The sequence below is a fragment of the Hippopotamus amphibius genome, chromosome 6 (genome assembly GCF_030028045.1).
Source record: "Hippopotamus amphibius kiboko isolate mHipAmp2 chromosome 6, mHipAmp2.hap2, whole genome shotgun sequence".
NCBI lineage: Eukaryota > Metazoa > Chordata > Mammalia > Artiodactyla > Hippopotamidae > Hippopotamus > Hippopotamus amphibius.
Genome location: NC_080191.1, coordinates 74,162,686 through 74,306,864, shown reverse-complemented (window position 1 = coordinate 74,306,864; position 144,179 = coordinate 74,162,686). Strand labels below are relative to the sequence as shown.

General features: G+C 38.3%; 2 protein-coding genes across 4 annotated transcripts; one reads left to right on the top strand and one right to left on the bottom strand.

Annotated features, from left to right (window-relative positions):
* Window positions 1–18,289: 18,289 nt before the first annotated feature.
* GJB7 (gap junction protein beta 7) lies at window positions 18,290–19,096 on the top strand. Its single transcript, XM_057740038.1, has one exon. It carries the CDS (start codon window positions 18,290–18,292, stop codon window positions 19,094–19,096), a length of 807 nt encoding a protein of 268 aa, XP_057596021.1.
* An 18,379-nt stretch (window positions 19,097–37,475) lies between these two features.
* On the bottom strand, window positions 37,476–124,918 carry ZNF292 (zinc finger protein 292). 3 transcript variants are annotated; one of them, XM_057738890.1, is made up of 8 exons: window positions 124,744–124,918; window positions 83,910–84,064; window positions 83,636–83,714; window positions 81,249–81,384; window positions 62,182–62,384; window positions 56,310–56,446; window positions 53,905–54,046; window positions 37,476–46,521 (listed from the first exon to the last, which is right to left on the bottom strand). In XM_057738890.1, the coding sequence occupies exons 1-8, from the start codon at window positions 124,909–124,911 to the stop codon at window positions 39,370–39,372; spliced, it is 8,172 nt and encodes a 2,723-aa protein (XP_057594873.1). In that variant the 5' UTR covers window positions 124,912–124,918; the 3' UTR covers window positions 37,476–39,369. The 3 variants fall into 3 exon arrangements, with proteins under 3 accessions (XP_057594873.1, XP_057594874.1, XP_057594876.1); XM_057738891.1 differs by lacking the exons at window positions 81,249–81,384; window positions 83,910–84,064; window positions 124,744–124,918 and having other exon boundaries at window positions 83,636–83,646; XM_057738893.1 differs by lacking the exons at window positions 62,182–62,384; window positions 81,249–81,384; window positions 83,636–83,714; window positions 83,910–84,064; window positions 124,744–124,918 and adding an exon at window positions 56,929–60,107.
* Between the last annotated feature and the right edge of the window lie 19,261 nt (window positions 124,919–144,179).

Below are 144,179 nucleotides of genomic sequence, written 5' to 3'. Positions count from 1 at the left end.
CCACCAGGGAAGTCCCGAGGAGTTGTTTTCTTTTGTTCAGATTTTCTTTAATATTGTTGTTGCACTTATTTTCAATAGCAATTATTTAATATAAAGTAGTGCTAGAATTTAGGCCTTTCCTCTACTCGTCTCTATTTTTAAGCAGTCTTTTTGTTTAATTGAAGCTTTTGTTTAATTGAAGGAAAGTATACAAATCCTAAGTGAACAGCTTGATGGTTTCTTACAAAGTGTACACAGTCAAGTGACCACCACTCAGAATAGGAGCTAGAATATCCCAGAAGAGCATCCCAGAACCCCATCACACCTCCTCTCAGTCACTACCCAGCCCCTTCTCTGGTAACTGCTATTTTGACTTCTATCACCATATATTAATTTTTTAACTATTATTTTTTAAAAGTCATTCATATTGATGTATTTATCAGTCTGCTGTTCATTTCCATTGCTATGTAGTATTGCATTGTCCTGAGAAGTGAGATTTCCTGCCTCAACGTGAACTTGATGGAACTGACTGCTGAGACCAGCCAGTGTCAATGTAAGTGTCAATATAACAAGGAAGATACAATAACAGATCAATCAAGTACTTTACCATTTGCAACAGGCAATTTTTGCCAACCAATTTCTATAAGCAAACAATTTTCCTATCTGGGTAAACAACTCACTTATCAGGACAATGGTTTTCTCTTTATAAAACTCATCTGCAGAATGTCGCTTTGCTATGACCACCAATCCTAAAATATAGTGTCATGAAATTGACCCAGTCCCAACCAGTTTCCTATCTTGAAAGACCTGGCATAAACCTCATGAGCCCTGAATCCCAAACCCTACAACTATGCTTCCCTAATTTCCCTGTTTAGAGACATTACCAAGACTCTGTAAGCTCTGCTTGATCAACAGTTTTTCCTGGTAGTCTTTGTGAGGAGGTTCGCAATATGAATACATCACAATTTTTGTACCCATTCTTTTTTTTAAATCTTATTTTATTATTATTTTTATTGGAGTATAATTGCTTTACAATGTTGTGTTAGTTTCTGCTGTACAATGAAGTGAATCAGCTATTTGTATACATATATCCCCTCCCTCTTGGACCTCCCTCCCACCCTCCATCATCCCACCCACCTAAGTCATCACAGAGCATGGAGCTGAGCTCCCTGTGCTATACCGCAGGTTCCCACTAGCTATCTATTTTATGCATGGTAGTGTATATATGTCAGTCCTAATCTCCCAGTTCATCCCACCCTCCCCTTCCCTCCCTGTGTGCACATGTCCATTCTTTACATCTATGTGTCTATTCCTGCCTTGCAAATAGGTTCATCTGTACCATTTTTCTAGATTCCACATATATGCGTTAATATATGATATTTGTTTTTCTCTTTCTGTCTTACTTCACTCTGTATGACAGACTCTAGGTCCATCCACATCCCCACAAATGACCCAATTTCATTCCTTTTTATGGCTGAGTAATATTCCATTGTATATATGTACCACATCTTCTTTATCCATTCATGTCATTGGACATTTAGGTTGTATCTATGTCCTGGCTATTGTAAATAGTGCTGCAGTGAACATTGGGGTACATGTGTCCTTTTGAATTATGGTGTTCTCAGGGTATATGCCCAGTAGTGGGATTGCTGGGCCATATGAAAGGATCATACACCATGATCAAGTGGGATTTATCCCAGGAATGCAAGGATTCTTCAATACATACAAATCAATCAATGTGATACACCATATTAACAAATTAAGGAATAAAAACCATATGATCATCTCAATAGATATACCCATTCCTATGTTGATGGGCATTTGGGTATTTCCAGTTTGAGACTATGATGAACAGTGCTGTATGAACATTAGTGTATTTTGATGACATATGTATATACTTGGGATTGGAATTGCTGAGTCATCAGTGGGTGTATGTTCAATTTTATTACATTTAATAGTTTCCAAAGTGATTGCACCAATTTATACTCTCACCAGCAGTATGTGCACATTCCTACCAAAACTTAATATTGTCTGTCTTTTTAATTTTAGTCATTCTGGTGGGTGTGAAGTGGTACTCCCCCCAAAATCCTTCTTCTTTCTCTCAAATGCCTGACAGAGGTCATTACATATGCCGGGTTGCCTTTTCAGGTTTTCCAATAGGCTAGAGATGCTGAACGGTCACAGGGATTCAGGCTGTGGCTACGAAGCATTGGCTCCAGGTGCCATGGTCTTAATTCTGCATACAACCATGTGCAGACTGTGTGTAAAATTAACTGTATTTATTATAGCACAAGGAGCAAAAGGTAAGCATACTTAGGCATCAAAGCTTAGAAGAACAGATGGCTATTTTACGTCCGTGTTTACTTTACACACACCATCTGCTGAGATGTTATGGCAACACACAGAGCAGCCAATCCACAGACCTTAAGCCCTGAATGGAATCTGAAGTGTGTGCTTCTCATCTAAACCACAAAAAAAATATGTCCAAGGTCTTTTTTTTCTGGGTTTGATTTCATTTTGACTTTTTTTTTTAAGTTTAGTCAAGCACTGGAGGAACTATTTGACCTAATTATTTCATCTTCTATAGCTACGTACGTATGTATGTATTAATATTTTTACCCATCTATTCTATTGAAATAACCATTCCTACTGTTAACCTACTGAGATCCCCTTTCATACAGCAATCTCAAATTGTTTCATCAACTATTATTCGTCAGCTGCCTTTTCAACCCTAAATTTAACCAACAATTATCAAATGCCTATTACATGTCAGACACCAGTACTTGCACATTGCTGCCAGGTAATCGAGCTAATGATTTCCGAGCACATAATGAAGTTATAGTTGCAATGAGTATTCCAGCCTCCCTGGAGTTGCCTGTATTTGTGTCTCCCATATAGAATTTAACTATTAAAATAATATTATTTTTCGGAAGGGTGGGGAGGCAGGCAAGTGGTTAAATTAGGAACTCTTTGTTTGGCAAAAATTGGTGGAGAAGATATAAATTTGTTGTTTGTTCTCCAGTATCTGCATTAATATTTACATGCACAAAAAACCATTCATGTTATTATTTCTCTTAAAGAAAATTCAAATAACAAGGGAAGAGAGATGGAAACCTAGGCTCATCGGGCACACAAGTGGAATATCTGTTATACTGTATGTACTGTGAACGTATCAGTTGGATCTAAATGTTTTCTGATACTGCATACTTGTTTTCTTAAGTAGAGGTGTGCAAAATATGGCCTATCTGTAAACTACTAGGCAACAAGAAAAATCAACTAGAGCTAGAGGCACATGCCTTGATTGACTTAGAGCCCGCTCAAACCCCGAAAGCCTTGGACACCTGGTGGCTAGGCTGATGCTACAGAATACGTGACTTCCTTTCTCAAACATTTCCTGGACATGGAAAATGCTTAGAAAATATTTGATGCTTTAAGTGCAAATATTGAAAAAATGTGAGCACTTTCAGTGACCTGGCGGAAGATATGGTGTCTGGATGGGCCCGGGAGGTGTGTCTCTGCTGACAGCCGCCTGGTGTGGGAAAAGCCCATCATGCCACTGGGTCCAGAAAGGGCTGATTTAGGAATGGTTACAATCAGGAAATGATGCTGACATTTTCATTTGAAGAATGCTGAAAACTCATTTTAGATATAGAAACATGACCTTTCCAACTCCTCAGATATCCTGTACCCACGAGGCATGTTTTCCTCAGTTCTTTCCTATATCAGTTGAAAGTTAGATGATCACCGATGGAACCAGAGTAAGAGGCAGCAGTTCAAGACACAGAGCCCTTCAGCTCATTCTCACCAGAACGTGAAACCTCAGAAGCACTTCATATTGCTCACATCAATCATTATTGAGAAATATTTAGGGAGGGAAGGGATAAATTAGGGGTATGGGATTAACATACACACATGACCATATGTAAAACAGATAAGCAACAAGGACCTACTGTAGAGCACAGGGAACTATATTCAATATTTTGTGATAAACTATAAGGGAAAACAATCTGAAAAGAAAACATGTAAAACTGAATCACTGTGTTGTACACCTGAAACTAACACAATATTGTAAATCAACTATACTCCAATAAATAAATAAAGAAATATTTATTGTGTTCCTGGAGTTTTTCTAGATGCTAAAAATCTCCGATGAGCTCCTGGTGTAACTGAGAATTGCCATGTTAGAAAGAGACAAGTAGGGACTTCCCTGGTGGTCAGTGGTTAAGACTTTGTGCTTCCACTGCAGGGGGCACAGGTTCAATTCCTGGTTGGGGAACTAACACCCAGCATTATAAGAATGAAACTGGGGGAGACTCTCTCCCTGAGTCTGCCCGGGTGTCTATCTACATGTACCACTTTTCCTCCTAATAAGCACTTTATTTCACGAAAGAAAAAGAAAGAAAGAAGGAAGGAAGGAAGGAAGGAAGGAAGGAAGGAAGAAAGAAAGAAAGAAAGAAAGAAAGAAAGAAAGAAAGAAAGAAAGAAAGAAAGAAAGAAGGAAAGAAAGAAAGAAGGAAAGAAAGAAAGGAATTAGAACACTCCCTAACACCATACACAAAAATAAACTCAAAGTGGATTAAACGCCTAAATGGAAGGACAGATACTATAAAACTTTTAGAGGAAAACATAAGCAGAACGCTCTCTGACATAAATCACAGCAATGTCTTTTTTGACCCACCTCCTAAAGTAATGAAAATAGAAATAAAAATAAACAAATGGGGCCAAATTAAACTCAAAATCTTTTGCCCAGCAAAGGAAACCATAAACAAAATGAAAAGACAACCCACAGAATGGGAGAAAATATTTGCAAATGAAGCAACCAAGGGATTAATCTGCAAAATATACAAACAGCTCGTGCTCAATAACAAAAAAACAAACAACCCAATCAAAAAATTGGCAGAAGATCTAAATAGACATTTGTTCAAAGAAGACATACAGATGGCCAAAAAAGCACATGAAAAGATGCTCAATATCACTATTAGAGAAATGCAAATCAAAACTACAATGAGGTATCATCTCATACCGGTCAGAATGGCTATCATCAGAAAATCTACAAAAAATAAATGCTGGAGAGGGTGTGGAGAAGAGGGAACCCTCCTGCACTGTTGGTGGGAATGTAAATTAGTGCAGTCACTATGGGGAACAGTATGGAGGTTCCTTAAAAAACTAAAAATACCCTGTTTGGGAAAAGCATCTTACCAACTTGCTTGTAAATTTTTAGAAGGTGGCTGCTCTAAATCTATAGATCCTGGACTTCAGCTGCAACATTTCTAGACTCCAGCCAACTTTTCTCGCTTCAGGCTGGCCCCCACAATTCGAATTGGCTCTGGCCAATCTATCCTGTTACTGTTTGTTCTGAATTCAGTGGTTTTTGTATACTGACGGACTCCCTCGGTCCGAAGTCTGAAGTCAAGGGGAGATTCTGTCAGCAACCAAGGACCTCTGTCCAGTCCTGGTTGGTGGCTTTTTCCTCTAATTCCAGGGCTTGTCCCTATACTTGTGCGCCTAAGTGTATACTTATACCACCTCCTCGATTGTCTAATTGTTGAATATATTGTGCAGTGTTAAATACATTGTACCCTTAAATCTGTCTGTCCATTTTACTTTATTTCAAAAATCTGAGCATGTGGCTAGCATATAATTGAGCTCATTGTTAGTGAAATTTAAATGTTAATAAAATAGCATTACCCCCCCACCCAAAAAAAAAACCCCATAAAAACAGAGCTACCATATGATCCAGCAATCCCACTCCTGGGCATATAACCGGAGAAAACCATAATTTGAAAAGATACATGCACCCCGATGTTCACTGTAGCACTATTTACAATAGCCAGGCATGGAAGCAACCCAAATGTCCCTCGACAGAGGAATGGGTAAAAAAGATGTGGTACATATGTACAATGAAATATTAGCCATAAAAAAGAACGAAATAATGCCATTTGCAGCAACATGGATAGACCTAGAGATTGTCATATTGAGTGAAGTAAGTCAGAGAAGGACAAATATCATATGATATCGCTTACATGTGGAATCTAAAAAAATGGTACAAATTAACTTATTTACAAAACAGAAATAGAGTCACAGATGCAGAAAACAATCTTACGGTTACCAGGGGGAAGGCGAGGAGGGAAAAATTGAGAGACTGGGATTGACATATACACACTATTATATATAAAATAGATAACTAATAAGGACCTACAGGGAACTCTCTCATAATGACATATATGGGCAAAGAATCTTAAAAAGAGTGGATATATGCATATGTATAACTGATTCACTTTGCTGTATAGCATAAAGTAACACAACATTATAAATCAATTATACTCCAATAAAAATTTAAAAAAATAAAAAAAAAGAAAGAGATGGGTACTTCTTCATCTAAGTATCTTGTTTATGAATTGTACTGGAAAGCAATTGTTCTGAGGTGCAGAGGCAAGTTCTCCCCATATGTGCTTTGCTGCCCAGCACAAAAAGTAATTTTTTTTGTTCTTCAAATCTATTCATACTTCTGTCATTTCTGCTCCTTTTTTTTTTGACAGGAAGTCTCACAACCTAAAGTCAGCATTGCTTTCAGTGGACAAAGATAAAAATAGCTATTATTTATTGAGCAGTTATTATTTCATTTAAGTATTATAAGAAAACCAAGGAAAGGAATGCCTTTCCCATTTTGCAGACAAGGAAACTGAGGCTCAGAAAACTCAAGCATCTTGAGCAAGGTCATAAAGTTAAGTGAAAAATAGGTCCAGGATTCCAACCCTGGTTTGTCTGAACTCAGGTCTATGGGATATCTACTATTGCAAAAAAATTTTTTTAATAGAGAATTGACACAAATTCTGATAATTAATTCCCTTGAGCCTTGCCTCTCCAGGCTAATCCATCTTTTTAAGAGTTGTTTAGAGATACCATCTCTGCCCTGGTCACTGTCATCTAGACCTACTTGAGTTTGTCAAAGGTCTTACTGAGGCCAGAACAAAACACAGTGTTCCAGCTCTGTCTAAAGTGAGCAGAAAAGACTCCTGACCTCCCTTGGAAGAGACATGCTACGAAACAATAAAGGTCAAGTTCAGAGCACAGTCCTCTGTGTGTGAATGTTCTCAATGCACAGGAATGCTCACACCTCCAACACCACCACCAGCTGTGATGTTACCGCTTAGACCTTGGTCATGTACTTCTCATACGGCGTCTGCGTGCAACACACCTCTGTGGTCTTTCTTAACACAGCGATCCCCAAGCAGGTCTTCCTGCAGCCCCCACCCCTGTGCGGTTCATCCAGGGGGACACACTGCACCTTCCAAGGCTCCAGCTTATACTGCCTCCGTGTCCTGGGCTCTGCTCGTGCTGACGTCCTGCAGGGCCACGTCCTCACGCTGAAGAGAAAGCAGAGGGAAACAAGGTGAATGGCATTCATTCCATTTTCTCTCCAGCTCTGGCTTCCCTTACCTCTCCCCACCCTTAGCTTTCTGACTTCAAGATAATGTTATTTCTACGACAACACACCACCCCTTTGCAGTCCTTATTATGTTTGCTTCTTCCAAACAAAAAATGGAGGGGGGAGAATGAAATCTCTTTGGCAAAAACATGGGAAGCACCATGAGCGTGATTGAGAAGGTTCAGCAGAGGCACTGCGTCCAGAACACACCCACGTTCTTGCCACTTGCTCCACAGAGATCCAACCCATATCCTGCTCTTCTATAGAACCTCCCCCGATGGCCCCCTCCCCCAGCAATTTCTCCCTCCCCTAGCTTCTGTGCAAGAGGCTACATGATCCTTGAGGACAGTGACCTCTGTCTAGAACATTACCCCTCTGCCATACTGGATCATCGGATCCTACCTTTGTTTGGGTTAATGCTAACATTATCAGAAGGCTGGGATCTTCTGAATCGTTCGTGCTTGGGGGTTCAGTAAGGCCACCCTGAAGGTTGCCCTAACAGCAAACCACCTCAGTCCAACTATTCCTGGCAGAAGGTGTCTCAGTACCAACAGGTAATTTTTTAAGGCCTAGGGTCAAGTTTGATAAGTGCTCATTATAAACAAAGGAGTGAAAACTAAAAGGGATGATCAAGTCCAGAGACAAGGCTTTGGGATCTTATCATCACAGTAACCTTTTGCAACCTGGGTCAGCGTTCGAGGATCCTGGAATTTCTCTGTAAAAACAAAACCAAATCACAGATTTGCTCTATGGGGTATGGAAAAGGTTTATCCAGTAATTAGCCAGCAATATAATTAATAATGTAGATCAATGCTTTTTCAAAATAAACTGCACTCCTCTTTGAGTTTTGGGTTAAATATATGAGTATATGGAATAATTTTAGGTTACCAACGTTAGGAGCAGTAAGAGAGACCTGAAATCCGCGTAGTCTGTGAAGGTGGCTATCACAGTGCGAAAGTCTGGGACTTAGGTTTCCTGCCCAGCTCTTTCCTGAATGTTACATACGGGCTCTGGAACCTGTGGCAGGCTGCTCTCTGTGGTTCTGTTTTCTCATCTCTAAAATGAAGGCATTCAACTTCATGGCATGTACTATCATTTCCAACTGTAAAATTCTGTTTCTAAGCTATTCTTATTCCAAGAGAGAAAGGATTTCATTTTCACTTCTACATGTCTTTAATTTTAGTTGAACTCATGCCTAGAAATGGCTCTATAAAAAGATAAAGTACTTTCTCTGTTTCTTCTATACATAGAAAATGTCTGTTATCAACGCTTCCTGGGTTTAGAAAAGTGATTTTTACTATGCTTTTTACTTTCTAGATTTCTAAGATTAGGACCCATGAAGTGAAGTCAAAATAAGCTCATTAAATATAGATTGACTTAAATTGTTCTTTTGCCTGTTTTTTTTCCATTGATGGCTTTTGATAAATAACCTTGAGAAATCACTTAAGGAGATGAAACACCCTCTCTCATTGTCCCCGCTTCTTTGTGTAGATGATGACAGGGTTTTTAAAAAAAGGCATGTTCAATGAACTGTGTGTACGTGAGCAGCTTTGAATTCGTTTTTCAGTTTCAGTTCTCTTCTAACGTATATTGTAAACAGTGGAGACACAAGAATTCTCATCAAAGTTATGAGCCAAAACAAACGATCAGGTTACACCTGTTGGGCTTATCCTACCTTGGAAACCACTGGACTCCATTTTCCTCAGCTTAAAACACCAGTTGCCTCTCAGGGAAATGATATCATCAGCCCATAGTTTTTTAAATTGAATGAGCAACGGACTGGATTTCGTCTTCATCTTCACATCTGTGTCAAGAGGTACGTTAAGCTTATTTCTCCTATGGTAGGATTTGTTTATTTAACGGAAAAATGTCATTTCTTGTAATTGAGTAGTCATTACATCTTTCCCGAAAGCTTCCGTCAGGGAAGGAATCCTAATGACGACAGAGGTGGACATACTGCTGTTCAGTTTTGTGCCGCAGCACAGGTGCGCGCTGTGGGTGAGCTGCTGCTGAGTAAAGCGGCCCATTTGGAATGCATGGGTGACAAGGGCTTTGGGAGGCTGTGGCCAGGCCGGAAGCCTGAGCACAGCGTGTGGGCTGATGTGAGTAAATGGGGTGATGAGAGCACAGAGGCACCGCCCAGGACCTTTCAGTGGCCTTTTCTGTGTGGCCTGAGGACAACCTTTGCCCTGTTCCTAAGAGGGGATCCTGTAAAATCAGCAACGCCTTTACCCGTACAGGAAAATGAAATAGCCGGCAAGTGGTGTGTACGGACACGTGTCGGCCTGGGTGGATACTGGTCCACTCAGCATTGCTTGTGGACTCTCAGCATTGAGAATTCATGTTTCTGGTATACTGTTACTGATACGGATAAAACAAAATTAGGTGTACAATAATTTTACATCTATAGGCTCAGCTTTGGACTTACGGCTTTTATGCGGCTATATTTACAAAAGAAAAACCAAACGTCACAAAAGTAATAAATTAGATTAAAATTAAAGTTTACCAGACAAAAGATGTTGTTTTCCTGAAATGAGATCACTACTCGTTGGGAGGATGAGATTCTGACTGCAGAGCCCTTGCCGTGGGCCTGCCTGACACAGCAGCCAGTCCTTACTGCTTCTTCCACCCCTGCTCCCCGGTCAGCCCGTTTTATCTCTGTTGCAACTACCCAACTCTGCTGTTTTTGGCGTGAAAGCCGCCTAAAGACAATAATAAACGAATGGGCATGGCTGTGTCCCAAAAAAACAGTATTTACAAAACAGGTGGTGGGCTGGGTTTGGCCTGAAGGCTGCGTAGTTTGCCAAACACTGGTAAATATGAGCTCTGATATCCTGGGTCGGCCCTTGTTACGAGCTGGCCATCCAGCGTTGCTTTTGTTTGCTCGTTTGAAGATCCTAGACCAAAAGCCCACACACATTCTCTTCTAATAGATCCTCGAGAGTCTAAGAATAGGCCTTCAGGGGCCACAGGCCCCAGGTGGAGAAACTCTCTGCTTTCGGCATTTCCCAAATAGGCCATCTCTAAAAATGAAAATGTCTTTTAATTGAACAAGCGTTAAAGAGTTCACACGTGTCGGCAGGTTCTAGGTGCCTCAGAGAAGGAAACGGGCCCTTCAGGGGAAACTGTTTTCTTTAGGGGTTAAATGATTTGTGTGCAAGGAGATAAGACAGAAATCAGCTCCAGGGGGAGCTGGAGACCCATCCTGCAGGTCCTGGCTTCTGCTGCTGGATTTTCTTTTGGTTTTTTTTCTTTAAATTTTATTTATTTTTTGGCTGTGTTGGGCCTTTGTTGCTGTGTGCAGGCTTTCTCTGTAGTTGTGGTGTGCAAGCTTCTCACTGCAGTGGCTTCTCTTGTTCCAGAGCACGTGGGCTCGGTAGTTGTGGCTTTCGGGCTCTAAAGCTCAGGCTCAGTAGTTGTGGCTCATGGGCTTAGTTGCTCCGCGGCATGTGGGATCTTCCTGGAGCAGGGATCAAACACGTGCCACCTGCCTTGGCAGGTGGATTCTTAATCACTGCACCACCAGGGAAGTCCCTCTGCTGCTGGATTTTCCACTGATTATTGGGTGTCGTGGACAAGCTGCTTCCCTGCATTTTGGCTTCTTCATCACTGCATTGAGGGCCCTACCACATGCTGCCTACTACAGAGGATGGGGTGGGGGTCAGATAAGATGCTGTGAGATGCTTTGGAAATGGTCAAGCACTCTCCAAGGATATTAATATCCACGGTATTATTATTACTGAGAAGTGAAAGAAGCTGGGTGTGAGGCTGATGGCTTTTTCAGGGCTCGTCACCCACGGTCTGTGGGGCACTGGATATCGGGTGCCCCCCTAACACAAGTTTCAAAACAGCACTCCTTGGTAACGACAGAGCAGGTCCCCGGCTCCTGGCAGTGGCAGGGTTTCTTGAACAGTGTTTGTGCCCATTCGGAGCCCTAAGAGGACACTTGCTCACTGATGTCTGAACCACACAAGAAGTGAAGGCTGCTGTGTGGGGAGAAGTTGCTGGTGTGGCAAAGGCTCATCTTGCAGTAAGAGAAGGATGGGCAGGCTGGGCTCGGGCCCAAAGGTCCAGAAGCTCGGGGGTATAGTTAGTTCACCCCAAGTGGAGTCATCTCTAAGGGCCTCATCCACATTAACCAAGCCCTGGGGAGCCTGATGTATAAAATGCCTCTCCAGGGATTGGAACCCTTGTATCTAATCGCAGAAGAACTTCCTTGCACGGCTTAAGACATCTCGGCAAGAAAGTGATTACTCAGTAAGGTTGCTTGGTAACTTGGAGTAAAGAGAATCAAATTATTGTAATGGACATTTAATCCAGGATGTGGAGATGCCAGATGCATTAGCTATCCTTGCCCCACCAGATGGTTACTGGGACTCATTTTCTGAACCTAAGACTTGCACATGTTCTCACTAGCTCTGACAACAGCTCGGCATGTTTGCAAGAGGGGTTGTCTCAGAAAATCCAGGACCCTCGGTTGCAGAAGAATGGGGTCTGCACATTCCGGTGTTCTCCCTACGTAGAGACCTGTGTAGACTCTGAGCAGGTCTATTTCATTTTAGGTCGTTTCTGTTCACCTATCTTTCACGCAGAGCTCTACTCTTTTGTGAACCTTTGCTGCTGCATCATGATGCCAGTCACAGGACTACACCATTGACTGTTTCTTCATTTACTACCCACTTTACTCAGGTACGCTCTGGTTGCTATGATTGGGCAAATAGTTTCCAATTCCCACCTTGATGTTTGAAGTCTTGAGTAATCTTACACCCTTGTATCTACCAACATTCTAGTATTTTCCAGTTTATAGCAGGAATACAGGACAGATGATCTCTTTGGGGTGGGTTTCTTCTACAAATAGCTAGTCCTTTTCCATGATGTCTTTTTTACTCATGTCACACTCAAAGGAGGTATTTGTCTCCAAATTCTGAGTTACTTAATTTAGCCGGACTGTGCTGTCACTGCAGGACATCATATTTTATGGAGGGCTGCGATTCTATCCTTAATTCCTCTTAATCAGTTAGTAGAACTTTAGAAGCACTGGTGGACGATATCAAGTTTTACAGTTTTAGCTCTTATATTTAGGTCATTGATCCATTTTGAGTTAATTTCTTTAAATGGTGTGAGGAAAGGATCCAACTTCATTCTTTCACATGTGAAAATCTGATTGTCTCAGAACCTTCTTCTCACTCCCACTTTTAATTTAGATCAAATGGTTGGGAAAAATTTGCAGTTTCCAAAATTATTCCTGATGTTGAAATATTGAATATTTTACTTTCTGAAAATATTTGAGTTTTCCAAACTAAATTCCTGTGCTGTTTCTTAAGAGAAAGGAGAATGTCATAGGATAATTTTTTCATTAGAAATGGTAGGTGGAAACCCTTTAAAACTTGGGAGTAATCCTTAGTGATTTAAGAAAAGGAATAAATTACAGACCCTTTTTAAAAATAAAGGGGCTTCCATTGTGGCGCAGTGGTTAAGAATCCACCGGCCAATGCAGGGGACATGGGTTCGATCCCTGGGCCAGGAAGATCCCACATGCCAGGAGCAACTAAGCCCGTGTGCCACAACTACTGAAGCCCGTGCGCCTAGAGCCTGTGCTCCGCAACAAGAGAAGCCATTCAATGAGAAGCTCAGGCATTGCAGTGAAGAGGAGCCCCCACTAGAGAAAGCACGTGCACAGCAACAAAGACCCAATGCAGCCAAAAATAAATTAAAAAATTAAAAAATTAAAAAAAATAATAATAAAAATAAATCTTAAAAAAAATGAGAGGGCTTCCCTGGTGGTGCAGTGGTTAAGAATCTGCCTGCCAATGCAGGGGACACGGGGTCAAGTCCTGGTCTGGGAAGATCCCATAAGCTGCAGAGCAACTAAGCCCATGTGCCACAACTACTGAGCCTGTGCTCTAGAGCCTGCGAGCCACAACTATTGAGCCCATGTGCTGCAACTTCTGAAGCCTCCACAATGCAACAAGAGAAGCCACCGCAAGAAGAAGCCTGTGCATCGCAATGAAGACTAGCCCCCAATCTCTGCAACTACAGAAATCCTGCGTGCAGCAACGAAGACCCAATGCAGCCAATAAATTAAAAAATAAATGTTTTTATAAAGAAAAAAATGAGGCAATCTACATTATTAAGAGATTAAAATGTTGAGCTGATGACTTCACTGCTTGCAAATGCTTAAAGGGCTATTATTGGGAGATCCCTACTATCCACCTTCATGGAAACAGAGCTAGAGAAAAAAAATGTATTTACGTTGCAGTTGGAAACATTTCATGTTGACACCAAGAAAAGGTTTTTAATGGCAAAAATAAAAACTATAATGAGAATGCTTACTAAGCACCTACCATGTATCAGTCTCTGTTCTGAGCCCCATGAGGTAGATACTATTAGCATCAACAGATGAACATGCACTTGAACCAAAGGGGTCCGACACCGTGGCCAGGCTCTTAACCACCACGCTAAACCACCCCTGTTAAAAGTGAACTCAGAACACTCCTCCCTCCTGAGAAAACCACTGCCTTTCCATCAGCAGAGAACGTCACAATAGGATGGACATCAGTCAGGTGAAGTTCACAGTCCTGGCACATTTGCTGGCATCAGTATTCTGATCCTATTTAAACAGCATCACTTTCTTACTACTTTTCTTTTGGAAGAACAGAAAGATAATCTCTTACCTTTATCCCTTCTTCAAAATGTCCAACGGGGTACTTTTAAATGTTTTGCCACATTACATAAACATCCTCCTGAGTAATACGGACAAATGCCCAATGACACATGTCATAGAGAAACATAATACCCTTTTTTCCCCTTTTTAATCTTTGGGGCTTTGTTTTAATAAATCATGGAGATGTTAACCTTTCAGGTGGATTTGAGAATCCTTTTTATTTAATATAATTTTGTTTGTGTTCTGAAAACCAAGGACATTGAAGCATTTATTCCCTGCTGAATAGGGCATTGTGTATGTTTCTTTGTTTTCTCTGAAAATACCTCTTAACCTTCACATATCTCCTTGGGGCTGTAACATGTGGGCTTGTTACATATTGTTCCCTCTGGAAGAGACCATATGATGTGCTCTGACAGGAATGCTGTTATCACAATATCCCCATTTTCTTAACCCCCTGGTTCCCCTCACATCATCGTTTCCATGATACCCCTTTGGCTGAGTCCATGGAGAAAGCAAAAAATAATTCATCATTGTAATAGGAGATAGGACCTGAGATGGCAAGGTTTACATCTGAGAAATCACGAAGTATCTTAGTGGCAGACCTGGAGCTCCAGGGCACATCTTCTTCTTTTTTTTTTTTTTTTAACTTTGAACCATTTAATTAACTGATTGATTGCACCAGGCACTGAATTGAATGTTGAACTTGCATTAATAATAGTAATTATGATGACCTCAATAATTACGGAGAATAGTATTTCTCAGTAATCTTCCCATCAACCAAGTCAGCTTAGAGAGGCGAAGTAACAAAAGCTTTCCAAGGTCACACGGCTTGTAAGGGGAAGGGCTAGAACACTATCCTAACTGATCCCCAAGTCTGAACCCTGAGCCATTGCTCTAAACAGTAGAGACATAGACAGGGATCAACGGAACCTGCCCCTAAGGCTCTTACAATCTAATGCGAAGGAGGTGGGATTCATGTAAGCAAATTAAAAAAACACGGTGATACGTGGTGTGACAGAAGCATAGTCAGGTGTCTGTGGGGAACAGAGGAGGGCAGCTTCAATCCTAGGTAATAGAGGTATTGAGTCACGATAGAAGGCGGCGGCAATGCGCTGAGTCTTTTTTTTTTTTTAAAAGCTCCTTATTGGAGTATAATTGCTTTACACTGTTGTGCCAGTTTCTGCTGTACAACAAAGCAGGGCACATCTTCTTATTGTAGTAGAGAACTAAGAGCAATGATTTTTTCTTTCTTCCTTTCTTCTTTCTTTCTTTCTTTCTTTCTTTCTTTCTTTCTTTCTTTCTTTCTTTCTTTCTCTTTCTTGCTTGCTTGCTTGCTTTCTTGCTTTCTTTCTCTTTTTCTTTCTCTTTTTTTGGGGCGGGCATGCTGCGTGGCATGTGGTTCTTACTTCCCCTACCAGGGATGGAACTCACACCCTCAGCAGTAGAAGCATGGAGTCTTAACCACTGGACTGCCGGGGAAGTCCCAAGAGCAATGGTTTTCAACTGGAGAGATGCTGCTCCCCTCCCCAGTGTGCATTTGGAAATGTCCGGAGATATTTCTGGTTGTCATAAATGGGGTGGGGGGTGGTGTTACTGACACCTAGCCGGTAGAGGCCCAGGATGCTGCTGAACAGCCCACAACGCACAGGACATCTGCTCGAACAAAGAATTCCCCAGCCCGAAGTGCCCATGGCGCCACTGCTGAGAAACTCTGTTTCAGAGTAAAAGAAACTGGATGGGAGCCCTGCTCTGCCTCTTACTCTGTGACCTTGGGACGTGGCTTTATTTTTCAGTCTGCTTTGTCATCTGAAAGAACACAACCGCCACCATAAACAGACAAAAATCCCACTTTCCAGGCTGGTTGGGAGAGAGCAACTCAAAAGAGCACCAAACAGAGAGTGCTGAGCACATGGAGGGCCCAAGCAAAAAATCAGGGCCCAGCCTAGGGAGGTCAGGTATAAGACAACATGGAAGCAGAGAGTGCGGGAAAGACAATGTCACCGAGATGAAAAAGAAGGTTCCCTTGCTTCCTGTCGGCTGTTACAGGGACATGAGCAAAAGAGGTGGAGTGGGACACGAGAGAATTGAGCAGCTCTGAGGGTGTACTAGGAGGGGAGGGGAGGGCACGCTGAGACGGGACGTGGAAAGCAGCGGGAGGGCTGCATGGGTGAGAGGGGGCTCCGCAGGGACGTGGAAGTGAATTTGAGAGATATTCAGGAGGAATCAGAAGAACCTGGTGAGCAATTTTAAAGGGTCATGAGAAGGGAGTCTAGGGTGCATATGAGATTTCTGGCCTGGGTGCTTGGGCATTAGTGATGCTGTTTAACCACATAAGGAAATCAAAGGGCAGAGCAGATAATACATTCAACTACAGACATGCCAAGTTGGAGATGCCTGTAGGATATTTAGATGATAACCAGGAGGTAGTGAGATCTGGAAGTCTGGGGAGGAGCCCAAGGTTTGAGAAGCCAGAACCTGAAAGCAGTGGTTGAACCTGTGGGAATGCATGAGGTTTTGCAGGGAGAGCATATGGAGGGAGGAAAGAGCAGAGGACAGAGCTATTCAGGGCTGGACAAAGATGGCGCAATCAAGAGGAGCAGAGTAACAGAAAGAGTGGGGAGAGGGGTATGGAAACCAAGGCTGAGTTTCAAAAACACAAGTGCAGTTGGGGTGGGATGAACTGGGAGATTGGGATGGCCATATATACATTACTAATAAGAAAAAAAAATCAAATTGTACACTTTACGTATATGCAGTTTATTGTATGTCAATTATATCTCAATAAAAGTTCTTTAAAATACACACACACACACACACACACACGTGTGGGCAACAGTATCAAATGCCACAGAGAAATCAAAGGAGAACCGCCATGTCCAGAAGGCTTGGTAATTGAGAGGTAGTTGAAGTTAAGTGCAATGCTGAGAAGGAAAACTAGGCTCAGTGAATTGATGAGAAAATAATAGTTGAGGAAGTAGAAATAAGGGATAACGATAGAGATTGCCAGAAAGAGAAGCTATGAATATTACCCCCACTAAAAATGGACAACCTTTCAGCATGTTTATATGCTGAGAGGAAGAGGACAGTGGAGGGTGAAGATACAGAATACAGACCAGGGGAACTGGGTAGATCAAGAATGGGATGTAGAGCTGGAATGATCATTTTGAGGCGAGAAGAGACCAACCCTCTTCCACCAAACTGGGTAAAGAAGGTTAGTTGGTCATGGGTGTCATAGATCTGGAGGAATGAAGAAACATGAGTTTGAGGGAGTTCACAGTGAGAGCCTCACTTCTCACTGTCCAATTGTAGGCAAGCTGCTGGGGTGAGATACGGGGCCCAGGAGGAGGTGTGGGAAAAACCTTTCAGGATTAGGGACGGGTACTGACAAATTAGCCGACTTCAACATGTGGAATCTAAAAATTAATACAAATGCATTTATGGACAAAACAGAAACAGATTCACAGACATAGAAAACGAACTTATGGTTACCAAAGGTGAAACGGGTGGAAAGGGATAAATTAGGGGTTTGAAATTAAGAGATACACACAACTATATATAAAATAGATTCACGACAAGGATTTACTGTATAGCACAGGGGAACAATAGTCAACATCTTGTAATAACATATAATGGAAAATAACCTGAAATATATATAAATATATAAAATAATCTGAAATACATAAATTATAAATATATAAAAATATAACTGAATCACTTTGTTGTACACCTGAAACTAACACAATATTATAAATCTACTATACTTCAATTTAAAAAAAAATTTAAAAAACTAAAGAAGCTGGCATGTGAGGGATATCTCAAGGTACCAAGGTCACCTTGGGATTCATATCTACGTCTTCCTAGATCAGCCACAGAGCCCAACCATCCTTAGAGAGAAGCAATAGATTAGAAGGATTTGTTTGAAAATGGGGTAGCGTGTGTGGGATGACCAACCAAATTCCAAATTAAACTGGGCACGGGATCATTTACATCCTGTGGACCAGTTGTGTTCTCTCCTTGTATGAAAGCGAGCATATCCTATGGGATTCTTAGAGAGCACTCCACATGCAGGGCTGTAACCATGCAAACAGTCAAGTTTATCCTCTGTAATTCCATAACCTACAAGGAAGATGGAAGAAGTGAACAATGGAATAGAAGTAAATGAATCAGCATGAAACTGTTTTCTTTTGCAGAATCTTGCCTTCTTCGGAACCTAAGTCATGAGTTGGATGTTCCTCAGAGACCTCCTGAGCGGAGTAAATAAATACTCCACTGGCATCGGGCGGATCTGGCTGGCGGTCGTGTTCATCTTCCGCTTGCTGGTCTACGTGGTGGCGGCAGAGCACGTGTGGAAAGATGAGCAGAAAGAGTTTGAGTGCAACGTGAGGCAGCCTGGTTGTGAAAATGTGTGTTTCGACTACTTCTTCCCCATCTCCCAGGTCAGACTTTGGGCCTTACAGCTGATCATGGTTTCCACGCCTTCACTTCTGGTGGTTCTACATGTAGCCTATCGTGAGGGTAGAGAGAAAAGGCACAGGAAGAAACTCTATGTCAGCCCAGATGCCATGGATGGGGGCCTGTGGTACACTTACCTTATCAGCCTCATTGTTAAAACTGGTTTTGAAATCGGCTTCCTGGTTTTATTTCACAAGCTCTATGGTGGCTTCAGTGTTCCCTACCTTATGAAGTGTGACTTGAAGCCTTGTCCCAACACCGTGGACTGCTTCGTCTCCAAACCCACGGAGAAAACGATTTTCATCCTCTTCTTGGTCATTACCTCGTGCCTGTGCGTTGTGTTGAATGTCACAGAACTAAGCTTTTTGGTCCTCAAGGGTTTTATTAAGTGCTGTCTCCAAAAATACTCCAAAAGACTCACGTCCTCAGTGTGTGAGTGCCACAACCTCAGATACGTTAAATGTGGTGCGGTAGGGGCCCCTCCCTTGCTCCAGAAGCACCATTCAGACTCAGCCATGAGCACAGGCCAGGCAGGTGAAACAAAGTTACTCTGTGACACACAAGAGGCTTAAACAAAGCAAACCCACATCTCTCTTAAGCAGACCTAGGCTTCCTTGGAAAACAAAGAGCATGAGCCTTAATGTCATTTGGGAGGAATTTTTTAAATTTTCAATATGTGCTTAGTGGTATATACTAGACAGAGGTCTCGTTATTTGGTTGTAGGGCCCGTGTGGGTACATGAGTTGTGCCTGAATCGTTAATTGCAAATTAGTCTGAAGAACTCCAACCAACAACATTCTTCTAAGTGCTTAGATCTATCAACTGGAAAATATAAAGTGACACTTCTGACAAATGTGATGGCCTCCAAGCAACCACTGAGGCACTGGCGGTCTTTCCAAAGTGGCAGCCAAGGCTTCACTCGCTCAGCCCTGCTCACATCCTTGTAGAGAAGGACTGTGATGAGGGTGGGGTAGCAGCTAACCGGGCGCACACAGGAGCACATTCAGCGGGGAGGTTCAGCCGGGGGAAAAGACCATGGAGCCCAGGACGCTGTGCAGTTTAGGTGTCCCTGGATATAAGTGGACTAGGGGGAAGGGAAGAAAGCTATCTATCGTTTACTGGTCTCCAACTTAAATATAAATATTACCGGGAGATATTCCACTTAAGCCTGAACTAGCAGACATTTGCAAGGGTCGCTCTAGAGTCAAGACGGAAGGCAGGTCCCACAGGAAGAAGCACAGTGACAGGGAGCAGGCAAGGACCCAGAAAAAGAGTACATACGCCCACCTGCTCCTTACAGAGCACTTCTCTTTAACCACAGGACACTGAGATACTTCGTCCATTTCCGTACTGTCAGAACTGTTTACAATCAGGAATTCACAATGTGCTATTCAGTATGTCATAGTGTGCCTACAATTTACCAGTACATCTCCCTCTAGGATAGATAATAAAATGTATACTATGCTATTACACTGGTGCAAAAAGTGTAAAAAAAAAAAAAAGACATGTTTATTATCACTGATTTGAAGACTATAGCTTTCTTTTACTTGCCTATTTAAAAAAAAAATCACAGATATATTCTCTTTGGATTTAATACTCTAACATATGTGCATTTTGCCAGAATAAAAATGAAGTGGTTTGTGGTGTTACTTGGCTGTCATTGATATCGTTACTTGGCTGCACTGGGCATGATTATTCTGTGAAATAAAACTTGTTCTGACAATTTTAGAATAGGATTTGCAACCCTGCCTGGTAAAGATAGCTCAGAAATCATTCTTCTCTGCTGGCACTTTTTTTTTTTTTTTCTTTTTCTTTTCTAGAGTCCATGTTCTGCTGGGATTTTTTAAACGAAAAGTCAGGGCATAAAAATGTAATTTTAACTAAAACCAATTATGTCATGTCTTCCACGGCCTGCCCTCTTTAACATAAAATGTCTCATTACAATTCATGCATAACGAAGGTTATTTGTGTGACTATGAAGTCGACAGACCACGCCACCGACCGCAGTCAGAATCTGTCTTAAAGACTGTACTGGACAGCAGAGAGGACGTGGACTTTGTGGTCCCCCCTTCCTCCAGTTGATACCGCAGGTCACTGCCAGACTCAGGCACTTACATCCAGGGTACTTCACCCTGTGACATGAAAACAGCTGGCCTTCACAAATGCGGTAACTACTGAAGGACATAAAGGAATATGTATTTTTTTCTGCAGTAATAGGCGGTTAAAGAGGTTTAAGGTTTTGGAGGCCCTGATCATGGCACAGAATCTAGAAAATAGGGTTTTTGTGCACAGAACTGGACTGGAGATCCGGGAATTCTTCAGTCTGAAAAATTCATTCAGAGGATGAATTTGCTGCCGAAATGTCTTTGGGGACCTCAGCCTCTTCACATCAGTTATGACAACAAGCTCTGCTCAAGCTAAAAGGATTGGATGCATGTGTACATTCTTGCTTTCCCATTTTGCATACAGAGGGGAATTAAATGTAATGGAAGCAAAGGCCATGCATGCAGTTGTTTAGATAGGAAGGGAAATATTTTTTTCTTTTTTAAGCTGAATTAATTTACAAAATACGTTCCCTGTACGAACATTCTGGAGGCTGTCTTGGTGTCAGTGAAGACCCAAAACGTTTGATTGAAACAAATTGGCAATTAAATCTTGCCATCTTTATTCTTTCCTCTATTGATAAATAAATATGTATTGAGCAATGATTGAGAGAAGCAAGACACTGTGTTGTGCGTGTTTGGAGATATATAATTCCCACCTCAAGAAAATTTCCACTTTTATTAAGGAACATGGAGGTGAAGATGGGGTGGAGTATCTTGCACCTGTGTCCTGTAATTATATTACCTCACTTGACCCCCTCTATATGCTTCTGGTGCTCAAGAAGCAGACAGTAACCTTAAGAGATGAAGAAAGTGAGACCCAAAAAAGCAGTTACTTTTTTCAGGGACACACATCTAGTAAAAGCAGAGTTAACAATCACCACAGATCTTCCTTAAACCACCTGCTCACCACATCAGGCTTCCCAGATCACTAAACAGATGTTTTCCTAATTTTATTCAAGCCATTCCTGACTTGCAATTATTTTGTTTCCCTTGCACTTTTCCCCAAAATCTTTCTGGTTACAGACTTTGCCCCTGGCCACAGGGTTTCTTCTAATTAGAGCTGGAAGGAACTTTTTAAGTACTTGGATGAAAAAATGTCTAGGCTTACAAGTGGCTACGATCCCAGTCTTTTCAAGGAAATTAAGCCAACTTTCTTCAGACAGATAGACTGCAAAGACTAGAGGGGAAGGAAAAAAGGCAAAGGCCTGAGGATGTTTGAATTCCTCAATCCTGCTGTCCCTGACACAGGCTCGACCCCTACCTATCCTTTCTGCAGTTTAGTTACATGGAAGATAAATTCCCCATTTTTGTTTAAACCGGTTTAAGTTGGGCTTCTGGGTCTTGCAACTAAAAGAGTCCTGGTAAAATCATGCTTTTCATACATTTCTTTCCTGTATAATAGAAAAAAGAGGTATGACTCTTCTTGTGCATTAGCCTTTCCTTTTCAGGCTTCAAGCATCCTAACTTTCACACGTGTATGTATAGAATGTTTGTGTCAATAGGAGGAAAGATGGTGAAGGACGTCAACACTGGTTACAATAAGAGAAGGAGAGAAAAACTTTTTCTTTATAAATCTTTTCGTTGTTTCACATGTGCTTTTGTTTTTAAATTTTTAATAAATAAAAGAAAGCAATTGAAACCCCCAAAGTGCCCCATCTCTTTCTAGCTCACAGCCCATCACATGCACGTAACCCCTTCCTTAAACAATGATGCCGGTTTAGGAAGTTTACATTTTATTTTGTGTGTATATTTAGTATGACACAGAGCATACACGGGAGGGCATTTCACAGCTCCGTGAAAGACTGGTGAGGAAGGAAAGCAGTGGTGGAGCCTGTGGAGGCAAAAAAAATGTCAGCGTTCAATGGAATGTTGATCACAAAAGCCCCAGGGAGATGTTCTGGCAGAGACCTGCCAGCGGCTCTTTCTTCAATATAAAATCGGGCCTTTTCTCACAAAGCAAATCTGCCTTCAGCTGTAAAAGATATTGGCGACTGTGGCGAAAATTTCTGAAAATTTTCCACAGACCTATCTTGTTTCCACTGTGCCAGAGAGTCTAATAACCAACTTTCTATTCTGAGATGATCTTTTAAACTTCTATAATTGTACCCATATATTCTGTTTGAAAGCAATGGGAAATGAGTTCTGGATGTTACCCAAAGAAGTCAACATTCCCGTCTACTTACAGGTGAAGTATCAGATCCTTCCCCAGCTATGGAGATTTAATTTTCTATTAAAAGAAAAAATGTTATTCAGATGAAAGTAATATAGGTAGTTTCTGTTAACTGACTTTTATCTTAAAATTTTGTTCAGACATGAATGTCTCCTGCCAGAGCAGAGATGGATGGAATGGCTGTGGTATAAAATTGGGACTGACTCTACTTGTCTGTGAGGATAACAGGAAGTTGAAAAAGTGGATTCCAGAGTCCTAGCCCTTAGGGAAAGGTCACTGTTAAAACTCTGCAGTAGATTGGGGCAGAGGAGACAAATATTAAGCAATACAAATCCTACATTCTTGCTATAAAAATGTCATTAACTACATGGATGACCATCCATCCCATTACTAAAAGAAGTATGAGTCACTAGGTTAGCCAAGTGCTTTCAATTAAAAAGCATTTATCTCAAAGGAACCTAAGTGCAGTAACTTGAGACCTGACTTACTGTAGAAGATTAGCAAACATGAGAAGCCCATCTTCTTAGAGAAGATTGCTTCTAATCACATTAATTTGATGATGACATTAAAACTACTGACTGTGACCAAGGTCGAGAATCTCGTCTCATTCATCTCTTTACATCCTTGCATTGCCACGGCTTAGGTCCCTGGAACCAAGGAGTGCAGCGTTTCTGGGGAAAAAAATCTTTGTGTCCCTCTTGTCTCTTCCATCTTTCATCTACCCAATATTTATTCCTCTCCACCTAAAAGAATTCAGATTTTGTTGGGGGTGGCAATGTGCCCAGCTTAAAAAAAAAAAAAAAAGCCCATTTCTAGGTCTCCTTTGCATGTAGTTAGCAATGTGACAACCTTCTTGTCAAAACAAGATTTTGTGACTGACGCTTTGGGGAGAGTTAAAAAGTGGGGCTGATCTACCTTGCATGCTTTTTGCTCCCCGCTCCTCTTCCTCACTGAGACATCACAACTGGAGCTGCAGTAGACATCTTCTACCATGAGTTGGCTTTGACGATGGAAGCAAGATCTAACAGATGAAGAGGCAGAAAAAGCTCCTGGGACATTGAGGCCATTATGGAATTGCCATTACCTCTGCATCGCCTGTCTCCATGCTTCTGTTTTTGTTGTTATGTGAGAGAGAACTTAACTCCCATCTGATGGAAGTCAGTGACTTGTTAGACTCTTTTACTTACAGACAAAAACAGTTCCTGACTACATTCACGTTACTGATTAGGATGAAGACACAGAAGGCGTGCTTCTATCTACTGAAGACGAAAGAAATGACCAGTATATTGAATGGCAGAGGCAAAACGTGTAGAGATCTCAATAGAGTTTTGTTCAGAACAAGTCAGGTGAGGAACTTCCCTGGTGGTCTCGTGGGTAAGACTCCACGCTCCCAGTGCGGGACTCTGGATTCGATCCCCAGTCGGGGAACTAGATCCCACATGCATGCCACAACTAAGAGTTCACGTGCCTCAACTAAGAAGTCTGCATGCTGCAACGAAAAGCCCGCTGCCACAACTAAGACAGGGCACAGCCAAAAATGATAAACAAATAAATAAATACATATTAAAAAACAAAACAAAACAAAATGAGGTGAAATGCAACAAGTAATCATTCTGCATCAAGATTTAAATTTTAATATGCAGCCAGGATTGGTATTGCTTCATGACATAAAGTCCTTGGAGTTTTAGCTGCCCATCACCTTAACATGAACAAAGGGTAGTAAGACGCCAGTGAAAAAAAGGTCAATTAATCCTGTTGTACTAGAAGTTTGTGTAGAGACTATAGGGAATGACTTTCTGAATGCTTGGAAAACAACTAGCTTATTTCATGTTACAAGATTTGAGAACCAGGACCAATGGGTGACATCCAAGAGATAAAGATTTTTACCTAATCTAAAAATGTGCTATTAATTTGAACTGCCTCACAATTAAATGGTTAAATGATTACCTGATAAAGCAGTGAGATACCCAACACTGAAAGAGATGATCAAGAACGCCGCTGGACTGTATGGGAGCGATAGTTAGAGGACCTCCATATTTCCTTTTAACGCTCCCAGATCCAGATTATGGTTCTTCTACTTAGAACACAGACTGGGTAAAGGCAAAATGAGACTTTATATTGGCTATATCACTATATAAAACTGATACCACAGAAAGACCTCTGAATAATAGAGAATCACCTTAAAAAACAAGTTTCATGTGTTATACAATAACAAGACCCCTTATGACAACAAGCAAATTAGGCAGTCCCATAGAAATGGTTGTAAGATTCTTCCTCTTTAAAATCATGGTATTATAGTGACATGTGAGAGAATCAATATTTTGTATGTTTTCATTCTTCTTTTCTCGAGCTTGAGAAATTCTAATTTCATTTCAAAGCTTGGATCAAATATTTTTACCAGAGAGCACATTTTTGATGTAAAATGGGGATAAATACTACCTATCTCATACGGTTGTTGAACAGATTAAATGAGGTGATCCACACAGAGCACTGGCACATTGAGGTTGTTTTTTTAAATGTTAGATATTAATACATGGCTTTATTAAGTCACTTCTCCCTATATTGTTTGCTTGTTTTTTTAATTGCCCTCTAAACTATGAGCATATTGAATACAGGCAAGAGCCAAGGCCTTCATCATCAAACCTTAAGGGCTTAATCCACAGTACTTGCTAGCAGCAATTAAAGTATTCATGAGATTTACAGCATAATCATGTGGTATAAACTAAAAAAATCACAGTATTCTGGAACTGGAAGAAATCTTAAAGGTACTTACAAACGAGAAGACTACAGCTCAGAATGATAAAGTGACTTGCCTAATGCTAGATGAAATGACAGAGCAAGAATTCGGTTTTTTAAAACTGCAAATTTAGTTTTCCAGAAGCTTCCTGGACAAATAGCTTCAAATATCTTTGGAATATTGCTATTTCATGTAATGACCAACTGTGTTACATCCAGTCTTTGTTTGTTTTACTTAATTAGGCAACTAATTCTGATTTTGCTGATTCTGATTTTGTTGGGAGTGGCAACGTGCCCAACTTAAAAGGCATACTTTCAAGTCTCTTTGCATATAGAGGTAGCACTGACTACCTTCTTATCAAAACAAGATTTTTCTTTTTACTGGTGCTTTGGGAAAAGTTAAAAATATGTATAATCCCTGCAAGGTGACTCTAGTCTGTTTCCATTGTAAACAGTGGCCTACTTATCCTCAAATGAATCAACAGCTAATATATCATAGTCATCTCCCAATTTTTAAAACTGTTTCAATAGCTATTCAAGTTATCATAAGTATTCAAAAATATAAATGACCACCACATATTAGCCCATGTCCTTCATAAAGTATAAATTAAAAAACAATGTAAACTTCAGACTTCGTAGGTGGCGCAGTGGGAAAGAATCCGCCTGCCAATGCAGCGCACACGGGTTCGAGCCCTGCCCTGGGAAGATTCCACATGCCACGAAGCAGCTAAGCCCGTGCGACACAACTATTGAGCCTGTGCTCTAGAACCCGTGAGCCACAGCTACTGAGCCCATGTGCCGCAACTACTGAAGCCCATGCGCCTAGGGCCTGTGCTCCACAACAAGAGAAGCCACTACAATGAGGAGCCCATGCACCACAATGAAGAGTAGCCCCACTCGCAGCAACTAGAGAAAGCCCGTGTGCAGGAGCAAAGACACAACGCAGCCAATAAATAAATAAATAAATAAATAAATAAATAAATAAATAAATAAATTTATTAAAAAAAAAAAAAGTAAACTTCTGGTTCAATTTCTGGACCTTAGCCACACACACTTTCCAGCATTAGCTTGCCATCTTCTGGCCTCTTACTCCTGTGCAATTCCGTGTCTGATCAGCACATTCAGTGAGGCCTTTGGAATTGATAATTTACACACATACATCCACTTTAAACTTATTTTATATACCTGTAAATGAGCTGCATCTCAACTTCCACTTCCAGACCAACTTCATCCCAGCAAAGGCTTATAAACCTTATGTCAGAGAGACAGATGCTGCAGCTACAAGTGAAGTGAATTTTAAAACATGCACTGAGAGCAAAAACCATCTAAATATTTATGGAATAGAACATGTATACACGATTGCTGAAAAGGAGTATATGTAACTTTTCCTATGAAGCCAATATGAACATGGCCTCTAATAAAGATGGGAAAGCAAGGTAATAACAGGATTTAAGTACAGATTTTACAAATCCAAATGGTGGCAAGGTCTTTCTTCCCACTCTGACAGGATTACAAAATCTACTACAGGGCTTCCCTGGTGGTGCAGTGGTTAAGAATCCGCCCGCCAATGCAGGTGATACAGGTTCGAGCCCTGGTCTGGGAAGATCCACATGCTGCGGAGCAACTAAGCCCGTGAGCCACAACTACTGAGCCCATGTGCCTAGAGCCTGTGCTCCACAACAAGAGAAGCCACTGCAATGAGAAGCCTGAGCACCGCAAAGAAAAGTAGTCCCACTCTCCGCAACCAGAGAAAGCCCGCTTGCGTCAATGAAGACCCAATGCAGCCAATAAATAAAAAATAAAATAAATTTTACAAATAAAAACAAAAAATATCTACTTCAATGTCTGCTTTCTCTGCTGAAGGTATACATACATATGTGTGTATACATACATATATAATATTATAGCTACTATATAAATTTCCCTTCCAGCAGTATTCTAGGATTGTTAACCTCAGTGAGAACACATGGGCCTCCTGGAATAGAAGAGTCAGGTGGTGACACAAATAAAAACTCCGTGACAATTCTGTCCAATGCCACCTACCTCCTGGTTGTGATTAAATGAGTGGACATACCAGGAGCTCAGAGCACTGTCTGACACGATTATTAAATATCATCCATTGTCCTACTAGATAGAGCCAGACTTCAGGCTTGCGTCCCCAAGCCTCCCTTCCCGGATCTGTGAGCTCAGAGCTTCACAGCTGCTGCTCCTCGGAGTGGGGCATTCAACCTATCAGACTCGAAAGCTCTGGGGGAGCATGTCTGCCCTCTGCCTCCCTGTTGTACTTCTGAGAAAAGCTGCCTACACATGTTATAGCTTGGTCAGTGAAAAGGAAAACAAAACATAGCCAGGCTGTAGGAATGCTGGGTTCCAGCCTAGTTTTAAAATCGTAATTTAGACCTTCTCACGTTGTCAGGGATATAAGCTGAGAGAGCGAGAGAGCGAGCAGGTGCATGCACGCGTCCACACACAAGCGCAATGATACACGCTGAAAGCTCAGTGATTACACAGGACCAACCACTGTTTTGCGTTGGAAAGGCGCACACCGCGACCACACAGAGCATTCTGGATGTTCCTGGTTGCTCCACTTCTGGCAGAGCAGCTGCTGCCTTTCATTCTTCTGGCTCATCCACTTTGGCTGGGGAACCGGTGTGGGATCAAGGTTTTGTTGGAAGAAACTAGAGTTGCTTCATTTCTCGTTTTATACTGGTAACATGTAGACATTTTTTTAGATAAACTATTTTTAAAGTGTAAGACACCAACGTATGCCATGACATGTGACAACGTATAATTTTGCCTTATGACTAAGTATACTGTCCTGCTTCCCATCTTTCCAGTAACAACTTTCCCTGTTTACCCCTGACACTCTCCACCTTCGTCCTCCTGCTTTGAAATAGCAGCACCTTCAGCCAGCAGGACAGAGACAGCGTTCTGAACCAGCGGTCAAGAGACCTGTTTTGTAGGTTTACTGTCACAAGTCATTTAATTTCCCTACATGTCACCGTCTTTATCAAACAGGATTGCTAATTTTCCTATTCTTCTCTTGGAGCAGGGGTTGAGAATTACATTTTAAACTGTATCAGTCAGGTTAGAACACCACCCAACTTCCATCATGGATTGGAAAATTTCCTTTGAGGGCAGATATACTTGAGGAAAAAACCTTGTAATGCTCCAGTTTTAAGTAGCTGTTAATAGGTTTAGCACATACATTAAGGATGCTTTTGAAATTTTCAAATAAGTAAATGTAATGAGTTTACCAGCTCACTGAGTGGTCTGGTAGGGTTGGAGGTAACAAAACCGAATTACCTGAATGGTTCAGTCATTTGAACATTTGGGTTGTACTGACTGCAGAAGTGTGTGGAAATATGTAAAAGACAGACTCTCTGTATGAACTGTCCCCCTTCCCATCCCTAAGTGTCCAGGTGGCGCTCAACACTATGAAGCCTCCGTATAAAAGGGGGGACTTTGACTTGGCAAGAAGGGGGGGCAGTCCCCTGGTGAGGATGACTCCTGGGCACTCGATTCCTAAGAAGTTGTTCCTCGTATGATCTGCTCCTGAAGAGTGTGAAACCCACCCTGTGTCCCCAAAAGCCCAGTGACTTCAACACCTCACTGCCATACAGGGACCTTGGCACATGAGGGCTACTGTTACCACACTGATGCCCTGTTCTTCTTCTCCAACCTCCCCTGTGGGATAGGGGCACTTAGGGGATCTAGGACTGGCAGCACTAAAGCCTGTGCAAGTGCAGCTTGCAAAGGGAACATTCTTTTGCCGTGCCCATGGCTATTCCGGGGAACACAAGAACCTGGTAGCTAAGACGGCGGCAAATAAAACCCCTGACTACAGTCTCAGTTATAGGGCTCCCGATACGCACTGACCAGAGTGAATAGAAAGCTGGGCAGATCCACTCTAGCCCTCCACAGCTGCTTCTCATTTCCTTCTCTCTCTCAGCTCTTTCAGTTTCTGAGTGAAGATCTCCAGTAGGGGAGATCTATGTTCCCTGCCTTCACGAACACGGCCACCTCCTTCACAGCTCTAGACTGGGTTCCAGAAGTGCGTTTCCCTCCTTTGGAATCAATATTAAACTACAGACAAAAAAATTTAATAAATGTGGTCTTAAGAAGAGAGTATCATTTACAAATCATCTCCTAATACTGTTTCCTAATCATTTGGGGAGAATTCCCTCCAGCTACCGAGACAATTTTCACAGCATTATTCCAGAAACCTGTTGGCTCATGTGTTCTCCAGATCAAGGGATGGGCAAACTCTGGGGTCAGTCTGCTTGGTTTCAGCTCTCAGCTCTGCCACATGCTAGCTGTGTAATCCTTAGGCAAGACACCTAGACTTTCCTCACCTTAAAATGAGGATAAGAGCACCAACCTCTTGGAATTGAGGAAAGAATAAATGGAAATACAAGAAAAGTTCTTAGCACAGTGTCTGGCACACAGTTAACAAGTAATATTAACTGACTTACTATCTCTAGCAGGTCTGACACATGGGACCTAGGCCTGGGAAAGCCAGATAGAGCAGATTCCTGTTAGACTGTACCCTTGGTCTTGAAGAAAGAATTCAAAGCTCATCTTTATATCCTGCAACTTTATCTTAACTGAACTTGGATCTCCCAAGACTTCTGGGCCAAAGGGATACCATGAAGAAGCTACTTTTCAAAACTCCTTCCATGTACCACATAGTCTGGAAGCACGCTCCCCACCGAACCTCTTAATTTAGGACTTCAGCGCTGGATTCAGTTTTCTTACACCACTTGCTACTAACAGCATCCTCTGTATACAGTCCATCTAATAAATGAGACCAAAAGCTGTTTCAGTTTCTCAGCTCTGACAGCCTTCATCTACATTCTAATTTAGTAATATACTTCTATGGCAATTTCCAGACACTGCATTACATTATTCCTAAAATCTTAAATTTCAATGCTCTGGTCTTTCATACTTAATTCTGGCCTTATTCGCACTATACCCTCTCTTTGGCACCATTTCGACCTCTAGTCCCATATCGCTCATATGTGGAATCTAAAAAAAAAATGATACAAATGAACTTATTTACAAAACAGAAACAGACTCACAGTCTTAAAGAACTTATGGTTTCCAGGGGGGAAGGGTGGAGGGAGGGATAGATTGGGAATTTGGTACTGACATGTACACACTGCTATATTTACCAGCAAGGACCTACTGTACAGCACAGGGAGGGAACTCTGCTCAATAATCTGTAATAACCTAAATGGGCAAAGAATTTGAACAAGAATAGATACATGTGTAACTGAATCACTCTGCTGTACACCTGAAACTAACACAACATTGTTAATCAAATATTCCCCAATATAAAAAATTTTAAAAAACTGTATGAAAATATTGAATGTTCTAACCCCCCTGCACCCCCCCCCCCAAAAAAATGTCCAGTCCCTTGACTGCCCCATTTTCTTCTGTCCTCTTGGCTTGGTCTCCTACCCTAACCAGGCTCAATTCATTGATACAATACCCTCCCTGGGACTATGCAACCTCTTCCCTCTTCCTCCGCGATTCACACTGAGGACCACTACTGGAAATACTACATAACCACACAGATTGTGACACTACGAGGTTATACTCTCCTACTCCGCTGGGCCTTTAATGCGGATCAGTAATCCTTTTATATCTAGCCGCTTCTCCCACTCTTCACTTCAAACTTTAACATTTAAATGTTGATTCCTTACTTCTCCAAGGCTTGCTGTGGGGCAGGAATGTTCTGTCTCCTAGGAGCTCAACATCCCTACTTAACAGACTTGGTCTACGAGACGTCCTTTCCATTTGGTAATACTAATACCTCCACCTGTTCTCGAGACCAGATTCCATCTACTACTCTATGTTAATTTCTGCCTCTATAATGGATATCTCCCCAGAATCCATAAATATCCAAGACTTACCTTAAAGGTCTTCACATAAAGTCAGCTCCTGCTAATTTCCTTCCCCATTTTCTCTCTTCTGGCTTCCATAACGCTCCACACTCTACCTCCTTTCCTAGCTCTCACCCAACCCTTCCTTCCCAAGTCTTCTTTGCTAGTTTCTTTTATTCTGCCCAGTAGGTGTCCACGAAGTGTTGGTGTTCCTCAGGGTCTCTCCTTGGTGACCTATTTTTTTTCCTACGTGCTTGCTGCTTCTTTAAATTCCAGCAAAATGTATTAAGTGCTTCCTATACCTCAGATTATCGGCTAAGTGCTCAGGAGACAGAAGACAAAGACAGGATGCTAGTCCTCAAGGGACAGAGCTGCATTTTCAGACCCCTATGAAGAATGGATCACTATACCTCTCTGCCTTAATGACCTACAAAAAGCCAAGCTAAATATTAACCTTTCCGTCAACCCTATATTCCTTCTACAGGCATACCTGTTTTATTACTCTTTGCTTTATTGTGCTTCACAGATTTTTTTTATTTTTTATTTTTATTTTTACAAATTGGAGGTTTGTGGCAACCCTGCGTCAAGGAAGTCTATCAGGGCCACTTTTCCAACAGTATTTGCCCATTTCACGTCTGTCACATTTCGGTAATTCCTACAATATTTCAAACTTATTATTATTCTATTTGTTCCAGTGGTCCGTGATCAGTGACCTTTGATGTTACTCCTGCAAAAAGATTACAACTAGCTGAAGGCTCTGAGGATGGTTAGCATTTTTCAGCAGTACTTTTTAAAATTTTTATTGAAGTATAGTTGTTTCATAATGTTATTAGTTTCTGCTCTACAGCAAAGTGAATCAGCTGTATGTATACACATATCCCCTCTTTTTTGGATTTCCTTCCTATTTAGGTCACCACAGAACATTGAGTATCCTGTGCTATAGAGCTGGTTCTCATTAGTTATCTATTTTATACATAGTAGTGTATACATGTCAACCCCATTCTCCCAATTCATCCCACCTCCATGCAATAAAGTACTTTTAAGTTAAAGTATGCACATTGTTTTTTAGACATAATGCTAGTGCATATTTAACAGACTACAGTAGAGTGTAAACATAACTTTTGTATGCACTGGGGAACCGAAAAGTTCGCGTGACTCGCGTTATTGCAATATTTGCTTTGTTGCGGGGTCTGGAACTGAAGCAGCAGTATCTCGTGAGATAGGCCTGTATATTACTTTGGTCAACAGCATCATCATTCAGTTATCCACGTCAGAAACTGAAGAATTTTAGAATATGCTATTTCTCACATCTGCACCCCTCTCTACCAAACCCTCCTCACTGGCACTTGAATATGCTCTATTTGTAAAAAACTAGCTGGAATCCATAACAGTCTCCAGCTGCCATTCTATCTTCTTTGACAATCAAACTTTCCCAAAATAGGTGTTTAGACTTGCTCTCTACATCCCTCAAACTGGCTTCCATTCAAACTACGTAATTACCAAGGTCACTGATTACTTTCTTACTACTAAAGCCAGAGAATACTTTCCATCCTATTAATCTCATGATTTTTCCTATTTTTCTTAAATCTACTTGTAAATACTGAGTTCCTCAGAGTTCAGCCCTGGGCCCTTTTCTATACCCATTTTCCTAGCCAATCACCCATTCACAAAACTGCTCCTCTTCCAGTCTCACCTACCTGAATAAATGCTATTTCTTCAACCATTTCAAGCCAAAACCCTGGAAATCTTCTCTACTTCTCCCCTCCTCTTCCCTTCCCATAACTGATAATGATCAAGTTCTGTCAAACAGTCTCAGTTGCTCCAGTCCATGCGCTGTTCTCCCTCAGTTCCACCACTCCACACCAAGACAGTGTCCTCTCTCCCCCGGAAGACTTGGACAGCCTTGTTAACTGGTCTACTTGAACGCCCCACTGGCTTGCTGCCTCACCACAGTGAACTTTTAAAAAAAACTGCAAATGTAAGAATCTCCTTCTTTTGCTCGAAACCCAAATGTGAACCCAGGATAAAGTCCAATACAATTAGGTCTTTCTAAGACACTGTGTGACATGGCCCTTGCTTAACCTTTCCTTGTTCACTTCAAACACTATTGGCTTTTTACCGTTTCCTCAAGTTATTCCTGCCAGAGCTTCTCATACGTTTCCCCTTAGCCTGGAGCTTTCTCTACCTTCCCTCCCCCGGTATCTCTTTCTTTAGTGAAGTCTATTAACTGCTTCCCTTCACTATAGACCGCATCGTATCATATTCTCACCCTATTGTATATTCGTATAGTACCCCTAGAATTATTATAGTAATTTGTGTAATTCTGAGCTCCATTTAAGCATTCAATAAAAATTTACTACTAAGTACTGATTATGTTTAAGTTACTGAACTAGGTATTTGGCATAAAGTGGTAGGTGATCTAACTAGAAAGATTTCTGCCCTTATGCAACCTATAGGTTGGTTTTGTGGCAGTGGTGGTTGATGGGGTGGTATGAGATTTAAGCAGGACAGAAAAAAAGCAGTTGCAATTCAAGATGAATGCTATCAAGGAAACGGAGTGCTACAATGGAGTAACTGGCCATGGGGCTAGAGAACCTGACTTGAGAAACCTTAGTGACCTCAGATAAAGAGTACTGGGAAAGGAACAGGGTGAAGGTGGGGTGGAGGGAAATGATTTTGGACGTGATATGCTTAATAGTGAGGTAGGCAGTTGAACATGAAAGCCTGGAATTATAAAAAGTTTCATCTTAGGGTTACGAGCTTAGGTGTGACAGGTATACCGATAATACTAAACTCCGAAGAATGGACATCATCCAAAGACAGTGTAGACACACACAAGGAGCCAAAGGTCAGGTCTTGGGAGAGGAACTAGGATTGGAGCCAGCGATGGAGCAGCCAGAAAAGGCAAGGATAAGGAGAAAGCGAAGAGGAGATGTAACCAGGAGAATAGTTCAAAGAGGAAGTCATCAACCCTACTGAATGCTCCTGAGGCAACACATGAGGGCAGAAAAAGAACCAACAGATATGACAGCATGGAAGAGGCTGTGATCCTAATGAAAGCAACTGCAGGAAGGTTGTAGGGACATACACAGTGGCAGTAAATGAAACATGGCGGTGACTCAGGTTAGGTGTGATGGGGACTAAATAAAAGGGGTTATAGTTGGATGAGATCAAATGACCACTCTCTCCCACCCCTTCCTTTCAAGAACAGTAGCTATCAGGGGCATATTATGAGCTGTAAAACAAAGACTGATGAAAAAAAGAGTCGTTAATTCAGTTTTTGAGAAAGTGAGGAGGGACTGGCTTTTGATAAGCAGAAAAGAGGGCAGATATAGACTGGTCTGTAAATTTAGAGATGAAAAGTTGAGAAAGTTCCTGTCAAATTTTTGTATTTTCTAAGGCAGGAAATTAAAAAAAAAAAAAGTACATAAATCATTTAAATTTGTGGAAACAAGTTGTTACATAAAACTGTAGAAAAATTGCCAGGCAGTTTCAAACTTAAAAGTTTTCAGATTATGAACCTGCCTATTGTAATAATTTTCTCCCATTCAAGTGCTCAAGAGTAAACAGTAAACTTTGAGATTTTTCCAGATCATGACACAAAGGGAGGTGCAGGGGTATGGTCTGAGGATATCTGCAAAGCAGGATGTAGTCTCTAAGCCAGACAAGCTGAGGATACGAGTGAACTGATGAATAGTGAGCAAGTGGTAGGACTGTTAGCTGTGATGAGTTAGAAACACTTTTTAGTGGCGGTATCTCCAGCAGATCAGCTGGCAAAGGTTTGTGGTTGGAGAAGAGGGAATCTGAATTCCGGATTTGGAAGCGATACAGGTTTCGATTCTGTTAAAGTGTAGAGCTCCCGTTTACGGGGACATCACTGAAATGAGAGGTACCACTAATGAGCAAGGTCATTAGGAAATAAAATATATATAATTTTGTTCATTGAGTGGTGTTGGGAGGCACAGATAATAAACAAATATAAAAATTAACAACACAGGTAGATGTGAAACTTCATTAGAGTGATCGGGGTGGTTCTCTGATGAGGTAACATTTAAGCTGATCTATACAAATAGAGGAATAAGCATTCCAGACAGAGGAATAAATATGTGTAAAGGCCTCGAACTGGTAGTGGTGGTGGGGAAGCTTAGTGTGTGTTCAAAGACATGGAAGCATTGGGAAAATGGAAGTAGGATAAGCGTTTGGAGAGGTTTGGCAGGGACTGGATTTCAATTAAAATGTTCAATAAATATTATTTGGATGTAGGGTGATGAAATGTAAACAACCAATACAGCAGGGGAATCAATCCAACTGGGATGGATACAGTGACCAATGGGAATAATCACCACATGTAAACAGCTGACAGACAGGTGCACTGGTGCACACCTGCTGATCATCAGCCCTGGCTGAATGAATGACATTTTAGATGGCTGTTTCCCAAAGCATGTTCCTTAGAACACTAATCTAGTGGGATATACCTAAAGTATTAACACTAACAAAATTAAAAAATTTTCATGGTCATTTAAGGCTGAAAAATTCCCACTTTAACAGTTAACGTCTTTTCTGTACAGCGGAACTTAGTCTTCAAAATGCAAACGTGCACTGGCTTCTTTGAAGGGAGCTACAGCAGGCAGTTTAGAAAACTTCTCTGATCACTGCCATCACCTTCCCCCCCACAGATAACATATTACAATAAACATTTTGAGAAAGGCTGCCTTACTGCTCCACTTTCTAACACCTCTCACATTCATTAGCCTCTTTCTCAACTCCAGTAACATTCTTTCTTCTGGCACCCATCAATTTTTGCCCAGACTATTTCACATCTCCCTGCTTTTAACCTGCAGCCTATCCAACCTATCCCCTATAGCGTGCCCATTATTTTTCTAAAATTGGTACCCAATCAAGCTGTTCAACTTAAATGCATTCAGTAACCACTTAAAAAACAAAACAAAACATGATAAAGGCTAAATGTGGCACACAAGAACCTTCGAGACCTGGCCCAACTGCCACCTAACTTCAGCTTCTCCAGCTCCGTGTCTTTCCACACGGATCACCTGCAATACTGTAAATGCACTACGCCACTCCCTACCTCCTGCCTAGAATTCCCGTTTCCCCTCTGACCGGGCGCCCACCACTCAATCATCTTGTAACACCCATCTTTCTACAAACACTCATAACCACCTACTTCTTTTCCCCTGAAAAACAGAGCATTCCCTCCTTTGTGACTCTAGCTTTTATGTACTTTTATCTTAATAACTATAGCAACTGTGTCTGCTTACCTGATGATCAAAACTTGCCTTGTTAAAACTCTGTCCAGCCATTTAAAATAATAATTTAATTACGCTGAATTTAACACTGCTGACAGTTTCTCAAACTGTTACATTTCACTTAACACAATGATGTATTTTGAATAATATGTTCTGATCTGTAAGATTCAAATTCTCTGAGTTTAGAAGAGGGAAAAAATCCATTTTTCAAATGATGAAACCTTAGGCAAATTTACACTGTAGGAAGAAAATACCTCAAAGACAAGAGATTGAGGAAAAGTATACCATGAAAAATACTTTTTGATTCTTTTTTAATACTTAGGCATTACATTCCGTATCAAATTTTACCAACATGCTGTTGTTCTATAAATTCATTATTTATTTTATACCATAATTTGATTTTTCTGTTCCATGCTAAATAGCCCACTATTCCATAATTACTTTTAGCATACAGTACCTGGAATATAAAAAAAGTAACTCAATGTTGGCAAACTTCCCCCCGACATGTAAGAAAACAATTACAGAAATGTCTAATGGTTAATTTTCTTAAGCTAATGAGCAAAAGAAAAGCCCCAATACATTGGCATTTTCCCTTAACAGACTCATCACTACGTTCATCAGAAATAAGCCTACTTGCAGCTGCACTATACAGGGCAGTTTGCCAAATGCCTGCCTTTAAGAGCTAGGTCAACTTCTAAGAAAACTGTACGGAAACACTCAGTTGTTAACAAAAATTTAATATTAAAATTACTCAAAGTTAAGTTATTAATTTAGAAAAAAAACATGTATTAATCACCCATAAGAACAATTTTTATTTTAATAAATAACAGTGGGCTTACCAAAGGATAGGGATTTTAATGTGTCAAGTTTTATGCATATTGGTAATAAACCTTAAGGAGGTGAAACCAACTACTCAATATAACCCATTCAGCCCTAAAAATAAAACTATAATACTTTAATAATAAAACTTAAAAAAATATTTTCCAAAAGAAAATAATTCACTCCTTGACCATGCTCATTTATTCAGAGTACCAGCAATTTCAGTTAATATTAAGTGCTTCATTTTTCCTGCAAGTCTGATGTTGCACAGGGAATATAAACATTTTCTTATCACAATATCATCAATATCTCAGGCTAATAATATTGTGAATGCAACTGGTTTATAACAAAGTCAAAAATCAATGCTACTATTTATGGCAAACAGAAACAAAAGTAAATTTGAAAGGATGTCTTCTTTTGCTTCCAGTACTGATTTTAATTGGACTTCAAAGGAAGGTCATAAACTCTCCAGAAATAACCTCTATATCTGGCCGTAAATCCACAGTATAAATATGGTGAATAAAGCTAAACTATAAGAGCTAACTATATACTGAATAACCAAAATAATCAATTATTACAACTAATACTGCTCTGGAAGACCAATCTAATGAAAAAAGTATCATTAGATATGGTGGGAAAATACAGACAAATCTGTACAATCTAACATCTATAAACAGTAAAATCAAAACATCCAACTTCCTTATAGAAAGTGTTTCATCTATGTAATTATAAATGTTTAAGGACTCTTGCATTTTATAAACACAAGATGGGCTCACTTTGATGATACCAATTTTAAGATTTATAAAAATGTTTAAAAAAATCTTTCCACAAAAGTTTATACAGTTTAAAGCTATACACCAATCTATAAATCTCAGAAAATGGGGGGAAAAAAAAACCTTTATAAGATCACATGTATAAAACAAGAAATGAAATGTGGTTTTATTTAAGGCAATACTGGGCTACTTCACAAATCACCACCTCAAATATTTACACTGCTCCACACTACTAGTTTCTATCACATTCACAAAGGATTTTTTTTTAATACCAAATGTTTAAAATCTTTGATGTAGTAAATTCTTTATTCACATTTCCATTATATTTCATGGAATCATAGTAACTATATCCAATTAGAAGCACTGAAAAAAAAACTGTAGCTATAGGAAATTGCTAACGAATCTATTTTAATTTCACGTGAATACCATCCAAAAAACCCTGGAGGGTAAATTTACAAAGCAGAGCAAGGTGTTGATATAACGTGCCTACTTTGTGAAAAGTAATTTTTTGAGATAGCCTTGTAAATAATGTTTTATGTAAAAATCAATGAACTATGGCAGAGTTTCTAGTTTTAGTTCAAAAATTCTTAATTTAAAACAATAAAAGAACAGTTTTAAAAACTTGATCACTTAGTTAAAAATTAAAATTCCAAATATAAATGTGTCATTTAATAGTTTAGACTTACACACTGCTGGTGGCAGCAAATGATTTACAATAATAAATATATACAAAAAACATATCTACAAAGAGTACTGTTACACATGAGTAGTGACCAAGGTGAAACATACCAATCATACAGATAATTCGGTTTAGTAAATGGAAAGGGCAACTGGCTGATAGAAATTTGAGGTTTAGCTCAATTATATACAGTAACTAAAGTATCGATTCTGTTCCTCAAGTCCCATAGGGATAAAAAAAGTTTTACATGACAAATGTCATGTTGTTTTTTTTTTTTCTTTTCTTTTTTGGCCAGATTAATTCATGTCAGCAACAACAAAAAATAACGAAAAAGTTTCACAATTCTAGCATGCTTGATGGCTTCCTATTTAAAATAAAACTGTAAATAATGTATTTATAGCACATCAGTTATCAGTACTGCCCTCTCCCTGTGGCTTTGCCCATACTGATTTCTTTCATAACAGACATGTCTGGATCATTTGAATGTACTTCAAGTTTTTTCAGACTGACGGTAGGTTTCATTTCCTGAAGCTGCTTTAAGACAAGCTCAGTGCAATCTTTAAGAGTCTTGTCTAAAACAATTTTTACATTACCACTGCACTGAAGCTGTGATGGATTGGCAAACTGTACAAAGGTTTCACTTTCTTTGCAAGAACATATATGATTTCCACTAGTCACAGCAGTCTTGTCAACATTTCTTCTTGCATTTGAATGGGATCCTTTTTTATTCCCACTATTAGTATGGTCTCTGTCAGTATTTCTCTTCTGCTTTACTGCAGACTCCTCAAGAAACTTCAGAAATGATACTTCAAATCCCATTGGTTTAAATGAACTCCAGTCAAAAGATGCAGGATGCTCCTCGGTGGTTTGAATTGCAACAGCAGTTTCTTCCTCCTTCTGCACACTACTTAACTCAACTGTCGGCGCTGGCGTGGGTTCGGCTTTTTCAACTTTCCTCTTTTTATTTTGGTAGACATTTTTTTCTTTATTCACTCTCTTCAAGTTACTTGCTTTCTGTTTTTCTGACTGGCAAGGGTTATCTTCCTGAAAATCATTACTCACATTTGAAGAGGTCTGAGCTTGGGTCTCCACACTTGTGTTGTCTTCGTTTATTAACTTGGTAATAAATAATTCTGTTAGCTCATCCACTTCATCTTTTTCATTTTTTTCAACTTCCTTCTGTGTAACTGCAGTTGTTCTTGAGTCATCATTGCTCTCTGATACACCTGTGTCGGGATCTTTTGCATCACTCTTTTCAACTTCTTGCTCAGAGGTTTCCTTTAATTGTGAGTTGCAACACTGTTTGAAGACAATGAGAAGATTGCGGTGTTGTGATGTAAATGCCTTAGACAATTTATGGCATTTATAATGTCTAATTATATTGCTTTCACTTGTAACAACTGATGTACACCCCTTTATCATACACGGATACTGGGTGACAAATCTGCTCGTACACTCAGATAAGGCATCATTTCTAGCCTTTATAGAATATACATGCTTTCCACGTTTCAGAGAATAAGGCTTATTTTCTTCAATCTGCACAATCTTTGCAGCCTTGTTTTCCAAATTATGTTTCTTCTTCCGTTTGGTCTTCGGCATTTTGATTCCTTCCCTTCCAGACCTGTATTTTGTCCCCCGGTGTTTAGACTTTGTCTTTTCTTGGTTTGCCTTGCTTGACATATTTTCCTGACCAGGTGTTAACCTTCTTGGCCGAATCAGATGAGCTTTATGTTTGTCATTGTGCTTATTGAAAATGTGTCGGAGGAGGTTAGACCGGGTGGCATATATTCGGTCACAGCCTTCACAGTCGCACTTGTATATGCCGTCTTCCTCAGTTTTACTTCCCCTTGCCCCAATCCCATGGTCTGCCTCAAGATGAACAACATAGTTCAAATATGTGGTAAATGAAGATTTACACTCTGACTGATCGCACGGAAATTTCCCAACATCCACAGAAGCGGTCATACTTTCAATTTCCTCAGGAGACATCTCGTGAAGTTTCATGTAGTGCTGGATTAGGCCAGTGATTGCTTGGAAAATTCGAGAACAGTCACTCACCTGACATCGAAATTCTTTCACGGTTTGTTTAGCTTCAACGTCTTCACTTTCTTTCCCAGCTTCGCTTTCCTCTTCAACCTCTGCAGAAAAGGCAGGGAGATCTGACTTGTGCACAGCCTGGTAGTGCAGAATTAAATTCTGCTGTATCGTAAAGGCGGCAAAGCAACCCTGATGGACACATCGATAAGGTCTGTAGGGACTGTACCTTGTGGGAAACTCAGGGGATTGAGAAACTGGTTTCTTGCGTTTTCTCTCCTCCTTTTCTTTTTTATGTCTCCTAACTTTCCGTCCTTTGGTTTGTCCATTTGTGAGAGAATCTGTATTACACTGTTCTGAAGGAATTGTAATCACTTGTGAAGCACTTTCTGTTTTCTCAGGATTTTTTTTTTCTATAAGTTGTTTTTCTGGGATCACTGCTATATTACTGAGGGTATTTTCTTTCATTGCTCCCAATTCTAAAGCAGGCTGGAATTCCTTTTTATTTTGCTCTGTCATAGCTAGCTGTCTTTTCACTTGTGTAATTCGTGGGGCTGATGAATTTTCACTTTGAGATTTTCTTCCATAAGGCCTTTTTATTTTTAACTTTACCATTTCTTCTGTTGTAAAATGATGTACCAACTGACAGTGTGCCCGGAGATTAGAATTTCTTGTAAATGTCTTTGTACATGTAGGTACTACACATTTAAATGGAGCAAATTTCAATTGATTCTTCTTAATTTCAAGAATCATCTCTGGAGTGTATTGATGAATTTTACCGTAGTGCTTAAACAGTGCATCTTTCGTCATCGCACTGTAATTACAGCCTTGGTTTTGACACACAAAGGGTTTATTAACTCTGTCATTAAACTGAATGTTGCTTATCATTTCAGAAACTGGTTGAACAACTGTAACACCTGGAATTGACTTAACAGGCGTGGGAGTTAGCGTCACTGATGTATTTATCAGTACACACTGGGGCGCTGGAGTGGACAGGTCATTTTCTAATTTTAATTTCTGTAAGCCTTCTAAAATCTCCTGTATCTGATCCTCCTTATGTAATACGTCAGACTGAGGAATGTTACTTTTTGTGGGCATGACGCCTATGAAGGTGGAAAACTGAGAAGAATCAGATAGTTTGTTATTTTGTACAGTGTTTACTGAAGGAAGCTGAATGTTATAATTTATTTGAGCATTCTGTGATGTTTCACCAATACCCTGAGATCCACTTTTTACCTCAAGTATTTGAGAATTCATAGCACTTTTAATAATTTCAAGAGTCTTTTCAAAGTTTTGTATAACATTGTCTTCAGAAATCTGCAAATCAGAATTTATTGAAGGTGTGCATGAATTCAAAGCCATCATCTGGGAATCACCATTCTCAGTTTTTAATGTTAAGGGAGCTAACACTGTATGGGACTCATGATTAGTTTTAAAATTTTCTTTCACATCAGTCATAAACAACTGATTGTCAACATTATTTAATTTCTGTGTTAGATTTTCCACCAAACCCTGAGGTTCACAATTGGGAATTACAGTCGAATGAAGGTTAGTGGTTGGTATCTCAATACTCTTTGCTATAAGTCCCATTGCCGTTAAGTCACTTGATACCAAGTTTTGAGAAGCATTAGGGGCAATGAGCGGAGGAGCAACTTTCTTTCTTCTCTTAGAAGCACTGTTTCCCTTTTTATTTAAATGACTAGACCTTGCATTCTGAGGACCACTTATAACTGAAACACGTGAACTGTTACTGGTAAAATTTTGTGATGGCCCACTAGAATTAGGGAATGAACTAGAGCACAAACCATTTTCAACAGTCTTCAGTAGTAAGTCATTTGTTGGAAAAACAGGCAAACTGCTGCATTCCTCAATGGAGGAAGTTTTGGAGTTTGGTGTCCTATTCTGGTCTGTCAGCAGGGGGCCTGCGTGGCACACGGCCTGCAGCACGGGTGGCACAGGTGGATTTGGCATCACTGTTGCATTTACTTGTGCTGGGTCTGAGACACAACTTGTGGGGACATGAGAGAGCACATCGGCACCCTCAAAGGTACTGGGAATGCCGGCAGTTTCCAAAGCCTGCTTAATAATTTCGCTTCCCTCTTGACTAACACTTGTAGTAAAGTTAGTCACACCAGTCCGAGGAAATGTATTTGGTAAAAATGTTGAGGAGCGGTTTTCAGCAGCAAGAAGTTGCAGGAATGATGGATCTTTAAAACATGCTTCTGGACTAAAGGTAGACTGTTGTGGCTGCTGCAAGCTCACTGCGTTTGTGGAGAGAATCATGCTGGCAAGAAGAGAAGGCTGCCCATTGTTCTGCAGAAGTTCTTGAGCAATTTCTGCTCCATCCAGTGGTTTACAGTAAGATCGCTTAGACAAGTGTCCCCCCAGAGATCTGGGATTAGTGAAAGCCCTGTAACACCTGCTACAGATAAATTTCCCGTCTCTGATAATTGCTGGCCATTTAGCCCTTTTGTTGTGCTTGGGTTTTCTTTCCTTCCCATTTGGGCCCCGCCCACGGTCTTTTTTCACCTTTTCCAGTGCAGACTGTTGGGCACTGGTGCCGCTGAAGTCATTTGCAACAGTGACTTGTGAAGGAAAAACTGCATTCTCACCATTACCTCCCTTTAGAAAGGAGGAATTAGTGTTTCCTTCGATCTGTGGGGAAAAATGATTTGTATTATTTTCCAGCTGGGAAAAAATAGAATTAGTCCCACTATCTGCTGGTGAAGGGAACAGAGACATTGAATTGCTTTCTGCAGGTAACGGAAGGAAAGGATCTGAGCCGCTGTCGATATTCAAAGGCAAAACTGTTTTGGTTAGGTCTTCCATTTGTGCTGGCAAGGTAGTACTAGATAAATTTTCCATTTGGGAACATAACATACCACCACCCTGTTCATTTTTATCCTGAGAAGGTATATTTGGATTTATGACACTTTCCACTGAGGGCAACAGTGGAGCTGACACATTTGCTAAATGAGCTGGGAAAATGGAAGGTGAGACGTGCTGCAACTGATTAGAACACGTAGGATTCCCGTTGGCTTTGGTCTGTGGTGTAAAAAATGCACTATTAGAGCTGTTCACCTGTGATGGCAAAAAATAAACAAACTTTCCATTATTTGGTGTATTTAAGTTGTTAGCTTTCTGACCCCTTTTACTTTTGCGTTGCATTTTGAATGCTGCGTACTGGTCAGGGTGTGCTGTCTTCATATGTTTCCCGATACTCTGCGAAGAGTTATAGGTTCGAGTACATCCCTCAACCTGGCAACTGAACTTCTGAACTGGCGCTTTTGGAGGCACTGATGGAGTTTCTAAAGAGTTACTGAGGTTGGGCTGTGGTGGAACAAATGTGATGCCTTCTAATGTCTTCAGAGGTACATTATAAAGATTGGGCAACGTTTTAACATTAGCTCCACATTCAAACTTGGAAGTTGGTAAATTGTTTTGAAATGCTGCCTGATTTTGCACAGAAAAGGTCATCAGGCTGTTCACTTGTCTTTCTAAGTTTTGTGGAGTAAGGTCATCTATTTTGAGGGCTTCTGAATCTACTAAAGAATTCTGAGTAATCTGGGCTTCATTAAAACAATCCTGTTCTTTTCTCTCTTGGAAACCTGTATGACACAAATCATTACAAGGCTCTTCGACTGGTGTATGTAAGTTTGTGACCAGTGATTCACCAGTGCCTTCCACAGTTGAGTTTTCTTGCTTTCCAAAGTTATCCTCGATCCCCTGATTGAGGGACACCTTAATGGACACAGCTACCTCATTGGCCTGAAGCAGAGGAGTAGGAGCAGGGTTTCCCAAACCATTGGGCAACGGTCCATCAGCTTGCCTGAGCTCCGAAGCAGAAATCTGGTCTTGTTTGCCCACGGGTGATTCTGCCTTGCTTTTATCCCAAGCATCACTTCTATCTGCTGGGAAGGAGTTTTCGATGTTATTTTCTGAAGGAAGCACAGATCTTTCTTCCTCAGTGTTCCCTTCTGCATTCTGACTCACTCTGGAAGGCTGAACAGAATCTCCTGGTGAATTAAGTTGGTCTTCGGGAGGCAGCCCTTTTTCGGGAGTGCTGTGGTCATCCAGATGCTTTTCTAGTTCACTCTGAGAACGATAAACTTTACCACAAGCTGCAAACTTACAAGTATAGGTGTTATAATGCTGCGCTTCATGGTCATACAGTAAATACGCTTCTGAAAAAATTCTGCCACATTTAGGAAACATGCACTTGGCTCTGAAGACTTGATGTTCCTTTCGGTGGGTTAAGAGCTCTGCGTAACTATTAAAACCGGCTTTACATTTCATTTGTATACAGATATATGGTTTACTGCCACAGTGCATTTGTAAGTGATCATTGAGATGAGTAACACTTACAAAATGCCGTCTACAGTACTGGCAAATAACTTTTTTGCTTTGCATTTCAAGAAAGCGCTTGGCATCTTCATTATCCTTATGTCCCTTTACATGAGCAATTAAATTTTTAAAGTACTTAAAGCCCTTTTTACAAAAAGTTACAGGGCAATTGAATTCATTAACAGGTACTGGTTTCTGGACTGGGATCACCTCTGGCTCATAAGATTTGTCTTTGTCATCGGTTTCATCGTCTGAACCATCATTGTCATTAAACACTATGAAGTCTGTTGAGTAGAGACTATTCTTCTTGATAGGCCGCTGCTCCTGCTTGGCCACAGCACTAGTCTTCTGAGTCTCGTTGGTAGCTGTGATCTTAGGAGGCCTTCCCAACCTCCTTAATGGTTTCATAGCTGCTAGTCTCTCTTTACTAGATTGTTTCACGTGTAATGTGACGTGAGGGACAAAAGTTTCTTTAGAATTAAAGTTCTTTGCACATATGGGACAACTGTAAATTCCATCTTTGTAATGTTTTTGGGCATGTCGTACTATCCGATGACCAAGGAATTCTTTGTCACATAGCACACAATACTGCATGTAGGCCTGCCAATTCCTGAACCTAGCAGATATAAATCCCCTCTCTCTTAATTGTTTTATCTCTCTCTTTTTCTGCTTTTCATCACAAATGTCTCTAAGAAGGCCAGAATTAGCACCAATTCCACCATTCATGGAAGTTTCTTTACCCTCTTCCTGGTAGTCTGCTACTTTCTCATAAACCTCACTGTCATTGAGTTCATCTATTGAAGACACGATGGATGCTTCCTCTCCCATTAATGCAAGACACTGTCGTTTTAAGGTTTTCCAATCCCAGAATTCTGGATCAAAGGGCCACTGAGTTTTCAATACAAGTAAGAGCTCACAGCGTAGAGAATTTGGTATCGGAAGGTTCTCTTCATCATATTTCTGGTCTGGCTGGTTATACAACATTTCCACAGCGTAATATGCATCTACTGTAGGCTCAATAAGAAATTCACTCAGTTGACAAGCACGTTTAACTTCCAGATCATCAGGCAACAAGCATGAAATGGTTTTGCATATAGATATTTTCACTTCAGTATTTTCTGTAGACTCCAGGCGAAGAGCTTTTACACAGAGTTCTATGCAAGTGGCAAGTCCAGCCCCTTCAGTCTGTGAAAAAGCAAGAAATGTTACCTTAAATTACACTCATCAACACAGATTTGTGAATTTAGTAATTTTAAAACTGAGGTTTGCTTTTCTCAAATTTGACAAGACAATATATGAAGATACACTTTCCTAAGCATTGCAGCTTAGTGTATGTGTGTGTATGAAATGAAGCGCAGAAAAGAGCAGACAAAGCATAAACATTGGGAGCTAAGGTAAGACATGAGTATAAAATTACCTAATAGCTAGGCAAACTTGGACATTATTTAACTTCCCTGACCTTTCAATATAAAAGAGATCAAAACAGCACTTAAACTTCATGAAACTGCTGTGAGCATTAACAGATATCATGTATCTAAAGTAGTTGGTATAGTTTAGTATCACATTTGGTACAAAGTAAGTGATAAGTATCATTAACTTTATCACAGATTTCATTTCCTAAGTTTATATCTACAATCCTTCTGAAACAAAACCCTCATTCCAATTACAAAACTGAGAATGTCCCCATAATTCCTAACTCATTAGTAATGAAAGGAGATTTTCACATTTAAAAAAATAAAGTTATTTGATTCTTAATATTGGGAATTCTAGTTCTATCATAAAATTGAATGCCAAATCATCCACCTCATGCCTGGACGATCTTTTTTTTTTTTTTTTTAAGGTTTTTTTTTTAATGTGGACCATTTTTTAAATCTTTATTGAATTCGTTACAATATTGCTTCTATTTTATGTTTTTGATTTTTTTTTTTTTGGTCACAAGGTATTGGTAATCCCCAACCAGGGATTGAAGCTGCACCCCCCGCATTGGAAGGCAAAGTCTTAACCACTGGACTGCCAGGGAAGTCCCCGGACCATCTTAAGAATTAGAAGTAGCAGGAGACATAATAAACTGTTTTACTTCTGAATTAGCATCTTGAACTATTATTATAATATAGCAGTAATAAAGGTAAGTCATTTGAAAGATACATGTAATGAAGAGATAAAAATGGGTTTTAAAAGGCTAAAAGAGAAAAAAATACATGAGAAATAAGCCAGCCACAAGATGTCGCCGCATTCACAGGAATGAAATATGCATGACATAAGATCAAAGGGCAAGAAAGTCAAAAGAAGTCCGAAAAAGTTGAGAGGATCTGTATTTTCACAGGTTAAGAAGGAAATAAAATATTTTACTAAAACAGAAGCTTAGATTTGAGGGCCAAAAGGAAAATGAGTGAAAGAGGCTGAGATACTGAACTGGCCACCATAATGTTATAGATAACTCTGAAACCTTAACAAATAAGGCCAACAAAACAAACTATGTCAAAATTGTATTCTTCTGAGTTTTCATCTTTGTGTGTGTTTGACTGAAAATTAAGTTTATAGGTAATACTCAAATCATAAACTGGTTATACAACAACTGTTTTTAGAGTTGAGTTTGAGTTCACAATTTCCCAAAAGTACAATGGGATTAAACAAGTAATTAGGATTTCCCTGGTGGTACAGTGGTTAAGAACCTGCCTGCCAAAATGCAGGGGACATGGGTTCAATCCCTAGCCCAGGAAAATCCCATATGCTGTAGAGCAACTAAGCTCGCATGCCACAACTATTGAAGTCCATGTGCCTAGAGCCCATGCACCGCAATAAGAAAAGCTACTGCATTGAGAACCCCGCACACCACAATGAGGAGTAGCTCCTGCTCGTCTCAACTAGAGAAAGCCCATGTGCAGCAACAAAGACTCTATGTGGCCAAAAATAAAAATAAATAATAAATCTTTAAAACAAAACAAAAAAGTAATTAGCCCATAAAAATCTACTTAATGTCAGTTAATAAAAGTACTGATAGCGACAGCTTGAATTTATGAGTCACAGGACCGGAAATCTAAGTGAAATCCATTCAGAGGAGGAACAGAGACTCATCCCCCTTTCTGGCGCTGGTACTTCAGCAGGCAAGCTTCTGAAAAATCCAAGGTTTTATCTTTGGTATCCCCCTTTTTCCGTTCCTTTCCTCTGGTTGCCTAGTATCCATGACCCAAAGCTACCCAAGGCTTACATGCTGATATTAGTTCCCCATAAATGTTCTATTCAGCCCTTCCCTATCCACCCATAACATTGTGGCTTAGCCTGCTTTAAAATTCTTGTGTCTTTCACAATTAAATATAAACTTCTTAGCATGGAATACAAAAGGGCCCTCACAATCTGACCCAGCCTCATCTTTTATCTTTTCCCTACCCAAAGAACCTACATTCCAGGGAATGTGAACTGTAGTTCCCCAACTATGCCATTCTCTCTTTTGTCTTGAGACCACTTGTGATACTGTAATATACTGGTAAGAAATGTTATTTTGGCCTTCCCCCATAGTTCTCACATAGGTCCTAAAACCTTTGTAACTTCCTAAGTGATAATAGTCACAGGGGCATCTTTTGTTCCCAGCTTTTGAAATAGCTCCAGCCTTAAAGGTGAAATGAGTGTTCTTTGGTTATTCGTAATAGGGCCCTTTCAATTACACTGGAGTTTATTAATGAGGTGATTTTTGGAAAGCCCCTAGATAACCACAGGCTGAGGGGCTGACTGTCAGGGGAACCAACCTGTGATCAGCGGGTTGGAATTTTCAGTCCCCCTCCCCTACCTCCAAGGAGGAGAGAGAGGATGGAGGCTGAATCTATCACCAATGGCCAAATAAGCCTCCATAAAAACCCATAAAGAGCTGGGTTCAGGGAGCTTCTGGCTTGTGAACAAGGGGGGGTTGGGGAGAGTAGCTCACCCTTTCCCCCACACCTTGCCCTATGCATCTCTTTCCTCTGGCTTTTCCTGAGCCGAATCCTTTTAAAATAAACAAGTAATCTACCTGAGTTCTGCGAGACATCTGTGAGATGAGTTCTTCCTGAGTTCTGCGAGCCACTCTAGTAAATTAATCAAACCTGAGGCGAAAGTCATGGAAACCTTTGATTTATAGCCAGTTGGTCAGAAGCACAGGTGACACCCTGGACTCAAGACTGGCAGCTGACGTTGGGGGAGCACGGCAGTCTTGTAAGACTGGGCCTTTAACCTGTGGATTCTGTGCTATCTCTAGGTGAACAGTGTCAGAATGGAGTTAAATTGTAAGACATCCACTTGGTGTCCAGAGAATCAGAGGATTGCTTGGGGAGGAAAAAATATCCACACACTTGTTGATCAGAAGTATTCAGTGAGTAGTGAATAGAGGAGAAAACAGTTTTTAATTTACACTACTTTTCTTTTTTTTTTTTAAATACTAGAAACTCTCTCCCCTCCAGCTTTCTTTGGCCATCACTATTTGAGAGTCTCAACAGACAAGTGGGTTAGAGAGCCCTCTTCTTTTACTTAGCAGCTACTTTCTATCAGGCACTGTGCTAAGCACTGTGCTCTCCCTCTCAGGAGTCTTGATATTTCACTATAATGGAAAGACCCACATTACATTGCAACTGCTAGTGTGTCTCCATCAACAGATATGAGATCCTTAAGGGCTATATTTTTCAACTCTTTGACTTCAGGGGTCTAGGAAAAAGTATAAATAAAATGATGCTTTTATTTATCTGCTCTATTACTTTTGCAGATCTCAATTAGAGTTTAAGAAGGAAACAATTATTTTAAGTTAATATGTGAGTAGCTGGGCAATAACTTTCAACAACTCCTGGAGCTCTGGGGGGAAAAAGGGAGGGGGTTACCAGTTGACCCAAATCATCAACCTTGAGGCTAAATTTCATCATATAAAAAATGAGGAGTTACACTAGAACACAGTCACTACAACATAACTTTAAGGTCTCTTTCACAGTCCTAAAACAATAACCATCTATGATTCTACTTTTAAGATAAAACTGGTTTGATCAGATTTCAGAAAGTAACAAACAGAGGGAAACATTTTATGCAATGAGAAACAAAATTTTGGGGGCAGAGCAATTACTACATTGCGTATTATCCTTGTCAGTAAGTCTGCTCCCCTAGTCAACTTCCCCAAGCTATTCATGCTTTCAGTGCTTTTTTTTAAGTGCTTCTGAGCCCAAAGTCTGCACTACTAAATAGAACTGTCTGCTGATGGAAATGTTTTTTATCTGTGCTATTCAATATGGTAGCCACTAGTCACATGGAGCTATTGAGCACTTACAACATGGCTATTACAACTGAAGAACAGAATTTTATGTTTTCCTTAAATTAGATTAACTAGCCACAAGTGGCGGGTGGCTACCACAATGAACAGTGTAGCTCTTGTCCAAGATTTCTTCCCCCTCTCCAACAAGGTTTCCTGGTGAACAGGGGTGCATGGTTGAAGGAGGAGAGTCTCTTTTACCTAACCTCCTCAATTCAACTGATTAGGAAATGAAACCCAAAGTGGTTAAGGTTACCAGATGGTCAACAGCAAGTCAAGATTTATACCCAGTTTGTCTGGCTCTAGTGTCAAGTTCCATCTACTTTGCCATGCTGCTCTTTAAGTTGGATATAAAGTAGCGGCACAACCTATATTTTAAAATTACATAGTAATTTTCTAAGAAACTTATTGTTAAGTTTATTTTTTAACTGCAAGCACTACAACATATAAAATGAAAAAGCAGGATGAGTTAAGGTCGATAGAGAAAAACTGGAAAGCAGAAGGATTCATTCCTGTTCTTTACTCCTGCAAATGAAGAGAAATTATTTCAGGAGGAAAAAAAAACAAAGATACATATAAAATTTATTGACCAACTATAGATCTTAAAAGATACTTTCTAAAAAGAATAAGAATATCTTTTGGTCCTGACTTTCAAAAACAAAATTATACATTAATTAAAAATACTTCTTGTAATGCTACATTCCAGTTTTCAAGAATTCCTAAGACCTGTTTGGCATACCATTCCATGCAGTGGTAGCACCTTTGGAAAGTGTCTTCCATGTACATTTAAAGTGGAAACCAAATGCATTCCTATAAGGGTTTCTATAAGAAAACTAATTTTGTAAAAGTTGAATTCTGATTTTTGCTAATAAATAGAAACATATATGCAATCCAGGCTCATCACTTCCCTTTTGAATTGTCTAATCTACTGCTTAATCCATCTATTAAGTGTTCTCACTTCTATGACTATTTTTTTTTATTTTTAAAAGTTCTTTTGACTCTTTTTAAATCTGCTTGGTCATTTTTACAGGACCTCTATTTCTCATACTTTAATTCCTTATTTTATATCTTTATGTTATAGATTTATCCATAACTGTATTAGAGTAGTAGGCAAATAATTCTACCATTCTGTCTACTGACATTCATTCACGTCTGATTGTTTCCTGTTTAATAGTTCTTGATGATTAACTTATGTCTTTAAATATATGTAATTTATAGTGTTTATCCTTGTATGTTGAACCCTATTGTTAGTTCTCTCTGCTAAAATTCCATCATGGCAGACTGTTCCATGTTTTGTAAATCTTGATGGTGAACCCATCTTAAGAAGCATTTTATCTAAGACTCCTGTATTGAAGGTATGTTCCTCCAAAGCAATTCTTCATTTGCTTCTGCCAGGGATTCCAGGCATTACCAGCCCAGGACTCCATCCTTTCCTTCTTAAATATTACTTACATAAGGGAACAAAATCTGCCATCCCAAAATGTGTCTCTTTGACATGAGGATTTTTCTAGGCTGAGTATTTTTAAGAAACAGAAGATTAAAGAAGTTCTTTGTGTTGTTGCCCACGGCTCCCCTCCCCCCCCGCCTTTTACTGCCTAAAATTATTTAGACAAACGGCCTGTTCCTATAACAGAGCTATTACCAGAGATAGCTGCAAAGAATATAGGCTAGGTGTGTGTGTGTGGGGGGGAACTCTGCAGAGCCTGGAGATCAGAATCTGCTGTGTCCCACTGTCTCTGCATGACCCAATAAACATTTGCTTTTACATCTCCATGTGAACTGCCGTCCTCTCCTCTGAAGTCCCAAACCACAACCCTCAACATCGTCTTTTATCTTTAGCTGAAGACGGTGTTTAAGGTGGGGGCTCCTGCCATTTTGGTGAGTTACTCAGTTTTCCTGGGCCTCTCGCACAGGTACATATTATTAAACTTTTGCTTGATCTTCTGTTAATCTGTCCCATGTCAGTTTAATTCTTAGACCAGCCAACATAACTAAGAAGGTAAGGGAGAGGAAAAAGTCTTCCTCCCTAACACTCACTTGGTGTGGGGATTCCTGGTTATATGGTAGGGTAAATGTGGACCCCAAATCTGCGTGAGGGCAGACCTCTGGTTACAACTAATGAGGAAAAACACTGTCCTCCTCTGACCCACAGTCCAGTTGCACATGTACAAGTTTCCCTATCATCATCTGTGTTACAGAGTAATGTTTTTCTAGTCCACTTTTCATTGAAATTATAGTACTTCGCAAGTTGGTGGAGGGAAGGAGGGGGACATGGAACTCAGTTCTAAATTCCCAACTTGAAAGGGCCCAAGATCCTACCTCTTATCTTATCCCTGTGTGGATACAAAAACTCAAACCCCTTACTTACTGCAAGTAGTAACATACCTCAATCCCCACCAGGTTAGGAAAACCCCAGCACCAGCTCAGAGTTTCTACTCAAGTTTTTAGGTTCCTTTTCTTTTTGAACCTAGGGATTTCCCCAATATTCTGCCATCTCAGCTGCTACATATTAAAAACAATGCTTGTTTTATTTCATCAAGTATTTCTGGGTCTTTGTAGAAGAAGAATTTTTAGATACCGTAATCTTCCAGACTGCTGGCAAAGAAAGCTATGTCTATATTTCTCTTTACATTTTCTAAATTTCTATAGAGCCAGATTATCAAAATAGTATAACAACTAGGAGTAAAAATTATGGAATGATAAAATACAAGTATTACGTATACTGCTTTTCTTCAGGCTAAGAGCAAGCCCCTGGCTCTCACCTGCATTTTTTAAAGGATTAAAAAAAAATTTTTATTATCTATTTATTTATTTATTGGCTGCATTGGGTCTTTGTTGCTGTGCACAGGCTTTCTGTAGTTGCTGAGAGCAGCCGCTACTCTTCGTTGTGGTGTGTGGGCTTCTCACTGAGGTGGCTTCTCTCGTTGCGGAGCACAGGCTCTAGGCGTGTTGGCTTCAGTAGTTGTGGCACACGGGCTCAACAGTTGTGGTTCATGGGCTCTAGAGCGCAGGCTCAGTAGTTGCGGTGCACCGGCTTAGTTGCTCCGCAGCATGTGGGATCTTCCTGGATCAGGGCTCGAACCCATGTCCCCTGCATTGGCAGGTGGATTCTTAACCACTATACCACCAGGGAAGTGCTCATTTGCATTTTAAATTTCTCTGTATCAAGTTTCATCAAGGACTAATAACAAAATCAATGTTCAAAGCACTAAATGAAATAAAAATCACTGAGGAGGTGCCGTAATAATAAAGTCTTTTATTAAAGATAATTTATATATTTGAAATTAAGATACCTTGATCATTCTTACCTCTGAATTAATAACTTTAATCAGGAAGAAAATGTGATATACCGTCTTGGTTAACAAAGAAAGTTGACGACATCTTTCTAGGTACACCTGTATAGATGGTTCTACTCTTTGCTGTAATTTACTCCAAAAGAGAGTGAGTTCCCTAAGAAACAAAAGTAAAAAAGTTAAGTTGGAGCTATGATGTAAAATTATGAACTATGTCAGTCTAGTAATTACATTTGAAATTAAAACTAGTTTTAGATTCCAATTCTATACGTGGAATGAGGTTTTAAAAGAAAAAAAATCTCAATTTTCCAGAGACTTATTACATAAAATCAAGATGATTTATCATTTTATTGATTACGACTTTTCAATCTCAGACAGAGAAACACTCACTACCTTTTACTAGGAAAGCACATGACATTTAAACAAGTTATACAAATGGTAACTTTGGGCCACAACTGAACTTTAAAGTAATAAGCAAGTGCAAAAAGTGTGTGTATATATATAAAACCCATCGATTACAGAATGATTTTTAAAAAGCATTTAATTTTTATCTTCTAACTTAAATCTAAAATTTATTAGAAAATGTTAAGAATCAGTGATGATATAGAGTCCTGAACAAAATAACTAATCTGCACCATAGCAGTGAAAAAATAAAAGAAACTTTGAAAAACCTCAAATGCAATTACATTGTTTTTTTCATAGAAAATAATCCTACTGAACTGATGAATTCTCCTCCCTTTTACCTACTGTCCTATTTCTCTTCTGTCCTCCATAATTAACTTCCACAAAAATCTTCTTCCTTGCTTCAACCTTCCCCCCAAGTATTCTCCTCCATACAGGCCTTTCTTATTAGTTCCTCAGTTTCCACTCCTAGAAACTGTGCCCTTTCCACCATCCACTCGAATAACCTGCTCATTTACTGGATTTTAACCTTCATATTGAGGACTTCAGAATCTGTCTCTCCAGTCTTAACCACTTTCACCTCTCTAGTTCTTTATAAGACTTCCCCACTTTGATCTCTTCTGAAACCTGAAACTTAATATATGAAAAAGATGATTAACATTCTTTCCAGTTCACCGTCTTTCTACTTTAATGCATCATTATAACTGCTCCTATTAGCCTCTGCTTTTTACTAAACTCAAGACTGTTATCTTCAACATTTCCCTCACCCCACCCCACATCCACAGGAAACCTCTGTAACTTCCCCGCTGGACTACTTACTGGCTTTCTAGTTGATGTGCCTCTCTCAGCTCAACTCCCTGTACTGCCACTTCCTACCCCCCAACTCGCCCTCACTTTTCAGGCCCCAATCCATTCTCAACTGCTAGTCTTAAACAGTGTTTCTTAAACATAAACTTTATTTAGCCCTCCTTCTACTAAGGGCTTTTAATAGACTGCTTTTGCTTTTCATATAAAATCTAGACTTTGATGCCTTTTTTAAACCAATAACACATTAATTTCTTAGTCATCATTAATATTTATGTTATATAGAAAACCTACTTGTCCCAATAAATACATATTATTTTCCCCTCAGAATCTTTCTACCTGTCTTTTATATCAATCCTCTCTGTATCGCATATATAATTTTCCTTCTTAACAGAGCTAACTGTTCAGAAAACCTTTATAATTATGAACTTTAGTCTTTCCAATTATATAGCCATTTATTTAGCTTGCCTGTTCTATTTCACTTATATGCTGTGTGTCACTTGGTAAATATTCTTAAATACTGAAACGCTGTAAGCTAAATTTTCTTTTGCTTTTCCACAATACCAACACAACACTGAAGACACAATGCTGTCCACTGACCAGATAAATTGTGAGTTTTAGCTAACACTAACTTAATACAGCTGATCTTCAGTTTTCAGGGCTAACTGAAGTCATCACCTCTGTCAGCTGTATCCTCCCAAAGGATTCGATACAACAGGTCTGCCCACTAGAAAATGTACCATATGAAGAAACGTGTGTTGGAAAAAGTTAGTTAAGTAGAATCATACCTCATAGAAATGAACTATATTTCTATACATTTAGCAGCTAATTATGTAGCAAAAAGTGTTTGCAGAGGAAAAATACACACATTAAATCAGAGGTTGCTTACATATCTGAAAAAATTTTTATTGTGGCATTAGACAAAAAAAGCCCTTCTTTCATCCTCCGACATTTAAAAATTTCCTAATCATAACTGATCATTATATGGTCATTACTGGTATACTGAAGAGTTGTGTGGTCCTTATATAAAAAGTTTCTAAAGCTATAATATGAACTACTTGATAATCAGTTTGCACAGCATATAATATCTGAAAATAAGCTTTTTGTCTTGGTAACACTAAGAAGATTTTTAAAAATATGTTCTTAAGCTATCTGCACAACCTATCCTGTAATCTTGGTTAACAAATTCTCTGTTCAAAAGAAAATCAACTCACCAAGCACAGTACATATCTCCTTGTTGAAGCTGACGTGATAAAAACGCAGCACATAAAACAAGAGCGCTTTTCTCATCACCCTCAGATTCTAAGTTACAGATCATTTCTAGGGCATCTTTGCAATCAACTTCTGCAATCTACAGAGAAAGGATACAGAAATATGCCATAAAATGGTCTTAATGTTAAAATATATGGTAATATACTTTACAATTTTTATTAGATATTTACAGATCATTTTCATCAGTGAAACCTCATTAACTCATACACTATCAATTCATAATTTGTCATGACTGGGCTGCAGGTTAAAGAAATAATCTTTCTTCAAGTCAGAGAACCAACTATCTTCAAGAACTTTACACGTATTCATTTATATGTAAATAGCTAATGCTAATTATAAGCAACCTCTACCCATTAAATCAGGTTTATAATACTGAAAAAGAATAGCTGCTACTTGTATTTTTTCCCCTTTATCCAGTAATTTGAAAAGCATTAGAATCAGCAAAAAGACAGAAACATCTACTGGATATACATTAAAGAACAAAGTGACTATTCACCTGAGGGGAAAAAAGTATAATATGAAACATTTTATGTAGCTATACCACTTTTAAATGATGCTCACCTCAGTTTTCTATAAATCTCCATTATTTTTCCTTTCATATAAATTCATTCCATCTCAAAGCTTGTCAACAGTCATGCATGCATAAGTATAACCTAGATGAAGGCAACTTGCTTCATTTAATTATGCACTTACATCTACTGCTTATTTTTTTAGTTTAAATTTACCACCTCATTACAATGATTTACTACATAAAACAAACATAATTTACCCATGATCTCTACAAGTATTTGTTATAAGATAAGGATGTGACAAACAGCATACAATCACAAATCACTGGTGTTCCACAGAATTAGAAAGATTAATTTCAACATGGTACAACTGACAAATGGCAAAAAGAACTGAAGACCAATATAGACCATTAGCACCCATGTACCAGAGGTAACTATACACCTTCTTGTTGATCTTCAATGTCTCCTCATTAATTTTTGAGTACAGGAAAGTAAGTGTGTGTGTGTGTGTGTGTGTGTAAAATGTAACGTGTTTAGGATTAAACAGGTGTCTGAATGGGGATGAGTGTAATCCTGAAGTTGATCTTTGATAATGAGGATAAAGACTGCACGGGGATAGATTCATTTTATACATTAAATTGAGCGAGAAAACACTAAGATAAGAAAAAACCCAACGCTGAGTCTATGTGTTTAACAACAATGATTTCTTAAAGGAAGTGTGAAGTGAGTGTCAGAGATACGACTGAAACCTAAGTCCTGGAACTCCCTGGCGCAGTACTCTTTCCACTCCTCCTCTCTCTGCCTCTTTCTTACAAATCTTTATCTATAAGTGCCTCTACGTAAACAAACACAAAAAGAGCTGAACAATATATATTTATATAATTAATATTTTATCGACAAGTTAAATGCATCATTACACATTTTATACACATATGTAGTTATTATTTAATCACAGCTATTCTACTAGGCATTATTAACATTTTATAACAAGATGTCAATAATAACAGTAAACAGCAGCCACTATTCATTTATTCGTGCCAGCTTCTTCAGAAACAGCACTGCTAATCCACACAACAGCTTGCCTGGTAAATACTACTACTACTTCTTAGAGGTAAGGCTCAGAGAGGTTGTTACTTGCTCAAAGTTACACGCTTAATTAGCAGAGTCAAGAATTCACACCAGGTCTAGCTTTGGAGTCTGTGCCCTTTCTAGAATTCTACACGCAGGGGTCTTTATTGCTAAATATTGACTTTACATGTTCAGGTCTAACAAAAATCTTACATCTTGAAAGTCTGATTTATTTTGAATCAAATGTGGTTTTGTTGTTCTAAACCCTAAGCCACTCTTGTTGAATGCTCATATAATGCAAAATGTGTACATTATATATAAGGAAAGAAAATTACTTTCCCAATGATATTACCTACATTACCTTACACTTAATAAAAATGTATACTTGTATCTATGTATGGTAGTCTCTATAAATTTATGCACATATATACAACATACCAACCGAAACATCTGCTATATTCAATAATACAGATAAACCTCATTCTTTATAGGTACACTAAGGAAACAATTTTTACTATGTGCTATTTGATAGCCTTCATTTCCCTGGTTTGCCACTAGATGTCCCACTCAAAAAAATAGGACACTAAAGAGAAAATGAAACCTAAACTAAAAAATGGCTAAATTAAAATTGTGCAAGTGAAATACTGGTCAAATTTAGGCATCAATGAGAAAGAATTATTTTCTATAATCCAAGGCAACATAGAGTAAGAATTACCAATATATGACCTACATAGAGACTATTTATACATTAGACATATATTCTGTACTGCTTTGATAAATGAGCAAAAATTTAATACCAGAAAATTCAGAAATATGAATATTTAAAACAAATTAGAATGATGTGTTTGTTAAAGATATACTATGCTAAATCCCTCTGTAAAGCATAAAAATCATTTCAAAAATGTGAATAATGACTTTCATGTTTTAATATGGCTCTTTCTGCCAGATATTCAAAAAATATAGAACACTTCATCAATATTTTACATACATTTACCAAATATATATTAAAAATGTACTGGCTTTAACACATTTCAGGAATAGTCTTTTGCTTATCAAAATAAAATTGCTTTCCATCTAGAAAAGGACTTAAACGGTAAACCTGTCACACTAAAATAATTAGTTACTATGTTTTTTTGTTTTAAACTCTCAGGGTGGCAAAATCTTAGGCTAGATTTTAAAAGATGAAAAATCTATAGCGTTAGGAAAGAAAAAACCCTTCATAGACTGTTTATGGGAGTACACACTTGCATAATCCTTTTCTGGATAGTAGCATGGCCCTACTTACTAATTGAAGATGTGCAGGTGCTTCGATTCAGCAATTCCACTTATAGAAATTTTCTCTACCAGTATACCCCCAAGAAGAATGAAAGGATGTATGTACAAGGCAACAATTGAAATGTCCCCTAGTTTGGCTAAGGCATTATCACCAATCTATACTATGGAATTACACATCCAGGAGAAATAGTGAGGCTGATCCATAAGAAATGATATGGAAAGATGTGCATACCAAGAGGAGGAAAAGGGACTAGCAGCCAGGTTGTGTGTAAGTATGTCTAAAGTGTGTGTATGTGTGTGTATGTAACAATATCAGAAATATCAAAGTTCACAGTTAATGATTATTCAAGGGAGTATTAAATAGGGAAATAATGGTTAGAGAGACACAAGGTAGAAGATTTTACATCTTTTTTAACATCTATGTTTATCGGATGACAAAACCAACAGAAATACAGGATATAAAATAAACAATGTTAACTTCATTTTTATACCCACACCAAGAATCCAGGCCGAAGTCCATTTCTTCTAGAGAAGCCAGATAAACACTCGTCTCTCTCAGTCCCATTCCTCTGCCATCTACCAGGCTAGCTGCTACTTCTATCACACTGAAAGGGTCCTGAGAAATAGTCAATTCCTTGCCCACTGGCTCACTTGGGCAAGGATTTCCTCAGAAGGACCATAGATCCAGGCCATGGTTGACTCTTTCCAATATCTACTCCCACCTACTTTAAGGGATGGGTAAAAACCTCAAATGTTTACAAGAACCAGACAAGTAAACTAAATGTTTGAAGTGGGTCGTGTGAGAGAGAGAGCATACCTCCTCCAAAGGGGGCAATGTCTGGGCAATTGTTCCAAAGTGATTACATTTCCTTGGGGTAGAAATAATGAGAGAACTTACTCCAATTGGAACAATGAAGAACCAGTGTCTATATGTTTGTAACAGAAACATAAAAGAGTAATCAAACAATCTCTAAACAAAAAGGGATTTTTAACAAGGAATGTGTAGACTTATACATATCCTGTCCTGTTCTACACTATGTGGTCTAGTTTTGTTTCTGGGGGGGGGGGGGAACAGACTTTAGTGAACTCTGCTTAAAGAACATGAAATATTTTAATTCCACCCGCTTAACATGAGAATGAAAAAATAACTTCATATGACATCAGAGTTACCCAGGGTCCTCAGAGAGAATTTTCCTGAGGATCTCCCAGAGCAGGCTGGGCTGCTGCTACTTAACTTTGGATAATTTTTAAACCAGAAGGGAATTTGGGTTCAGTATTGCGAGATTTTTTGATTATTCAAGACAGCTAGAAATAGAGATTTTTTTCCTGGAGATTACAAATTCATGGTCTTTGATTCCAAATAGGACTTTCAAAGTTAACCTAACCACCCTATCTGTAGATTCCTACTAGAACGTGTGCTTCTTTGGGGTAGGACCTATGCCTTACTCACTTTTAAACCTCCTCAGTGTTTAGACAGCACACATCACTTAATAAAAAATCTGCTGAAGGAAGATGGACAGATGGACAGATGGACAGACTGACTTAAAGGCTAGGACTGATCTGATAATGAAAACTTCAGTGGAGCTGAAAAGCATCTAAGATGCAGCATCACAATAATTTATTTAAGGACTAAAAAACAATGTTACACACATTTCAAAGGCTGTATCTCAAGAAATGTACACATCTGCAAATGAACTTGTCTACGAAGTTATCCTGAACTAATAAGAAAATTTCAATTTTCTATTTAGCTACTGATATACAGCAATTAAAAAGCCATTAACTGAGATAAAAGAGAAATATAAAAGAAAAAATAGCTAATGTCCACACTAATGATATCTCCTAATCTAGAGTCCTTGGCTCCACTCCATCTGGCCTAGAAACTGCCCTACATCACTTCCCAGTATCCTCATTATCCTCAACATACACAACAGGCTTATTACTAATCTTGGCCCAAGGCTATCATCTTCCTCTTTATTTTCTATTCTCAAGAAAAGTCACACAATCACCATTATAATTACAACCTCTAACCTCATGTGCGCATTTAGCATTCTGTCTGAGGTTATCCTTCTTCTGGACTCTAATTACAATCTCTCTCTGTCTACTCATGGGATCATGCATGCTCTGTTAACTGTCTTCTGTCTTTTATCTCAGCTTTTCCCTTTCCACATCCTAAAATCTTTGTACTCCATTCTCTATTGCTCTGGAGTCAAAGGATACTTATATTAGAGATGTAAGACACAGATACATTAAATGTTCACACAACACTGTCCAATGTATTAGTTTTATCTATACATATTCCCTGTTGTTTGATCAACAATTTTCAATTCTCCTACCCTGTCTCCAACTTCATTTTGGAATTATGAGCCCTCCCAAATGCAAAATTCCCATTTGGATCATGATTCTACTTTTTTGAATTCTCCAGTATAAAATACACAAATACATGAATACTATGCTTTATGCCAACTAGAAGTAAAAAAACAGAATCACCTGTCAAAGAAAAAGTTTTACATTAAATAAGCAAATAAAATACTGATAGATAGAAAGACACATATACAGAGGGAAAGAGAGAAAGTATTCCTAGTGAGAAGTCATATAAATTGTTTAAGTCACTTAAATTAGCCAATTAAAAAAAAAAAACTGCAAGTATCTTTAAGTCAGGTAAAACTGAAATTAAGGCCCAAACACTAACAAATATAAACATCCTAACTAAATTAAGCTACCACCATCTTTTCCATAATTAGCCAAAGCAGTGAAAAGAGCCAAATTATTTAAAATAGAAGTCAGGTGAAATGTTTACGTATATTTCTGAAAGCTGCTTAGAATCACTAAGAGCACACCAAAAATTTAAGACTGACAATAATGGCTCTTCACTAAGAGAAAGGGACGTCAAAGACAATCTAATCTAATTAAATTATTTTCTTCACTTTAAGAAATAATTACTAACAAAAGAAAACATACTCACCTCTTCGATTAACTTTTCATTTGGTGATGATGTACAAAGACACACAAGGTAAGTTTGCTTAAAACTACCTTTTGTACCAATCTCTGGATGGTCAGAACACAGCTTTGCTAGAGCAGTTGCTTGACTTAACTGATTTGTTTTGATTAGATGTTTAATTCTCATATCCAACAAGATGGGACCCTCAAAAGCTAAAAATTCATTCACTTTAAAAAAACAAGACATAATAGATTATTAACATTTGGTAACAGTTCATTTGCAATACAAATACTTATAAGGAATATTTTTTTAAAGCAGAGAAACTAAAACTCTTTTTTGTTGTTGTTGCAATTTTCTATTACTTACAGGCTATCACAGAATATTTGACCTTATAAGCAGAAGGAGCTAATGCTGCTAACTTTTTAGAGTTGCATTAAGTATTTTTGCCCCTGAAAGTACCATTTACAATGAGGTGAGTTAAATTTCTGATTATAAAAATAATTTTGCACTGAATTTCGAGACTCAGTGTTATTAAAATTATATTAAATTCTTCTTCCCACAGCATTTATTCTTGAATACCAAGGGTTAGCAGCTCTAGAAATCTGCAGGGTTAGGGCATTACACACTTATACGAGTAACCACAAAAGGATGTTTGGATATTCTAGAAGATGAAATTCAACTAATATTGTGTTCAACACTGTTGACGTAGTTTTCACTTTACAAAAGTGAAGTCTATCTTGCCTTAATAGGTGTTTCAGAACAAATTTAAATATCTACGGAAAAATAAATAAGGGGATGAGGTAGCCTGCTGAAAGTTCTGTGGGTTTTTAAAATATCAATCAATAAACCTCAACACTTGCTTGAGACCCACTAATGATAAATTTCTATTCTGTTCAAATCTTTGAATTTCCCTGTGCTTGTCTCATCAACTACAAATAAGAACTTTTTTTCGTTTTTGGTGAAGGAGATTTTAAATTTTAACAAGTGCAAATTTAAACTTTTCCCTAAGTCTTCTTTACGAGGATGAAAATCGTGTTTCAAAATTTACTTGGTGATGGCTAGTTGGAAACCTTTGGAAGACTTTCACAGTAATAAAATTTTAAATGCCCTATAAATACTGTACACAATTTCTTTACTTGTGAACAGACTAGAAGACATGTCTAGAGTGTAATTTGTGGGTTAGAAGATGGAAAACAAGAGATGTTCTTCCCTTCTTTAAATATCCTTTGCTACCCTCTAGTACCTTTATTTTTTAGGCTAAGTGGACTCCACTATGAAAATAACTCTTCTTTAAAACAGTATGATCACGGCTGATTAGTATTAAAACCATGAGCATATAAGCAATTTAACACAGGATTCCAAATTTCATCCTTTTCTTGAAGTCTAGACCTTTGCACCTGCTATTCTCTATCCTTCACACATTAAACTAAACCAAAAAGTATAAAGACTGAACACAGATAAATAGCACCGTCTGCATAACCCTCTGGCGCCTCTGACGGTGTGTCTAACATACATAGGGCAGCACTTTTCTTTTTCTAATATCCTGTTAGGACAGTTCTATTGCAAATATCTTTTCACAGTTTAGTTCAATGGCCAAGGAAAAATCTGTAAAAATTTTCAATGAAAATGTTAAGGAAACAGAGTTAAAACAAAGTTATTCTGGCTATAAGTCACAGACTTTAAAAAACAGCTTGAGTTTCCAGGAAACTCTAGTAATAAAAAGTCTGTGAATTATTTCAAATACTTCCACAAAAACTCATAATCAACGAACTCTGAAGATCATGGCAAAGAAATTATTTGAAGGTGGCAAGTTTTTAATGAAACTAATGGCAGTCTTAATAGGAGAATTTCAAATAGTCCCTAAAATCTCAAAGAGCAGCATGTATAGTTAGAATGACAAATTATACAAAATAATTTCTGTACTAACTCAAATATAGTAGAATATATGTTATTATTATACAGTCCAAAAACATACTTGTGTGTGTTTTTTAAAACAATGGGAAACCATTGCCACACTTAGGGCAAAACTGATTTCAAACAAATACAGAACATTAGAGCAGAAGGAACTTTAAAGGTCATTTTGTCCAGCTCCATCATTTGGCAGATGAGTAAACTGAGGCTCACAGAAGGCAAGTGACTTCCTAGGGTCATAAAGCCAGTTAATGACAGAACCAGGACCAGAATAATGGGGTCTTAAAACTTCCACCTTAACACAGTGGTGTGATGAGAAAAAAAATATTCTTATTTAACTAGTGTGTCTACTACATACTAGAATAGCACTTTATAGCAGTAAAAAGCTGTGAAGTAGATTAGGTTTTAGAAGAAAATAATTACGAATTCTGAAGCTCATGGTTCAAACTGAACAAAAGCAGATTACATTCAACACTCAATTCAGAACTTCCCCTCCTCAGGGGAGGGAAACTCACTTCCCTCACTCCCCTCATTCCCCTGCTCTTTTCTCCAATTTTTTTTTTTTTTTTTTACTGCTTTCCTTTTCCCTGTTTCTCTGTATCTTTCTCTATTTCTCTCCACTCCAAGACATGTTTTCCTTACAGTTTTAATAGCACATCAAAGACTATCAGGTTTATGAAAAAAGTTGTATCTTCACCTTTGAGTAGATGGACACATCAAATTTCACTCCCTACTCTGCTTTACCCACCCCCATCCCAGAAAACTAAAAAATTCCTTGAATTTTACTTGTGTAGCTTTTTAATCTATTTCCTCTGTACTTATGTACTTGGGGGGAGAAAAGGTTTTACTACATTCAAGTCTATCAAGAGAGCTAGATGACATAAAATGGCAATGTAAATGACTAATATTTAGCCAGTTCAATTAAGAAAGTAATAATGGCCTTCTCCCCACAAAATGCACTTACATAATAGTAAAAATGAAAAACATGAAAGATAACTGTAAATATATTACAATATACAAGTTGAATATTTGTGATAAATCTTTACACAAATATTAACTCATCATGTACCATGCACCAAAACTCAGGACTAGGTCCTGGATTCCCCACCAAGTGAAGTCAGCCTGTTACTGAGTGTGTATCCCCACACTCAATTTGCACAGTTCCCCTTGCAGTATCTCCAGCTAGCTGTTTCACAAGCATCTCCAACTCTGCATACAAAAATCTCTATACCACAGTATATGTTACCTCAACCCAGAACTAAGAGTTGGCGTTAAAACTCTTCCTTCTCACCCTAACCTACAATCCACCATATAATTCTGTCACTTCTAACTCCTCAGTACTCAATCCCCTTCATTTTCCTCCATCTCTATGCCTACTATTCATCCCCTCCTTCCAGCCCAAATCATTAACCTATCAGTCCACACTGCTGCACTCTGCTAGTCTTCTGCAGCCACTCTCTTTCCACCATATCTCCATTAGGTCCTAGGGTGCTTTTAAAATTTTTTTCCTAAAGCACACACTTGACTGTCTTCTCCCAGCTAAACACCCCAAGTGGTTTCCCTTTGCCTTCAAAGGGTGAATTCCAAAATTCTCATCACAGCCTACATGAATCTGCATCACCTATTCCTCTTTAGAAAATACAACTTATATTTTCTCTTAAAATTGATTCAGCAAGATTGATTGGGCAAGAAATAAAAGGAATCCAAATTGGAAAGGAAGAAATAAAATCATCTGATTGCAAATAATGTAATCTTATAGGTAGAAAACCCTAAAGATTCTACCAATTAGAATTAATAAACAAATTTAGCAAAGTTGCAGGATATAAAAATCGAAACACAAAAATATGTTGCATTTCTATACACTAACAATGAACAATCTGAAAAGGAAATTCAGAAAACAATTCCATTTATAACAGCAACAAAAAGAATAAAGTACTTAGGAATACACCTAATCAAGACAGTGAAAGACTTGTACACTAAAACCTACAAAAACACTGCTGAAAGAAACTAAAGAAGACACAAGAAAATGGAAAGACCCCCATGTTCATGGACTGGAAGACTTCATACTGTTAAGATGTCCAACTACCCAAAGCAATCTACAGATTCAATGTAATCCCAACAAAATTGCAGTGCCTAGTTTGTAGAGACAGGAAAATTTATCCTAAAATTCAAATGGAATCTCAAGGGAACCTAAACAGCAAAAACTATTTTGAAAAAGAACAAAGTTGGAGGTCTCACACTTCCTTACTTCAGATACTACAAAGCTAATCAAAACAATCAAAATTGGCATACAGACAGGCATATAGGCAATGCAACAGAATAGAAAAAGCCCAGAAATAAACCCTCACTACATGGTCAAATAATCTTCAACAAGGTGCCAAGACCACTCAATAGAAAAATCATAGTCTTTTCAGCAAATAGTGCTGGGAAAACTGGATATCCACATGCAAAAGAATGAACTTGGACTATTATCTTACACCACATAAAAAATAAACGAATTAAAGACTTAAATGTAAGACCCAAAACTATAAAATTCCTAGAAAAAACAATAGGGAAAAGCTTCAAGATACTGGACTTGGCAATGATTTATAGGATGTGATACCAAGGTATAGACGACAACAACAACAACAACAACAAAAACAAAACGAGACTACATCAAAGTTAATTTTTACACATCAAAGGACAGAATCAACAGAGTGAAAAGGCAACCTACAGAATGGGAGAAAATACTTGCAAATCATATATCTGATAAGGGGTTAATGTCCAGAATATATAAAGAACTCCTACAACTCAACAATGACAACAAAAATCAAATAATCCCATTGAAAATGGGTAAAGGACTTGAGTAGACATTTCTCCAAAGATGATATACAAATGGCCAACAAGCATACGAAAAAATGCTCAATGTCACTAACCATCAGAGAAATACAAATCAAAACTACAATGAGATACCACTTTACACCCATCAGAATGGCTATTATCAAAAACAAAATATAACAAAAACACCAGAAAATAAGTGCCGGTGAGGATATGGAGGAGGAATTGGCACTTTTGTATACACTGATGATAGGACTATAAAATGATGCAACCTCTAAGGAAAACAGTCTAGAAGTTCCTCAAACAATGAGAACTAGAACTACCATGTGGTCCAGCTATCCCACTTCTGAGTATGTACACAAAAAGAGTAAAAGGAGGGTCTCAAAGAGATATCTGCACTCCCATGTTCTTAGCAGCACTACTCACAAAGGCCAAGAGGTAGAAGCAATCCAATGTCCATCAATAGACGAATGGATAAACAAATGTGATATATACATATGATGCAGTATTATTCACCTTTAAAAAAGAAGGGAAATCCTGTCACATGCTACAACACAGTTGAATCTCAAGGACATTATGCTAAGTGAAATAAGCCAGTCACAAAAAGATAAATATAGTATTATTCCACTTATATGATGTATCTAAAGTATTCAAAGTCATAGAAACAAAAAGTAGGGGCTGGGAGTGGAGGATGCGTAAAGGAGTGAGTTGTTTAAGACAGGGCTTAATTTTGCAAGATGAAAAAGTTCTAGGGATCTGTTTCAAAACAATATGAAGAGGGGGCGGAGTCAAGACGGCAGCATGGGAAGACGCGGAGATCGTGTCTCTCCACAAATAGAACAGTTACCAGAGGCCAGCGGGGGACCTGAGGCCCAAGCAGACCACAGACACCCCGCAGCAACCAGCCTGTGGGATCTTGATACACAAGCCCAGTGTCAGGCCTGCGTTTCTGAGGTGGGAGCTCTGAGGCCAAAACATTGGACTAACAGGGAAACCCAGTTCCCAGGAAATATCCTTTACCGTGAGGTCTCCCAGAGGTTCTCAACTTAACACCAAGACCCAGCAGGAACACAATCCCGCCCATCTAAAGTGGGGGGAAAATGAGACGACAAAAAAATATGCCACAAGGTAAAAATACACAAGATGAAATAAATGAAGAGGAAATAGGAAAATTGCCTGAAAAAGAATTCAGAGTTAAGATAGTAAAGATGATCCAAAATCTACAAGAAACAGTTAAAAAGGAATCAGAAGAACTAAAGAGCAAACAAACAGTAACAGATAACAAAATAACTGAAATTAAAAATACTCTAGATGGTATAAACAGCAGAATAACTGAGGCAGAAGAATGAATAAGTGAGTTAGAAGATAGAATGGGGGAAATAACCGCCACAGAACATGAAAAGGAAAAAAGAACAAAAAAGAATGGAAGACAGTCTCAGAGACCTTGGTGATAACATTAAGTGTACCAACATTCGAATCATAGGCATCCTAGAAGAAGAAAAAAAGAAAGGGTCTGAGAAAATATTTGAAGAGGTTATAGTGGAAAACTTCCCCAGCATGGGAAAGGAAATAATTAATCAAGTCCAAGAAGCACAGAGAGTCCCATACAGGATAAACCCAAGGAGAAATACAACGAGGCACATATTAATCAAACTAACAAAAATTAAACACAAAGAAAAAATATTAAAAGCAGCAAGAGAAAAGCAACAGATAACATATAAGGGAAAACCCATAAGGATAACAGCTGATCTTTCTGCAGAACATCTGCAGGCCAGAAGGGAGTGGCAGGATATACTGAAAGTCCTGAGAGAGAAAAACCTACAGCCAAGACTACTCTACCCAGCAAGAATCTCATTCAGATTCGATGGAGAAATCAAAAGCTTTACAAACAAGCAAAAGTGAAGAGAATTCAGCACCAGCAAACCAGCCTTACAACAAGTGCTAAAGGAACTTTTCTAAGCAGGAAACACAAGGGAAGGAAAAGACCTACAAAAACAAACCCAAAGCAATTAAGAAAATGGTAATAGGAACATACATGTCAATAATCACCTTAAATGTAAATGGATTAAATGCTCCAACCCAAAGACACAGACTGGTTGAATGGATACAAAAACAAGACCCACATATATGCTGTCTACAAGAAACCCATTTCAGACCAAGGGACACATACAGACTGAAAGTAAAGGGATGGAAAAAGATATTCCATGCAAATGGAAGCCAAAAGAAAGCTGGAGTAGCAATACTCATATCAGACAAATTAGACTTTAAAATAAAGACTATTACAAGAGACAAGGAAGGACACTACATAATGATCAAGGGATCCATCCAAGAAGAAGATATCACAATTGTAAATATCTGTGCCCCCAGTATAGGAGCACCTCAATACATAAGGCAAATGCTAACAGCCATAAAAGGAGACACTGACAGTAACACAGTAATAGTAGGAGACTTTTAACACCCCACTTACATCAATGGACAGATCACCCAAACAGAAAATAAATAAGGACACACAAGCTTTAAATGACACATTAGACCATCTCGACTTAATTGATATTTATAAGACATTCCATCCAAAAACTACAGAATACACTTTCTTCTCAAGTGCACATGGAACATTCTCCAGGATAGATCACATCTTGGGTCACAAATCAAGCCTCGGTAAATTCAAAAAAATTGAAATCTTATCAAGCATTTTCTCTGACCACAATGCCATGAGACTAGATATCAATTACAGGAAAAAATCTGTAAAGAATACAACCACATGGAGACTAAACAATACGCTATTAAACAACCAAGAAATCACTAAAGAAATCAAAGAGGAAATCAAAAAATACCTAGAAACAAATGACAATGAAAACACAATGATCCAAAACTTATGGGATGCAGCAAAGGCAGTCCTAAGAGGGAATTTTATAGCAATACAGTCCTGCCTCAAGAAACAAGAAAAATATCAAGTAAACAACCTAACCTTACACCTAAAACAACTAGAGAAAGAAGAACAAAAAACCCCAAAGTGAGCAGAAGGAAAGAAATCATAAAGATCAGATCAGAAATAAATGAAAAAGAAATGAAGGAAACAATAGCAAAGATCAATGAAACTAAAAGCTGGTTCTCTGAGAAGATAAACAAAATTGATAAACCATTAGCCAAACTTATCAGGAAAAAAAGGGAGAAGATGCAAATCAACAGAATTAGAAATGAACAAGGAGAAGTAACAACGGACACTGCAGAAATACAAAAGATCATGAGAGACTACTACAAGCAACTGTATGCCAATAAATTGGATAACCGGGAAGAAATGGAACATATGAACAGACCAATCACAAGTATGGAAATTGAAACTGTGATTAAAAATCTCCCAACAAACAAAAGCCCGGGGCCAGATGGCTTCACAGGCGAATTCTATCAAACATTTAGAGAAGAGCTAACACCTATCCTTCTCAAACTCTTCCAAATTACAGCAGAAGGAGGAACACTCCCAAACTCATTCTACGAGGCCACCATCACCCTGATACCAAAACCAGGAATAAGGTGGTCCTACTTGACTGTTCCAAAGAGCAGCTTCTCAGATCTTCAGTGTTAACAGTGTATTTGTGTAGAGTTTGTCATTTTGTACTTCATACACTACAGCTGCCATCACTGATCCCTGTTTTGCTGGCTTTTAAGCTACTTGGTCAAAAATCCTGCTTCCTTAAAACACAGAGAGTTAATGAGCATCTCAAGCTTTTTCTGTTCCTTTTTAATGATGCCTGCACTATCAGGCTATATCTAGTGTTCTCTCTTTTGTTTGGCATATAATCATGCACGACCTTTTTATTTCTTTGAGGTGGGAGTATATTTTTATTTCCTAAATGCCATACTATAAAGATCAAATTCTTAAGTGTGTTTGTGCAGTTCAAAAATAAAGATATATTAAGGGGGGGAAAACACTGGTTTAGATGCAAGGCACACTTAGAGCAAGTTTTACTTTTGGTTGTATTTTCTTTGTATATTATAAACATTTATTTAACTTGCTGCAGTTTGAAGTAAAAAAATTTCCAAAATGTATGCTCAACAATAATCATTAAAATGTTTGCAGCTTAAAAAAAAAAAAAAAAAAAAGAACATACTTAAAACTATTGAACTGTACACTTAAAAATGATTAAATTTTATGTTGATTTTTTTCCCCACAAGAAAAAAATGCATTAAAAAACTCAGCTCAGTACTGTTAGTCAAAAAAATCCAAATTCAGAAATTTAATAAAAACATAACACTTTAAGCTCTACATCAGTGGTTCATAACCCTGGCTGTACAATTATCTTGACTTCTGAAAAGTACTAATGCCTGGGGCTCATCCCTGGAGACTCTAATTTGATTGTTCTGAGGTAGGCCTCCAGCATTGCTATGTCTAAAAACTCTCCAGGCCATTTAAGCATTGTCAGGATTAAGAACACTGCTCATATTTCACTGTCCAAATTACTGGTTAGGGATAGTCTTAATCTTCACCTGACCTTTCACCCTTTCCTGAAAGAACAAGCTACATTTATAAGAAATAGAATTTTCACTTGAAGATTTCAGAATTTCTTAAATCATGTTGCTTGCTTTCTCATTATGTCTGAAACTTTATGATAACTGATTTTTTTTACATGATGGCTATAAAATAGAATTTTTTAAAATTAAAAAAATTCCATGTTATAGATGAACCTAGTAAGTATGCAACCCTAAAATTCTTGTGTGAAATAAGATTTAATACTATTACATTTAATTAAATTCTGACATTTTTATCCATGTAACATTATTATGAAATACACTCCTTAGAACAGAAATAATGAATTTTTCTAGGATATTTAAAAAAGCCAATGAGTGTATGTTTTAACATCATTTTTAGTAAAAATAAAATATTGGTGGTCACCATATTATATCTAATTATGGAATAGTAGAGTATTATCAAGGTTAACAAAATGCAAAAAAAGGCATCAACCTGAAATGGGAGAGTGAACACTTTCACAATTTTACTGCAGTTAAGTTCTATCAGCTTAATTCTATCCAGAGTCACTGATTCTCAATGATCTAAAGGTTATACACAAGTAAAACCTAAACACTAGGTAATCTAATGTAGCAGTGATTTTTAAAAATAAAATCTAAAATGCTCCATTTATTTATTTTTTATAATAAGACAAGAGCAAAAGAAAGAGACAAGGCAGAAGGGGGGGAAAAAAAGCAACCAAATAGAAACAAGGTAGGAAAATTGTATTTCTAACAGTACTTAATACGTTCTATAAGGTGTTCTTTTTAGTAACTTTCTATAAGAAATGTCCTAACACACACAAAAAAGCTGTCAACAGATTTAAGTCCAGGTCTCAGAATCACCCTTTTGGTGTTCTCTACATAGACAGGTAAAGATATAAACACACACATGAAAAATACAGGAAAAGCATCAACTCGCGAAAGAACTGGGGGTTTACTATCTGAAAACAAATTCAGCTGCATGTGATCAGATCTGGCCTCACCCTATTTACCTGGAAAGTATTAGCTATCATTTACTCTCTCCTCCTATCTCCTCTGCCTGTAAAATATTATTACATGTTAGGTATGCTAATATCTGGTAAACCTAGCAGCACTTTTTCCCTGCTCATTTTAAAATGCAAACTTTATTACTGAAATAAAGATTTATCTCCTCACAGAGCTCAGAAGGATGTGTAAGTACTGTGGAAGAGCTTAAGCTTTAGAAATTTCCTTTGAAAAAAACAGAACCACAGGGCTTAAAATTCAAAAAATAGAGACCCACAGGGCTTAAAATTCAAGACAGAACTTGCAAGCTGATAAAAATACAATTTATACAATTGCAAATTACTCCAAAATAGAAGTAGAAGGTAAAGGACTGAAGGAATTCAGTGTGACTGTTAATAGGGAGCTCTTTCAGAGTTTAGATTTTACAATAATGACACACACAAAAGAAGGAAAAGCAGCAGGCTCAGGACCAAGGATGCATGCACCATGAGTGCCAGCACCTGGTACTAACCTATGCAAACTGTTATTAAAGCTAAAACCTGGGACTTCCCTGGTGGCACAGTGGTTAAGAATCCACCTGCCAATGCAGGGGATAAGGGTTCGATCCTTGGTCCGGGAAGATCCCACATGCTGCAGAGCAACTAGCCCGTGCACCACAGATACTGAGCCTGTGATCTAGAGCCCGAGAGCCACAACTACTGAAGCCTGTGTGCCTAGAGCCTGTGCTCTGCAAAAAGAGAAGCCACTGAAATGAGAAGCCCGAGCACCACAACAAAGAGAAGCCTCCTCTTGCCGCCACTAGTGAAAGCCCACTCACAGCAACGAAGACCCAATGCAGCCAATGAATAAACTCTTTAAAAAAAAAAAAAGGCTAAAACGCAAGATAACCCGTAGGTCACCAAAAAAGTTGAATATAATCCAACTGGTGGAGATGGGTAACTTCTTGAGAAGGGTTTGATTATGTATTATTTATGATGACAGAGAAAAGGAGGATTCCTTTATTCTTATGGTGGTTCTGATGATAAACTTTAGATTGAAAAGGGTTGAACAAACAATGGAGAAAATGGAAATAGATGGGGAAATGTAATTTTCAAAATGGGGCTTAAGGTACATTTTACAAACTGTAGACTAGAGGAATAGATATATTCCTAAGAGTCTCAAAATTAATATATTAAAAACATGGCTTGTGAGTGTTCAGGAAAAAAAAAAAGTGACTGTTAAGAGTCAAGACAGATTCACCAAACATAAATTAGGTTACACTTTTACAAAAGTTATTTCAAAATGTATCATATACCCAAATATAAAATGCAAAACTATAAAACTTGCAGGAGAAAACAGGAGAAAAATCTATATGACCTTGGGTTTAGTAATTATTTTTAGATAAAATACCAAAAGCACAATCCATGAAAGAAAAAAAATAAGTTGGACTTTATTAAAATTTAAAACTTCTGCTCTCTGAAAGACACTGTAAAGAAAAGGGACAAGCCAGGGAGTAAACGAAAGTATCTGCAAAACTCCTATGTGCAAAAGGACCTGTACCAAAATATAACAAAGAATTGCGACTCAACAATAAGAAAACAATGGATAGACCTAGAGATTGCCATAGTGAGTGAAGTCAGAGAAAGACAAATATCACATGGTATCGCTTATATGTGGAATCTAAAAAAAATGGTACAAATGAACCTATTTACAAAACAGAAATACAGTCATAGATGTAGAAAACAAGCTTATGGTTACCAAGGTGGGGAGGGGGAATAAAATGGGAGACTGGGACTGACATATACACATTACTATGTATAAAATAGATAACTAATAAGAACACACAGGGAACTCTACTCAATACTCTGTAATGGCCTACATGAGAATAGAATCTAAAAGACGGGATATATTTTTATGTATAACTGATTCACTTTGCTATACAGCAGAAACTAACACAACATTGTAAATCAACTATACTCCAATAAAAATTAATTAAAAAAAAAAACAACCCAATTAAAAAGTAGGCAAAAAATATAAATGAATGCCTCTCTCAAGAAGATATACAGATGACAAATATTTATGTGAAAAGACGTTCAGTATCATATGTCAGTACAGACACACAAATTAAAACAACAATGGGATATCACTACATACCTATTAGAATGGCTAGAGTCCCCAAAGTAGACAATACCCATTGCCGGTGAGAATGTAGAGCAACATGCAGAATGGTACAGTTTGGCAGTTTCTTACAAAGCAAAACATAGTCTTACCATATGACCTAGCAATCTTACTCCTAGCTATTCACCCAACTGATGTGAAAACTTGCATGCAAATATTTATAGTTTTATTCATAAATGCCAAAAGCTGGCAACAAACAAGATGTCCTTTAGCAGGTGAATGGATAAACAAACTGTGGTACATTCATATAATGGAATAAGATTCAGCAATAAAAAGGAACGAGCTATTAAGCTACTCGACACAGACGAATGTTACATGCATACTGCTAAGTGAAAGAAGCTAGACTGAAAAGTATATGATTATATGACAATCTCGAAAGTGCAATACTCTAGAGATAGTAAGTGGATCAGTAGCTGTCAGGTGTTCAGGAGAGGGTTGAATAGGTGAAGCACAGTTAATTTTTTTTAGGGCAGTGAAACTATTCTGTATGATACTGTAATGATGGATACATGATACCATGCATTGGTCAAAACCCACAGAACTTTACAGCATGATGAAGGATTCTTAAGGTATGCAAATTTAAAAAAATATTTAGGAGGTTGGGAAGCCCAGGATAGAAAGTAGAATATGGCAAAAGATCTGTCTTACAAATGTAAGAACTTCACTGAAAGAGGTGGGGGAATAGGGTGCTCACCTAACTTTGGATTAGTGGAGTCAGTAAGAATAATGGAAAGAGGAACTATACATTGATAAAGTTGTTTTCCACAGGGGTATAGGTTATCAATTCTGAAACCACTATACATGTATACTAGGATTGATTAAGCATATGGAAGGCCAATGGTAAGAAAAGCAAGTCTGAAAAGGCTACATACTGTATGATTCCAATTTTATACCATTCTATTGAAGTGAGAGGTTATAGATAAGCAAGAAGAGAAGGTCAGAATGATCCATGTGATGATAGGTTAGAGTTGGAGACATCAGTATAAACTCTCACATTTAGTTTAATATCAATACAGCTGGTTACATATAGAAACCTTTATAAATATGTGTACATACACAGATTAGTTATACCTACATATACTTTCATACTCTGCTGAGAGATCCTAGAGGCAATGACACCTCAGTAGCAATGAACATACCCAATTACCAGGTTTTGGTTTCTAACACTATTCCCCAATAAAAGGAACAAGGGTTACTAGGGTTCCTTGGAGAAATAGCTGATTCTAGAATTAGGGTAGGAAATATGCACAGTAAGCCTGGAGCATCTTGTAGTGCCAGAAAGTAAGGAAGTACTCAAACAAAAAACATAACCCATAAAGATGGGGATATGTCAAAGGGACACAGAAGTTTACTCAAGAGTTCCCAGTGGCCAAAGCTGAACAATTTGAGCAACAAAATACAGTAGTATTGGATTATCACCAAAGTATAAAATAAATATTCATAAGTCCATAATGATTAGACAGATAGATAAGGAAGAAATGACAAATCTCCTGTGGAGAACTCCAAATAATCTGTGTAGACACTGCCTCCTCAAGGATGTGGAGCTTAACTCTCTACCTCTTATGTGTGGGCTGCATATGGTAACTTCTTTCCAAAGAGTACATCATAGAAGGGGGGAAAAAAAGAGTAATTTTACAGTGGAGAAACCTGACAAACACGCTACTTCAGCCAGGTGACCAAGGTTAACACCAACCGTGAGAAGTCATGTTGATCACATGTACCTTTGGTATGATGTGATAAAAATGGCACTTCACCTCTGTGATCTTCCTTCCCCGAACCTGCAAGCCCATTTCTAATCATGAGAGCAACATCAGACAAATCCCAATTGAGGGATATTCTACAAAATACTTGACCAGTACTCCTCAAAACTGTCAAGGTCATCAAAAACAAGGAGAGTCTGAAAAACTGTCACAGCCAACAGGAGCCTAAGGAGATATGATGACTAAATGTAATGTGGAGGACTTCCCTGGTGGCACAGTGGTTAAGAATTTGCCTGCCAATGCAGGGGACATGGGTTCAAGCCCTGGTCTGGGAAGATCCCACATGACATGGAGCAACTAAGCCCGTGTGCCACAACTACTGAGCCTGAGCTCTAGAGCTTGCAAGCTACAACCACTGAGCCTGAGTGCTGCAACTACCGAAGCCTGCCCACCTAGAACCTGTGCTCTGCAACAAAAGAAGTCACCGCAATGAGAAGCCCAAGCACCGCAATGAAGAATAGCCCCTGCTTCCCGCAACTAAAGAAAAGCCCGTGCACAGGAACAAAGATCCAACGCAGCCAAATAAATAATTTATTATAAATAAATTTTAAAAAACCTCCCTAGGTTATTAAAAAAAGAAAAAATGTAATGTGGTCTCCTGGAACAGAAGGACATCAGGTAAAAACTAAGGATATGTGAATAAGGTATGGACTTTAGTTAATATATGTCATGCTAATGTAAGAGATTAATAGTCAGGAAAACTGGTTGTGGATTATTTGGTAACTTCACAATTTTTCAGTAAATCTAAAACTATTTTAAAATAAAAAGTTCATTTAAAAATTAATTAGGTCAGGACTTCCTAGGTGGCACTGTGGTTAAGAATCCACCTGCCAATGCAGGGGACACGGTTTCGAGCACTGCTCCAGGAAGATCCCACATGCTGCAGGGCAACTAAGCCTGTGCGCCACAACTACTGAAGCCCATGTGCCTAGAGCCCATGCTCCACAAGAGAAGCCACCAAAATGAGGAGCCCACGTACCACAGTGAAGAGTAGTCCCGCTCACCCCACTCAACAAAGCTCGTGTGCAGCAACGAAGACCCAAGACAGCCAATAAATAAATTAATTAATCTAAAAAAATTAATTAGGTCAGACTAACCTCAATATTAAACAATCTGACTTAATACAACTCTAGCCAAATACCTCCTGTGGTCTTTCATTAAATTCTTATAGACAAAAAGGAGAGCCATGGATCAGACATAAGGAAATAGGCGTATCTGATGAAACAACCATAATCAAGAGCATTGGTTAAAAGACTGAAGGCAGTCTTCCCTGGTGGCACAGTGGTTAAGAATTCACCTGCCAATGCAGGGGACACAGGTTCAAGCCCTAGTCTGGGAAGATCCCACATGCCCTAGAACAACAAAGCCCATGTGCCACAACTACTGAGTCCATGTGCCACAACTACGGAAGCCTCTGCGCCTAGAGCCTGTGCTCCGCAACGAGAAGCCACCACAATGAGAAGCCTGAGCATCGCAACATAGAGTAGCCCCCGCTCACTGCAACTAGAGAAAGCTCTCGCGCAGCAACAAAGCCAAAACAAACAAAAAAAAGAGTGAAGGCAAGCAAGAAGACTTCTATAAATATCCTAGGGGCTAGATTTTTGGGTATGACCTTTTTAATGGTTATTATCAAGAACCTGGATGCCAACAGAGTGTATACTAATAAGATCTGCTTAAACTGGGAAGGACAAAAACTTTGAATTAACAAAATCAAGATTTTAAATGATACTGACGAGCTGCAGAGGCAGAATGGAGCTAACACAATGAAATTAAAAAACAAAAAAAATACTTTGTGTACCAAAATACAACACATGAAAATATAAATAATTTAAGAGTACTTTTTTTTTTTTAATTTTTGTGATTTTAGTAACCTCATTGAGTTGTGAGAATGATAAAGCCACCCAAAAAGGTAATGTCATCTTAAGTCAAACTAAGATGATGGGGATGAGAGTACTAATGACTTCAGACCTGGCCAGGTTGTATTTGGGGGACACGTTATTAAGTTTTGAGAATTACACATGAACGAGAACAACAAACATAATGCACTAAAAAGTCAGGAATCAAGACTGTTGACTTAGAATCACGCTACACCAGGACGGCTTTTAGTCCTTAGATGCCTAAGTGTGGACATGATGATGATCCTTAAGCATCTCAACGGCCATGGCACGAATGAGGGATTTGTACTGTGTCAAGTATGGCTTTAGAGGTAGCACTAGATCCAAAAGATGGCAACTCTAAGAATGTAGTTTTTCACGATTTACACAGTGAAGATTACCTAATAGCAGGCTACAAATGGACTGAATTACACAGTCACCATTCTCTAGAAGTATTCGTGCAAAGGCCCATTTATTTAGCAGTGATGTTTTAGAAGGGAGTTAAAACTGGGTAAAAAAATAAATGAGCATTCAATGCCTTTCCAACTCTGAGATGATAACTAAAGAAAGGCACAAGTAATGTGTAAGCCTAAAGTTCCTGTGATATTCAATGGACATCTACTTGAATTATGCTGATTTAATTAGAGCTACTTTATTCTAGGATGCTAAAACCTTAAAGTGAAACCAGCATTTTAAATTGAGTCCCATACACCCTCAATCCCTAAATCAAAGAGCATTTCTTGGTTTATCTGGGCTTTAGCAGTTCTAAAATTAGTTAATAAAAATTAATTATTTAAAACAAATCAGGATTAAGTGGATAATCTACTGTTCAAATACTACATCAAAACTTCAAAGGTTTTGCTATAAACAAACTAATAAGCACAGCCAATTATGGTGTACTGATCACTGTCTGAGTTCTAGCTCTCCTCATCAAACTTGCTATAGGCTAGTGTAGGTTAAACCAAGGGACTGGATATATCATTTAAAAAGCTAAAAGTTCCACATGCTGTAGAACCATCCAATTTGAAAATGTAAATAAAATTGTATGTATGTGTAAAATGTTAATTCCTTCAAGTTTTTCAAAGGAGGAAATAAACATATACCTCTAGTCTATGTGATTACCTACAGAATAACTCCCATTAAAGAAGTATTGTAAATAACAGAGGACCAAGTAAAGATTATGGCTGCAAAGTCTCTCAGTCATGTAACATCTCTCCGGTTGCTTCATGAGTTATATTAAAATCTGGCTACCTACAATCCATCTGCTATTGTAGAAACTCCTTTTGCCTGCCTAGTCCAAATTATTCCAGTAGCTATGCCAGGTGAAGACCACGAAATAAAGCAGCACAGAGATGGGCAAAGACATTCGTTAACAGAAACAATGTTAGGTACATTTAAACAAATATGGAAACTGAGCACATATTCTTTTAAGATAAATTTTAAATCTCTGCTAAGGTAAAGGTTCCATTTTCCTGTGTTAGCATAATGTGTGAGTTTGGCAAAGAGGCTCTTCAGAAACTGATAACAGAAAAAAGGAGTTTTAATTCTTTATTTAAGCTAGGTGCGATTTTATTTTTTTATGCTGGGTGCAACATGGCATAATAAAAAAGGACAGAGATCAGGGATCTCACTTCAATTCCTGGCTCTACCTCACATCACTGGCAATGTGATGTAGAAAAGATAACTCATCTTTCTGAGCCTCCATTTTCTCACCTGTAAAATAGGGATAATAGAGATCCTACATTTTCCCCAGGAACATTGTGAAGGCTAAATGAAACCATGCACATAAAAGCACATTTCAAACTGTTAAGGAACTATACAATGTAATTTGATATTATTATTAATATATTATATCCAATATTTCCAGAGCTGAGAAGACTAAAAAGTACAATTTGGTTATCGGAATAAAAACATGGTGATGGTAATATATTGGGAATAAAAAATTAATATGCCAAAGGCAAAAAAAACAAAACAAAAAAACCGCTAAGATTTTCAACTTTAAAATGTTCTTATTATTATCATTTTAAATAATGAGGGTCCATTTCTCCAAGGTCTGAGAACAATGTAGCTAATATGTGGATATACACAGAGGAAGGAAGGTAATCAAAATAAACTTTTGGTGAAAACTAAGAAACAGATAACACTGCTAAAACTATCCAGAAATGCGCAGAAATGTTAAGAGGGGAGTCAGGTAGGAACAACCAGCTTGAAGAGAAGTTTGGAGATTAGCTGAGAAGCCTTTTGGTAAATATCAAAGTACCAGAAGAGTTAACAAGCAATGAGCATACACTCCTTTCTCAGAGCCTTCAGAAATTTCTATCACATAGCAAAATACCTAGAGTTTGCCATCAATCAACAAGAAAAGCATCACAATGAAAGAAGATTTACCTCTCTAGTTAAATACCTTGGGAAAATGTAGGGTGAAATCTGGGCACTTTCCTAAATAATCTCAAGAAAAGTACCAAAGACAATAACTGTGCTCTTCTTTGTAGCACATACAATTTTTGAACTCTGAACACTGTCATACATATTAGTGATTTAGCCATTTAATTTTAATAGGATACCTGTCAGTTTGAGTTTAACTGGGATTAAACCTAAGCTCATACAATAATGACAAAGCAGGATAAAATAAGTCTGAGCAAAAAGCTGTTTAAGAAAGAGTACTAATCTTAGAGACAGAAGACTTGAGAGTTCCAGCATTAATTTCTTACTCTAATTTGAGGAAAATCATTTCACTACCCTGTTTCTACTTCTCCATCTGTCAAATAAGTTAATTACCAAATATAAGCTAGATTGCCACCTGTCAGGACGTTGCAGAGGGAATTCCTCTGATGAGATAATGTTGAGAAAAAAACTGAGTTTCTCTGTTATTCTAAGATTGTATAATCCTATAAATACATCTTCCCCCAATTAAAAAAAAAAAGGTGAAGGGCCTCAAGCTCCTCATATAAAATTTAATTAAATGGTCCTTCTTGGAATATCTTGAGATGAATTATATCAAAACAATTTTAAGTACTTATTTTCTCTAGTCTAACGATTCTTTTTTTTTTTTTCCTCTCTCTCTTCTCTCTAGAAAATTTACCTTCATCCTTATCCAATGGTTCCTGGGAAAGAATAGTGCACAGTACCGGGTTTTTCCACACCCCAGTCTCTTGAGCTAGAGTAGCTAAAAAATGCAATTCACAGCTGCCATTCTCCATCAGCTTTTCATGAGCTACCTATAAATATTAAATAAACATCCAAAGAATTACAACAGATTTTCAAAAGCAAGCTTATCAGGCTTTAAATATAATACTAAACTTTTGAAAAATAAGACTTTAAAAATTTTCATGTCACATTACAAAGTGCTGAATCCTTTACTTCTGAATTTTAAAGACGAATCTCAAGGATAAGAATTATAAATTTTAAATAAATAAATAAAATGTATTTCTAGAAATAAGTTCATATTGTTTTTTCCCCCAAAATCTCAACCAAAAGCGAAGTTATTTCTCAAGGAAGCTATCAGAACATCCATAGCATGAAAGACCTTACACATTTTACATCCTCGGTGTTAGTAAAAACTTTTCCAAAAAAACTTCTACCATTAACAAACGACAAATTTGCATCAAGGCATAAGTGACAACTTGTAAACACATATTTCAATAAAAGGGTCTTATGAAAAGAAAACAACTAAATGTATGACTTTTTCATTTATTCAGTACATAGCCTTAGCAATATCCTATTAAAGCTGACACTGAAGGTTGCTTACTTGTTGTTTCCAAGTGTTCATGCAATTGGCATATTCTTCAGGCCACAAAAGACCAATAGTTTTAATTCAATTCAGAAAATGTTTATTGAGAATTTCTATAGGAAAAGTACCAGGGAAGAGAGCAACTATCCCTGAGTTTATGGGGCTCATCCTCTAGTGGGGTAAAGAAACATTTAAACAGTTAAAACATGGGCACAAAAAAACAAATGCTGTTAAGCAGATATAAAATAAGCCTGAGGAAGCTCTGAAATGAAAGCAAAGTGTCATGAAAACTCTTAAAGCTGAATGCTATGTTTGCATAAAAAGTCTATTCCTCAAAATCATAAAAATCTCACTGCTACAAGTTCAAGTGCTTTAAGAAATTTTCTTTGAGCAATTGCTGAGAGCTACCATACTGGGATTTAAAGAGTTATTTCCTTCTCATTAACCCATATGAAAAAGTATCAAGTAGTGCTATTGTTTAAAAAAGGTAAGTTTAAAAGTCTACCTTATGCTGACAAACAAAATTAGTATGAGGAATTCAGTACTGTATTTGTATATAAACTATTCATTTAACTAATTCTGTGGTTGAGTGTATCTGAGTACCAGTGGAAAAAAGTTCTCAGATAATCATTTACCTAAAAATAACCACTTGCTGGGAAAAAAAACCTGAGACACAAGTTACTGTTATGCTGAAGCAGAAACTGCATGATCAAAAAGTTAGTTGCTATGTGACAAACAGGACAAGACACTTTCAACAGTTATTAAGTATCCACTCTGTGTAAAACACTATGCTGAATCCTATGGAATAAAGATGTGAATCCTATCTTCAAGAATTTTGCACTTGATGTAGATTTTAGTTTTTAATATTAAAATAGGAAAGTCAATTTCTCTGCCTAACTATAGTTTATTTCGCATGCTTCTAAAATTTGAGACTAATCCTCTTTTAAGATTTCTTCTATGGAAAAACAAAAGGCCAAAAGATACTTTAAGAACTCTGGCTAGAGGAATAGAAAGACAACTGTACTTTTTGAGACTAGCTGGCAGCAACATTCTTTTTAACCAATTAATCAAAATTTACTTGAAGCTATAATATAACCAGCACAATCTAGTGCTTAAATAAAATTTATCATTCTTGAAATACCCCAAAACAACTAAGTGCTAAACTATGTAGTACTTTTATAACAGCACTAAGTAAAAGAAATAAAGCATGTATTTTCAGATATAGGAGAAAAAGTATGGACTACGGAATAAAGAATTTTGGTTCAAATAACTACTCTGATATTAGCTGTATAAGTTTGGGCAGATATTTTAGAATTGAGCCTCAGTTTCCTCACCTTTAAAATGGGAAAAATATACCTACCCCCACAAAGTTTTCATAAGGATTAAATGAGATATGTTAAAATTCTTATAAGGCATACTGCAATTTTCAGCAATTAGTTAAACTGTTTCTAAATACAAATGAGGGCACTTTCTTTTGTGTTCCCTTACTGCTCTGGCAAAGTTCTAATCATTTGATCTTAAAGAAGTGTGTAATATTCAACCAATCTACTTCAGTGTATATTTTCATTTAGCAAACATCTATTGAGCACTGACTATATGCCAAGACATTAATGTTAAGAAGAATAGCAACTGTTTGTCATTACTTAAATCTTTTAAAGTTTAGCCAAATAATTTATTAAGAATAAAGAAAATCACCATAAAATATACCTATGTTAAATCTAGTAGGTAAATATTCTCACCTGCACCAGTGTCTGAAATTGTTCCCACTGTTTATCAGATAATTCAACAGGCAGACACAGTAAAAGTTCAACACAGCTTCTAAAAAACAAAAAGTTGGTAAGGATACAAATAATTATTAAAATTCAAAGTAAAAGAAGATGAACAATTCTAATATCATCAGTAGACTCTCCAGAACTAATCTATTTAAAATTAAAGTATCATAATACTTGAGATACAGAGTTAAGACAAAAAAAGCTAAATCTAATTTTTAAATTTACTCAAAGGTCTACTCACAATGCCAAGCGTTCCAGAACCAATGCTACATTTTCACATTCAGAGGTAAGATAAGGTCGTGCTTTAACATAACTTTGGATAGCCACTGTGTATACCTCCAATAAAGGTAAAGGATCTTCTGAAGTTTTCCATTTCTCTGCATATTCAAGGAGTGTCTGTTTGGAAGGAATAATAAAAAGTATTCAATGTAAATCAAAATACATATTGACTAATCAACTGTTTCTTTCCTCCCTAAGAAATTTTGAAAAATAACTTTTATTTATAAAAACAAAAGTAGTTTATACTGATTAAAATATTAAAAGTAATAAAGCCATAATCTTATTCCCAGCAGCTCTCTGCAGGAGAAAAGATCGTGTTAATTCATCCAACAATAGCATCATTTCATAAAGTCTGGTGTTAAATAGTGCAAGCATTATCTCCTCTCTTTTCGAGTCAAAATGCCACCATCTACCTCCAAATTTCTAAGATTTAAAAGTTATTTTAAAAAGAAGACACCTGGGGACTTCCCTGGTGGCACAGTGGTTAACACTCCTCACTCCCAATACTGGGGGTCCAGGTTCAAGCCCTGGTCAGGGAACTAGATCCCACGTGCATGCTGGAACTAAGGAGCCCATCTGCCGTGACTAAGGAGACCACATGCTGCAACTAAGATCCGGCACAACCAAATAAATAATTAAAAAAAAAAAAAAAAAAGACGACGATGACGATGACAACATCTGGGCAAGTAATACTTGACCAGGCATGCAGTGAAGAATTTCAAATATTTGCTTTCTATTTTTCAAGCAAGGAACATAAAATTCAATACCTAACGCTAAATGAACCACATATGGTCGGAAAGACATGTAATTTTTTCAGTTAATAAAAAATAATAGTACGTAGCATATTACTGGTTTTTATGACAAGCTTTATCATTAAAAAATCATCTGAAGATGTTCAACATACATAAAATCACTATTGAAAATATTAAAGAATGGTTATAAGGTCAAGAAATTTCTGTAACAAAGTGCTTGAGTTTTAACACACAAAAAAACTCTTCATCCCTTAATGAAGTAAATAGTTCAAATATTTTACCTTATCATAGTTACTAAAAGGAAAAACAAAATGCTGTTTATCCTACAGAATGAAGAAACTGGCAACAATAGTTAAACAGACACCCATGTGTTCTACAACTACTAAAATTGTGAGTTACTAAAAACTATCTCAAAGATTCTACAATTCTGCTAAATGAAGTTGAATTCTAATTAAATGTTTTTTATAATATAGAAGACTGCCACAATTAGTCTTTCTCACACTTCAAGGTTTAAGACTCATCAACATGTGGCAAATTCAGGTGTTATTTCCTAGAAAAGAGGGTATCTTGACGGAAAACTCCACGAGGCCTTGCTTATATCCTCTGGCATACAGAAGCAGCTTTTTAAAATGTGCAGGTAGGAAGGTAGGAAGGAAGGAATTATAGTCTACTATCAGACACTCAAAAGAGAATACATATTACCTTGTCCTCTCTAGAGAATAAGGAAGGAAAGAAGAATAAAAAAGGTAATCTGGTAAATAAAAGAGCAGCATAATAACAACTTACTGAGTAGTCATATATTCATAAACCCTAACCCTCTCCAAGTTGGACAGAAGTGCAGGTTACCGAAGGGCCAGTACTTGCAACTGGCATCTGAAGTAAGGGAAGTCTTGTGGGACTGAGCCCTTTAACCTGTGAAGTCTGAGCTCACTGAACTGAATTGTAGGACACCTATTTGGTGGTGGACAGTTTGAGAAGTGGTACTGGAAAAAACACCATGTGCCTGGTGTCAGCAGTACAAATCTCTCTCAACAGGACTTAGAAAAATCTAAACAAAACCTACCATTGAACAGGAAAATCTGCATTCTGGAATTGTTTTGTGATTATCCCTCTACTTCTAGGAATAAAACTGAGTATGATGTTCTGTGTCTAAAAAATGTTAGATGTGCAAATGTTGGCACAGTTGGTTTTAATGTTTTCCTTGGTTATTTTATGGTGTTTTGATGGAGGATGACCTCACTCACATCTTCAAGGTATTTGGACTTAACACCAACTATGCGTACAATTTTTACTTCAGCTAGCACCTGTCTTTCTATACACATAAAGTTATTAAATATTGTTTTCCTTCTTTTGGAAAAAGAAGTTTAGGTGTCTAGGGAATCTCATGCCTGGCAAATGTTCCCAGTGTAATACTGATTCATTCAAACACTTAGGTTTCCCCTATTAGTCTTCTTGCAGCAATGAATCAATTTCCTGTAATAGTTTTAACTTTTCCCGGAAAAGAAAATATATTGTACTGATTTCCCCAAAGCTTTGAAATTATAAGCTTCTTCCTTTTCTTATCTCCTAACGCCCCCCCACCCAAGAAAAGCACTAAAAAAGATCACATATATCTACATGTATGTACATATAACTACATTTTGCCCAAGCCCTACATTTTTTGATAGGTCTAGCTCTACAAAGGATACTTACACATTACTTCTTTGCTTTATATAATTGAGTTCTACTGTCCTCAGGTGAAAAGTTTTTAAACTTAACTTTAAGTATAACCAAAGGTGAGTTCTTTTGGGTATAACAGGGTCTGAACTGATGAGAATAGCACCTTAAAAATTATATAGTTTCTATAAGCTTCCTAAAAATAATATACACTGTATTTTTTATCTTTGTGTATCTTGAAACTAACTGTGTATCTGCAGCTTAGTAAGTACTGAGGACTTATTTGTTACTTAACAATTATGTTATTAACAATAAAATTAGTTTGGGGTGGGATGAAATGGAAGATTGGGATTGCCATATATACATTACTAATAAGAAAAAAAATATCAAATTGTACACTTTAAATATATGCAGCATATTGCATGTCAACTATATCTCAATAAAAGTTCTTAAAAATAAAATTATGCTTCATATAAAAAAATTACATAGTTTCACCTCATTTTATTGTGAAAAGCAGACCTTTTAGGTGGTTTTTTAATAGTCTGGGAATAATGTAACTAAGGAACGGGTAGAAGAGAAGGAGCACAGCACATAATGTGAGACAGCATGAAAAAGAAAACTAATGACATGCTTGCACTGATTACATATAGGAGAATAAGTTTAAAAGTTGGGTTAAAAAGCAAATATCTATTGTTATAAAGCTATGAGTTGATTATTCATAACCAGTAAGTGTATTGATAGTAGAGCTTACCTTGTTTCTCAAGATACTAAGCTTAGTAGAACCACTGTGAAACTGGAAGCATTTCCAACATAATGAGTTAATAAATTATGCTTTCTTCAGCTAAAAAAGTTATGTATTTATATCTATTGCCTTAATCTATAAAAGGGCTTTCAAGCAGGAATTCCAGAATAATCAGACTCATTCTTTACACAGAATCAGAATAGACCTTAAAGATCACTTAATTCTATTTTACAAAGTCCAGTGACCTGCAATTCGCATATTAACTGAATAGGTAATTTTAAAAAGTCAGGAAGCCTCACTCTCTGTGAAACATTCTGTCCACTACAAATACGGTTTGTGGTAATGTCACAGAACTATAAATCTGTAATTATTACTCCAATTATTCCTCATAACTCTATAAGGTTATATACTATTTATCCAATTTGCCAGCCACAGTAGAATTAAATAACTTGACCTCTTTATTGGTTAAGCTTATTTCAGCTGAAAGTAAGAAAATCCAACTCAAAGTAGCAGAAACAATAAGAAAAGTTTCCCACATAATAAGAAAATAAGAGGAAGGGCAGGTTCCAGGATTGGTTAGTTTAGCAGCTCAATGGTGTCTTCAAGGACCCACCTCTGCCTTCGCTCCGCCATCCTCGGGTGGCGCCCCATCCAATCCCTAGGGCACAGCAATAACCAGAAGAAAAGATGAGACCACCACTTCATGTGCATCTTTTTAAAGCACAAAGAAACCCTTCCCAGAAACCACAAACCCAATTTCTATCAGTAAATTTCTCCTCAGGTCTCAACAGCCAGAATTTCATCAGACACCTACATCAAAAGTCACACAGCCATAAAGGAACTCCATGGCTGACTTTTAAACCAGTCAAATCCAAGGTTTCTCTGAAGCACAAAGCCATACAGGAGAAGGAAAATGTGTGAATAAAACCAGGGTTCTATTAAGAAGGTGGAGGGGGGGCGGGCGGGCAGGAGGGGCAATGGTTTTTATCTATATATACAGACACAAATGAACAAAGATAAAAGTCACTGTGATCTGGTTTGGAGAGGGATATGGGAGGGGATGGTACAGAGGATAAGAGACAGAAAAAGAAACCTGTAAGTCTTCCCACAAGGCACCAAACTGCTTCCATTAATGAGTAAACTGTAAACTAAGTATAGAAAGAAAATTTAAAACTGTGTTCTATGAAGAATGACTGATGGAACTAAGGTTGGGATGCTTAATCTGGACAATAAATAACATTTACTGAATATTTATTATATGCTAGCTACTGTTCTTCAAGCTTTACACGTAACACCTATTAGCAATCAGATAAGTTACAGTAATATGCTTATATTAAAATGGACATAGGATAAAATGGTTAAAGTAATAAATAAGCAGCAAAAGCACAGAATTAGAGGCAGAGAAGAGATTCAAACCTTAATAGTCTGACTTCAGAGTCTGAGTTCTTAAATACTATGCTCTATGTTTCTAGAGAAGTAAAGCTTCGATTCACAGCCAAATTAACAAACTTGAAGACTTGTCACATAAAACAACAAGAGTTAGTCTTACTCTGTGTAGTCTCACAGGACAAACCAGAACCACTAGGTTAAAGTTTTAAAGAGATAAATTTCTTCTTCCTATGAGACTAACCATCAAACAGTTAATTAAAAACTGAACAGGTTGGCCTCCTGGGACAGGAGGACCCATCACTGAAGTTACTTAAGCAGGAGCAAAATGGCTCCGAGTTCAGAATGCAGTAAGGGAGTCATATTTGGGAGACATTCCATCATACCAGAGACTACACTGGGGGGTGGGGGGTTGGAGCTCCCTTAACTGGTGGCTCATAGAGGTTTTGATTGGTGGGCATATTGCTTAAAAATTATTTTAATTAGTTTATAACATTTAAAAATCATAAGTTTACATAGAACTTAGATTTCTGAACCGCCCCCCCCCTTTTTTAATTTGGAAAATTTGGAAACCATAAGTCCATATTCCAGCACCTAAACAACTGGCTGGAGCTGAGGCATGGTCTCTCTGGTTGCTGGAAGCCTCACCTAACTGCCTCCCTCTTTAAGGGACCTACCTACTGGATTCCTACAACTTATTTGTCGTTACTGCCTCTATTCTATAGTGTGTATCGCAGCAAGCCTGAGAATGGAGAAAGAAATACAAGCATAAGAAAGGTTAAAGGATCATGTTCCAGCAGGATCTCTTCAACAGTGTTTCTCAACCTCTTTTTCATTCTTATCACTCCTAAGGAAACTTCTGACTTTTTTTTCCTAATTGTCCCCCAATCCCAATGAAATTTTAATACCACAGATGTACTGTATATCTGTTTATGGGCCACAAACTCTTGTAATATCTAAGATTCCCTTTGCTTCCTAAGAATCAGTTTTCACCCCCTTGGGAACAAAAATGCATGTTTAACATTCTGGCTGTTAAGTTGATTTCTCATTATCTAAATGAGCAGAGACCAGAACATATATACTCTAGGGAGACAGTATAGATTAACTTTCAGAAGCTTCCTTTAGTTCCTCTAATGATTATTAGGAGAGAAAGCAAAAGAGGGATAAAACCACAAGGGTGTTAAATTTAATGAGCATGAGAATTAAATTACATTACTGTCCTATGTAAAGATAAGACTGGACTGTTGGATATGTTTATACTGCTACACTCATGGTCCAGTTCCAATTTATATCTATGATTCTCCAGAGTAGAAGTTCTCAAAAGTTTTGATCTCATGACCCTTTACTTTCCTAAAAATTACTGAGAACCCCAAAGCATTTGTTTATGGGGGTTATAACTACTGATTTTTCACTATGTGAGAATTAAAAATGAAAACTGAGATGTTTAATTATATACTTATAAATGGATTTAAAATAATAAATCCATCACGTTAACGTAAATAAGGTATTTTTAATGAAAAAGCTTGTTTTCAAAAAAATTAGTGAGAAGAGTGGCATTTTTTACATTTTTCAAATCTCTTCAATGTTTGGCTTCATAGAAAAGAGCAGGATTCTCGTCTGTCTCTGCATTTAATCTGCTGCAATATCACACATCATGGACCCTCCAGAAGAACTCCAATGTACAGGACTGAAAGAAGGCATACAGAGTTTTGACTTTTTTGTACCCACCAAGCCTTTGGTGAGTGTATAATACTCTTTTACAATTTCAAAGTTACTAATCTTTATTTTAAGGTTTTGTGTGAAAATGGTATATTGGACACACATTTTGCACCCTGCTCTCGCCAAACCTCACTAAACCAAGAGCAATTTTTTTTTAAGTGGCATAAATCCACAAGGACTAAGAAAACAGGAATAGAGGAAGGAGAAACAAAATTTTTAACACTGCAAAGCTTATGGAAAACTAAGAAAAATGACTCCTAAGCAGGTTTTAGGTAAAGACCTAACTCTGGAGAACCGACAAAGGGCCCAAGAACTGGGAGCACTAGGTGCCTCTGGAAATGGGGACAAAGGTGAGACTGAGAATGAGAGGATTGGCTAAAAGTCTACTTAAACAATTGGCCTCTCTGATTTTCGCATCCCTCTTCACAGCCAGGTGACCCAAGCTAGGCACTACTCCTCTCTATCCCCAGCAGTTTATTCTGGAGAGAAGTATAGAAAAAAAACGTGTCTGCAAAGAGATGAGGGGAGCATTAAGTCAACTTCACATACTGACTATAGAGATAGCTCCCGTCTCACGTCCTTCCCCCCCCCTGCAAATTGCCAGAACCTCCTTAGCTGAGTCCTTTTCAGGAAATTCAAGAGAAAAGACCCAAAGATTCTGACACCAGGCCTTCCGCCATGAAAAGAAAACAGCTAGGTCCCCTTCTGATGAAGACCACAAGCCCCACTCATGGGCTGGGGAGCTCACAATCAGATTTTCAGCAGTATACCTTTAAATAAGGACAACCTAGGACCACTTGAACAAATTAGTTTAAAAAAAACCAAAGCAAGGAAAGGAAACTTGCAGCAAGCAGAGACTATACAGAGAGAAGACAAAATTGCAAAACTATCATTAATATTCTAGGGGGTGAGAGAATATATTAAACCTATGAATAAAAACACCATATCATAAGGAATATTTATTTTTAAAAGATTTAAATTAAAAATATAATAGCAGAAATGAAAACCTCAATTAAAGACTTGGAAGATAAATTGAGGAAATTTCCCCAGAAAGTAGAGTAAAAAGGATAGGAAAGAAAAGATAAAATCTGGAGAAGAGTGCTAGAGGTCGCATAATCAACAACAGGAATTCCAGGAAGTTAGAACAGAGAAATGGAGGGGAAGAAATCGAAGAACTAATTGAAGTTAATGTCCTAGAATCTAAGGACACAGATTCTAAGAACTGAAAGACCCACTAAGTGTCCAGCACAATTACTCAAATTAGACCCATACCAAGGTACTATTTCATAAAATTTTAGTGCTCAAGGACAAAGAGGATCAAAATAAGCTGGGGGTGGGGGAAGGAGGGCAAGGAGCAGACTTCTCAACAGCAATACTGGAGCCAAAGGAAAACGAAGCACTACATTAAAAACTGAGTGGGAATTATTTCCATTCAACTATCATAAGTATTAAGACAGAGAAGTCATTTTCAGGAATGAAAGTTCTCAAAAATTTCAACTTCTAGGCATATTTTTCAGGATGCTACTGAAGAGGGAATTCTACCAAAATGAGGGAAATAAACCAGGGAAGGAGTGAAAATGATATCTAGGAAAAAGGGAATCTAACACAAAAGACAAGAAATGAAGAAAGATCCCAAGAAGACAGCTGTGCAATGGACCTGAAAAATAGCTACAGCATATCAGACGGTGCTAAGACAAATTTGTTCAGGATGAACTTGATAAACCTTACTATGACTGAATAGGCTGAAAAGATTTATACAGCTGAGGGAGAGCTTGGACTGAATTAGTGATATATACACAGAATATTCAGCTAAGGAAATAAGATAATTTAAGTACATTAATCTGCACTCAACAATTAGAGAATGCACATTCTTTAAAAACACAAAACATTTAAAAAAACTGACTACAAACTAGACCACAGTCACAAAAAATAACAAAGAATTAATAACATACATTTCACATTCTTTAAACACAATGCAATAAAGTTAGAAACTATTAAACAAAATACCCCAACAAAGAAAACTGCAAATCTGAAAATTGTGAAGTATAATTTTTAAAAATTTTTGTTTCATATTGAAGTATAGTTGATTAACAATGTTGTGTTAGTTTCAGGTATACAGCAAAGTGATTCAGTTATACATATACATGTATCTATTCTTTTTCAAATTCTTCTCCCATTCAGGTTATTACAGAATATTGAGCAGAGTTCCCTGTGCTGTACAGTAGGTCCTTGCCGGTTATCTACTTTAAATATAGCAGTGTGTACACGTCAATCCCAAATTCCCAATCTATCTTTCCCCCCCATAAGTCTATTTCTAAATCATGGGTGGAAGAAATCATAATAGAAATCAGAGAATACTTAGACTTCAACCATAGCAAAAACACATCAAAATCTGTAGGATACAGCTAGAGCGATCTTAAGAGGAAAATTTACAGATGCAAATGTTTATACTGTAAGATATGCTATAGCTTTAAAAAATGCAAATTTGTCCCAACACAGTATGAGCAAAACATTCATTTCTAAGTTGCCTATGTGTGATTTTTTTTTTGGTGAGAAACATTAGGTTAAAGCAGAAAGCTATACCCAGCTCTGTAGGAAAACACAAAATGCACACAATTCAAACATGTACCAGTTACGTCAGTTCACCAGGTGTGTGATGAGTCACACCCATCCACACGTGGTTTTACAACTTTCTGTCCAACTTCAGAGAACCCGCCTTCCACCACCTCACAATAACTCATGAACTGCATCCCTTCTGACACCCACTCTTACAAACAAAGTACAGGTCTTGTTCAAGGTAAAGCATCACATTTATTTCATGGTTATGTATGTCTTAACCACTAAACGGGTATAAAATTGTATACAGTTTTTATAAGGTTCTGTGACAAGGAGGAAGTTTTTGAGTGTTGTGCCTCTAACCCTATTTTCCCCATAAGCCTTGTGATTTTTGTTATGCGATTTTGCATAACAAGGGTTTTTGCTAGGAATACTTACGTTGTGATAAAGCAAAACTGGCTGCATTAGAAAAAGACAAAATGAAAAAGTTATAGGGAATATTACTGGGACAAATAGAGAAATCTGAACATATGTCATAATTAGATAATATTATTGTGTCAATGTTAAATTTCCTGAGCGTGATGACTGCATTTTTGGACTTAAAAGATAACTACAGGGGGCAATGTCAGATGCCTAACTCTACAGGATTCAGGGGAAAAAGAGAGAACTAAAGGATGAGACAAAGCAAATATAGCAAAATGTTAACTGCTGACTCTTGTAAAAGGTATATGAGTACTCAGTGTACTATTCTTGTACTTTTTCTATAATAAAAAGTTTGGAAAAGCAAAATACTGGGGATGCTAAGTGTGATAGATGATTCCTCACTCCTTGCATCCACACCCTTTTTCACATGACTTTTGAATACTTTTTATAACAGTCAAGAATATTTTCCTACCCCATGTGATTTGTTTTGACCAAAAGAATGTGGCAGAAGTGATAGCAGGTCATCTATAAGTCTAAAAATCTTGCTCCTTCATATGCTTCTACCATCAAAAGAAGAAGATATATCCAGATTATGTTCCCAAGAAGATGAGAAGATGTCACTCCTGTTTCTCTAGATGAGGCCACCCTGTATCAGTCAACATCCAGCCAACTTTAAATCTGTGTATGACTCTAGCCAAGACCAGCAGATTGCCTAGCCAACCATGCCCTGACTTCAGATGAATGAGCAATACATACTTATGATTAGATGTCACTAGGTTTTTGCGGTTAGTACACAGAATTTTGTGAAAACAACTGAGTTAAGTAGCTAACTTAAGTTAGACAGACTAAATTCAAAGAAAGTATAAAAATTTTAAAGTAGTAAAAATAAGAGCAGATATATTTGTATATGAAATAGAAAATAGAGATAAAACAGATAGGATCAATAAAACCAAACATGGGTCATTTGAAAAGACTTTAAAAAATCCTTTGGCAAAAATAATCAAGAAAAAAAAGAGAAGTCACAAATAGAATTAGGAATGAGAAAGGGACCAAAACTACAGAAGCAATACAGTTTTAAAATCTTAAAATCATACACTGAATAACCCTATTCCATATCTGAAATAGCTTTAAAATCTTTTTTTAAACTATTTACTTATTTTTTAACAAAACAGCTTAAAAATCTCAATGCAACGTAAAGTGTTTTAGAAAAAGTTACTAAAACTATCTGAAGAATAGGAAAAAGTCCTTTACCCACTAAAGAAACAATCCAATTTAAGAAAAAAAGAAGAATCAAATTGGTTTTCTACAGGAAAATCCAGCAAACAATCCTTTAGAAAACAGATTGTCTATTATAAAAACTTTTGGAAGAAAGGACGGGAAAAGGGGAGGAAGGGAAAGTTCCCCCAATTCGTTGTTTGAAGCTACTATAAACTTAAAAATTAGGTAAATGTGATACGAGAAAGGAAAAATCACAGGCCCATCTCACTTAATAAGCAGATTTTAAAATCCCAAATATTACCTAACCAAATCCTGCAATAAACTTTTAAAAATTAAAAAAAAATGTTTTGAAACAATCACAAAGTTACACAAAGTTGAAAACACAGTACAGAGAAAATTTTTTCCTGAACCACTTGGGAGTTAGTTGCCAACCTGGTGCTCTACTGCCTTCAAATATTTTAATGTGTATTTCCTACAAACAAGGACCTCCTACATGATCAGAGTATGATCACGAGAATCAAGAAATAAATACTGGTATACTACTACCATTTAATCCTCAGATACCACTCAAGTGTGCCAATTATCCCAATGATGTCTTTCACAGAAAAAGATACAGTTCAGAACCATTTATTTAGTTATGTCCCTTCAGTCTCTTTAAGTCCTAAGTGAAACTTTAAGGACTCGTTTAGGACCCTCACAGGCCAAAGATTACAAGCCAGCTATTTTGTAGAAGAGCCCTCAATTTGGCTTTGGTGTTTCCTCATAATTACATCCATGTTACGCCTTTTGGCAGGAATACCACAGAAGCGATGATGGTTTCCGCCCACTGTATCCCATCAAGCAGCACATGATTTCAATTTGGCCCATTATGGATGATGACCATTTTGATCACTTGATTAAGTTAGGGCCTGCCCTCCTCTCTCAGCCTGGGCTCAGCATGCTCAAACTGGCTGTCTCTCCAGGTAGTTCCCCCTTCTCCATCCTGCTTAGATGCTGACATTCTCTGCCAGGCTGCCCCTCTGTGGAAATGCCCCTCTGCTGAAGCCCACACCCGGCTGCTGCCCCCTCCCCCACCCCATGGATGACCTACTCATCTCACTTGGGCTCTAAATCCCCACATACAGTTACCCCTGCCAATTCCCTAAACAGAGCCTTCCTCTCCCTGATTGGGCTCTGACTCCTGCCCCACAGAGCTACTACTCACCCAGCCTGGGCTTTGACACTCACTTGGGGCCAATGCAACACCCCTGCTTCCACCACAGATACCTACTTTGCTCCCCTTTACGTAAGGAATCAAGGATTGAATTATTCAGGAAGGGAAGACGAAGGGCTGCAATGTATTTTTTAAATGTATTTTGGACCCAGGAGGATTTATCTTGGCAATAAGAAAATAGTAAACAGATTTTAAACTAATTTATCATAGTAACAGATTTAAAGGGAAGCTATTATGACTATCTCAATAATTATCAAAAAAGGGCATGATAAAAATACAACCAATTCAAGGTAAAGAAGCATTAAAAACAGTTAAACAAACAAAAAACATAAGAGTAAATTTAACCAAGAATGTGGAGACCTGTGCACTGAAAACTACAATACTGATGAAAGAAACAGCAGAAATCACAAATAAATGGAAACATATTTCATGTTCAGGGATTGGAAGAATTAATATTCTTAAAATGTCCATAACTACCCAAAGAGATCAATGTAATCCCACAGATTCAATGCAATCCCTATCAAAATTCCAATGGCATTTTTCACAGAAATTGAAACAAAAATTTGTACAAAACCACAAAAGACCCCAGCAGCCAAAGTAATCTTGAGAAAAAACAAAGCTGGATTCCTGACTTTAAACTATATCACAAAGCCACAGCAATCAAAACAGTATAGTATTAGCATAAAAAGAGACATACAAAGTAATGGAACAGAACAGAGAACCCAGAAATAAACCCATGCATATACAGTCAACTAATCTCTAGCAAGGGTGCCAAGAACACACAATGGGGAAAGATGGTCTCTTCAATTAACAGTGTTGGGAAAACTGGATATCCACACATAAAAGAATGAAACTAAATTCCTATCTTAAACCACTCTTAGAAATTAACTCAAAATAGATTGAAACTTTAAGGAAGACTTGAAACTGTAAACCTCCTACAAGAAAAATGTGAAAAAATCTCTTTGACACTGTTCTTGGCAATGACTTTTTGGCTACGATACCAAAAGCACAGATAAGAAAAGTAAAATTAGACAAGGAGGACTACATCAAACTAAAAAGCTTCTGTACAGCAAAGGAAATAATCAACAAAATTACAAGGCAGCCTATAAAATGGGAGAACACATTTGCAAACCATCTATCTGATAAGGAGTTAATATCTGAAACATATAGAGAACATAATACAAATCGATGGGAAAATTTTTTTTTAAATGGGCAAAGGACCTGGATAGACAGATTTCCAAAGACAGCATACAAATGGCTAACAGGTATATGAAAAGTTGCTCACCATCACTAATCATCAGGGAAATGCAAATCAAAACCATTAACAAGGTATCACCTCAGACCTCTTAGGATAGCTATTATCAAAAAGACTAAATAAGTGCTGGTGAGGCTGTGGAGAAAAGGGAACCCTTGTGCGATGCTGGTGGGAGTGTAAAGTGTAACAGCCATTATGCAAAATAGTATGGAAGACCCTCAAAAAATTAAAAGTGGAACTACCGTATGATCCAGCAAGTCTACTTCTTGCATATATACTGGAAGGATATCTTGAAAAGATATCTGGACTTCTATGTTTGTGCAGCATTTATCACAATAGCCAAAATATGGAAACAGCCTAATTGTCTATTGACAAATGAATGGATAATGAAAATGCTGTGTGTATACACAATACAATATTATTCACCCATAAAAAAGAAAAAAGTCCTGTTATTTGCTGCAACTTGGATGAACCTGGAGGTCACCCTGCTAAGCGAAATAAGCCAGACAGAGAAAGACACTGTATGATCTCACTCATATGCAGAATCTTAAAAAATAAATAAAAAGTCAAAATCATAGAAGCAGAGAGCAAAATGTTGGTTGTCAGGGACTGGGAGGTGGTGGAAATGGAGAAATGCTGGTCAAAGGATACAAACATTCAGTTACAGGATAAATAGGCTCTAGGTTCTAATGTACAGTATGGTGACTAGAATTAATACTGTATTGTATATTTCTAATTTGCTAACAGTAAATCCTAAGTGTTCTCAATACACACACACACACACACACACACACACACACACACACGGTAACTATGTGAGGTGATGGATATAGTAAATTAACTTGATTATAATCATTTCAATAATGTATATGTATATCAAATCATCATCTTGCACACCTTAAATATATACAATTTTATTTACCAATTATACCTCAATAGACCTGGAAAAAATTAAAAACATTCATTTAAAAAAAAAAGAAAAGAAAAGACAAGGCTTAGGCTGGAAGAAAATGTTTGCAAACATATCTGATACAGAACTTGTATCCAGAATACACAAAGAACTATTACAATTCTATAACAAAAAGACAAATGGCCACCCTCCCCCCAAAACGGACAAAAATTTTATATGGACAGTTCACCAAAGATAACAAATGGCTTAAAAAGCACATGAAAAGATGCTCAATATCATTGGTCATTAGGGAAATGCAAATTAAACCACAAGATACCACTACACATCCACTAGAATGGCTGTTAAGTAGAAAGACAGACAATACCAAGTTTTGGTAAGAACACAGAGAAACTAGAATCCTCATGCACTTCCGGGAAGCATGTAAAATGGTACAGGCAGCCACTCTGGAAAACTAATCTGGCAGTTTCATAAAAAGTTAAACATAAATTCTCTATCCAAACCAGCAAATGTACTAGTAAAGCACCTCAACAAATATAAACAGGTTGACAAAAAGAAATGTATATGAATGTTCACAGCAACACTAACTGGCAACAAGCCAAATGTCCATTAAATGGAGTGGATGGATAAATAAAATGTATTATATCCATATGGTTGAATATTATCCAATAAAAAGAATAAAAAGCAATGAAATACTTCATAGCTTTTTTTCCATTTAGTGAGACTATTCATATATCTTGCTATGTGTTTATGGGATGCAACCCAAAGCACCTCTGAAGGCATTGTGTAAAATACACTATATGCACCATATAACTTTTCAGAAAGCCGTAAAATTCTAAATTCTGAATCCCACTTAGCTTCAGTGGTTTCAAATAAGGATTGTGGAATTCACAGAGAATTAATAACTCTCTCAAGCCCTTCTAATACATTTAAGTATTTTATAGTTTATAATAACCTATATTAAGCATTATCCATTTCCCAACTACAAATTTGTTTGTTTTAATCATTTTAAATGACTGAACATGAAGCACACAGTTAATATGTACTATATAATAGTGACTTGATTATTTTAGAATTTAAATTTCAAGCAGATTAGTGTCATTTAAGATGCAGATCTCCAGCTGTCTCAATTTCCTGATTTAGTGCATCAAATTTATATTATCAATTTGAAACTAATAAAAAAAGAAAATACCAATCAATATATATTAAACTTTGCTTAAAACATTAATGGTTCAAATTCATATTTTCTTCCAGTAAATATTAGCTACAATTCAGAGGCACGTGATATAAGGGTTTAAAAAATACTTCTAAAATAGAAACCATCTGAAAATCATTTTAACTGTAGTATCCTCATAACCCAGAATCAGAGATGGAAAACAAAATCTCCTGAAAGGCTTCTCCATTGCAAACTATAGTCTATGAAAAAGAAATTTTCAAACCTCCCCAGCTGTCAGGAATATAACATTAAAAGCCCCAAGGACCTGGGACTTCCTAGATGGCGCAGTGGTTAAGAATCCACCAATGCAGGGGACCCGGGTTCAAGCCCTGCTCCAGGAAGATTCCACATGCCTCGGAGCAAGTATGCCTGTGCGCCACAACTACTGAGCCTGCGCTTTAGAGCCCGTGAGCCACAACTATTGAGCCCATGTGCCGCAACTACTGAAGCCCATGCACCTAGAGCCGGTGCTCCGCGACAAGAGAAGTCACCGCAATGAGGTACCTGCATACCACAATGAAGAGTAGTCCGCTCGTCGCAACTAGAGAAAGCCCGTGTGCAGCAGCGAAGACCCAACACAGCCAATAAACAAATAAATTTTAAAATAAATTAATAAATAGATAGATAAATAAAAGCTGCAAGGACCCACCATTTCATTCTACAATACGGCAAAAATTATAAAATCTTAAAAACAACCAGTGTTGTAGAATGTTTAGTACAGTCTTTCAGAGGTCAATTTGGCAATACACACATTAAAATGGGGACATACCACTAAACCAAAAATTCTGGTTCCACAAAACAATCCTAACCAAATGCTGCCACAAACATGCAAAAACATTGATACAAGAGTTTTCTTACACTTTCTGTAATCCAAAATATTGGAAACAACCTAAATGTCACTAACAGAAGATTGTTTAATAAACTATGGTATGCACACACTATAAAATCTTTTATTTAAAAAGAATGAAGTAGTTCTGAATTTACTGACGTGGAATGATGATCGGGATATATTAGCAGGTGAAAAAAACATACAGCACAGAATATGTATTATATGATGCTGCTATTTAAATATGAACATATAAATATAAATGAATTACAGGTATGTGAATGCATGGGAAAATGTCTAGAAAGATACTCAATTTTGTAACAAGTTAGCTCTGGAGTGATGAGTAGAACAGAATACGGAGGATGACACCTTACTGTTTGGATTTTTAAATAACAAGAATGCCATTTTTATAACTTAAAAAAGAAAGTAGTTAAAAAACGGAAAGAGACTATTAATAGTATGTACTGGAGAGTTAAGAAAAATTAATCACACAGAAATGTTTTATCTATCTGACTTAAAGAACGTTTCTACTACACAGAAAACTGTGTTAGAACTGACTTTCAGAGGATACTAATGATGATTACATATCTATAGGTAATTAACACCAGTGGCCCCACCCCAAATAATGACTTCACTGGCTCCTAGTAAATCAAATTCTACAGACAGATTACATATTAGAGTCAAACTTCCAGAAATGAGTTTTATATCACCAAAAAATAGTAAAGTTGATCAAAAGTAAATTAAATATATGTTTCAAAGATGTTTATTAGCTATTTAAATACTCCTTGGAAGGAATTTTTCTGTAGTCTTCTTAAAAATATACATCCACTGGCCTAAGACCTCCATTTTCTGGTATATTTTCCTGAAGCAAACAAGCACAGGCACTTCTCACTGCTTCAAGAACTTCAAAATCTTCTAGGATCTTCTGTCTTGACAATGTTCACTTCCAAGTTAATGTTCACCAATGCCTCTGAAAGTACCTGAATAAAGAATGCTGAGAGTAGGGCATAACCATAATAGTGGAATTTTGTTAGTTATCATGGAGTTTTAGGGTTAGAGAGTAAAAATGGAGAGATTGTACAAAACTTAACCTCTATTTAAAAATTTCTCTTCTAGATAGAAAGACTTACTATGCGTGTGCACACACACACACACACACACACATCGGGGGAGTAATCCAAAGGAACACACGTCAACTGAAAGAACTCCCAAAGGCCAAAACTGGAATAATTTGAGCAACAAAATACAGTAGTGTTAAATTATAACAAAGTATAAAACAAATATCCATGAGTCCATACTGATGTACATAAAGGTCTGAAAAAATAAATAAATGTGGGAAAAGAGACAAACCTCCTATGTAAAAGAATTACGAAAAATATATCTAGATGCCATGCTGAAGGCGGTAGAGCATAACTTCCCACCTCTTAAGTGTAGTGACTTCCTTCCAAAGAGTACATCATGGAAAGGGTGAAAAAAGAGTAACTTTACAGTGGAGAAACCTACAAACACTACTGAGCCAGGTGACCAAAGTCGACATCAACAGTGTTAGGTCATATTGTTAATATGTACTCTTAATATGACTGTGATGACAATGGCACTTTACCTGTGTGGTCTTCCTGCCAAAAAACCTTAACCCCAGTCTAATCAAGAAAAAATCATTAGAAAAATTCCAATTGAGGGATTTTTTTTCACAATACCCGACCAGTACTTCTCAAAACTTAAGGTCATCAAAAACAAGAAAATGAGAAATCATTACAGCACAAAGGAGCCTAAGGAGATATGACAACTAAGTGTAATGTGGTATTCTGGATGGGATTCTGGAACAGAAAAAACATTAAGATTAAACCTAAAAAAATTTGAATAAAGTATGGACTTTAGTTAATGATGCTGTATCAATATAAGTTTATTAACTGTGACAAATGTACCACATGAATGCAAGATGTGACTAATATGGGAAACTGGCCATGGGGTATTATGGGAATTCACTGTACTGTCTTCACAATGCTTCTGTAAATCTAAAATTATTCCAGTAAGAAATTTTTTTTTAAAAAGATTTTTATTTGTTAAAATATTTCATTTATACATTCATTTTCAAACTTGATATTTGGCTATTTTTAACAAGTTTAGTTTAGAACTAAACCTTCTAAAAAATAAACAAAAGATAATACAGCAGGCCATGTATTAATCTAAACTTTAGAATTTTTCTCAGATAACGCAAAAAATTAAGAATACTGACATTCTAAAACCTAATTTTAACATAAGTATATTTTAAATCTGTAAATAATCACCCAAGTTTCAAATTAACATGGTTGCAAGCTAATATTATCTAATTTGTTCTCCTCTGTCTTTCCACTGATATATTGATACAATCACCCTTTCCAGAAACTTAGAATACTGGTTAAAAATCTGTCAGGCTTCAGGATAAAGTAAACAATGCATAGAGTCCTATAGCAGAAATACAAGACCAGGAGGATGGTAAGAGATTTCTTAGGTATCTGCCAACAGGAATCTCTACCTCAGAGAGCTCTCTATTCTAAAGAAGGTGCCAAAGCAACCTGAGCTGTTTCCCTCCTCTTAGCATTTTAGCCATTTGTACACACCTCTTTCCAGATGCATTCAGGAGACTCCAACTTCCAGAGAAGCAAAAGAAGAAGGTAAACACATCAATAGTGATGGAATTATAACAAAATCTCACTCTGGGGGAGGAGTTTTTCCATGTACTGTTTCTGGCAAACTACACACTGCTCAAAATATCCAGGAATAAATTTAAATTACCGAGACATGTTTTGTTTGGCTCACACAGTGTTTTGGGGCTCCCCCCCCCATACATTGTGAATTAGATGCCAATATTTCAAAATTGGGACAATGCACATAAAAACGTAGATTTCTAGTTCTTCTTGGAAAAATCGGAAGATCTAGCAATACTGGGTCAAGACTCCCATACAGCAGTAATAAATAGGAAGGCAGCACTTGGGGAATCAGAGAGGAGCTCTCTGGTTCTTCACTGCTCTTTCCCTACCCAAGCACTTCATTTACTCTACATTCCTGGTGTTTAAAGGCATGTAGTGTTGTCACTGCTAGCACAGACAAATAGTTAAGCAGTGAAAGTGGTTTTAACGCAGGAACACCAAACTACATTAGGTCATCAGTAAATATCAACATTTGTCCACAAAATAGGTTTTTCCAACAGCTCTTCAGTTAAAGATCTGGCTATGGACATATGTATTTTCCACTATTAAGTGGCCATACCTTGGAACCCAGAGGTGTAGTCAAGAGAGTTATTGGACAAGATGATTTTTTCTTTAAAGTTCACTGATATGTGTCATGATTTATCTGGACCCATAATTATCTGTATATTTTATGTAAGTCAGAGAGGACAGACAACTTTTTTTTTGTATTTAATTAATTTTTCCCTTAAAATTTGGACTATTATTTGTATTAGGATGAGAAATTCAATAAAATGTCATTTAAGTAAAAAAAAAAGTAATTTATTTGTTCACATAGTAACTGGAAAACACTACGATGATGATGACATAACCAGAATCCTGAATTTACAAAACTATACATACCAAAGGCTCCCCTCTTACCCTATTCATCTATCCCATGAACCCTTGTTGTAATAGGAGTAGTTAGGAAAAAGTGTGAGTTCAACTTTTCAGAGAAACTATGTGTTCAGGAGTACAGAAATAACTCTTTAAAAAAAAAGACAACTCAGATAACAGCAGCAGAGTGGTTTATCTCTTTGAAGACCCTTCTATTCCAAATTATCCTTCCCCAAATTACCAATACTTCCCCATTTTTATCTACTCAAAATCTTATCTACTTAAGATAAACATTATCTAAATTAAGTCTAGATGTTCCTTAACAGGTAGCTGAATTCTCCAATACTGATGAAATCGGGGGTTTGGGTGAGGATGCAAAGTGGGGCTCACAGAAATATGATAACAATGGCTACTTGGGAAAAAGGGCAGGGGAAGGGAGAAGGAATGAAAATGAAGTGTTAAGGAGGCTCCCCTCCCCAACAAAACAAAAAACCCACCCACAACTATTATTTCTAAATTGGACAGTAAGCTTGCCTACTACTCAGAAAAATTGTAGGAAACCCTTCTTTCCTCCATGGCATCCTGTTCCTAGAATACAAATACAGTACCATTAAAGTATACTCTGTGAATAAAAAGACTTTTGTGATTAGCCTGGGAATTTACCTTCATTAATAACACAGAGAAGAGATGTAGAGAACAAACATATGGACACTAAGTGGGGAAAGCGGGGGGTGGGAGGGTGAATTGGGAGATGGGTATTGCCATATGTACATTACTAATAAGCAAAAAAATCAAGTTGTACACTTTAAATATATGCAGTTTATTGTATGTCAATTATATCTCAATAAAAGTTCTAAAATAATTGAGAAAAAATGGCACATAGCAGGTATTAAATATTTAAAAAAAACACAGAGAAGTATGCTTAAAGTTCTAAAAGAATACAGAGTACACCAACAAAATTAAGATGATTACTGTTAATTAAATTGCCATACTGTGTCAACTGAAGGGGGCTTTTAAAAAGGTAACTTGTTAGCAAGTTACAATATATACAATATACTTGAATTCCCCATGTTAGTAAGATACAACACATACTACATACTTCAATTTCATATTATATTTCTTGCAGAAGCCAACCAGCAAGAAAATGTATTTGACAGTAATATATATTATAAATTATCTTCCTCCCTATTACTTTTACGGTTGCAAAGAATTCTATTTTCCTTTAAGATGATGAGATTTATCTCTTTGTAATTATAATCTTTCTCTAGTACACCACACCCTTAGTGAATCTCACATGTCAAAGACTTAAAGTACAGTACTATTCTTTTCATCGTAAGGGGAAAAATTCCTGTTTGTGACTTTATAAAAAGCATATTTTTCCTTTTCAAAAACACTCACTGTATACACAGTAATTATAAGCTAGGTTTTAAAAAAAATTGGCTCCTCTACAGGAAATATCATTTGCTTTTAATTTTTTACTTAAAATTCTAACTGGATAAATGTTCCATTGGAAAAATCATCACCTGTGGAGCCAGGGCCATCAGTTTTATCTTCAATAATATCTCTACCCAAAGCTGTCACAAACAGTGAAGTTAAAGCAGTAGGACCAGGAGGTAAGAAACCCCTCAAAGAGGATTCTGGTGTACTACTGTTTTATTAATTTTTTAAAATAATATAATTTATTTAATACACTATGCAGATTCATTACTTCCGCACCAGTGTAAAGGCTATTGGATATAGCAAAAAATATTTGCTTTAGAATCAATAATCTGATTATTAATTTACTTTTATTCTTTTCTCCTTCAACTTCTGGAAACACCATCATCTTCCATTTTAAGTATATATCACAGCTTCAAAGAAAAAGCGAGAACTAGGGTTCACAAAAACCAAAGGGGAAGTCAGAAATCCAGTAACCAGAGAATTGAGAAAAATTCCTGGGAATGAATGTAGTATTAATAGAACACTTCAGTCAACTGTACAGCAATAGCTGCAGATATGTGTTAAATGTTATTAAAGATATGAGAGGAATCTTAAAATTAGCAAAGCTACTGATTTTAAATACACAAGAAAACTCAAATATGAAAATATTAAACAGAATCGAATTTAGATAGCTACTAAATCATTTAACAAGTTAGCACTACTAATAAACTAGTCAAAATAGTACCATGTCTTTGTCTCCTTGCCTTACCAGCCCCACATCCTCCGGGAGTGCTTTTCTTTTAACTCAACCTCCAACTTGGGGAATTTTTTAAAAAGATAACTCACGCATGTCATTTGCTAATTTATTTTTAAAAATGACCAAGTGGAAATTTTTTGAGCAATAAATATGCTAATAACTGAATAGGACTGAAAAGTTCTCACTTGATGTTTCCTGGCTGTTTAAAGTATGAGAGATACTTAACTATGAAACACACAATTACTCCATTCCCTCATCTCAACACCTTTTGGGACCAATGATTTTTAAGGACCACTTCTACATGATTATAATCCTGCTAGAAGGAAAAACTGAATTTACAACTATGGTATTTTGTTTTTTTAATATCAAAGCTAGTTTCCATGGACTAGCAGGTGAGTCAAACAGGCAATGTGTATGAGGCGGAAAGCATTGGTACTAATCTACATAGTTTTTACGTTTAGTATGTAATTTACCTTATTTTAGGCCACTGCATCAGATAGGGCCAAACCAAAAAACTGGGGACCATACAATTATTTGAACAGAGAAAGTTTCACATAAAGAATTATTAATTATAACAGGGGAGTAACACATATAAACACATATAGGTAAAGAGCATTCTAAAGAAAATTCAAGAGCTGAGAGAGTACCAGAAGAAAAAAAACAACCCTGGAAAGGGCCCTTCCCCAAAGGTAGGGTTTGGACCTTGCTGGAGGAGGTATGGCTGCAGCCTACTGGATGGCAAAGCAGTTTACCAGGTTAGGCTGCCTGGGCCTAAGTGACTGGTAGGTGAGTCCGCAAAGGGAGTTGAGAACCTGCTTACCAGTAGTGTCTGCAAGAGGAGGGCCACAGGAAACAACCTTCTACAGCACAAACAGCTGAGCTGCGCAGGGGAAAGTGGCGTGTTGGCGGCTGGGTTGTGAATGTCCATGTCAGGAGAGCTATGGTGAGGTGGTCACAGAGTGAGGCTGGGGCTGTGAGCTCACCAAGAACCGGTCCACTCTGGGCACTCACCTGGGGCAGAGGACCACTGGATGACCCCATACTTATGCCACTAGCAGTCAAGCAGTAGGAGCAAGAAACAAAAACAGTGCAGCGTTGGTGGTATAGTGGTGAGCATAGCTGCCTTCCAAGAAACAAAAACAGACACCTCTTATTTGTGTAATGTCCCTTCAGCATCCTATACTGACAAAGCTTAACATCAATCAATGGAGAAATGCTTAAAGGGCCAAGTTCCAATATCACAGAGCAAGTAATAGAGTTGATTCAGAGCTGAGACGAAATCTAACAGGCACACTCAATACTGAGGGATCTTCATAAAGGGTAAAGCATGACAGAAACAATAACCTGGAAATACACATTACATTAAATTTGACTAAAAGACAGTATGAAAAAAAATTCTGAGCTTCCCTGGTCGCGCAGTGGTTAAGAATCTGCCTGCCAATGCAGGGACACGGGTTCGAGCCCTGGTCTGGGAAGATCCTACATGCCTCACAGCAACTAAGCCTGTGTGCCACAACTACTGAGCCCACATGCTGCAACTACTGAAACCAGTGCACCTAGAGCCCATGCTCCACAACAAAAGAAGCCACCGTGATAAGAAGCCTGCGCACTGAAATGAAGAGTAGCCCCTGCTCGCTGCAACTAGAGAAAGCCTGTGTGCAGCAATGAAGACCCAACACAGCCAATAAACAAATAATTAATTAATAAAAAAAATTCTGACTGGGTCACTGCTGTCATTTGTCCAGTACACTACAAAAAAATGGGGGAAATAAGTCCAGCAGTTATTTAATAACATATCGCAGAAACTTCAGAACTCATGGCACTATAAACCAGTGGTTTCCAAACAGTATAAAATGCACTACAGAAGGGGGGAAAAAGCTTTTCCCATGAAATCTATCTAAAACATAAACCTTATTATTTAATAAACAGACTCAACTATATAAGCTGAAACAATATGCATGCGCATATGAAATTTATGAGACATCCCTATACTGAGGGTTCATATTTAAATGTTTACTGGTAGGATAAAAGTAGCCCATGCTCCGCAACAAGAGAAGCCACTGCAATGAGAAGCCCGTGCACCACACTGAAGAGTAGCCCCCACTCACCACAACTAGAGAAAGCCCAAGTGCAGCAACAAAGACACAGCCAATAAATAAATAAATAAAAATTCTTTTAAAAAGCAGCTTAGGGCTTCCTAGGTGGCGCAGTGGTTAAGAATCCGCCTGCCAATGCAGGGGACACGGGTTCGATCCCTGCTCCAGGAAGATCCCACATGCCGTGGAGCAACTAAGCCAGTGCGCCACAACCATTGAGCCCGCGCTTTAGAGCCCGTGAGCCACAACTATTGAGCCCGTGTGCTGCAACTACTGAAGCCCACATGCCTAGAGCCTGTGCTCCGCAACAAGAGAAGCCACGGCAATGAGCAGCCCACATGCCACATCAAAGAGCAGCCCCCACTCACTGCAACTAAAAGCCCGTGCACAGCAAAAAAGACCCAACACAGCCAATAAAATAAATAAATAAATAAATAAATAAATAAATAAATAAATAAATAAATTTCTTTTAAAAAAAGAAAGGAACTCTTTTCTTAAAAAAAAAAAAAAAAAGCAGCTTAAAGGCCACTGATGACCTACTTTTACCCATGGATTTTAGGTACTTCTTTGCACCATATAACAAGGCCAAACACAACACAAATGCAGGTTTTTTCTTAATCAAATAAAATAATTGATCTTAGTTATATCTGGAGATTAGAAATAGATTTCTTCAACAAGTTGCCCTCATTGTAATTTATACATATGCACTGATTACCCTTAAAAGACCTATACATTACTCAAAGAAATTCATAAGTAATAAAACTCCTCCTACTACTAAACAAAGAACTTTACACATTCTTAAATAAGACTATTACTCAAATTCCACTACAACAACTGTTATATTCATTGTTCTGCTTTCCTGAAGTTTAGTTTCAAATGATTAAAGTTTACTATTGTAAATTCTCTTTGTATCCTAAAACAAATTTCAACAATCAACACCTACATATTCCTCCCAAAAAGAAAAAAAGTGTTTTACTCAGTTTGGATTTTGCTTTTGTTTTTTTTTTTTTAAATTAAGTCTGAGTTAATTGACTTGGGTAAGTTACTTTACTTCCCTGTGCCTCAGTAATCTAAGATATAAATAGAGATGGTAACCACCTACTTCAGAGGGTTGTTCAGGATTACAATGAGTTCATCTCTTTCAATCTCTCTCTTCCTCTCACACACACACACACACACACTGAACAGCTCCTGGCACACAATCAACATTTAATAAAGGCAAGCTATTAAGAGAGCTACTACTTATACACTCATGTCTGCTTTATAGAAACTACACATATTTCATCAAACTGAATCCTTGCCTTGAACATGGAAACCCAATGTCAGAATTAAGATGAAACAAGAGTGGTCAGAAGAAACCTGATTTCAGTAAGTAATGGTCTCTTATGAGCACAAAATTGATCCCACAATTAAAACTGGCCTATTCAAGCAAAAAAAAAAAAAAAAAGAGAATCATTTAACAGATTTAATCACTTATGATTCAGTAAAATAAGGTATGGTCCCTGCTTTTAAGGAGCTCCAATTTGGAGAGAGTGAGGAGACAAACAATATTAATATAGAAAAACTATGATAAAAGCTGAAAAAGCATACACAGTTCAATAAGGATGGGGAATATGTCATTAAATCCATTTAGGAATATAGAAAAGCCTCATGAAAAATGTAATAATACCTAATAATCTTATCACAGATTGAAGGAAAGAAATGTGGAGAAATGGGGTTGATAACAGAAGGAAACACTAAAGGAGAAAGCTAAAGTCAAAGCACAGAGGTAAGAGAAGTTAGCTAAACTGTAGTATAAGAATAGAATACAAACCCCTAAGGGCTTTATATTAAAAAGAAATAAGAGATATGGCTGCCAATCAGCCAGGCTGGCATGCTAGGTGCCATGTCCTGAAAGTCCTTGAATGTAAGGCTGCTGAGCTTGAATTTTATTTTTCATGGAATAACATTTTATGTCAGGCTTACTAATGTGATGGGTGCTGTGCCTCATCTAGCTCACAATACTACTATCCTCATTTAACAGGTTAAGAAACTGAGCCCACAGCCAATAAATGGTACAGCTGGGATTTCAACTCACGGTGTTTGAGCTCCTCTACACTACACTACCTTCTAAAAGTCTTTAAAAATATGATATCCAGGGACTTCCCAGGTGGCACAGTGGTTAAGAATCCACCTGCCAATGCAGGGGACATGGGTTCAAGCCCTGGTCCGGGAAGATCCCACATGCAGTGGAGCAACTAAGCCCGTGAGCCACAGCTACTGAGCCCATGTGCTTCAACTACTGAAGCCTGCTGGCCTAGAGCCTGTGCTCCGCAACAAGAGAAGCCACTGCAATGAGAAGCCCGAGCATTGCAACAAAGAGTAGCCCCCCCCCCCACTCTTGCAACTAGATAAAGTCCAGGCGTAGCAATGAAGACAATGCAGCAAAAAAATAAAAATTAATTAATTAAAATATATATATGGGGGCTTCCTAGGTGGTGCAGGGGTTGAGAATCCGCCTGCCAATGCAGGGGACACGGGTTCGATCCCTGCTCCAGGAAGATCCCACGTGCCGCGGAGCAACTAATCCCATGTGCCACAAATACTGAGCCTGTGCTTTGGAGCCCACGAGCCACAACTATTGAGCCCATGTGTTGCAACTACTGAAGCCCACACGCCCAGAGCCTGTGCTCTGCAACAAGAGAAGCCATGGCAATGGGGAGCCCGCGCACCACAGCGAAGAGTAGCCCCCACTCACTGCAACTAAAAGAAAGCCCGCGCACAGCAAAAAAAGACCTAACACAACCAATTAAAAAAATAATAAAACTCCTAAAATAGAATAAAAATTTATTTCTAAAAAAAATAAAATAAATAAAAAAATATATATATGATATCCATGCTTTGACATTTTAATTAACTAAGTAATTTATTTCTTGGCTGTGTTGGGTCTTCGTTGCTGCACGCGGGCTTTCTCTAGTTGTGGTGAGCAAAGCTACTCTTCGTTGTGGTGCGCCGGCTCCTCATTGCTGTGGCGGCTCCTCTTGCGGAGCACAGGCTCTAGGCACGTGGGCTTCAGCAGCTGCAGCATTGGCAGGCAGATTCTTAACCACTGCGCCACCTAGGAAGCCCCAAGATAACAATCTTAATGACAGTGTAGAAGATAGATTAGCAAAGAGAATGGAGGACAGAAAAGTACCTTCATGAAAAAAATCTTTGTTGAACTTTTTGTTGCAAGAAACTAAGTGGCCACTAATAGCATATGAGATCTAAGCAGAGAATGATACAGAAAACAGTGCATGAAAAAAATGGACAGAACTTGGTGACTGGGCTGTGGAGGTGAAAGAAGGTGCTAAAAATGACTCAAGGTTTCAAAACCTAAGTTTGAGGGGTAGGGGAGCAATGTCACCAATACCAACAGGCTTTCTTTTTTTTGAGGGGGGGATGGAGAGGAGAGTGGATGGGTTCAATTTCAGACCTGTTTAATTAGAAGTACCTACTGAACTCCATGAGGAAGAGTTCCACAGGTGGTTGGAAACAGGAGTCAAGAGTGGCAAGGTCTAAGAGAACGGATCCCTGGAAATCCTATCCAGTGTGAGTGACAGGAGACGCTGTCAGAGTGGATGCCTGCTGAAGATTAGTATGTAAAGTGCGGACTGTCAACTAGGGCTCATGAGCCACTTTCTGATTAGAGTCCTGTCTCAGACATGAGGATGAGGTGAGGAAAATAGTTGAGAGTCATTAATGAAGAGTGAAAGGAAGAAAAGATTATTGAGGAAATGCCACAAAAAAAAAATTCAAAAATGTTGGATCTAGTCCTCTTAAATATATTAATATTAGCTAATAATTACCATGCATTTCCAGCAGGTGAAAGGAAGAATCAGTGAAGATGAGTAATGAGCAGTCAAAAGGCAGAAGAATTGGGAAAGCAGTGTAAATACGAGGGTGAGTCAAAAATTATCTGCACTCTGGCTGTAGAATTCATTTTAATTAACTTTTAGAAAAGACAAATACATCATTTTTTGACATAATCTCCTTGCTTTTCAATACACTTTGTCCATCCGTAAACAAGCTTTCGTACTCTGTCATTAAAAAATGTTTTAGGCTGAGCTGCAAGCCATGAATGCACCGCTGTCTTTCACTTTGTCAAAAGTGACTCTTCATCCTCATAGGGCTGCTTTCAGGGAACCAAACAGGTTAAAGTCTGATGAAGCAAGATCAGGACTATAGGGAGGATGGTTTAACACCTCAAAACGAAGTTTTTGCAGAGTGTCCACTGTGTGGGCAGAAGTGTGCAGATGTGCATTGTCATGCAAGATCACAATGCCCTTAGATGGCAGTCCTCTGTGGTTAATCTGAAATATAGGCTTCAGCTCTTCAATATGCATCTCTATCCATTCATACACACTTCTTCGCAACAAAACCCTTTCTCCATACTGTGCAGTCTTTGATAAATGACAGCACCAGGTACACCCTCAGACCACAAAAAACGAATCACTGCACGCTGCTCTTCTTTTGTGCAGATCACAAGTGGGGCATCCATTTTTACTCGCACCACAGTTACAAATGAACTGATGTAACACGTTCACACCTGCACAGCAGTGACTGGGGAAACAGCAGACTTGAACGGAAAGCGCTGGTAAGACAGTGGGCCCAACAGAAGTTTTAATATAACTGGAGTGTGGAAAATTTTTCACTCACCTTCATAAATTGAAGGGAGATGAACTTAAGATGGGGTCACAAACATTTTAAAATGCCAACAGAGGCTGAAGAGGCAGTCACTTCAGCCTGTAGGCATGAATGAGTCCAATACTGTCCGACCTTCTGATTTTTCAGGAGAAGCCAAATACCCTTATTTCAACATGAAAGCTTATGATTTTTAAAATGCTGACAGGGACATCCCTGGTGGCGCAGTGTTTAAGAATAAGCCTGCCGATGCAGGGGACATGGGTTCGAGCCCTAGTCTGGGAAGATCCCACATGCTGCAGAGCAACTAAGCTTGTGCGCCACAACTACTGAGCCTGCGCTCTAGAGCCCAAGAGCCACAACTAATGAGCCCATGCTCCGCAACTACTGAAGCCCGTGCTCCACAAGATAACCACCTAGGGCCCGTGCTCCACAAGATAACCCACCACAATGAGAAGCCTGCACACCGCAACAAAGAGTAGTCCCTGCTCTCCACAACTACAGAAAGCCCGCACACAACAGTGAAGACCGAACACAGCCAATAAGTAAAAATAAATAAATTTATAATAAATAAAATGCTGACAATTAAATTTTATTAAACACAATATGCAGGCATATATAATAGTCTGTGCTGCTGAATTGCTACTTGGGTCTAAAGCTAATAAAGTATTACAAATATGCCAAGCAAGTGACCTTCAAAAGAGCATTTTCCTTAGTGTGGTGAGGGATAGAAACCAAACTTCAACAGAAGGTAAGAAATGAAGACAATATATAGGGTACTTTTCCAAAGAAGTCTGGCAAGACTAGAAAACAAGAGTTAGAGAAAGACATTTTTAGGATAGGAGACATCTCATACATGAAGGGTTTAGAGAAAAGGGAGAAAGCTGAAGACACGATCAACAAAGCAAAAAGATGAGAAAGACACACACACATCTCTATAGGCTAATGGACTGAAGTGATGAAAAGAAAAATGTGATGAAACAGGAAGTGGAAAGGTTCTCTGAGAAGATGCACAGATGAAAAGATCCACTTGCCAGGGAACAGACACTTCTTTGGAAACCCAAGGAAGAAAATAAAAGATCTAGAGAAAATACGAGATGAATATATGAGGGAATATATAAGATGACCTAGGCCCCCTCAATAAATTTTCAGAAAGAATTAAACATAAGCACTGAGTATATCTATGGGACTGTTTTGTGCTAAGTTTCACTATTGCTTAATATTTATTGTTTCTCTGATAAGGCACAGTTTCTCTATTTAGACATATTCACATCAGTGCCACGCTTCCAGAGAAGTAAATTTAAATCTTAAGTACCAAAGAATGAGTTTATTTAGTGTGCCTTGGTATGTAAGACAAGAATAAGCAGCATGGGACTTCCCAGCAATTAAGACCCCAACTCCCAATGCAGGGAGGGCCTGGGTTCGATCCCTGGTCAGGGTACTAGATCCCATATGCATGGCACATCTAAGGAGCCAGCAAGCTGCAACTAAGGAGCCTGTGAGCCACAACTAAGGAGCACACTGCTGCAACTAAGGAGCCCACCTGCCACAACTAGGACCTGGTGCTTTGCATATTATAATGCATATTATAAAACTGGAACCAAAAAAATAAAGAAAGAAAAAAAAGAATAAGTAGCACAATTAAAAGTCTTTAAAATCAAATATATTAACATTGCTTTATTATGCCTCTAAGACAAAAACATTCACTATCTTTTGGTAGAGTGTCGAGAAACAGTAGAATGAGGGAAAATAAGAAAAAAGAACCATTTGAGAAAAAAATAACATCAGAAGAGAACTCTGCTTGAACTCCCTTTACAACCTCTGGTAATGGTATTGTTATTTCCTAGATTAGCTCTGTACTTGTCAAAATGTTCTGCAGCGGTAACTTCTGTTTTATACATCAAGATTTCAAGTAACACTTTGGGGGTTGGGGGGAGGAAAAGGGAGTTCCCCTCATTTTTTTTTTTAAGTTTGAAAACCCCTACATGATAAAAAACTAAAGAGTATTTTACTAAGATTAATGTTCTTTTATGAGGGAAAGTTTCAGACCTAATCCTTGTAAATGTATTAATAGCTAACATTTGCTGCGTGCTTCCAGCATTATAATATGCAAAGTGGTCAACAAACATTATATCTTAATCACAACAGCTTTAAGGCAGATATTATCCTTACCTCCAGTCTAGAGATGAGGATACGGACACAAAACCAAGCGTGAAGTTCAACAGAAGTAAGGGAGTTGGAATTCAAATCATAGTTCAAAATCTATACTTTTAGTTACTAGGTAATACTAGCTTCTCTCATCCCAGCCTCTCAAATCCCAGGTTTAAAATTCTGGACAAAGGAAAGATTTTAATTGCAAAGCCAGTAATCGTCTCCTGGTACATTCACACACATTGAGTAATCTGCACCCCCCCCATTACAAAAAGATCTTTCATAAATTATTATAAAATCTAATCCTACCTTCTCTAAAATGTAGGCTTCAAACAAGCTGGTAAATCAGTACTCTAATGCTATTTTCAAAATGATAACAGATAACTTGAAAATGACAGAATTATTAATATAATAAAATTATGCTAGGTCATTATCATATATAAAACAGCAAAGGTGTTTCCAAAGTAATCTCTAAGTGTAAATGAAAATGTGCTTTGTATGACAACAATCATTTTAAACAATCATGCCTTTGAGCAATTCTTATATCAACAACCAACAAAAGTCTGTAGCATCTCCATTTCAAGTTTAAAAAAAAAAAAAAAAAACCAGGAAAGTCATAAGTAGCATGCCAAGGGTCGCAATAAACAATTCTGTGAAAATTAAAATCAGTGTCCTTAGAATTTCAATACTTTAATTCACAGTATCTAATGAGCTGTCAAACAAAGCATATATGAAAGAATCTAGAGGGTTTTTTCATCAAGTGAAACAAGATTTACAAAAGATAATTTGGGGTGGGGGGACACCAAACACCACAGGTGTTTTCACTCAAGATAGGGAAATCCTCAAAGGTCTTTTGATGTCAAAAATAATTTCTCTTTGGGCAGCATTTACAACATCAGATTGCCTTTTCAAAAATACTAGATGGGTAACAATATTACATATACTAAATCTGACTCATTTCTTGCCAACATATTCAGGTTTACATCCTAGAGGTAATTCTCAATTACTAAGAAGCAGTAGTTATGACAAGCACTCAGAAACCCTTCCTATAAAATATCTTCACGCTGATGATGAACTTCATGATCAATCTGTTTGTGGATATAAACTTTATTCACAAAGTTTGTTATGTTATCTGCAACATCCCATTTTAGTCAGGCAAATTTTTGTAAAAATTTTCCCTAAAAAGAGGCTTAAAATACAGTTATACACATATGGATTGGATAGGTCATAAGTCACAGATTCAAACTACTTAAGCATCAATTTTAACAGGTATTTTACTAAACTTCATGTTTTATTCTTTTGAAATATAATCTTGTGAAAGTTTTGTTGAGAAAATTAATAGATATTTGTAGTTTCAGAATATAAGTTAACAAAAATGTTTACGCGTTTTTTTTTTTTTGGTGCCAAAACCTGGGAGTGTCATGCTTTTAAATTAAATGTACAACGATGTTTCAGGTTTTTTATGTTAACTGAGATTTATCATATTTGCAAAAATTAGGGAAAGGTCAAGAATATGTACACATATTTATCCAGAAAATACAAAATGTAAGGTATTTATTTTATATAAATAAAAATTCTAAATGCCTACCTTTGATGATAATGAGCAAACTAAAAGAAGTAGCAAAATCATCCTGATTTACTGGAAAAAAATTTCTCTCAAAATTACAAATATCTGTTTAAATTAACTGTAGTACGTCAAAATTACTATAGGACTTAATTTAAATATTTGCTATGCTAGCTTTCCAATACCGCTATAAAACTTATTGGGGGAATTCCCCAGTGGCCCAGTGGTTAGGACTAGGCACTTTCACTGCAGGGGAGTTGGGGGTTCAATTCCCAGTTGGGAAGCAAAGATCCCACAAGCCCTGAAAGTCCGGGGGTGCGGCCAAAAAACAAACAAACAAAAAACTGACTGGGATGGGGATCAAGTCAATTAATTACTACTTTTAAATTTAGATTACCTCTAACTGTAAAGCCTCTATCTAGGAGTGATAAACTTAAAATACAACATTGCCTACATGTCAGGCATCAATAAAGATCCCAAATGTTCCACATGAACATATTATCCATATATTTGAAATTCATTTTTTAAAGAACTGCTTCATTTTAGCCATTTACCCATATATATCAGTCTTCATAAACAAATACCTAGTAAAACTGAACACTTTCTGATAAATCAGTGTCATACTGAACAAGTATTATAAAGCAGTGATGAGGTCCTAAGAGGCAATTTGGATAAACAGACATTTAAACAGACTAAATGCCTTTTAATCCTATGATCTCACAGGTCTTCAGGTTAAACAATTTATTGTTAGTAAAGCGTAACAGTGCCTGTTTTGAACATTTATTCTCTTCCTCTTCAATCTGTTTGGTCTAGACTCTAATTTCAAGCTTCACTCTCACCTCAGACAAAGCATGAGCTAAAATCTTGTCCAGATTGTTGGGGACCTCCTATCTGAACTCAAAGCCATTTGACTTTTCACTGCATTACTCTGCTCCTCTCAACGACGTCACAAAGGCAGTAAAATGAGGAATGAACAATTTAGATGGAGCAGAAAGTTCCTGCTGAATAGTGAAAATATGAAAAAAAAAAAGTAAACAGTAGAGCACGGAGAGCACTGGGCTCGCTTAGCGTTGGATTTGATCCCACGTACCAGCATTTCTCAAGTTGATTCCATGGACATATGCTGGGGTTTTAGCACTCACTTTAAGAAATTTAAAACTGTATTTTAATTTTGATGCTCCTCATAAATAAAAACGTCCGAATGTTCTGAATCAACTAGACTAGAAGGCTACCTTACAACTTAGGACTACTTGGGTTTGTGCTTCTTACTGAACTGAGTCCATTGATTCCCTATAAGCAGTGTTTTCCAATTTGTTGGTTATTACATATTAGTGGATCGTAAAATCAAAAGCAGCTTTTAAATAATAATAATAATAATAATAAATGAAAACAGAATGCATCACACATAGTAAAGATAAGTATTTTTTTGCGATGATTTTGTTTCAGTGGACAACTAAGTGGTGAAGTAAAAAAAGTTACATCTTACTCTGAGCTGAGTAACTAAAATCTACAGACTCATGGGTTTCTGCAAACACAAATTTGAGAAACACTGTCTCAAGTACTGGACTGACACTAAGGTAGAAGGATAAAAACAGGATGTTGAGGGAATTTCACAAACTGAATGGAAGGTTAAAAGCAAGTTCATCAGTTAGGGAAAAAGAAGTTCAAATATTAGGACAAGAACTAGGATGTTATTATTAAACTGTTCAAGGTAGAGACAACACAAAACACCAAATACAGACCAGGTTTAATATTAAGCTAAAGAACCATGGCAAATAAGAGGCTGTTCCACACATTTTCCAAAGTTACAGTGATACAGTGGGATGCCCTTCTGTTTGGAGATTGAGATTAGAAAGCAGGAAAGGAAATGCCTTTTACTAACCTAAGAGAAAAGGGGCAATGGATGTGCTTTGATGACAGAATATGTGTGATGAGAAAGAAAGCAGAGGTGGGGCTATAGAGACAAAAAGTAAACTCTGACCCATACAAGTGCCCCAAATTGCAGTGGAGAATAAACGGAAGTAGGATACATTGTAGATTGTTATAAAATTGGTCCTTGAAGAATCACATCTCCCTGTGCCCACAAAGAGGCTGGGTTTAACTACTTGTTGAGCCAATGGGAGAATGGCGAATATGACACAAGCAGAGGCTTGAAAAGCAGTTGTGCTACAGAACTGGCTTTCTTGCTGCCAAGTAAAGAAATTCAGGCTACCTTACTAGAGGGTAAGAGTGCAGCAGAGATGAGTCAACTTAACTGGAGCCCCTCGACCAACCCACCAGCCACAAGACATATGACTGAGACCATCTGGGATCATTCAGTCCCAGACAACCTTCCAGCTGACTGCAGAATTAACCAACAGACCCACAGACTTGAGAACAGTAATAAAAATGGCTGCTCTTTTAAAGCCACTGTGTTTTTGAGTAGTTTGTTACATGGCAATAACTGATACAGAATACTTCAAAAAAAAAAAACCAAAGGCTCTAACATTCTGAACTTTTAAAACTTTCAATGCCTCAAACCTGAAAGGGTAAGTCTTTAGGAAATGTAACCATATATTATCTACACTTACAAGATTAGTTAAAATTTCTTGGTTTGGATACTAAACCCTTAGTCTGGTTCTAATCTACCTTTTCTATCCTATTTTTCATCCCAATCCCTGACATTTTTCTCCGAGATGCCAGTTTGAAAAGTTGTTCCAGTTCTCTGAGGTTTATTTCCATCCCTCCCACTTTAGTAATCCACATTCAAGACCCAATGTAAATAGTATTTTCCTTTCCTGTTCAATTTTTAGCTAATTTAAGTAACCTCAAAATGCTCTAGTTTTCTTAATTCACACTCTGCTAACTGTATGAATCACTAGATACTTTATTATCTAATAGTATTACCTGCTTAACTATTAACATATGTACCAGATTTTGTAAGCTCTATCCACACCGTAATTCTCCATAGCTCCCTTAGTGCACCCACATAAGACGAATTTAAATACCTGTTGAAAATAAAGTGAAGATATATGTAATTAATTTGAATTTTCACAAATCTTCCTGCTAAATATCTGTAAGGAGGGAAAAGATAATATTTTTTCCTATGAGGTGCACTGTGCAACTCTAAATGCTAAAAGAGAAACAATGAATCGAGAGGCTCTTCTGGAAAACAATACATAGTTAAAAGTTACACAGGTTACCTAACAAACACATTAATAAAAAGTAAACTTCCCATTTTGTAAGCAAAGCTACTCACTTATTGATTGGTTATTTTTATGAATTGAATTTATATGTGGGAGTTGGGAAAAATAAGGTAATTTCTCAACTTTGACGGAATCTCAAGGAAAATTAGTACAGCAGCCGTTTCATATAGTCAAGACCATATATTTTCAAAAATCCCTGGTTTTGCAGGTTAATCATATAAAATATCATGAATGGCAATTGCAGAATACATCTTCCCATCCCCCATTTTCATTTAGGACCAAGTCTCAAGAAGAGGCAAGCAAAATTTGGTAAAGTTTTCCTTTACTGAAACTGTTATGAGTATATTCTGGGAAGTGGAATTTAATATCTCCAGCATGCAATCATACTAATTATGAACACTTAAATTATTTCCCCTGAGCATTACCTAAACTTTTGAAGTTTAAATGACTTATTACTCCCTCAATACCTAAAGTAATTATCACTAATTAACAAGCAAGCCATCTTTTCTTCTGATTTGAAGTGACCTACAAATTAACTTAAGATAGTCTCTAATACTCAAAAGAAAGTCTAGTTTCTCAAGGAAAATGTTTAAGCTTCTTCAAAATTCTTGCCACTACAATTAAAGCTGAGCAAAACACTCAAACAAAATAATTAACTTGTATCAAAGAGATGAAAGAAATACATACAAAGATATATTGTAACTGCACAATTTAAACACTTAGTGCTCTCAAAAGTTTTAATTTCATTTTTGTTTCTTATATGAAACATAGTTAATAAAGGCATTAAGGTCTAGGTCAAATCCTACCTCTTCAGTAAACCCTTCTGATATCCCAGCCTGATGAGCTTACTCCCTACTTTGAACTCTACTGAAATTACTACATGTAAAATTAACTTATTCTTCTAAATAACCACCAACAATTAACCAATTAGACAGTCACAGACTAGAATTATTATACAACTGAAAATAGAAAGCCATAGATTTACATTGGCAGCTATAGAATGATCTCAAAGATACCTTTTTTGGTGAAAAAGGCAGTGTACAGAATGTCATTTTTTAATTTTTTTTTAAAGAGTAAACTATTTCTGGAAAGATGTATAATATACTATTAGGGGACTATCTTTGTGGAAGGTGACGGGAGGCCTAGGGTGGGAAGGAGATCAAGTTTTCAGTGTATGCCCTTTCTTGGTGTTTGAATGTTTAACAACCATTTTAATGTACCATATTTTCAATTAAAAAAAGAATAAAAAATAAAGCAAATATGTTAATGACACAGCCTTCTGACATCTCTTCAATTGTCACCTTGAAGCGATATTTAAATCTTATTAGTTTATATCCTACTACGGTCTCCTTTATCTTACATTCCCTAACATTTAAACCTAGTCCTGCATTAAATTCTTGCTTAAAAGCACAGAATTTCAATTATATCAAAAGGTCAGCTCTCTGCTGTCATCAGGACAACTAAGTATGCTGACTTTGCTACCCTCTTTAACCTAGTAAAAGTGAATTGTTTTAGTAATTCTTTAAGTAATTGCTTGTAATTTCTGCTAAGAAAGTAGAAATTTTCAAGTTCAATGTGCACTGAAGCTCCGTGTGCATTTATATATGGTTGAAAAGCATCAACCTGGATCTGCTCCAGATTACATTTCTTAACCTAACAATATTAACATGAAAAGAGCACAATAACAAAAAAAAATACCTTAACATATTCTTTTTCTTTTTCATCACTGTTTCTCAAAAGGGCACTGTGGGTATTTAGGCAGAGGGATAAATTTCACTGGGGTGGGACTGTCCTGGTCACTTCGGAAAATGTGGCATCCATGGCCCATGGACACTAAATGCCACTTATCACATCCCCAGTCACTGCAGTAACCACACAACTGACCCCACATATTTCCAAATGTCCTTGAAGAGAAATGCAGTGGGAAAAAATACTCTGCCCAGTTAAGAAGCACTACTTACATAAATTAAGGTATGAACAAAGGTATGGTGTGTGTGTGTGTGTGTGTGAGAGAGAGAGAGAGAGAGACGATACACAACCATATTTCCACCTTTTAAAATGATTATCAGTCACCAGAAGATAAGCAACCCAAAACAGTCACAACTCATGTATTAATCAACCAGTCATCCAGTCCAGTATATAATGCTGTCAACACCATGCTCCAACAAAGCATTCTTCAACTATTACAATGGCTTCACTTCTTAAATGAATAATCATTTAAATATCCTTTTAGAACAATTCTTCTATTGGAATGCTTCTGTTGAAACTCCCAAATAAATAACCTTCTATATAAAAGATATAAATCACAGTTTACTACAACTACCCGTCTACCTTTCTGCAGAGACTGGAGGATCCTTGTAGCCAGGGACTGTGCTCATGCACCTGCCCTCGGTGCAAGTATTCAATAATGATGCAGAATGAGTGAGTGAGTGAGTGAATGCTGGCCTAGTCTAATACAATAAACAGTCCCAGAAGTTCCGACTACTACCAGTTTTTATATATAGTAATGATACTGAAACAAATAAAAGACATTATTTCTGATTCTATATTCTTATTCTAATTTGATTTTATGAAAATTAAACATTATCCAGATTACAGCTAGCTTGTAAAGACAGAAGGAAGATTTGACAGACACTCCCATATGCCCATCCTCTACCACCTTCCCCTCCTCCTACTCTTAAGCGTTAAGCAAATGTTCATGTAAAAGTGGGGCAGGTTTCCAGGAAGCAACCCAATATAAAGAGCAAAACAATACTGTTAACAATAAGAAAACACTTAAATGTTTTTCATTTCTATTTTACTTCTCAGAACTCAAGAAATCTGTTACTATCCTACACTTCATTCAAAAAGAAAGAAAAACCTATAAACTAGAAAGAGTAAGCAACTTTATTTCTGTAGGTTTCACTACATTCTCCAGAAACTCACCTTTTGATGAGGTAAAAAAAAAATCAGAATATAAACTAATTCACGTTTAAAAATAAATGCAACAATGAAGATTACACAAGCACTAAGCATCAACACACACAATATTAAATCTGAAGGCCACTAACTCTGACAACTATTTATTCCTCTTTGCCTTCTTGAAGCATGTGAATATCCCAGTTTTACAGGAAAGCTTAGATAGAAAAAGTTAAATGATAATCTCCAGGTTAGAAACATAGATACAATTTTTAGCTCCTAGAATTTCTAGCACTGTTTTTAGACTGCTCCAATAAATTCTGTAATTGTTTACCACTGCTCTGCTCAACTTGGATCAAAATGTTAGTAATGGCTATGATACAATTTTAAAGAAACAACTGTTTCAAGTTACCTCCCACCTGGCAAGACCAAATAGGTAACTTAAAATATATACACAGAAAGTGTTCTACTGGGGACCTTAAACATCAGATACACTCTGTTAGTCAAATAATGGAGATCGCTTTTAAAAGCATTTACATCATTGTGAAGTTAAAGTGCATGCAACATTTCATTATTTTTGAATTCCACAAACCCAGCATTTGTTTTATTACTATTTCATGTAGCACTAGTCAATAAAAACAATTTACATGTTGTAAGACTAAGCACTTTAATACAGGAAATTACTTTCATGCTGACAAAAAAGAATGTTTCATTCATTGCAAATTTTAAAGTGACAAATATCTGATGTTGCACACCTTCCAAGTTAGGTCCAACTGGTATGAGATTCCACTTTCCCAGAATTATTCATCCTGCTTATAAATACTGCTGGTCAAGAGTATTTACAGTAATCAGCCTCAAATCCATCAGTGGAAACTGTTACCTGAAAAACGTCTTTTGGCAAAGCTAAACTTTAATACTTTTCACTAACTAAAAAGCTAAGCAAAGTTAGCTAACTTTGCTTAGCTTTTTAGTTCCTTTTATGGGTATCTTACTAAAGTTTTTTGTTTTTGTCTTTAAGATAAATTTTTACATCTAAAAGACCAATTAAGAATGAGTGGTTACAGTCAGGATAGTGAAATTAAATTCTTTAAAACTAGGATTCAAAGGAATGACAGAATCTCGATGCCATAGGTATTTACAAGATCTGTATTACCTGAAGTGGGTGGCTTTCACGTTGCATTTATTCCAAGTCATCATGTGATCTCACAAAATTGGTTTTTGCGTGTTTTTTGTTTTTGTTTTTTTTAAGATAACGAACCCCCATCAAATAATTTGTGACAATAAGGTGCATACAACAATGGAGAATTTTTGGTATGGAGTGATGTATCCCTGATCTTACAAAGAAAAATTTCAGAACTTGGAGGCTAAAAATTAAGTGAAGATGTGATCTACTCTGAAACGCCAAAACGGTCCACCATTGTTCGACCTTAAGTTCAGTTATCTTTCCAAAACAATTTCTCTATGACGATATGTTCGCAAGCTAACTCTAAATGTGCCCCGTATAAATGTTTTCTTCCTCAAGAAGATAATCTAACCAAAATCTTCACCACAGCCAGCAGCAGCACCTTGAAATTTCAAACGTAACTGTAGAGTATGTAACCAAGTCCAAATGTAGGCGCAAACTCCCCGATTTCTATTAAGCACACAGTGCTATTAACATTCCAAACCCTGGTTTAGAAGGCGGTTACTGGAAAGCAGTGTCCTTGTGCAAGAAAAGGAAGGAAAGGCCTGAAACTGACCTGAGCACGGGTCCACATGAACCTCAGTCTTCTCCGTTCCACCGGGAGGCCAAACAGGGAAGGCTCCAAGTAACAGGGGTGTGGGGAGACGGGGGAGGAAGGGCAGAGAGGAAACCACACTCCTCCAAGGGTGAACGCAGAAGAGAAGCGGGCTCTGGAAAAGCCGCTCCACGGGGACATGCGACCCCAAGATACACACACAGGGACAGCTTCTCTCCACCGAGGAGAGCAACCTTTATCATGGAAGCGGTGCTCTTAGCAAGTAAAGGCAGGAGGGGGACAACCTCCGCGTCCCCTACCCCCGAACGTCTCGCCCAGCTAGAAGGGGTCGGCAGGCACTGCTCCTCAGAACATCAACAAAGGCCCCTTCAGTCCTAAGGCGCAACTCCAACAACAAAGGCCCGGAGACAGCGAGAACGGGGCCGGGGGCGGGACGGGATGAAAGCAAGGGGAGGCAGAGGAATCAAACCAGTGGGGGCGCAGGCCCGTCTGCCTGGGAACCAGGGGCGCAGAGGCGGGGGGCGCGGTAATCCCCAGCGCACAATAAGAGGAAGAGGAAGGGGACCCGGCCTCCATTCCCCTCTTACCCTCGCCGACGACGCGGACGGCTCCGAGCCCTCGCCGTCTACATCCCTCGGCCTCGGGGACCGCGCAGTCCCGAGTTCGGGGAGGGAAAGGGGAGGGGGGATTTTCCGCCCTGACCACAACTCCCTTCCCCCAGCCGGGAGCCGCCGACGACAGCCGCCACAACGGCAGCCACACAAAGGCGCCTTCCTCCTACTCCCCGCTCCCGCCCGGGCGGCGGCGCCGACGATGCCAAGGCAGCGACGACCACGGCTCGGCCGCCAGGCGCTCGCTCGCCCTCTTCCCCCTCTAGCAGGGGGAAAGGGGGAGGGGACCCCAGGCGCCCTCACCTGGCACAGCTGCTGACAGTATTCCGTGGCCGCCTCCACGGCCGGCACCCGGCTTTCCCGCAGCTGCCGCTCCAGCTCCTGGAGCCGCTCGCCCAGGCGCTGCAGCTCCGCGGCGCAGCCGCCGCCGCCGCGACTCAACCTCTCCTGCTCGGCCTCTTCGTCCGCCATCTTCACACCCCGCTCCGTCGCGTACGCACCTGGGTCACGTGATAACACAATGCCACGTTCGGCGGGGTCACGTGCCGGGCGCGCTCGCACGCCGCCGAGCACGTACAAAGGGCCCCGTGGGGAGGATGGGGGACGGGGAGAGTGGCGCGAGGGAGCCCCAGGGAGGTGAAGGGAAGGGGAAAGGAGGAGGGCGGGGTTGGGCGGTGCGGAAAACCGCGGTTTACTTACCCCGAGCGGGAAGTGGGCAGCAGCGGATGAAAGGGGCGGGCCGGTGGAGGCCTGTTCTCGGTCACGTGGGCACCGCGACGCGGGGAAAAGCCCGGGGAGGGGCTGTCCTCTCGAGCGTCCTGATCCCGGCGTGGCTTTCCCCAGTCCCCGAAGTCTTCTACGGACACATGCCCCAGATCCCCCAGAGGACGGGTGAGGGAGAGCTCTGGGTGGGCTGGGGCGAGGGCTGCATTTGCGATCGGCCCGAAGGCAGGCCACAGGCAGGGGAAGTGGGAGCAGGTAAAACCCACCCATGGACCACAAGCGTGAGAGCCAGAGCGGGACTATGAACTGTCAAAATTGTCTCTGACTTCTCACCAGGAGGGGGAGGAGGGATCTAGCGCCTGAGGTACCAGCTCTCGTCCCACTCTCCTCCTCTTCAGCCCCAAGAATGCCTCTCCCTTGGAAAAACAATCTCTAGGGGGTGGAGGCAACAAAGAAAAATAACAATTGGATCAGAGCAGAATGAGGTCCAATCCTCAGTCTGGAGAACGGAGCAAACTCATGAAAGGCATAGCTTAAAAGATTTCAGGCTGTGAAATTTTGGACATTGGAACCAGGTGATTTTTAAACCACGGAAACATTTCTGGGATAAGTGATAGCTAACTAATCTGTTCCACCGCGATTTAAGACTCTCCTACACACTACAGAAATCACCACCACTGAAAACACGCTGTATATGAAAGCTCTTGAAAAGAAAGTAGGTCAAGAAGAAGAAAAAAAAAAAGACAGCAGTAAGGACTCCATTAAAAATCACAACGGAGGGGAAATTGCTAAAATAAAAGAACAAGGTTATCGAGAGTTATTATACATTCGACAGCATTTTCTTTCCTGGTGCTGCAAATAGAGGTGGTATTCTGAACCATATTTTATTTACAACCTGGAAAGAATGACTACTTGGCACTTAGCAAAACAGTAGAAGTAGTACAAAAATTCAAGTGTTTAAGCCTAAAATTCAGAATAAAACGAGTATTTTGTTAGTAGTAGAAAATTAGACAAAAGGCTTATCTTTCTTACAACTGGTCTACAGAAATTCGGAAACAATGATAGTGATGAGGCATCTAGAGAGTTCTAGTATTAATAGAAAATGTCTTAGTATGTTGTCCAGAATGAACGTTTTGTAATGCATCAGGGCTGGCGATGTTTAAGTGCCATTATATAAGATGAGTGGGCACAGATGAACCCCTTATGAAAACCATTATCAGCTAAAATAATAGTACAGCATATGTGTGCTGATATTACATATTAACAATACAGGTTCTCCAAATATTTACAAACAGAAGAGGCTGGGGAGTACACTCAAAGCCCGAGGAACAAAGATATAAAAGTGTCACCGAGAGCCTAAAGAACAACAATTAAGCAGCTAATGGATTTTAATATTTCAGCTCACTTTCCCAAGTGAAGTATTTTAGATATCCAAACCAGATTTCTCCAGTGTATGTTATCTAGGATGCCAGTTAAAATATTAAAAGTGAGAAATATGAGATTAGCCACATATACCAGTAAATCTAAGGACGTCTAAGGCATCAGAGGCTAGCAAGACACATTTTCACTTCAAGTATAATGGCTTACACCACACCTAATGGTAGAAAGAAAAAAGGGGAGAAAAGAAAGGAAAACATATCCAAAGAGAAATGTATCCACTTATCGATTAAAAAAAAGCCCAAGAATGTAGGTCATTTCCACTTCCTGCCCATGATAACCCTAAACCCAGAAAGATTCGATTAGCAAATTGATTCTTAGCATTATCACTGTCTTGCAAATATCCCTCAGCTTGGACGACCAAGTCCTTCACTTCCATTTTGGTATCTTTCATCCTCACCTCCCCCTTCCTACATTCCTCCGTATTAGAATCTATAGAAAAGGTAAGGACTAGGAGTGAGTGGTGTAATTATTTAACAATCATTCATTGAGTACTTGGGTGCAGGCACTGCTTGATTTGGGGAAAATCAAAGGTGAATGAAAACTATCCCTGCTTTGAGGAAGCTAACAGTTTTGAGGAAGAGTGACCTGGAATGGCAGTTTGTAGGACAAATGTTCCATTATGAGAATGTATGTAGATTCAATTCGGAACACCAAAGTCGTCTAAGGTGCTAGCTAGCATGTCCGTCGAATCTTTACAGAAGTGAAGGTTTTTTAATTGAGGACTGGAATACTACCCCTTGACAAGTCGACCTTTGTCTTCGAGATCTCAGAAATATCATTCTTATCCATTAAAAAAGGTGTATCAACAAGTACACATGACATATTGTAAAGTCCATTTGTTCTTGTACCTAACATACTGTCAGTTCGTGGGAATCACTGCACACACACGCACACACACACCCCTACTTACTGAGACGTTCCTGGGGGAATTCGGAGGCCCGTTCCATCGAGAAAACAAGCATAAGCCCCGGGGCCAAGAGACTCGTCTCTGGGGACCTCAGTGTCTGTGCCGCGAGTGCCCGTGCCCATTTTGGACACAGCGCGACTGCTATGGACGTGATACAATCATGTGGACCTTCACTCCCAAGTTACTCGATTTCAGAGTAAATCAGGGAGACAGAAAAAGGACCCCACCCCACCCCTGCGATCAATAAAGCTGCGGAGACCCTTAGGGCACAGAGGTCGCTGCATCCAGGCCGCGCCTGCCTGCCTGCTTCACGAGGTTCCCGGGATGTCCCGGACCCCACCTCTCCAGTGCACATTTTTTCCCCCTAAAATTCTTGCAATAGCAGAGCCTGGAGGCAGGAAGGGCGCTGGGTTGTGCCTGCTAACAGAGCCAGAGGGCCGCACCAGAGATGCTGCGGGCGCGGCTGATGGCTCAGGGCTGAGGCTGGGCAGGTCCTTCCGACCCCGGGAGCAGAGCAGCCCCAGCACGCGGGGAAAGAGAGCGCGCGCCGCCCTCCCGCCGCCGTTTCTCCCTTCCCCGGCTCTCTCCCGGGGCCCCGGCGACCCGGAAGGTGCTCGGGGCTGGAGCCGGGCTGAGGCTGGCTCCGATCTGCTCGGCTAACCGTGTCCTCGGGTCCCCACTCGGCCAAGGCGGGACTGGGCTCCCCGGGCGCGGCCCGGAGCTCGCTCGCTTGGCAGCCGCGCGGGTGCTCGCGCTCTCTGTCCCGGGGCCGGCGCTCAGTAGCCGCAGCCCTGGCATCTGCGGCACGGCTCTTCCACCCAGGACTGAGGATCGAGGCCGCAGAGCGGCTGTGGGTCCTGGCTCAGGAGCCGCGGGCGCCCGGGGCCTCCAGGCCGAGGGATGCTGGAGCCTCTCCAGGGCGCAGCGGGCCGCCGGGGCTCCGGAATTCGACCGCGCCGGGATGCTAGAGTCTATCCTGCGGAGGCCGCGACGCGGGCCCTGCTGCTGGGTCTGGCGGGTTCTGCCTGTTCTTCTCCAAGGGACTGGGCCGCCAGGCCCCAGACAGGCCGCCTCCTGGATCTCAGAGGTGAGGGCCGGAGTCTGTCTGGGGATCGGTCCAGTAGAAAGTCCCCCCGGAGTCTGGGAACCACTCCTATGTCCGCAAGCACAAAGAGGGAGCATGGGTTGAAGGTCTATTGGAATCGGTTAACAACACACCACATTTTCCCGAGGAAAACATTTTTCATGAGAGGAGCAGCAAATGGAGTCCAATCAAAGCTGAAAACACGAGGCAGGTGCTGTGCCACATATTGAAATGATTTCAAAGGCACCGGAAACGCTGGGCCCGCATTTAAAAGGATTATTCTAGTCCTTGAGTTCTTCCCAGAAAGAAGATAGCGTATGTATTTAAATGAACGGTAGTTAAATGAGGAGGGATACTTGTATTACCTATTTGGATTTTTTTTTCTTTTCATGAGGAAAAGCCAAGTGCAGATGAGAAAGAGTGATAGCATTCTAAGGAAAATGCTTTAAATAGAGCCCCAATTATTCAAACGTAAATTAAGCAAGGTGAAAATAATCGCGAAATAGAGCAAAATAAAATCTTAGAAGCATAAATGTGGTACCCGCTGTCTCTGCAGAGAATACTTGAGTTGATTCACAGCATCTCTCCCAAGAATACAGAAATTGCCTTTAGAAAGGCAATCTAGAAATGCCCTTTTCTTATATTTCTAGGTTTTAATCATTGTATCTCATTTACCTCATTGGAAACCCATCAGAGAATATAACTTGTGATATCTGGATTAAAAAAAATAGGGCTGTCAAAGTGATGAACTTGGAAATGCACAGGTCTCTCTTCCCATTTTAGAATATCAATTTTTTAGGAGTTTTGATGATTTCTGTGTTTCTTTTTTTTTTTTTAATGTGAATTCAATTCCATATACTTTATTTATTTACTTATATATTTAGGCTGCATTGGGTCTTCGTTGCTGCAAGCGGGCTTTCTCTAGTTGTGGTGAGCGGGGGCTATCTTTGTTGTGGTGCACAGGCTTCTCATTCTTGTGGCTTCTCTTGTTGTGGAGCACAGGCTCTAGGCACGAGGGCTTCAATAGTTGTGGCATGTGGGCTCATGGGCTTAGTTGCTCTGCAGCATGTGGGATCTTCCTGGACCAGGGCTTGAACCCGTGTTCCCTGCATTGGCAGGCAGATTCTTAACCACTGCCCCACCAGGGAAGCCCTTCTGTGATTCTTAGAGTTGTATTCTTCAATATAACAACAACAACAGTAATAATAATTCAATTAACATCAGTTTGAGTGTTTAATGTTCTATTCATATACGCGACCAGGATCAGCCCCACCAAGTGCTTGCCCTCTGTCACACCTTTACAAAAATGTTCACTTGCTCATGGTTCCTCTCTCCACATCCTGACCCTCTTGACTTCTCTAACCAGGGCTCCTCTGTGCAGTCTTCCTTGGTCTTCCTGGTGGAGTGAAATCTGGATGCATCTGGCACCAGAGTAGAGTTGGCTGATTTGTTCTGCTTTCCCTTAGTCCACCCCCACCCCCACCCCCCATGCAGAAATAACCACCCTTTAAAACTCCTGTAGCTTCGATCTACTACTTATGGCATTTTATTTAATTCTTTTAGTGTCATACCATTCTTTTTATTGGAGTATAGTTGTTTTACACTGCTGTGTCAGTTTCTGCTGTACAGCAAAATGAAGCAGCCAAACATATACAAATATCCCCTCTTTTTTGAATTTCCTTCTCATTTAGGTCACCGAGTAGAGTTCCCTGTGCTATACAGTAGGTTCTCATTAGTGATCTATTTAATACATAGTAGTGTATATATCTCAGTCCCAATCTCCCAATTCATCCCACCCCCCCCCTTACTGCATTTTAATTTGAAATCTCTCATCCTGCCTTTTATTATAGTTAGTCTATAGATGAGGCTTGCTCATGAGCCTGTAAGCCCTTTGAGGGTGTCCTATATTCAGGCGCCTTCTCTGATGTCCTTTGGCACATTTCAAGGTAAAAATAAGTAGTCAATAAATGCCCATTGAACAAAATTCGATGCAGTTTATTTTTGGCAGTCATAGATATGGATTTATATTAATCTCATATTATCTAAAATATCCTAGACTCTACAGGATGAGCAGTGATGTGCTCTAAACTTTAGGAACTTATTTACAACTTTCTTTCAAATATTTTGGGAAATCTATGTTTTATCAACAAAATTACCTATAATCAAAAGTTATAGCAAGTAGAATCAAAAGACAGCAAGATAGATGTTCAGTTGTTACACTGTATCAGATGAACAGCAAAAACCCAGGCTCCAGCTTTCTCTTTCACAAACTTAATCTGTGCTTTAGATCTAATTTAATTTTGTTTTTGCTCTTACACTCTGTCACAATATTGATTTTCTTATCATCTTCTCAAGAGATTCTAAATTTCCAGTCCTGTTGTTTTCTTAACATAACTGAATCTTTTCTCTGTTTCTTCACTATGCATTTACCCACTAACATCCAGTGCACTGCCTAAAATGGGTCCTTACTACCTTCCTAGAAATCTAAGGAGAAAATAAATGTAAGAAGATTACCTCTGACTCCAGGTACGGCTTATTCTTCAGGATCTGAATTATCTTACAGCAGAACCTCTAAAACGTCAGTGTGCATAAAGATCACTTGAATGATTTGACTTAAATGCAGATTCTCAGGCCGCACCTCTAGAAACTCTGATTAAGTAGACTGGAGTTGGGCCCTAGAAACGTGCATTTCTAACCATCTCTTCAGAATCCTTCAAATCATACTGTTCTAGACCTGTAGTTATATAATTTCTGCCTTCCTTTTCTTCCCTCTGACTCATTGGCCCTTGTTCCAAATTTGTAAAAAAAAAAAAAAAAAAGAGAGAGAGAAAAGAAAAAAAAAAAAAAAAAAAAAGCCTAAACACCCTCCTTCTTACTCTACCCACCAATGGGCACAAACCACTTTTTAAAAAAGTTATAGCCAACTCTTCATACTTTGTTCTAATCATCCTATTATCCAAAGCCTTTTTTTGGTGAATTATTTGACTCCTAAGCCCCTAGTTCAATGTGTAGCACATGGGAAGTGTGTTCTCAATAAACATGCATTTTTCAACCTCTTCCTCATGTATTCCCTAGCAAAGCTACTTATTGAGGAGAAGAGCATGATTACTTCTTAACAGCCCTATCAAAAGTGATGTGAAGGGGTATAAGAGACTTCAAAATTTCCCCTGTGTTTAACAGTCTTAATAAATGCATTTTTATACATGTAAGGGTAAGTGGACAGAAAGACTTACTGTAAAACTTGATTTGTGAATTCCAAATATTCATGGTTCTGAGACTTCTATAATTGCTAATTAGGTGCCATTAATTTAACAATTATAAACATAATTCATGTTTGGGTAAAAACATAAATAAAATACATAAAATAGAAAATAAATATCTTTCTCCATTCCTGACCACCAGGGTTAAGTGCCACCCTGTTACTTGACTCACCAATGGCTTATTTATTTATTTATTTTAAAATTTATTTTATTTATTGGCTGCATTGGATCTTCATTTCTACTCGGGGGCTTTCTGTAATTGCGTGGAGCAGGGGCTGCTCTTCATTGCAGTGCACAGGCTTCTTATTGTGATGGCTTCTCTTGTTGTGGAGTACCAGCTCTAGGCGCTCAAGCTTCAGTAGAGTGCGGCATGTGGGCTCAGTAGTTGTGGTGCACGGGCTTAATTGCTCCACGGCATGTAGGATCTTCCCAGACCAGGGCTCGAACCTGTATCCCCTGCATTGGCAGGTGGATTCTTAACCACTGTGCCACCAGGGAAGCCCTGGTTTATTTATTCTTAAGAATTTTCTTCTGGAAATTCCTTGGTGGTCCAGTGTTTAGGACTACAAGCTTTCACTGCCAAGGGCTGGGTTTCAGTCCTTGGTTGGGGAACTAAGATCCTGCAAGCCATACAGTGGCCAAAAATAGAAAAATTTTTTTCTTCTACATATATAAGCAATGTGTGCTTATCATCACTTTACTTTCTTAACAAATCTACTCATACCACTCAGTTGCACAGTTTTGTACTTTACATTTTTCTCTTAAGAATTCATTTACAAATTTTCCGTTTCAGCACTCTTTTTAATGGCCATATGATATTCCATGGCATAAATGAAGGTAATTTAAATAATTAAATAAAGGTTGTTTAATTAATTATTTCATTGATGAAAAATTTGATTATTTTCCCTTTTCTTTTTGACTATAGAAATGCTGGCGTGACCTTCCTTGTGCAAATATTTGATTATTTGAGCAAGTAAATATGTGTGGGATAAATTCCCCAATGAAGAATGGTGGAACCAAAGCAATCTGTGATTTTGATTTAGTCAGATGTTACTAAATTGCCCTTCCAAAGTGTTGGACTAGCTTACAGTCCCATCGACAGTGTAGAAAAGGACCTGTTTTCCAGGAATTCTCAGTAGAACTATGTTTTGTCAAGCTTTTAAAACAATTTCATAATTTAAAATTAATAGCTCGTTTTGAGGAGAATTTCTTAAATTTGGGGTCAAATTGAGGATCTTTTAAAAACTGAAGTATAGTTGATTGACAATATTGTGTTAGTTTCAGTTGTACAGCATAGTAATTCGTATTTTTGCAGATTATATTCCATTATACGTTACTATAAGGTATTGGGTATACTTCCCTGTGTGATATAATAAATCCTTGTTGCTTCTCTGTTTTATGTATGGTAATTTACATCCGCTAATCCCATACTCCTAAATTGTCCCTCTCCCCCCTTTGGTAACTGTAAGTCTGTGAATCTATTTCTGTTTCTGTGAATACATTCATTTGTATTATTTTTTAGATTCCACATTAAAGAGATATCATATAGTATTTGTCTTTCTCTGACTTACTTCACTGAACATAATATTCTCGAGGTCCATTCATGTTGTTGCAAATGGCAATATTTCATTCTTTTTTATGGCTAACATTCCATTGTGTGTGTGTGGGGGGGGATGTACCACATCTTAAGCCAATCATCTATTAATGGGCATTTAGGTTGCTTCCATATCTTGACTATTGTAAATAGTGCTGCTATGAACATAGGGGATGCATGTATCTTTTCTAATTCGTGTTTTCATTTTTTCCAGATGTGTATGCAGGAATGGAATTGTTGGATCGTATGGTAGTTATATTTTTAGTTTTTTGTATGGAGTTCCATATTGTTTTCCATAGTGGCTGCACCAATTTACATTTCCACCAGTGGTGTAGGAGGATTCCCTTTTCTCCACATCCTCTCCAGCATTAGACTTTTTGTTGATAGTCATTCTGACAAGTGTGAGGTAATACTTCACTGTGGTTTTGGTTTGCATTTATCTAATAATTGGTGATGTTGAGTCTCTTTTCATGTGTCCTTCACTTTTTGGCAAAATTTTCCGTTGCATTGTGAGGTCTTAAAGCTTCCAATCAAGTCTATATAATTCTCTGCAGACTAAATAAATTATAAATTTAACTTCACTCAGTATCTATATTGCTTTTAGCAAACTCACAGTAGAAAACTTCAGATCTTTCTATAAATATTTACTGAAGGGGGTCTATGCAAGTCACAAGTTGCAAGAATAATTAAAAAATATAAAGATGATGAGACTGCTCATGCTCTAATGATCTTATTTTCTGGACATTAACTATCTTGGAGTGTCTTACCCTGAATAGACTTGCTCTGAGAACTGCCCAGCACACTGTCCCAGAAATTTGGAATTGGAATGCAGGGTCATTTGATCTGTGTGTGGAACTAAGTGTAAGGAAATAATGAGGCATACATCTCAAGGTGTGTTGCTTAAAGGTATAAGGAGAAGCAGAGAAAGCCAATGTGAGGGGCAGGAAATAAAGCTAACATGTGGAAAGAAGTGGAGCCCATATGGTCCCAAAATGCTTGTGACCAAGGGAATGCCTTCCATGAAGCCCAACAGCCTTGTAGTCTCTGGCTGGCCCACACGTGTGAGTTAATAATTTCCCTCCTTTTCACTTAACTTTGCTGGGAAAAGAGTATAGGTCAGTTGTAATTAACAGAATGTTGATTCAGACAGGGGAAATGAAATAAACAGCTGTAACAAAATCAAAAGTAAGAAGCATCTTAGGTAAATGAAATGTGCAGAGAATGGTTCAACACACATGACTGAAAAGAGTTTGTGAAGGTCAGTAAAGTGGGATTCAGCACTAGAGAGGCAGGTTAGAGTCGCACCATTTGGTGGACATTAAGGCACCATTGACAAATTTTATTTTATTTTATTTTTGGCTGCACCACATGGCTTGAGGGATCTTAGTTCCCTGGCCAGGGATCGAACCTGGGCCTCGGCAGTGAAAGCACCGAGTCCTAACAGTTGGACCGTCAGGAAATTCCCACCATCGAGGATTTTGAGTAGCAAAGTGACATGATAATAGTAACTGTTACCATCTATTGAGTGCTAATAAAGTGCCAGGGAAAAGCACTTTATGTGCATATTTTCATGCAATTGCAACAATTATAGCTTGTTGAAATTATTATTATCCACAATACAAATAAGAAATATGGAATAAAGTGGCTTAAGTAGTCCTCTGCCCTTAGCTCACTCCAGATTTGAGGGCTTGATTCTCCTAGATTGTTGCCTTAAAGTAAGAGTTGTCCTTTAGAAGGGCAGCTCTAGCCGGAAACCCTTAGCACAAAAGAGAGGAAGAGGCAGAAGGTAAGGAGGCTAATTAAGAAACTTTTCTCTAGGAGAGATTTATGAGAGCCACTGGGGGATGACATTGGGAAGGGAGAGGAGACGTTATACAAAGATTTCTTTGGCAAGTCTGAACAGCTGGTGGCACGTAAAGGAAACAGGAAGCAAAAGGTCAAAGCTGAACTCAAGGTTTGGAACCTAAAACTTCGAAGGGCAGTAGTAGCCTGAGCAGAAATAGGAAACCAAGAGAAGGCTTAGCCTGGGACTTTCCTGGCAGTCTGGTGGTTAAAACTCTGCGTTTCTACTGCAGGGGGCATGGGTTTCATCCCTGGTCAGGGAACTAAGATCCCTCATGCCAAGCAGCTCGGCCAAAAGACAAAAAAGAAAAGAAAACAAACAAACAAACCAAAAAACAAACAAGGGAAAGCTTAGCCTGGGTGAGAGCAAGGGTGGGAAGGGACCTCGATGAATTCATTTTGGGACAAAGATATCAAAACATCTAGGTGATGCCATCCATCAAGCAGGTAGATGTGTGAAAGGAAAAGCTCAGATTGGAGGTATGTATTGATTTGGGAGTCACGTTCATAAAAATTAAAATTAAAATTAAAGCCATGAAAATGGATGAGATTGCCAAAGTAGAGAATATAATGAGAAGGTTGATGGCAGAAACTTAGAAAAATATTTGGCAGCCTTAAGGAGTTTCTAAAGAGATCAAAGAGCTAATATAATAGAACCATGTTATGTCACTGGAGGCAAAACATAGAAAATAATTAATCACTCAATATCAAGAGCAACTAAGACACAAGTTCAGGTCTTATGGATCTAAGAAGATATCCTCTTCTTTCCCCACCCCCTCCAAATAGAAACTTAACAGTGACAAATGTGTCAAAGGAAGTTATTTTCCAAAATAATTGTACAGAAAATGGCTTTATGAGATCAGAGGTGGAAATGAAGAGCTTAGGCTTCAGTTCATGAAGGTCATCACTGCAGATATTCTGGGTACCCTGCACGACACACTGCAAGGTACATGTATTACCCTGCTGTCATCTTTAACAGAACAAAGGAACTTAGTTCCCGGACCAGAGATTGAACCCATGCCCCCTGCATTTGAAGCATGGAGTCTTAACCACTGGACCACCAGGGAAGTCCCAGGGCTTTAGTTTTACTATGTTTGGAAGGGAAAATATTTGGAGTAACTGAAGATTCTTAGCGCAAAAACCTCATATGAGAAAGTAACAGTGATTGGTTACCCATAAAAGTAGCCTTTGCATCCCATATATACAGCTCAAGTGTGTGAAAAATACAAAATACTCCAAAATCTTGTTTGTCATAAAACTAGTTTTCACAGTTATAGTCCTACAACCTCAAACACATATGTACAGAGTAGTTTCTAATAATTCTGTGAGGAGTGACACATATTGATCATTTGGAAGTCAAAAAATAATGTTTTTACTCGAATCTTGAAAGTTTATTTGAAGCACATTTGATTCATTTATAAGTCCTGTGTTTACTCATTTGACAGGAAATCCAAGCAAAGAGAAAACACAAATTTCTCATAGTTTCTCTTTTCAGCTTTACTCCCCTGTGGTGTTGTGGCAGTCAGCACTCAGTAAGAAATGATTCTTACTTTCTAAATGATGCACCAAAGCTTCAGACAGTTGAGTGCTTGTAAGTGTTCTGTTACTTTCGGCACTTGAAATAGGACAGAGCACCAAAGAAGGAAATCCTACAGTGGAATGGAAATGACAGCAAAACTCGGGCATCCTGAAGCAAAGGTAAAAGAAGTTGCCTCCCTGGTTCACTGAATATTTCATATAACATAAGTAACTCTTACTAGACATCAAGCCATTTATCATTTGTCACTAATACAAAAGGGGGATAATATACCAGAAAGCCATTCTATCAGCAGAAATATTAAATAAGAAGGAAACATTAGTTCAGTCTTAATATTCCTTTATTGATGTGAGAGAATAAGTTTTCCCCTTAAGGGTATATTTTTAACATATAAGTTAATAAGCAATTTCAAGCATAGTATATTCATGGAATTTCATACTAATGTTATACAGAGTCAACAATTGCTTAAAATTGTGTCTGATTTAATTGAATAAACAAAATAAGAAGTGAAAGAGGAGAAACAAAAACCAATACCACAAAGATACAAAAAATCATAAGAGGGACAGTTATATGCCAATAGATTGGACAAGCTAGAAGAAATGGACAAATTTCTAGAAACATACAGCCTGCCAAGATTGAGTCAAGAAGAAACAGACAATGATATCACTCATATGTGGAATCTAATTTTTAAAAATGATACAGATGAACTTATTTACAAAACAGAAACAGACTCACAGACTGAGAAAACAAACTTATGGTTACCAAAGGGGAAACATGGGGAGGAGGGACAAATTAGGAGCTCGGGATAAACATATACATGCTACTATATATAAAACAGATAACCAACAAGGACCTCCTGTATAGCGTAGGGAACCCTACTAAATATTCTGTAATAACCTATAGTGGTAAACGAATCTGAAAAAACATGAATACATTTCTATGTATAACTGAATCACTTTGCTGTACATCTGAAGCTAACATAACATTGCCAATCAACTCTGCTCCAATTTAAAAAAGAAAGAAACAGACAAATGGAACAGACCAATTGCTAGAAGTGAAATAGAATCTGTAATTCCAAAAACTCCTTGCAAAGAAAAGTATAGGAATAGATGACTTCACTGAGGAATTCTACCAAATACATAAAGAAGAACTTATACCTATCCTTCTCAACTATTCCCCACATTGAAGATAATAATAATAAATAATAAATGCTGGAGAGGGTGTGAATAAAAGGAACCCCTCCTACACTGTAGTTGGTGGGATGTAAATTGGTGCAGCCACTATGGATAACAGTATGGAGGTTCCTTAAAAAACTAAAAATAGTGTTATCATATGATCCTGTAATCCCACTCCTGGGCATGTATCCTGAAAAAATGAAAACTCTAATTTGAAAAGATACGTGTACCCCAATGTTCATAGCAGCACTATTTATAATTGCCAAGACATAAAAGCTTTGCCCATGAATGGATAAAGAATGGATAAATGGATAGAGAAGATGTCAGGTATATATCTGACTATTACTCAGCCATAAACAAGAATTTACAGCAACATGGACCTAGAGATGATCATATTAAGTGAGGTAAGTCAGACAGACAAATAGCATAAGATATCACGTGAATGTGGAATCTAGAAAAATGATACAAATAAATATGGAGGTCAGAATGGTTCAATGTGAGAAAGGCTTGCTTAGCCATTGCTGGCTTTAAAGATGAAAGGGAGCTACCAGACAAGGAATTTAGGGGCCTCTCGAAACTGGAAAAGGCAAGAAAATGGATTTTCTCCTAGAGCCTCCGGAAGGAATGCAGCCCTGCCAACGCCTTGATTTTCGCCCAGTAAGACCCCTTTAGGACTTCTGACCTCCAGAACTGTAAGATAGCAAATCTGTATTGTTCTAAGCTACTAAGTTCGTGATAATTTATTACAGTAGTCATAGGAAACTAACACAAGTGCTAACGTCATAAAAGGAAGGAAGATAGTCTGTAAACTGGTTAATTTTAGTATAATTAGGATCAACAACTTGAAATTTTAAAATAGACATTTAAGACAGATGTTAGAAAAAAAACAACAGTAATTTGACTTAGGTAACGATTTATCAAAATCAGTTGCTAATGTGTTACTGCTGGAGGTAAAGGATGTTACATTAAATAGACACCAGATTCTTGGTGCAGAGGACGTTTCCACGCTTGTTCAGTGGCATTATATGCAGAAGCCAAATAAGCCTTTCAATCATATTATTTGTGCTTTGTTTCCCTTTACTATTAAAATAAAGCTTAGTGAAAGGATGCATGTGCCCACTGGAGTGTGTTGAATTCAATCAACATAGCTGGATTTGGAATTTTAATTTCCCTAGCAGTATCAGAAGGCTCACCTGTAACCAGCTTTCTCTGGAGAAGATTGCCTTCCTGTGTCATCTGATTTCCATAGTTACATAGAATGAGAACCTGGCCCCTGGAAAACAAAGTATTGATCTGGTAAGAATCTACCTTATTCTTATTCATAAAAGCTGTTTTCAGTTGTAAGCATTCAAGACTCTGGAAAATCACCCTGTTCTAAAGGAATATTAACTAAAGCTTGGAGTGATGGTTGTTGTCCTCATTTTTCTCATATTTTATAGATTACCACACACTCAAGTTGTATCATATTCTGCAAAAATATTAGCCTTAGGGAAGTCGAGAAGTCTCTGACCTGACCAGAAGGCTCTGCCTTTTCATAAACTGAAGATTTTAAATGAGCCTTATCCCCTTTGGGTTTGTTGGTCCTTTTCAACAAAATACCCCTGACTCTAATTTATAAACCAAAATGCGGGAGAAGGGGGAGGGAGAGCCCTCTGAGAGCTTTTATGCGGAGAACAGATCGACTACAGAAGGTTTTGTGAGTCCAGAGATTTTACGATTATTCTTACGAAATCCCCAGTTTCTTGCAGAGATTTATTTCTAATTGCTAAATTTTATTCTCTACTATTTGTCTACTCTTTTACTCCTTTCCTTTCTTTTCCTTTTCTCAACTATTGAAACTTTCCCCTAGAGGCGGTGGGATGAATTGGGAGATTGGGATTGACAAACATACACTGCGATGTATAAAATAGATCGCTAATGAGAACCTCCCGTATAGCACAGGGAACTCTACTCTGTGGTGACCTAAATGGGAAGGAAACCTTAAAAAGAGGGGATATATGTATACATATAACTGATTGATGTTGCTGTACAGCAGAAACTAACACAACAGTGTAAAGCAACTATACTCCAATAAAAATTAATAAAGCAAACAAACCCAAAATATTCCCTGAGAAGTTTCCTTTATAACCATATACATACAGCATTGCCACTTCAAACCATACTGAGTTCAATGTAGTGAGGGTAATGTGTAAAAATAATGGCTGCAACTTTCTCTAAGTGGAAGCAGAGTGCTCCCAGCACTGCTGATGCTGCGCCATGTTAATGTAAGTGAGAGTTACTCTTTGGTTAAACACTCAGCCATAGAACTCCTCCTGACGGGTGGGAGAAAGCTGTCGGTGGATTCCAGCACCCAAAGAAGTACTGCAGGGTGGGGAATTCCCTGGTGGCACAGTGGTTAAGAACCTGCCTGCCAATGCTGAGCCCTGGTCTGGGAGGATCCCACATGCCTCGGAGCAACTAAGCCAGTGCGCCACAACTACTGAGCTCGCGTGCCACAACTACTAAAGCCCGCACACCTGGATCCTGTGCTCTGTGACAAGAGAGGCCACTGCAGTGAGGGGCCCATGCACTGCAGTGAGGAGTGGCCCCTGCTTACCACAACTAGAGAAAGCCCGTCCTCAGCAACGAAGACCCAATGCAGCCAGAAAGTAAAATAAATGAAATGAATTCTAAAAACAAACAAACAAACAAACAAAAAAAGAAGTACTGCAGGGTGGGCTGTGATAGGCTATGATAAAAGAAGAGGTAACCAGATGATGGAGGATTATACAAGGAAACTGATGTATGAAAAGTTTGAGGTCCTGGTATGACAGCTTGTTTCTGTCATCTCTGGATCTTTACACCTGGAGTGGTCTGGTTTTCAGGACGAGCACCCCTCGTTGCTAGCTAGATTCTTTTTGATCTGTATGTCCATCTGTACCTATATTTTCAACTTTCCTGAATATTAACTATACATTTTCCTTTCTACTCCTAATAGTAATTAGTGCTATATTCTAATTCTAAAGTGCTACAATTGCTTTAATAATTTGACCTGTAAGTTTTTTTTCCTTTAAGAACTTTTATTGAGATACAATTGACATACAATAAACTGCATATATTTAAAGTGTACAATTTGATATTTTTTTCTTATTAGCAATGTATATATGGCAAGCTCAATCTCCCATTTCATTCCCCCCCAACTCCCACCCTGAACCTTAAGTTTTTGACTTGTCTTGTTTTAGTTTCTTTACTTGGGAGTAGGTAGTATAATCAGATAACCAAAGGCAACTTCATGGGGGTTTTTTTGAAGCTTTTACTAAAAAATATTAGTTTGGTTTTGCCTTCCTGGAAAGCGAACAGTATCTTCAATCTCTCTCTTTTTTAATTAATTAATTAATTAATTTATTTATTGGCTGCTTTGGGTCTTTGTTGCTGCGCGCAGGCTTTCTCTAGTTGCAGAGAGTGGGGGCTACTCTTCATTGTGGTGTGCAGGCTTCTTGTGGTGGCTTCTCTGGTTGTGGAGAATGGGTTCTAGGCACGTGGGCTTCAGTAGTTGTGGCACATGGGCTCAGTAGTTGTGGCTCACAGGCTCTAGAGCTTAGGCTCAGTAGTTGTGGCGCATGGGCTTAGTTGCCCCATGGCATGTGGGATTTTCCCGGATCAGAGATCGAACCCATGTCCCCTGCATTGGCAGGCAGATTCTTAACCACCAAGGAAGTCCCCCTTCAGTCTCTTTTTAAGTGAAGGTTTTCTGTGTAAAAATTACGTAAAAACCACAGTAGTCACAAAGTATCCTTCTCTACTGTATTAGCAAGCCAGAATGAGTGTGGAAGAAAAGGCTTCCAAATTTTTGTGTTCCAGCTATGTGCAATAAATGACTTTTTTTCTGAATTACATTTCCTTTAATCTTTTGTCAATTATTATTGAGAATTGCATCATTTTCTCAGTAAAATAAACCAGAGCCTCTAAAAGAAGTTTCACAAAATACAATAGCAAGGATGAATTCAAACTCAATTTCAGTAAGTGCTGTGTTAGATCCTTGGGGTTTTTGATTGATGATAAACCTATGTATAGTACTTGTTAAATGTCTATTGATTTCAGCCTCATGGTAAAAATCATTGCCTAGTGGAAAAACAATAGTGGTGAAATAAAATGAAAAGCAATGTAATATTTATTTTTTAAAAGATTAATGGGAATACAATGAATGTAATAAATTTCTGTGTAACATAGTTGAGTAGAATTACTAAGAATGTAGAAAGTATCAGGACAGGAATGTAATATTAACCACTTATTAATAAAAAGCTTTATAACATATATCTTTAGCAGCTAAATTTACTTTCTTGCAGCTCTTTGTACATAGATAATTTTCACTCATACAAACCTTTACATTATTTACAATTAATTCAAAGTATTACAGTGGTATAGAGTTTAGCAAGAAAATATTAACTTCCTCCTCTAAATGTCCCCTGAGATCAACAACTTGCAAAAGATTCTTTGTTAGGAATGAACAGTCTCCATTTTTTAACACCAAGATAACAGCTCCTCACACAGCTCTTCTCCTACTTGATTAGGGGCAAAATGTCACCTTCGCTAAAAGCAAACCACTCCTTTTCACAGCAATCAAGTGATCAGAATTGCACTTTACAGATATAAATTGTTAATGGACTTCTGTAGAAAAAAAAGTTGTTGATAGGGTAAGTTGTTGTTTGAGCTAAGAATTGGAGAAAATGGCAGGAATCTAGGGCAAACAATTTTATGATTTATTTTTAAATAATTATTTAAATTTATTACTAAATCCTGCTTCTCAAGTGTATTCTTTTAATAAGTCCTTCAATAATTATTAGATTACCTTGGATACTGAACCAAATCACCATATCCTGCACCCAAAAGATGTTTCAAAACAGTAATGGAGGTGGTCTCCTCTTTTGTTTCCCTAACCCATCTCCAATAGTGCTATGGGATGGATGTTAGGCCACCAACGCCCCAAGGATAATGGAACCAGAGACCAAGCCTTCTTTTTCTTTTCTTTTCTTTTTGGCTACTCTGCGTGGCTTGCAGGATCTTAGTTCCGGACCAGGGATTGAAACCAGGTCCTTGGCATTGAAAGTGCAGAGTCCTAATCACTGGACCACCAGGGAACTCCCAAAGCAACAACTTCTTGTATTCACTTGTTTCCTTGCTTCTAAAGTTCGAATCTCCAGGACCAAGTATAAGGCAGAAAGATTGGAAAGAATACTTGGTAAGAGAATTCCACTCTGCCCTGATCTCCCTTCATTCCTGAGAGCTGTGAATGAAAAACATTGCCTGCCATATCAGTAAACAAAGGATGTTGCAGCCACCCCTATGGTGAGCCCTGAGGGACCTCAGGATGGAGGCAAGATGACCTCTCTCCCCCAACTAGCATTCAGCCACTGCAGCTATCCCCAAGGGTGCGCCCTGAGGAGATTCAGGAGGAGAAAGCGCAGGATGCTGGCTCCAGATAGCTGAGATGCATATCAGAAGAATGATTTCAGAGAGCTCAGACGCTTTCATCTTCCCATACACAGAAAAGGGCTACATTCCTTGACTTGAGATATTTCATTTTCTGTAATTAACAGTAATCTTTTGATGTTCCCACTACCTGGTCTTTGTTGCAAAAACCCTTATATGGCTTTTGTCTCTTTGGAGCAGTCTCTCAGAGTTATCTGAGATGCTGTGTCCCAGGCTTCAGTCCTCAGTTTTGTCCACCAAATAAGACATAGCAGTGAGAAGCCTGTGCACCGCAATGGAGAATAGCCCCCACTCAATTCAACTAGAGAAAGCCTGTGTGCAGCATTGAAGACCGAATGCAGCCAATAAATAAATAAATAAATTTATTAAAAAAAGAAAAAGAAACCAGGGGTTAAATGTTGGTGAGTGGTCCGTTGAAAGGAAGCCTCACCTCTCCAAACAGAGAGGGGTTGGGAGAGGGATGATGTTTATAGACTCTGCAGATGAATTTGGGCATCCAGAATACGAGTGCCTGGTGTCCTGCTTTCTGGCAGCAGCCCTGTGGATCAGATGAGATGCTTTGGGTGGCATAAACTGTGAAGAGGCTTCCAGGAAGAAGCTCAACGGCACACAGCGTGCTGTCTCTCCCGTTCTCTCTCTTTTTCAGAACTGTGTAACACATACCTAATTAATAGATGAGAAATATGTATAAAATATATCAATGAAGCA

Excerpts from the sequence above, each read along its gene's own strand:
- GJB7 (XM_057740038.1), top strand. The coding sequence starts at position 18,290 with ATGAGTTGGATGTTCCTCAGAGACCTCCTGAGCGGAGTAAATAAATAC.
- ZNF292 (XM_057738890.1), bottom strand. The coding sequence starts at position 124,911 with ATGGCGGACGAAGAGGCCGAGCAGGAGAGGTTGAGTCGCGGCGGCGGC. Across the intron at positions 54,047-56,309 it reads GGAGATATGTACTGTGCTTG|GGAACTCACTCTCTTTTGGA; the intron begins GTGAGTTGATTT and ends TTTGTTTCTTAG. Across the intron at positions 46,522-53,904 it reads TTAAAGTTATTAATTCAGAG|ACTGAAGGGGCTGGACTTGC; the intron begins GTAAGAATGATC and ends GCTTTTTCACAG.